We start from the raw sequence: 121,896 nt of genomic DNA on the forward strand, positions 1-121,896 counted from the left end.
GAATGTCCAGCACAGGAGCGGAATTCCGGCCGCGGGCAAGGGGTTAAGGTGTATGCCTGGAGCACGGCAGCTAAAATCTGCGCTGCCGCTAGGGAGAGGAGAGGAGAGAGCCATCTCTCCTGCTCCCTCACTGCCATACAACGCAGTGCAGCATTTTGGGTTGCTGCACTGCATTTAGTAAATGTTTAGAACATCTGGGCCTGAGTCTGTGAAGTCACGATATATAGGTGACTTCACAGGTAATCATCGAACCTTAGCTGTCAAAGTCTAGCAGCCTGTAAGGTACCACGTCAGAGTGGCAAACAAGCATAATCTGTTCCATGCAAAAAGTATGAAAGGGAGTCTGAAGGTCATGGAGAGTATTGGGCCGTAGATGGGTGGGGGGTGCCCAAAAAAACTGAAATCATTTGGGTCCCCTGGTAATCAGATATTCGTGATTAAAAACAAGCATCTTTGGCACTACACTTTTCAGTGTTCATAGAGTGTTTCAATCTTTAAGACATTTCAGACAGTTCTAAGTCATCCATGTATTATGAGCCTTTGCATCAATTTTTTATGAAAGTCTGCACTGAGTCATAGCCCGTGATCACCAATGAATAACACAACTGGGGCTGTATAATGGAAAGTGCCCCGGGTGCGCAACGGGCATGTGCGCCCACTTTGCGCCCCAGGGCACTTTGGTATTGCAGAAAGGAGTGCATACACTTGTATGGCCCCTTCTGTAATACAGATAGCGCTGGCACACATATAACATCAATACTATCCCCAGCGGGTGTTCCCTCATTTTCATGGCAGTGTGGCCCCATGCAATGAGGGAATCCCTTTTCCTTTGCACCCGCATGGTATTATAGACAAGGGCGCAGAGGTAAAGAAGCTGTCAGGAGGTGCAGTGACAGTGCGCCTTCTTTGGAGGGGGAAAGGAGGGAACACCCCCTTGTGATAGTGTTGGCCCTATTTGTGCGCCAGGGCGATATGTATTACAGAAAGGGCCGCACAAGTGTGTGCGTCCCTTTCTGTGATACCAAAGTGCCCCAGGGGTGCGCAAAGTGGGTACGCACACCCGTTGTGCGGCCTGGTCACTCTCCATAATACAGTCCCTGGTTTTGGGACCCATCCAGGTATTTGGGCTAGACGTACAGAGAATTTCTACTCTCGCAATTGACGAAGGCGCGCCAAAGGCAAGCCCGTCTGCGCCCGTCCGCGCCTGGACCGCGCCCAGCACCAGAACCCCTGGCCCCAGCCGATGCCAGCGCACCCGACTGAGGTACGACACCGCCACCCTCACCGCACTCAGCACCGGTCGACCTGCCGCCTGCCTCCGAGCCACCCCGAGGCGCACCCATGGACCCTTCACCTGCCGAGCCTGCAAATTCACCTGCCTCCAAACCTGCACCCCGCCCACCGAACACAGCAACAACAACAACAACCACCTCAAATGCATCCTACTCAACACCCGCTCCGTCCACAAACACGCCGTCGAACACTCTGGGACCTCCTGGACACAATAGCACCAGACGTCGCCTTCCTCACGGAAACCTGGATGAATGCCTCCTCGGCCCCGGACATCGCCTTAGCCATCCCAGACGGCTACAAGATCACCCGGAAGGACCGCATCAACCAGACTGGAGGAGAAATCGCCATCATCTACAGGAACACCATCAGCGTCACGACTAACGCCGAAGACACACTCACCGCCGCCGAACACCTACACTTCCAGATCCACACCGACCCCCAGACCACCCTCCGTGGAACACTCATCTACAGACCCCCGGGACCACGGACACAATTCAGCAAAACCATCACCGACTTCATCAGCCCGCACGCCCTAGCCTCACCAGAGTACATCCTCCTAGGGGACCTGAACTTCCACCTGGAGAAAAACAATGACAACAACACCACCAACCTGCTCGCCAACCCCGCCAACCTCGGACTCAAGCAACTGGTGGACACGCCCACCCAACTCGACGGCCACACGCTCGACCCCATCTTCACCGCCAGCAACCACGTCTCCTTCAGCCACTCCACCGGACTACACTGGACCGACCACAGCTGCATCCACTTCACCTTCAAGAAGACCACCTCCCACCACCAGATGCCACAGACCCCCCACAGATGCTGGAGCAAAGTCACCACTGACCAACTGACCACATCACTGAGCCAGAACCCACCTATCAACACCCCCAATGCCAACGACGCAGCACACAATCTCGCACAGTGGATCTCCAACAGCGCCGATGACCTCGCCCCTATGAAGAAACCCCCAGGCAAGACTAGCAACAAAAAAAAACGCATGGTTCACAGATGCCCTCAAAATCGCTAAGAAATCATGCCGAACCCTCGAAAAAGCCTGGCGCAACAAACGGACAGCAGAAAACATGACAGCCCTCAAGAGCGCCACCCGCGAATACCACCAGATGATCCGCACCACCAAAAGGACATCGTTCAAAGAGCGTCTGGACAACAACGCCCACAACAGCAAGGAACTCTTCAGCATCGTCAAAGAACTTTCCAACCCCAGCGCCAGCAACAACAACATCACACCGTCGCAAGACCTTTGCAACTCCCTTGCCACATTCTTCCACCGCAAGATCACAGATATACACGACAGCTTCGAACCCCAGACTACGCCTCCAATCACCAAACCAACGCCCCCCACCACCAGCCTCAGCGCATGGACCCCCATCAGCACTGAAGACACCAACCACGTCATGAACACCATCCACTCCGGCTCCCCCTCCGACCCATGCCCTCATCACATCTTCAAAAAAGCCAACACCATCATCGCACCCCACCTCCGGAACGTCATTAACAGCTCCTTCACGTCAGCCACCTTCCTGGGATGCTGGAAACACGCAGAAATCAACGCCCTTCTAAAGAAACCAACAGCGGACCCCAAAGATCTCAAGAACTTCCGCCCCATCTCCCTTCTCCCCTTCCCGGCTAAAGTCATCGAGAAGACCGTCAATAAACAGCTGACTGCATTTCTCGAAGAAAACATCTCGCTCGACCCATCCCAGTCCGGATTTCGAGCCAACCGCAGCACCGAGACCGCCCTCATCGCAGCCACCGATGACATCAGGACCCTGATGGACAACGGAGAGACAGTCGCTTTCATCCTCCTAGACCTCTCGGCAGCCTTTGATACCATCTGCCACCGCACCCTAATAACCCGCCTCTACGACACTGGGATCCAAGGAAAGGCCCTGGACTTGATCACATCGTTCCTCTCCGACAGAACCCAGAGAGTCCGCCTCCCTCCCTTCCGCTTAGAGGCCACCAAGATCATCTGCGGCGTACCCCAAGGCTCCTCACTCAGCCCAACCCTCTTCAATATCTATATGAGCCCCCTCGCCACCATCGCACGCAAACACAACATCAACATCATCTCCGACGACACCCAACTGATACTCTCCCTCACCAAAGACCCTCTCACCGCCAAAGCCAACCTCCAGGACGGAATGAAAGACATCGCAGAATGGATGAAGCACAGTCGTCTGAAGCTCAACTCGGACAAGATGGAGGTCCTCATCCTCGGACAATCCCCATCTGCTTGGGACGACTCCTGGTGGCCCACCACGCTGGGCACCACACCGACACCCACAGACCACGCACGAAACCTGGGATTCATCCTGGACTCCTCCCTCACGATGACCAAGCCAGTCACACAGTCTCATCCTCATGTTTCAACACCCTGCACATGCTCCGAAAGATCTTCCAGTGGATCCCCACCGAAATCAGAAAGACGGTCACCCAGGCCCTCGTCACCAGCCGACTGGCTACAGAAACACCCTGTACACAGGACCCACAGCCTAACTTCAGAAACGACTTCAACGCATACAGAACGCCTCCGCACGACTCATCCTCGACATCCCTCGCCACAGCCACATATCCGCCCACCTGAGAAACCTGCACTGGCTCCCCATTAACAAGAGGATCACGTTCAGGCTGCTCACCCACGCACACAAAGAGATCCACAACATGGGCCCCGAATACCTCAACAGCCGCCTCTCATTCTACACTCCCACCCGAGAGCTCCGCTCCACCAGCCTCGCCCTCGCCAGCGTCCCACGGATTCGCAGAACCACCACCGGAGGAAGATCGTTCTCCTACCTAGCAGCTAGGACATGGAACTCCCTCCCCGCACACCTACGACTGACCCAAGACCATCTCACCTTCAGGAAACACCTCAAGACCTGGCTATTTGAGCAGTAGTAGGCACCTCCCCCTTCCCCCAGCACCTTGAGGCCCTCACGGGTGAGTAGAGCGCTTTACAAATGTATTGATTGATTGATTGATTACAATTTGATAATTTGTTAGAGAATTGTAGTTTGAGTTTGCAAACACAAACAGAATCAATATTTTTTTTTAACTTCTCCTCTGAATCCACGTAGGGAGAGAGGAAGCAGTAACATGCAATGAGTCAGTCTTTGACTGCCCACCCTCCTTGGGGCAGCTGTGTGAGGCGGTGAGGCTGTCGACTCTGAAGCTTTCTCTTGACTTGATGAGGGCGACCTGGGTTGCATCTCATCACACATAATAATGACCTTCAGGTCTTGATACCATCAGTTTCCTGAGAGTCTTCGAGTTCATGTACTTCTATGGAAACAGCTGTGCAATTGGCAGTATACATGTCGATGGACATCTTACTGAACTGCTGCACTCACCCCATTGCCTCTGTTCTGACTGCACAGCCAGTGGAGGCTAGCAATCCGAAAACATGGTGGGACGCCATGGTGCAAAACTTACCATAGATGCTGCTCCTGCCTGATGTGGTACACCTCTCCTGGCAATCCTGGTATCCACAAGCAAGAAAGGGAAGAACTTGCTTCCTGCCCAGTGGAACACAAACCCAACCAACCCTGGAACTGCTTTCATGCTAACTTCAGCATGAGAGCAGATCCAGGATTGTTTGGAGCAGGCTAACCCAGCACGCCCTTTGAGTCTGGGCGCTGTGCTAGCAATCCCCTGGCGGTTTGACCGCCCTGGGATTGCTGAGTCTACAGTGCATGTCAGCCTGGCTGTAGCAAGAAAGCCGGCCAATGCGACATGCGCACTGGCAGGGACTGCGGTCAGCAGTCATCCTGCAAACGCAGGATTCAGCCTCGCCCCCTGCCCTCACACTTGCGCTGTACCCAGTGCAAGCTGGTGGCAAAATAATATGGCATGGCCATGCCATTTAATTTATGTGTGTTTGCCTGCTGCACCCGCAGCAGGTGGGGTGACACTCCTCCGCCCTTTAGGAGGAACCACCCCTGTGCACAACAGAAGCAGGACTGGACACGATCTTCAGCAAAAAACGGTAAACCAAAATTGCAACCTGAAGCATTGCAAGAAGCTTGACTATTACCCTTTCTAAAGTTCTGTGGTGCTTGTAGCTTGTCCTGCCTGAAAGACAAGTACTGTGTGGTAGCCAGGGGTCCTCGGGCGAGCCTTTGCTGAGGTGGTGGCGTTGGCAGGTGGGGACATCTCTGCTTCTTCAAGAACTCTCCAGTTGCAGGATGTGAACCATGAGGCAAATGATGAGCCAGATTTGCAAAGGGGTGTAAGAGTACATAATTGAGTACTCCTGTAATACTATGTTGATACTCATAAACACATCTGTGAATCACGCCTGAATATTCCAAATTTATTATCATTTTCCATGTACCTTTGTGGACAATTTGCAAAGGCATGCAAGAGTACCTGCAAGAGTACTACAGGAGTACTACTATACATGAGATGTAGCACACCATATTTCTCAATACTCAATGCACAAATGTTTTGGAATGCATATATCTTTAGCATTTGCAAGGTAGGTTTCCTTTTGTCATAAAACAGAAAATGTTGACCAGTTTTGAAAGAGTGGATTCAAATCGGTGTAGTCTACATTCTGTATAAATTGTATTAGTTCATGATGAGGCGTTTAGAACACCGTGTGCTTTGTTTCTTTACTGTTGTAATTAAAAACTAAAAATGAGTACAATGGGGTAAGTGAAGCAGTACGCCTACAAAAGCATCAATTTCACTGTGTAGTAAAATCACTTAGTTTGCCATACTCTGTTCTCTCTGGAACATTCACTTTAATTATGATTGGAATAAACGTGCAAGTATATGGTTTACAGATGACTCCCTCCAACTGGGCAGGGAATGTTCTAATCCTGCCTTTTTATGTCTCTTTGAGACATTTTGTTTTCTAACAGTGGGCTCAGAGGCCGCCCTTTGCTTACCATTGGTTGGTTTCATTGCCAGTCTCATTCCCTTGCTTCCTACTGGGCAGCTGCAATAGGCTTCTTCCTCTTCATGAGCCTGCAACATTTCAGAATATGAGCCATCCTGGAGCCTCTGTTTAGTATATTTAGATAATAATCTTACTCAACCTATGCCACAGTTAGGGAACTATCACAAGTGACTTGCCTTTTGGTTCACTATTGGCATTATTGTCAGGGTGGTGGCTGGGAGGGGCATGAATATTTATAAACTCATGTTTAGAAACTATAGGCTTCATTTATGAGGCCCCTTGTGCTATCGGAACGTCACTTTTTGTGACGTTACGTGGCGCAGAAGCCTGCGTAATATTTATCAGGAAGCACTAAGCCACTTTTTTTGTCTTAATGCTGCCTGATAAATATCAGTCTCTTTAACGCAGGGTTCTGCGTTAAAGGGGTGTGCAAAAAGTGTTACTGGGGGCGTTCCCAGCAACATCCATGGCCATAGGACCCTGCCCCAGATTTACGAGAAATCATGAATCTGAGGCAGTGCCAAAAGCTTATGCCTCCCCAGGGTTGGCGTAAGGGATGTGCAACGGGGAGAACCACCTTTATTTCTCCTTGTTTTTCCATTCTGCAGCACACATAGAAAGAGGAAAAGCCTCTTGTGATTATTTTTGTACAGAAAGGTTTCTCTTCCTGCACAAAAATAATCATCCCCGCAACGCAGTCGCCCTTGCACCATTGTGCAAAGGTGCCTGCGTTGGCGCAGGCAGCCCATTATGCGCCGGTGCAGGGGAAAAGGACAGGAATGCGCCGTATATTATAGAAACTGCACTTTCCTGCCCTTTTCTTTTGCAGTGGGAAGCGCAGCAGGAAGGCCTGCTGAGCTTCTCTTCTGCAAAACCTCATAAATGAGGCCCTTTGACTTCTAATAAATACTACTCAATGCAGTGATGCAAGCTAATGTACTAAAGTGAAATGCTTCAGCATGTCCAAAGAATACACCAGAACTTTATTGCAGAATTTACATGCCAAATGAGTTGATGGCTCAGCTCGTGTTGCGACTCTTAGAGCCAACCCTAGGCTCAGTCGTGCACATTATGGGGCCTATTATCAACAACTAGAGATATTTATCGCTAAAGAAGCTTAGCGACATTTTTTTATCACCAAGCACCGCCGGATTTTATCGCAGAGATAACGTGCTAATAGCAATGTTTATCTCCGATAAAATATCCGGCGATAGCGGCGAAATGCGCGAATATCGCTGGAAAACCAGCGATATTCACGCATCATCGCCAATAGGGTCTTAGCCAGAATATCCACCTCCCATTGGATATAATGGCTAAGAACTGGTCTGAGCAGGCGTTAGTTTTTAGCGATATTCGTGCTTAGCGCACATTTTTTTATCGCTACGCCTGCCTTGCTAATAGGCGATAGTGACGTTAGCGACTGCTTCCAGTCGCTAACTGGTTGGGTACACCCACTTTGCATGTCATTAGTGATAAATATAAACAAAGCGGGCCCCAAACCGCTCGCTATCACCTAAAAGCTGTCGCTAACTAATGTTAGCGACAGCTAGCTAATAGGGCGATGAAATTATTGCCACTTTGCGGCCGAAAACGGCCACAAAAGTGGCAATAATTTCATTTCGCCTGCCTTGATAATATGCCCCTCTATTTTTGGCTTGCCTACCTCAAATATTAGTATGAAGTCGCTAATGATAGTCCAAGCTCGAAGCAACAGTGAGACAAGGATGCATTTGTGTCTGGGCATCAGATGGTTTCTGAGAAACAAAGCCACTTCTGTCGCGTTACACAGGTGAGGTGGGGCTGTGCAAACAGTTAGCAAGCAAGAGAGAGCCATGGCTTCCCTTCCCCCCAGTTAGAGCGGGGCGAGCCACTGAAGGCTCGCGCCAGAAGCCTAGCTCTGACTCAGCTCGAGGTCCTTTGCAGCCTCGAGCCCTAATCGAGCTGAGCTTTCACAGGAGTCGATGTGACCTCGTGACTACAGCTGTCAACCACGTAACATGGAAAACCAGGTTCAATTACGGCCTCAGCTGAGAATCCTGTGAATCCTGGAGAATCTCCCTGTGCCGAAAAACACAAGAATAATGTTGTGCAGAACTCCTCTGTCCTTGGGCTAGGTTCGAGCTATGAAAAACAGTCAAAATACTAATGCAGATTCTGTCTATCACCCGCACTTTAATCTCATCCACCATGAATTAAGGACAAAGCGTTAACCTTTGATGTCAGAAAGAGATACCCATCGAATTGCTGAATTGCATGGTGGGAACTGGAAAATATGGGATTATTTCTGGCTTCCCTGCTTGACCACATTTTGTGATCCTATTCATTTGTGTACAGTATACATGACAACTGACTTGCCTCTTAGTTTACTAATAGCATAGTAATCAGGTTGGAACAGGAATGCTTCTTAGTGCATGTTTAGAAATGCTCACCTTAAGAAATATATCCAATGCTGAGATATAAACTGATGTACTAATTCAAGTCAAGTCAAATGGTCTTTATTCGGATATAAAAACATCCATAAAAGTACAGCTTATCACAACAATAAAATATAAATATAAAAATCACATAAAAACACCAAGGAAAAAACGGGTTAGGAAAATGGCAATAAAACCAATGTACAAAGGAAATGATTTTCTACAATTCGATAGCAAAAAAAATAAATCTGACACTAGCGCTGTGCGATGAATGACATCGGATTTTACAATATAATCAGACAGTGTAGATAATCAGCATTTTAAATTCCCAAAAACATCAGTGCCAATGTGCAAATATGCATTGTGTAAACTTTATAACCATGTGCAAAAACCGCAAAGTGATATGCAAATAATTCATTGTTATCTAAGGCATATTCATAGATGCTCGTGAGCGTATCGCAGATTGGGGGAAAGAGCTAACTCTGAGGATTATTATTGCAGCCTAACAGCTGTATTTCCTGGAGTACCAAATTAAAGTCAACGATAGCATGGCTTTTAAAATAAGGGATTAGATACTGTTTGGTATATTTAACATAGAATCCACAGAAAAACAGAAAGTGTAGTAGTGTTTGTTTACATCCGGTGCCACATGGGCAGAAGAGGTTCTCCAGATTTTTGTTGAAACCCAACGGGAAACACAGTGAATATTTAATACTCCCGTCCCTAAGTCGGAAAAGCAAACTCCTGTTCCATCTTTAAGATTTTTTCTAAGATATACCTGTGGCATCTTGTTAATCCTACCAGGTGGCACCAGGAGAGGGGTATATCTAATGATTGTCAATTTGTGGAGCTCCGTATTTTCTCGTTCTATCCAGTACAAATTATACAATGCCCCTCTCACGGACTTGTGTGTTATACCTTCAATGGTTAGAGGGGAGAAGAATGTATGCTCCAACTCCATAATTGCTAGACTTTTCTTTACTGCCTCAAGCCAAGGTATACTATTAGCCCTATCACACTTTAGGCAGTCCATAATTATTTCTTGTGTTAGAGAGGCTGCGGGATTCTGCCAAATCTTTAACCAAAATAGTGCCGGCCGTGACCTAATAAAATCCTCCACATAAAAAAGGTTCAATTCCTTATGACAAATGTAGGTGGGTGCCAAAATAAACGCCCCTAATACCTTTCTACAGAATCTATTTTCTTCAATTTGTATGCTACTGCAGTTTGTGTACCCCCACACCTCTGCGCCATAGGTTGCCGTTGGTAGGCATTGGGTGCTATAGATCTGTAGTAACGGTGTTACGACCTCAGCACATTTCGGCTGTCGGAGGCTAATTATAGAATTTATGGCCTTACCCAGTTTATTTTTCCCGTGGGCTACATGAGGCTGCCATGAGTCTGAATAAATCAGGCCCAGGTAAGGAAAAGTGCTAGTGCATTTTAAAAGCTCTTTCCCTGACACAATTTGATGTATACAATACTTTTTAGGCCCACAAGACATTATATATGATTTATTAAAATTAGTGCACAAATCAAGATCAGCCATAAAAGAAACAAAACCCGTTATTAAAGTGCGGAGTGCTTTTGGAGTGCGGCCCATGAGGACCACATCATCTGCATATAAAAGTGCGGGAAGTAATTTGCCATTAATGCTAGGAACGTCACTAGATACGCCTCTCGGACAGGCCACGCCCCCTCCCGACCAGCTACACATAAAAGCGCGCTGTTCCTCTGCACTCAGACAGAAAACAGATCCCTCCTGAGGCGGAAAGCCGGGAGGTGCGTGATAGAATTGTTTTTAAAAACTGCTGTGTTTATTTTGTGATACATTCTTGATTTTAATAAGAAATCTCACTCACCCTCTGAGCACCACTCACTTAAGCTGCCTCATCCCCCTGCACAGCGGATTTATCGCTGATGCGGGCGTTTGATTGTTGGTATTTGCGACGCCATTGTGAGCCACGAGATACGCCTCTCGGACAGGCCACGCCCCCTCCCGACCAGCTACACATAAAAGCGCGCTGTTCCTCTGCGCTCAGACAGAAAACAGATCCCTCCTGAGGCGGAAAGCCGGGAGGTGCGTGATAGAATTGTTTTTAAAAACTGCTGTGTTTATTTTGTGATACATTCTTGATTTTAATAAGAAATCTCACTCACCCTCTGAGCACCACTCACTTAAGCTGCCTCATCCCCCTGCACAGCGGATTTATCGCTGATGCGGGCGTTTGATTGTTGGTATTTGCGACGCCATTGTGAGCCACGAGATACGCCTCTCGGACAGGCCACGCCCCCTCCCGACCAGCTACACATAAAAGCGCGCTGTTCCTCTGCGCTCAGACAGAAAACAGATCCCTCCTGAGGCGGAAAGCCGGGATGTGCGTGATAGAATTGTTTTTAAAAACTGCTGTGTTTATTTTGTGATACATTCTTGATTTTAATAAGAAATCTCACTCACCCTCTGAGCACCACTCACTTAAGCTGCCTCATCCCCCTGCACAGCGGATTTATCGCTGATGCGGGCGTTTGATTGTTGGTATTTGCGACGCCATTGTGAGCCACGAGATACGCCTCTCGGACAGGCCACGCCCCCTCCCGACCAGCTACACATAAAAGCGCGCTGTTCCTCTGCGCTCAGACAGAAAACAGATCCCTCCTGAGGCGGAAAGCCGGGAGGTGCGTGATAGAATTGTTTTTAAAAACTGCTGTGTTTATTTTGTGATACATTCTTGATTTTAATAAGAAATCTCACTCACCCTCTGAGCACCACTCACTTAAGCTGCCTCATCCCCCTGCACAGCGGATTTATCGCTGATGCGGGCGTTTGATTGTTGGTATTTGCGACGCCATTGTGAGCCACGAGATACGCCTCTCGGACAGGCCACGCCCCCTCCCGACCAGCTACACATAAAAGCGCGCTGTTCCTCTGCGCTCAGACAGAAAACAGATCCCTCCTGAGGCGGAAAGCCGGGAGGTGCGTGATAGAATTGTTTTTAAAAACTGCTGTGTTTATTTTGTGATACATTCTTGATTTTAATAAGAAATCTCACTCACCCTCTGAGCACCACTCACTTAAGCTGCCTCATCCCCCTGCACAGCGGATTTATCGCTGATGCGGGCGTTTGATTGTTGGTATTTGCGACGCCATTGTGAGCCACGAGATACGCCTCTCGGACAGGCCACGCCCCTTCCCGACCAGCTACACATAAAAGCGCGCTGTTCCTCTGCGCTCAGACAGAAAACAGATCCCTCCTGAGGCGGAAAGCCGGGAGGTGCGTGATAGAATTGTTTTTAAAAACTGCTGTGTTTATTTTGTGATACATTCTTGATTTTAATAAGAAATCTCACTCACCCTCTGAGCACCACTCACTTAAGCTGCCTCATCCCCCTGCACAGCGGATTTATCGCTGATGCGGGCGTTTGATTGTTGGTATTTGCGACGCCATTGTGAGCCACGAGATACGCCTCTCGGACAGGCCACGCCCCCTCCCGACCAGCTACACATAAAAGCGCGCTGTTCCTCTGCGCTCAGACAAAAAACAGATCCCTCCTGAGGCGGAAAGCCGGGAGGTGCGTGATAGAATTGTTTTTAAAAACTGCTGTGTTTATTTTGTGATACATTCTTGATTTTAATAAGAAATCTCACTCACCCTCTGAGCACCACTCACTTAAGCTGCCTCATCCCCCTGCACAGCGGATTTATCGCTGATGCGGGCGTTTGATTGTTGGTATTTGCGACGCCATTGTGAGCCACGAGATACGCCTCTCGGACAGGCCACGCCTCCTCCCGACCAGCTACACATAAAAGCGCGCTGTTCCTCTGCGCTCAGACAGAAAACAGATCCCTCCTGAGGCGGAAAGCCGGGAGGTGCGTGATAGAATTGTTTTTAAAAACTGCTGTGTTTATTTTGTGATACATTCTTGATTTTAATAAGAAATCTCACTCACCCTCTGAGCACCACTCACTTAAGCTGCCTCATCCCCCTGCACAGCGGATTTATCGCTGATGCGGGCATTTGATTGTTGGTATTTGCGACGCCATTGTGAGCCACGAGATACGCCTCTCGGACAGGCCACGCCCCTTCCCTTCACCCCTCCCTCTCCTATAAAATATGTGCCTTCATAGGAAGCGCAGCGGACGAGCGCAGCGGGCGCGCCGATTGCGTGCCGAAGGCGCGCTTAAGGCAAGCCCGTCTGCGCCCGTTGTGGTAAATAAATAATTAATCACCGAATCTATTTTTGACTATAATTAATAAACAGGTAGCTCAATAAATAAGAGTCAAGATACGAGGTAGCTGAAGTTGACAGGCTTTAATAAGCATAAAGGACAGGGACAGGACAGCCTGTACTGGAATAGGATGGCAGGGCCCGGCAGCTGTCGGGCCGGATCTGGGAATTGGCTAGCAAACTTTAATATCCGTGCACAATATTTATTGTTAAACAAAATACATTGCATTCAATACAGTAGGCGTAGCAGTAGGCGGAGTTTGTAGCAGTCGCGAAAGATAAGAGCAAAATGAAGTAACAAGAAGGCGTGTACAGGGCGTATACATAGACATGTGATACAAACGTAACAGAATATGTCATAAACGGGGCGGAAACATGGAGGGGGCTACCTGAGCAACTGGGACCTCTAACCTGGTGGTGCGCGCAAACTGACAATGACGTGTTACTAGGGAGAACTGGGGGGGCTATGACTTCTGCGCTAGAAGAGGAGACGAAAGTCTGGAGTGTCAGAGCGACATGTACCCAGGCATATCTAGTATCTAGTGTTTAGAGTACATGTTGATAGAATCCAAAAGTTATCAGGACAAAGGCTAACAGACATTAAGACTGGTGCATGCATAATTCTTCATGTAATGCGTGTGCGAGGAATATTCTATGAATATTAATACAGTATTTCTCTTACATGGAGACATAAAGGCTAGACCATGACGGAAACTATTGATGCGATTCAGTAGCTTAGGAATGCAGAGAAGGAGGGCTGGACTGATAACTAGAATCATAACATACTCTTGGCAGACTGGGAGGCAGAGCCAGGCCGAGCCGGGCACTGCGAGGCATGAAAGTAAGCTAAGGGTCAGGGATACAGGTGGGGGCTGTATCGCTCCTCGGAGAGGGTTCAGGAAACAGGAGCTGAATCTGAGTCCGGGCCCTTTTGAGGCCTAGAAACGGGGATAATTCAATGAATTAACGTGCACACTGTAAAACGTGGCAACGTAGCTTTACATAGGCCTAATATTCGTTGTATTCACGATAACTGAAAACTGACATACTAGAGATGGACACAACTGTAATTGCGTCTTTAATCGATCAGAAGGGGAATACATGCATATCGATCATGCACATATAACATAAGATGGGGAACACGTAGGCACATACAACATGGCAAAATTTACTTTTCCACATTCCCTCCTTGTGCCCTACGTTTCCATCAGGAAACATCTATATTCATGATACCATCTATCATTTCATATAGCATCATTTGCTCGTCTCGAATTGTCTTGGAACGGGACTTAGGACTAGGAATACAAGAGGTAGCGCACATGCCGCAAATCGCAGGGCCACATTGTATACAGAGGCAGCAACTGAATATGATCATTACTGCAATACCTAGGAATGACAATACTTTCCATCCCCAAGCAGATATAATACTCCAGAGCCAACCGGACCATGTCCAGGTGCCTGGATTCTGGTGTAACTGATGGGCAATTTTATGAAGTCTGGTTATAGCTGAATAAACAGACGGCGCGTTATTAGGAATGAAAATGCAGCAACTAGATCCGATGACTCTACATGCTCCTCCTCTATCGGCCAGTATGACGTCAAGAACAAGACGATTTTGGAGCACGACAAATCTCATAGCAGATTGCTCTTCAGTTAAGTTACCTAGAGCAGAAGTAGTCTCATTCACTACTGCTTCAAGGGTTCTGGTTAGTCTACGTATTAACTTACTATTCTGGATAGGGCCTATAAAGAAGAAGAAACCTTTGTTAAAGTCTTGATACTGTTCTAGAGTAGTTTCAGTTTGATCGACAATTGGGGACTCGATCTCCCTTCTAGGTCTGACGTGTACTAGATGTGTGTTTCTGTGATAATCAGATGGGGCTAGAAAAACTGGTGGCAGTAGGAAGGCAATGTAACATGTTCCATCCCAATCGAGGGGCAGACGAACATATGTTATGTTATGTTATGTTATGTTATTAAATTTTTATAGCGCACAGCTGCCCCAGCAAAGGGGCGTCCTGGCGCTTTGACAGACACTATAACATAACACACAGTAAAAGAAAGAAATTAACCAGACACAGGAAACAGAAAAGTTTTAATCGCCTGCCTGAAGGCGAACAAGTCTTCAAGAGCACGGATGTATACCGGGAGCGAATTCCATAAGCCTGCCGCTAGCACCCTAAAGGAACGGCCACCCATTCTGCTCAGCTTAAAGCGTGGACAGACAGCCAGATGGAGCCCCTCCGATCTCAAGGATCTCGAAGGCACATAGGGCGTGAGTAGATTGGCAAGTGCCGGCGGCGAAGAAGATTTCAGAATTTTAAAGGCCAGACAAAGCGCCTTGAACTTGATTCGCTGTCTGACCGGGAGCCAATGTAAGGCCGTGATGGTGCCAGACACTGAACAGTGTCTGGGAAGGCCCACAATGGCTCGTGCCGCGGCATTTTGTACTCTTTGGAGCCTAGAAGCCTCCGCTTGATTCACCCCTAACAACAGTGAGCTGCCGTAGTCCAGCCGAGATAGTATTGAGGCCTGGACCACAAGCTGTCTAGTAGGGGGATCGAAGTATTTTAAAACCGGCCTAGTACCCCGCAGAATTCCATAGCACGTGGCAGCCACCTTCTTGGTATGGTCCCTGAAGGTGAGGGCAGAGTCCAACCAGATTCCTAGATTTCTCACTCCAACAGCTGAATAGGAGTGACACCTAACTCTGATGGCCACCACTGGTCACCCCATAGCTTAGCGTGCTTCCCTAATACCAACACCTCCGTTTTGGTGGCATTCAACTGAAGGCAGTTGGTGCGAAGCCAGCTTGCGACTGCCAAAAGACCCGCACGGAACCTGGGGGCCTCCACCTCAGGGTCTCCACTAAGTGTCACCGCTAGCTGTGTGTCGTCCGCATATGAGGCCATCGTAAGACCCCACTGTTTGACGGTTTCAAATAGAGGTTGAACATTGTAGGGCTCAACGAAGATCCCTGCGGTACCCCCAGCTCCAGGGGAAAGGTGGCGGATTGGCCCGGTGGTATAGCCACTTTAAAAGAACGATCCGCCAGAAAAGACCGAAACCACTGGAGAGCGACATCGGTCACTCCTGCCTCCTGTAAGCGTTGGATCAGTATGTGGTGGGACACAGTATCGAAGGCAGCGCTTAGATCTAATAGTATAAGCGCTGCAGTATGACCTGAGTCCAATACCTGGCGAAGATGTTCCGTGATGTAGAGTAATGCCGTCTCGGTACTGTGTCCCGACCGGAAGCCGTTCTGACTGGGATCCAAAATCTGGTTACGAACCAGATGCTCAGACAGAGCAGAGTTGACATGGGCTTCTGTTACTTTAGCGATCCAAGGCAGCAGGGAGATAGGTCGATAATTTTCTGGCAGCCGGGGGTCGGAGTTGGCTTTCTTTAGTATGGGAGTGACCACTGCCTGTTTCCATGCCGTGGGCACCGTTCCACCAGACAGTGACATATTGATAAGATTCAGTATGGGGTCACGGCATAGTGGGGAAAGTGTGTTAATAAAGGCTGGCTTTAACGGGTCCGCAGGGGAACCTGACTTGACCCTGAGGCTGAGCTTGTCAAAGGCCTCAATCGACAGTTCAGGTAAAAAAGCCAGGGGCTCAAAGTCCGTCATATCAGGGACAGTAGCCTCTCGATCCTGGTGGAGTGTGTCGAACCCATGGTAGATTTTTTTCACTTTCTCCACAAAAAAGGAGGCCAGTTTATCACAGTGGGAATCTGTGCAGATCACCTCTGATGAGGATCTATTTTTCATAAGGTCCTTCAGTACCTTAAAAATCAGTTTTGATGGGTTGGGGCTGGTGGCAAATTCGTGAGCGTAAAATGCGGCTCGTGCTCTACAGATGGCTCTATGATAGAGCTTCAGCTCAATAAAATACCGAGTTTTCAGGGCAGGGTCATAGGAACGTCTCCATTCCCTCTCTGTTTTTCGGCACGATTTTTTCAATTCTGCGAGAGACTCATTATACCAGGGACTAGGTGTTTTTGTCCGGCCTTTCGACCACCGTAGAGGTATAAGAGAATCCAGGGCATCGGTAATCCAAACGCAGAACTGTTGGTAACCTTGTTCCACATTAGTGAAAGTGCTCAAAGGTTTCCGCTCCAGTATACCGTAAAACTCTTCCAACGTAAGCTTGTGCCAAAGCCTTTTAAGGATAGGCCTGTCCATAGATATAAAAGGCTTATCATGGACCGGACAAAGGGCTTCTACTAGCAGATGATCAGTCCACCCCATCAGCCTCGGATCTGACAACCTTAACCCGTCAAGTGTGGAAAAAAAGGGGTCAAGAATGTGGCCTCCGGAGTGGGTTGGAAGGGTGACAAGCTGAGTAAGTTGGAGAGCTTCCAAATCCGCCAGCAGGGAGCTCACGGTGGTGGATGACCCATTGTCAAAATGGATGTTGAGGTCCCCCAAGATGTTAAAGTTAGCACAACCAAGCGCTATGGGACTGACCATATCGGCCAGTGCGGACCTGAAGACAGAATCATTGCCGGGGGGACGGTAGACAAGCAACCCACTGAAAGTGAATTGATGGGAAAAGGCGACTTTGAAAATAGCACTTTCACATGCGGGTAATCCCGACGGCTTCCACTCAGCCGGAAAGCAGGATTTGACTGCCATAGCGATGCCACCACCTCTTGTGGTCCTATTGGAAGTGAAGATGGTATAATTCTGGGGGATGGCCAGGTTCAATATGGCAGAATCAGAGTCCTGAAGCCAGGTTTCTGTCATTAAAAAGACATCGGGATCCTCTTTCTCTATCAGATCATAAATGGACAGGTGGTGCTTTACAAGTGATCTGACATTAAGGCACCGAATACGAAGATCTCGCGATGCAACACGTGTTCGTGTAACTAGAGCGTCATCTTCCAAGGAGCGAATTTTAGTAGGGCTCTTAAGAGACCAGCCTTTACAGGCACAGCTATATGGGCCAACCAAAGGGTCCACAGGCTTACATAGACATCTTTTGAACGAATCCCCTATGGCTAGCAGCTCTGTCCGTGTATAAGACAACATACCTGCCAGGAGCGGCAAAGCACCGCTATAATAATATACAGGGCCTGCCCCGCCTCGCGCTGCCTCGACGCGGACGAGCGCAGACGGGCAGGACTCTGGCACGACTCCGGCAAGCGACGGCGTCCTCACCTGCGCGTCCCGCTGCGCGGGAGAGGGGAGCTTTAAGTAGGCTCAGCAATTCTAGCGCGAGCGCGAGGACGCTCCAAGATGGCGCCCGAAGCTACAGTAACATCCCTACCAAAAATGGCGCCCACAGTGAACCACCCCCGGGATCCAGGCCCGCCAAAACGGCATTGAGGGAGCCAATTATATGCGGAGTGAGGAGGGGGCAAGACCCTGCTAAAAACAGGGGAAAAGTGCAACAAAGTAAGATAAAACAAAATGACAAAATCAGGATAATTAAAAACGAAGCGCCAGCAGCAGCGCCAGCAGTGGCAAGTGCGCAATAGGATAGGCGTCTGTCAAGACCGCCTCGAAACTGAGTCCGCCTTAAGTAGGCTCAGCAATTCTAGCGCGAGCGCGAGGACGCTCCAAGATGGCGCCCGAAGCTACAGTAACATCCCTACCAAAAATGGCGCCCACAGTGAACCACCCCCGGGATCCAGGCCCGCCAAAACGGCAGTGAGGGAGCCAATTATATGCGGAGTGAGGAGGGGGCAAGACCCTGCTAAAAACAGGGGAAAAGTGCAACAAAGTAAGATAAAACAAAATGACAAAATCAGGATAATTAAAAACGAAGCGCCAGCAGCAGCGCCAGCAGTGGCAAGTGCGCAATAGGATAGGCGTCTGTCAAGCGGTCTGACCACAAACAAAATAAGAATGACGTGAAGCTTTGAAAATAGATTTCCCACTGTCACTATACTCGACAGTAGTAGTACAATCACTATGTCCTACATGTGCGGAACCATTCTTTCTGACACATAATTCGCCTTTGACTGGTAGTACTGAAATAGCAGGTAAGTCTGGAGTAGTATCAGACTGAACATTCAGGACCATAAAATTCGAAGAATAATTACCTAAATTATAAACTTCATTTTCTAGATCTAACCCTGTTCTATGGGAGAGACCTTGCTTGTCTGGAAAACATGTTCTATTCAGAAGGGACATATCATTCGAAGATGACGTTAACGTGGACCATGCTCCACACGAACCATTATGTGAAAACGGATAAGGAAAGAGTGGCAGAACTCCCTTCGGTGTCTGGAAAGGGGGGAGTCGACCACACACCCAACAATTAGTGGCATTGCTGGTCTGGTGTGAATAATGTAACATTCTGATGAATGTGTTATTTCTCATAGCAAGACGATAGGATAACTCGTGAGGAGGCAGATCACTAAATGTGTGCTCTACTGTGGCATTAGAAAACTTATTTACATGAGAAATTGGAAAACATAAATGCAATGCATAACTTGTGCAGGTAACCATCAAACTTAGAAACAATAGAAAACTTAGAAAAACGATACATCGGATAGAGTTTTGACTAACTCTCTCACTATGGGGGTCTATCTCATACATGTCAGATACCTGTCTAACCGTTTCACCCGAGAGGGACTTAGACAATTAAACTGTCTGACTTATTTTACTAGACCGGAGCTTTAACTTATACTCCTGTTGCGGAGTTTTCTCTAACAGAGGAACTTTCAGTTCAGGATTCAGATCAATGTCTGGTTTCAGGCAGTCTTTAGAAATGGAACAGTCCTTAAAAATGTTCTTGTCTGGTAGTCCATGAAATTTCTTGATATGGGACAGATGGACCCACCCCTTGCGGCCCTCCAACTTCACGGCCGTGCGGGTGGTCAAGAGGACAAGTCGTGGCTCCTTCCAACGGGGCTCCAGCGGACTTGAACGATCAAAGTTCCTTACGAGTACGAGGTCGCCTGGAATGACCTCATGCGGTTTCACTTCGGTATTGTCTGGAAATGCAGCGGCAACCTGGGAACGACAAGAGTGTAGGGCAGACATCAAGGAAGCTAGGTAATCTGTCAACATATTACTGGAAACATCCGTAATACTGCGGGGTCTAGGTGTACCCCACATATTTGGGGGGCGGCTGAATACGACCTCATAAGGGGACAGACCTGATCTGGAATGTGCGACCATTCTCATGTAGAATAAAGCAACTGGCAGGGCTACTAGCCAGTCTACACCTTTCTCTTTACACACTTTTGCAATGCGGACTTTCAATGTCTGATTATGTCTCTCTACGAGACCGGCTGCTTCAGGATGGCGCACACAATGGAACTTCCACTGGTACCCTAACAAAAGGGAAACATGCTTCATTAACTCAGATGAGAATGGCTGGCCGTTATCAGAATACACGACCCTAGGGAGTCCATAACGGGGGAAGAATTCACGAACCAGCTGCTTGGCAGTGGTCGCGGCTGTGTAATCTGGAACTGGATATGCTTCTGTCCACCTGGACAAAGCGCATACAACTACAAGGACATACTTGAAACCTCGACATCGCTCCATCTGAATATAATCCATCTGGAGGACTTCAAAAGGGTGGTCAGGGGGCTGGAATCCACCTTGTTCCACAGGGACACTTTTACCTGGATTGAATTGACAACATATCATACAAGTACGGACTTTCTGCTTGGCTGCAGCTCGTAAGTGCTTGTTAAACCAAAGGTTCTGAATACTGTCTAACATGGCTTTTTCTCCTAGGTGTGCTGGACTATGTGCGGTATTGATAATGACTTGAACCATAGAGTCGGGGAGAAACCATGTGGCTTTTCCCTTCGTCACCCATCCCTGATCTGTCTGGACCCCTCCTTGTTCAGACCATTTCTTGATTTCTTCAGGAGTAGCATGTAACTGTATGTCTATGACATCTTGTGTAGGGTCCTTAACTGTCATACAAGTAGTCTGTTCTGGAATGAATGTCTGTGTCTTGTTAACTGGAATGTCTGGTGTCTGAGCTGTAAGCTTGGCTGTTCGATCTGCTAGATCGTTACCTTGGGAAATGATGTCAGTAACTTTCGTATGTGCCTTGCACTTCATGATAGCGATAGCTGTCGGTAAATGTATTGCATCTAACAGAGCTTGAATGAGGAGACCATGCTGAATCTTGGTTCCATGAGAAGTCATGAAACCTCTCTCCTGCCAGAGTACTCCGAAGTCGTGTACAACTCCGAATGCGTAACGTGAATCTGTATATATGTTTACTTTCAGGTTCTTGGCACGTATGCAGGCTTGGGTCAGAGCAACTAGCTCTGCTGCTTGAGTAGACAGGGTGTCAATACGGTGTGTTTCAATAACTTCAGTGTCAGTAGTCACTGCATACGCGGCTACTAGTTCTCCTGTACTAGTTCTCATACATGAACCATCCACATAAAGCGTCAGGTCGGGATTAGGTAATGCAATGTCTGTCAGGTCTTGTCTTGGCTTAGTCATAGTGTTAATGACTTCCACACAGTCATGTGTGGCAGGATTTGAAGTAACTGACGGTAACAGAGTAGCAGGATTTAAAACGTTGCAGCGTCTGATTTCTATGTGTGGTTGGAACAGTGTCAGTTCATAACCTGTTAAACGTGCAATGGTCAAGTGCTGAGTCTGTGTTCGGTTTAAAAGAACTTCCACGGAGTGTGGAACTTGTACTGTCAAGGAATGTCCTAATACTATGGAATCACTTTGTCTAATAGCTAGAGCTGTGGCTGCAACTGACTTGAGGCACGCAGGCAAAGCCTGGGCTACTGGATCTAATGTGCTCGAAAAATAAGCACAAGGCTTGTACTGTCCTGCTTGATTTTGTGTGAGAACAGATAATGCAGTACCATCACGTTCTGTGACAAAAAGTGTAAAAGACTTACTGTAGTTCGGTGTAGCTAGAACAGGTGCTTGGCATAAGGCTTTCTTTAATTCATTAAAACTAAGTGTATGTTCAGATGTCCAAGGGAGGACAGTCGATACGGCTGCCTCCTGTGTCGTTAACTGTATCAGTGGCTTAGCTAGAAATGCATACTGAGGAATCCATTGTCTGCAGTAAGAAGTGAGGCCAATAAAGGCACGTACCTCCTTCTGTGTCTTGGGCTGTGGAAGACTCGCTATTAACTGGATACGGTCTGGTGTCAACTGCCTACCCCACTTGGACAGTAAGTGGCCTAAGTAGATCACTTGCTGGACACAGAATTGAAGCTTCGAAGGGGACACCTTGTGCCCCATCTCGGCTAGGAAATACAGAACTGTAAGTGACGCACGCTCGCAGTCACGTTCAGAACGGGCTGTGATCAGTAGATCATCGACATACTGGAGCAGGGCAGTGTCAGTTGGCATGTGAATATTGTCTAGTTGTCTCTTAAGTGCTTGACTGTAAATACTAGGACTTTCTGTGAAACCTTGAGGAGCTCGTGTGAATTTATAGCTCCTTCCATTTAAACAAAAACCAAAAAGGTACTGGCTGTCTGGATGAATCGGAACACTGAAAAATGCATTCTTGAGGTCTATTACAGTAAAAAATGTAGCTTCAGGATCAATAGCTGTCAATAAGGATGAAATATCTGGGACTACTGGATACTGGGGTATGATACATTTATTAAGTTCTCGAAGGTCAATCACTAATCGATATACTGGAGGTGCATTTGGATCAGTACGTTTCATGACTGGAATAATAGGAGAATTACATACATTGGAGTCAGTTTCTACAACCACTCCTTGAGCAATAAGCTCGTCAATAATTTTGGATAAGGCTGCTACAGCCTCAGGTGGCAATCTGTACTGTCTGATTCGTGGCAAGACTATACCTTGCTTGAGAGTCACACGATGGGGTGTGATTTGCATAAAACCTACATCAGTTGGACCTTGCGCCCATAAATGCTGCGGAACATTGGACAATCTTGGATCAAAATCTCGTAATACATAGTGACCTTTAAAGTCGCGTAAAAACAATCGTATTCCTTCTGGAGAGCAGCAAATTACTGCACCTAATTCTTTCAATGTTTTAATGCCTAACAAATTTTCTGGACATGACTTCGTAAGTAACAAATCAGTAGTTCGGGACAAAGGACCAACTTCTGGCTTTGAAATCTCGTTAACAATAGGCTTTCCTGAAAATCCAAGGGAAACATTTCTAGAGCCTGAGAGCGGAGCCCCTGGAACCTCGTCATGACTGATAGTAGTCCTACTTGCCCCTGTATCAATCAGAAACTTTCTGTCTTTCCCTAATACTTGACTGTGTACATAGGGACCCTCTTGATCTACAGGTATCTCGATGAGAGGCAAGCCTACCTCCCTCTCTAGGCTGTTTCATGAATACTGTTGATACTCTGGATACTCTGTCTGGGCATACTGGTACATTTGCTGTGTAACATGCTGTGTTGCAGCGATAGGCTGCGGTGCTGGAACTGTCTGTTGTGCATTCTGTGGTGACTGAGAAGTCTGTGAAACTTGTTCTTGTCTAGACGGACGTGGTCTTTCTTTAGTTTTACCAGTAGCTATGTTGTGTTTCAGAACTGCACACTCGTTTATAAAATGACCTGGCTGTTTACAATAATTGCATGTCCCTTTAACGGGAGCTGCAGGATGACTGGCTTGATTCGGACCCCTCTTCTGACTGTCTTGTGGAACAGATTGTGCAACTAGTACTTTCATTTTCGTGTCTTTCATACGTCTCCTTTCGTGTTCTTGCTCTTCCCTGATTCTATTCTGGTGATACTGGAGCATCTGTAACATTTGTGACGGGGTACTAGCTTGCCAAGTACTTTCGACTTTCAAAACTCGATTTTTAACTTGTGGGCTGGAATTCTCGACTAGTTTAGTAACAAAAAGATGAGGGTATGACTCGCTACCTGTCTTCAGACCACTGTTGATAATGAAACATTTTTCGAATCTAGAATAAAAATCACTAGTATCTTCATCCTGTTTCTGTTTGCATGCTGAGATTGCATCCCAATCTTCCTTTTTCGTGGCTAATAACCTTGGCAAAACTTGAATCAATAACTCGGGCAATTCTTTACATTTGTCCCCAAGACCGGTACCTGGTACTCGTATTTTATCTTCAGCTTCTAGAGCTGTCCAATCAATCTTTTTCTCTCCCACCTCCCATTCTTTTTCCTTGAGTTTTTCATATACCCCTGCGGGCAACAGGACCTTTAGCATTTTAATAATATCTGGATACGTGTATTCTCCCATACGGAGCATGTCTTTTAATTCTCGATGGAACCCTGCTGGGTCTTTGTCGTGACAGGGAATTAATTTCTTCATCTCTAAGAGTTCCATCTTTGTGACAGGGGTGTAAACAAATACTCGTTGCATTTCACCATCCGGTGTCCTAACTGGATGTACTTCTCGTAACGGATGCTGTCTATCTATGTAAAATGGTTTACTTTCTGGAGGTGAGACGTGAACAAAATGCGGATTCAGAAACGTTCTATATTTGTGGCGCTGTTCTAGAATGATACTAATTAAATCGGTACCTAAACCTTTCCATTTATACTGGAGTAACTCGTTCAGGACATCATGTAACGGACCTGGATCAGAATGTTGACCCTCATTCAGTGTAATGAGGTGTTGGATCATATACATACCCACCAGTCGCTGCTCGGCTGGGGGCAGTTTCAGAAACATTTGTGCCACTATTTCATCTGGAAAAGTGGTAGAATCAGTAGTCCATCGGACTGCTGATCGGACTAGTTCTTGTTCATGCATGGTACTAAGTTCACTATAACCGATTCGTGATTTCAGAATGTGATCGGTAGCTTGAAATACTTGTTCCAGAGAACCTTGTTCTGGTGCTGGAAGGTGAAAAACTTTCTTGTGTTCTAGGCGTGAATGTCGGTCTGGAAGTCTAGATCTACCTACATACGCTATTCTGGCGGTATTCTCGTCTTCTACCTCTTCAGTATCAGTGTTGTCTTCTTTCTCGGACACTTGCGCTGCTATACGTTGCTCGTGTAACCTTATTATTTCTTTACGAATTTTCTTGTACATACTCTTTATACTACTGAGTGTCTTGTGTCTACCCTCGGCTATATTATCACTCCACCTTGTCAGAACTTTCATTTCGATCGGATCTTTAGTCGGACAATCTTGTTCCCTTACTAAACAATTAATTAGAAATTTTAATAGCATGAGCTGGGTCTCAGCTTTCCTTAGAGACATGATTTCGCCAATACTTTCTGGATCGTCTCCTGTACGGATGAAACAATATATTCTGTCTAGATCTTCTTTCATATTCGGTAGGGTGTCCAAATACTCGGTCACCCGTCTTACACGCAATGAATATATAACCATATTATCATCGCCTGGGACTGGATCATAACGGCATTCGGTAAGAGCTCGTCTGATATCTGCAACGGACTGATATTTGGGCGTACGCTGTAACGCACGTTCATGTAACTCGACTAACGTTACACGTTTGTGTGGCGGCGGGGTACCAGGAGGACCTCCCCCCGCGGCCCCTAAACTGGAATCGTCGACTGATACTCTTCGTGCTGGCACAGTGACCGATGTAGCGGGTACTTGTACTATGGGCTGGACCGGGGGTACCGTAACAGGTGCTGTAACAGGTGCCCCGGTGGCTGGAAGAACAGGAATTACATTATTTACAGGAGCTGGCGGAACTGGATTTGCATATTCGGGGACTGTGTCGTCCAAATAGGACGAGAGAAAAATATCAGCTGCGGTCGGTTTGTGACGTAGCTTAATCGGAACTAATGGCGTCGGAAAATTACATGGTGCTTCCGGGGTTGCTTTTGGCAAGCCCTCGGCAAGAAGAGGATACATACCCTTAATAAGAGCATTTCTCCGTCTGTCTGACTGTTCGGCTTTAACTCGTTCACCTACTTCGATTAATTCCCTTTCTTGGGCTCTTTCAGAGGATTCTCTACTTAATTCATACTTTCTGATTTCTTTTTCGGTTCTTTTATGAGATTCTTTGCGCCATAACTCGATGGCATCTTTCTGGGACTGTCTAGATTTCTTTTTCCATAATGCTTCTTCTACTCGCATGATGCACTCGGCATCCCACGTACCTGATACGGGCCATCTATATTTCTCTTCTAATTCCTTGGTGTACTTTACCCATAAATCTAGATATAATATGGCACTTATGCCATGCTTGTGATACATAAAATGACCTGGACTGTCCCTAGGCGGGACAGGAACTGCTTCCTCGAGCAGACCTTTTCTAGTTTTTAACTGACGTAACTTTGAGAACAGAGGCATAACTAAGGCTGGACACAATACAATACACGATAAACACAATAATAACTGAAAACGAATCATTCATACCACGACATTGAAAACACATGGAATAACATTTATAATAACGGTTCGGACAGAATACTACCTGAAATACTGAAAACAGAACACATGAATTTCTCGAGAACAGAACTTATTAGGACAGAAACTTACTAGAATGACTAGATGCACTGCTAAAACAGTACGAAACTTACCGGTCCCATAAAGAGACACGTCAGAACCCGCATCCACCTAAGTGGACACTTCGTGTTGGATCTGTGTACCCAAACCCACGGACCAGAGACAAATTAATTGACCCTGTCTAGATACTACCCCAGCAACGGTACTCACCGGGCAGCAAGAACGGAAAGCCTCGGACTGGACTGGACTGCTACGACGACGGACGGACTTCGGACTTCAGTTACAGGTGGGCCTCCGGATACCTCGGACCTTGGACTCTCGGCTTGGGCTCTGGTCGGGACTCGCCGCGTTCCTCCACCGCCTCGTCTGGACGCTGGACCGCAACCTCCGTCTCCTCCGTGGGCCTGAGGGATACTTGAAGCAGAAATATCTGCACGTGCACGGTATGGTTCCGTCACGGCTGCAGAGGATCAGGGGCCTGCGTGGCTTCTCCGGCGCGTGGGGAAAGGGCAAGTCCCTATTCGGGCGCCATTATGTGGTAAATAAATAATTAATTACCGAATCTATTTTTGACTATAATTAATAAACAGGTAGCTCAATAAATAAGAGTCAAGATACGAGGTAGCTGAAGTTGACAGGCTTTAATAAGCATAAAGGACAGGGACAGGACAGCCTGTACTGGAATAGGATGGCAGGGCCCGGCAGCTGTCGGGCCGGATCTGGGAATTGGCTAGCAAACTTTAATATCCGTGCACAATATTTATAGTTAAACAAAATACATTGCATTCAATACAGTAGGCGTAGCAGTAGGCGGAGTTTGTAGCAGTCGCGAAAGATAAGAGCAAAATAAAGTAACAAGAAGGCGTGTACAGGGCGTATACATAGACATGTGATACAAACGTAACAGAATATGTCATAAACGGGGCGGAAACATGGAGGGGGCTACCTGAGCAACTGGGACCTCTAACCTGGTGGTGCGCGCAAACTGACAATGACGTGTTACTAGGGAGAACTGGGGGGGCTATGACTTCTGCGCTAGAAGAGGAGACGAAAGTCTGGAGTGTCAGAGCGACATGTACCCAGGCATATCTAGTATCTAGTGTTTAGAGTACATGTTGATAGAATCCAAAAGTTATCAGGACAAAGGCTAACAGACATTAAGACTGGTGCATGCATAATTCTTCATGTAATGCGTGTGCGAGGAATATTCTATGAATATTAATACAGTATTTCTCTTACATGGAGACATAAAGGCTAGACCATGACGGAAACTATTGATGCGATTCAGTAGCTTAGGAATGCAGAGAAGGAGGGCTGGACTGATAACTAGAATCATAACATACTCTTGGCAGACTGGGAGGCAGAGCCAGGCCGAGCCGGGCACTGCGAGGCATGAAAGTAAGCTAAGGGTCAGGGATACAGGTGGGGGCTGTATCGCTCCTCGGAGAGGGTTCAGGAAACAGGAGCTGAATCTGAGTCCGGGCCCTTTTGAGGCCTAGAAACGGGGATAATTCAATGAATCAACGTGCACACTCTAAAACGTGGCAACGTAGCTTTACATAGGCCTAATATTCGTTGTATTCACGATAACTGAAAACTGACATACTAGAGATGGACACAACTGTAATTGCGTCTTTAATCGATCAGAAGGGGAATACATGCATATCGATCATGCACATATAACATAAGATGGGGAACACGTAGGCACATACAACATGGCAAAATTTACTTTTCCACACCGTCATCGCCACGACATCGCCATTCGCCAGTCCCCCTGGTCTAACCATGTTTCATATGCCCTTACGGTACAACCGTGAAGATCTTCTTGCCTTAAACCACAGTCAGAGATGTATTGACGTGAATGGCATCCTTGGCCACACGAATCTCCAATGCAACTCTTGCCACTTCACCGTTGACAGCCCAAGTCACATTCAAGGAAAACGATGTACACCTACTACCTTCCCCCTCACGATATTTCAACTCAATGTCAGGTCACTCACCAAACACCATCTAGAGATCAACTCCCTCATATTGGAGGAGAACCCTGACATTTTCTTTCTTTGCGAAACCTGGTTACGGGATGGCGCGTCTGCCATTCCCAATCTCACGCTTCCAGACGATTATCACATGTCTACTATAAACCGCGACACGAGAGGCGGTGGCATTGCGGTAATTTATAAGAAGCAGTTTACCTGCTCATTTATTAAAGAAGCTCTTCCTGACTGTGAATGCGCCCGATTTAAAATCACAACTAGCCCACACTTCACAATGTCTGGTCTGTACATCTACCGCCCACCTGGCCCTGCCTCCAGGTTTATTGATGCCCTCCTCGAGTTGACTACCACACTCGTGACCAAATCTGCAAATTTTACCATCCTGGGCGACCTCAACCTTCATTTTGACCTATCTAACGACCACACTATTAAAAATCTTCTTACGGATCTCTCTGCCCTACAGCTTAATTCCCTTATCCAGGCCCCCACTCACCTAGCGGGACATACTCTGGACCCGGTCTTTACCAACATCCATGAGGTCACTACTGAAATGCCCATACCTATGGGATGGACGGACCATTATCTTGTCAAATTGACTATCCTAGTTTCTGGACGACCGCACAAAGTCGAACCTACCCGCCGCCTTAAAAGACCATGGCACAAACTATCCACCGCGGTCTTCCATGATACCCTAGGAGAATTCCACCGGGAAGACAACCAAGACATTGACACGACATATAATGCCTTTAATGACTGGATCACGGGTGGACTTGACACTCTTATTCCAGCTAAACTGACCAAAGGACGTACCACACCGTCCAACCCTTGGTACAATGACACTCTCAAAGCCATGCGCAAAGAATGCAAAAGATCTGAGCGTCTTTGGAGAAAAGACTTTGACTGTCAAGACAAAATCAACTACATATCAAAACTTAAATCATATCAAAAAGCCATCCGTACGGCCCGTGCGGCTTTCTATGCTGACAAAATCAGCTCAAGTTCAAATCCGGCTAAAATAATTTTTAAACTAGTTCAAGAACTTCAGAGCTCTAGGTCACCTTCTCCCAATATTGCATCTGCTGAACAATGTGAACAACTCGCTTCATATTTTGTAGAGAAAGTCCAGAATATCTACAAAACCTTTTCCCAGCACCCTCTCCACCCCATCAAACCCACCAATTTCACCTCCAATTTCACCCCTCTTACCCAAATCCCCGATTTATCTGCTGATGACCTAATCAAGCTGTGCAGAAAGGTGAAGTCAGGCTCCCCTGCAGATCCTATGAGCCCTACCCATTTCATGGACTCACTTGACTTCTTCCTATCCCCCATGATCAACATACTTAACTTCTCTTTTTCTTCTGCTACGGTACCGGCAGCCTGGAAACAGGCATGGGTGTCACCCATTATCAAAAAACCCTCCCTGGACCAATCGAAACCGGAAAACTTCCGACCAATATCCTTACTCCCTTGGCTGTCCAAAATTGCAGAGGCCCACGTTATTGGCATTCTCTCCAAACATGTGGACCTGAATGGTATCCTGGACCTATCCCAAAATGGCTTCAGACCAGGCCACAGCACGGAGACTGCCCTTTTGGCCACCACCGAATACCTCCGGACGATCTTAGATTCCGGTCAAAGTGCTGCGCTGATCCTTCTTGACCTCAGCGCAGCCTTTGATACGGTAGCCCATGGCATTCTTCTTAAGCGTCTGGAGATGACCGGTGTGTCTGGCCTCGCTCTGACCTGGTTCCGCTCCTTCCTTAAGGACAGATCCTTTCGGGTGTCAGCCCCTCCTTTTCTTTCCAAACCCCATCCCATAACACAGGGAGTTCCTCAGGGCTCAGCGTTGAGCCCTTCCCTCTTCAACCTATACGTGCAGCCTCTTGCGGAGGTGGCCAAAGAGTGGGGGCTGACGCTGGTATCGTATGCCGACGACACCCAGTTGGTCATCACCCTCATGGAAAGCCCCTCTATTGCGGCCTCCAGGTTCAGAAATGGCCTGGCAGCAGTGGCAAAATGGATGACGGACAATTACCTCCAACTGAACGCCGGGAAAACCGAAGTGCTTCTCCTTGGCAAAAACACCAGCCTTTGGAACGAACACTGGTGGCCGTCATCCCTTGGTTCCATCCCACTCCCTAAACCCCTTGTAAAAAATCTTGGAATTTGGATGGACGCCACACTCAGCTTCCAGACACACACCAAAAAGGTGGCTGCCACCTGCATAGGTCTCTTGAGAAATCTCAGCTCTATACTTGGCTTTTTCGATCCGAAGGTCCGCCAGTTGATTGTCCAAGCAACTATCCTTTCTCGCTTGGACTACGCAAATGTCCTCCTCTTGGGTGCAAACAAAACAGAAATTGCTAGACTTCAACGCGTGCAAAACGCGGCGGCGAGAACGCTGGTCGGCCTTCCCCGAAGATGCTCAGCCAGAGCTACCATCCGTAAACTTCACTGGCTGCCCGTTGGCTTCAGAATTCAATTTAAAGCTCTCATTACGATCTTTAAAATCTTCAAACAGGGAAGTCCCACTCTTCTACAAAATCTCATTAGCCCGTACGTTCCTGGTCGCGATCTGCGCTCCTCTAACCAGCTCCTTTTGAGTGTTCCCCGTGCAAAGCTTTGCCGCACTGGAGGTCGCTCCTTCAGGGTCCTGGGACCCAAGCTATGGAATGCTCTGCCCCTTCACATCCGTTCCCTAGACAGCCTTCCTACTTTTCGAAAAGCCATCAAGACCCTCCTATTTCCTTCCGGTTAGCTCTCCATTGCCCCCCCTTCCTCTTCCTGGTAGGGTCTGTAACTTCTCTCAGCGCCGGGACGCCCCTTTGCTGGGGCAGCTGTTGCGCTTTACCAAACCCAGAATAGAATAGAATTTAGACAGGGAGTTACTCAATTCATTTATATACAGAATAAAAAGTAGAGGGGCTAAGACACAGCATTGTCTAACCCCCCTACCCATTAAAATATCCCCGGAGACCTCGCCTTCATTATTTATCCTGACCCGCGCTTTCAAGTCTCTATGCAAATGGGCCAAAAAATGTACTAAAGCTTTGTCCAACCCGTAGTTTAAAAGAGTCTCCGATAATCGTGAACGGTTAACAAAATCAAAGGCCGAACTCAAATCCATAAAACCCAGGTAAAGCGGGACCTTTTTGGCGATGGTGTATTTGCCCAATATTAGATTTAAGTTCAGACACTTTTCCACAGTTCCCACATTACTCCTAAATCCCAGCTGACAGGAATGTAAAATCTGGTTATCCTCTGCCCAAACCCTGATCTTATTAAAAATCACTCTTCCTAAAATCTTCAAAGTATTGTCAATTAAAGATATGGGGCGATAGCAACCAGGGTTAAGTCTATCGCCCTTCTTAAAGATCGGAACGATGATACTGTTTGACCAGGTTTGTGGGATGGTGGTATGGGACAGATTACTAAAAACATTACATAATAATGGGGACCAGAAATCTGGCTCTGATTTCATTTGATCAATAGATAATCCGTCGGGGCCAGGTCCCGAGTGGCTAAGTGGTTGAGTAATTCTTCCCCTCTTTTACAGGGTAATACCCGACCAGATGTAGCAACTGGGTTTACATTTCCCTTCTGCAAATGAGCATTGAAATCGCCTCCCAGGCAGATCCCATCCAGTTTGCCATATATATGACCATCCACAATTTTATCGATAAAATCAAATAATTTTATAAAATTCTTATTCGGTTGTGAAATAAAATCATTATTGTAAAAATTTATTAAACATAACTTCAACCTATTGGAATAGATTATAGCCTGGAAGTTGCTATTATTAGTATCCAGGGGTTTGATTTTACAACCTGCTGTGATCTTTACCCATGTAGAAAGACCCCCACTAGGTCTACCCACTGCAGGACTCGGTACAGTACTATTATGGCAAACAAAGCCCTCATAAAGCAGACCACTGGTGCACCATGTTTCCTGAAACATTAGGATGTCAAAATTGCTAATCCAGTCAGTCCAATCATCCAATTCCAATTTTGCCTTTAAACCAGCAATGTTCCAACTGAGTATATTCAAACTATGATCAGGGGTAACAAGATCATTGGTGTTAGAACCGGGTGGTGGTACTTCCTCCGTGCAAGCCTTGGAAGAGGTATTAATGGGTCTAGGTTTAGTCATGCCCTGGAGGTCCTTTTCAATATACAGAGGTCTTTCTACGGTATCGGGGAGACCTTTTAATGGTCAGCCCTGACTCTCCAGATCAGATAAGGCGCTGAACCGATTATATAATGGGTATGTTGGTGTGGCTAAGTTGAATGATCTCTGGGGCGGTCTATAGAAAAATCCCAGGGGTAACGAGGTTATGACCGTTGAGGGACTAAAATGGGTGTTGTTGCTTCTTAATATGTATTTCACAAGGGATGGGTGCCTAAAATTCACGACTATACAGTCTCCATGGATGTTCTTAACCGAGGGGCCAACCCATCCCACCCGTCGTACCATTAGGATATCGTTGGAGATCTCCATCCCCACCCCTTTATACCTAGACAGCCAATCAATACACTTATTTCTCAGCTGAACCCAGGACTCACTTTGCTCCTCTTTCAAGGGAGGTACTCCTGCCAGAATTAAAACATATGGGCAGGCTTCAGGGGGCAAATGAAGGACGGGCTCAGACTGTTTTTTTGATCGTGTGACAGCAGTTGGCCTATTGTTTATGTCACAAGTAGCAGGTTTTATAGTAGCCGGTAGGGATCTTCCAGATGGAGCTCACACCGGCAGACTCGAGGGGCCTGAAGGCCTATCTCCCGCAGGCAACACAGTCTGCGACGGTGTGCCCGCAGCAGAACCAGGGGAAACACAAGGCATAGGTTGGTTGGTTCCTATGTCACATTTTCCGCTTACATTCTTAGTACCCAATGTACAGCAGTCATCCCTTCCCCCAACAATATCCCTGTTGGCAGCCTCCATATCTTTCAGAAACCTATCACCCCTTATCTGATCAATGATGATGGCACCTTTCCTTTTGGCATCTTCTTTTTTTACCAGGCTTTCTAACCTATCAAGACGTTTAAAAATAAGATTAAACTGTTTATCCATTAGACTTTTCAGTTGTTTAAAAGTTGAATCCACTATGGTATCAATCAGGTTCCCATTTATCTTGTTATTTATACCATTTTCAATAAATGACTCAGTCTGTGTACAAATGGAGTTTGGCCCTGCACCTATTATAATTGGGTCTATGATATTATCGTCTAGTTGTACAGTCCCACTGGCCGGTTCCCCACTTGATGCAGTCTTTCCTCGAGACCTTATACTCTACGGAGTTGGTTGGCCTTTATTACGAAGGGGTTGTTTCCTCTTGTTAACAGATGATTTTAAAGGGCCTCTCTTCCTTTTCTCCCCAGCAGTCTTAGCATTGGAGGCCGAGCTACAAATATCAGTACTATCCTTTGGGTCTTGCTGGGAGTCAGTAATGGTAATTGTGTTACTGTCAGCAAACGAAGCAGTAGTTGAGATTGTAACTACAGGTGAGAGTGGCAAGATGTTAATGCGATCGCCATTTTCACAAGTAGTCTGGGAGTCTAAATACGATTACGAAAGTCCCATTGACATTCTTCTCTCCGTATTTGCAATTTCGGTTCTGACCATATTAAAAGCATTCTCCAGCATGCTTTCGAATGAGGGAGGGACAGCAGAAGAGATCTTGGGAACCTGTGTAGTTGTATTAACAATACGTTTCCCCATTTTTAATTGTTCTCTCACCTTGCTCACAGCTTAGAGGGGTGGCCCGCCCGACCACTGTCGACCACGGACGGCCACAGACGGCCCGGCGCCGCCCGCGTGCGTCCCGCGGGGCGTGAGGCATTCCGTTGTTTATCAATGCCTCCGGGCGCAGCCAGTTCCGTCCCAGGTGCGCCACTCGACTCTGGGGCACCCGGGAGTTGTAGTTCCTCGCTGCGAGGGGGAGAGCTGCGCTGTTCCTGCTGTTGCCCTCACGGCGCTGTTATGGAATCCGTTGGTGGTCTTTGCTACCACTGTGCACTGCTGTTGCCCTCACGGCGTGTGTGCCTCAAGAAGATTTGACCCCCTGTACTAAGGTGAAACGCTTCCTTGTTGTTAGATCTGGGGGTCTCTAGTTGGCAGAGGTAGGTACCACTGTCCAAATAGGGACTCTTGCTTCTAGTAAGGGCAAGGAGATAACCCTCTGAGATAACCTCTAGGTAGCTCACCCTCTAGGTAGCTTGGCACAAGCAGACTAGGCTAACCAGAGGCAATGCGTAAAGTATTTGTACCAACACTCACAGTAACACAGTGAAAACACCACAAACTGACTCCACAACAGTTTAGAAAAATAAAGGTATTTTAATCTAAACTACATAAGACCAAAACGACAAAAATCCAACATACACAGTTCAAGAAAATGGTTTCAAAAGAGTTCTTAAGGTTGCGTTAAAATTCTTTAGGTTGCGATAGAATTCTCTACGTTGCGATAGAATTCTCTACGTTGCGATAGAATTCTCTACTGATGCGTGAAAAGTTCACAGTTGCGTCACGTTTACTCACAGTACCTTTTAGTTGCAACAAAGTTCCAAAAGCAGAAGCTGGTGCGGTGGAAAACAAGCGATGCGTTGCTCCTGAGACCCTGGGGAGGCGATGCGACAGCCCCGCTGCAGCAGCGGGCGTGTTGCGACGAATTCGGTCTGTATGGGGAGGAAGGCCACTTGTATGGATTCCGGTGCGTAGGTTCGGTAGGAAGTTTGTTCTTGCAAAGGCACGATGCGATGATCTCGTAGGGGCTGCGACGATCTCCGGGGCGACGATGCGCGTTCCAGCAGTGATCCTCTCTCTCGCAGGTCCTCGATGCGATGGTTCTGCGACGATGCTCGCAGCGACGTGATGCGGTCCGCAAGCAAGAGGTGCGGCAATCTCACCCAGCGACGACAGGCTCAGCGACGATGCTCGCAGCGATGTTCGATTCTCCCGCACCGGTCTGGTGCGTCCCGCAAACAAAGGATGCGACGTCTCTGGCAGAGGCGTCAGGCGCTGCGACGATCTCGACCTCCGTAGCGGCGGAAAACTTCTCGCACTGTCGGGGATGCGCTCCGCAAGCGAGCGATGCGACACTTTTCAGTTTCAAAAGTCTCTCAAGCTTAGTTTCAAGCTTCCCAGCACAGGTACAACTTCCAGAGGCCCCACAACTGGATCAAGCACTCTAGTAAGGACAGAACTCACTCAGCAGAGTTCAGGGAAGTTGGGGGTGAAGTCCTTTTGTTCCTGGGACTTCAGAACAGGGAGCCAGCTCTTCTCAGGCCCTTGGAGATTCCTTCAAGCAAGGGGACACAGCACAAAGCAAAGTCCTTCCCCTCTCCTTGGCAGCAAAGCAACAGGTCAGTCCAGCAGAGCAACAGCAGGACAGTCTTCCTTCTTCAGTTTCAGCTTTCTCCTTGGCAGAGGTTCCTTCTTGATTCCAGGATGATCTAATTTTCTGTTGTCAGGGGTCCTGTACTTATACTCCTAAAGTCTTTGTTCTCTTGGTGCATGTGGGCCCTGAGCCCGGTCTGAACCAGTTCTGGGTGGTTCCTGAGTACTTTGTTTTGCTGTCTTCTTCCTTCCTTTCAGAGTGAGGGGCAGGGTCGTCAGCCGCCCAGCAGGAGGTGGAGCCAGCATTGTGGAAGGCAGGCACAGCCCTATTCAGGCCCAGGTGCTAACTCCTCCCACCACTCCAGTTGCAATTGCAGTCATTCAGCCTAGTGCTGACTCATCCAGCCTCCTGGGGAATCCCCCAGCCCCTGTCACTCTCAAACCAGACAGTCAATACACAAACAGGCCCAGGCACACAGAAGGGTCAGACAAGAGAACAGCAACTTTCTGAAAGTGCTGTTCTCAAACACAGGATTTAAAAACAACCTTTCCTAAAAGATGTGTTATTAAATTCTGAGTTCAGGGATACTAGATACTTATGTCCTATCTTGTTCCTATGGGAAGAAATGCTGTTAACCACTGTAGCCAGCATCCCTCATGTTAACCTATGGAGCAAGATAGCCTTTGGTAGTGAAAAACGAAAATGGCTGCCATTCACTACCAGAGCATGTCACCTGCACTTGTACATGCTCTACCTTTTACATACACTGCACCCTGCCCAGGGGGGTAACTTGGGACTTCCATAGGGGTGACTGATGTGCACAAAAAGGGAAGGGTTAGGCCTGGTCAGTGGGGACACTGACCAGGAGGACATGGCAGTTCTAAACTGCACACAGGCACTGCAGTGTCAGGCCTGAGACATCATTTTAGGGCTACTGCTGTGGGTGGCACAATCAGTGCTGCAGGCCCACTAGTAGCATTTGTCATCACCAGCCCTGGCACACCCAGTGCACTTTACTTGGGACTTCATGGTGATACAAATATGCCAAACTTGTATATCCAATCAGAATAACAATTTACATAGGAAGCACTTACACTCTGGCACTGATCAGCAGTGGCAGAGTGTCCAAAGCATCTAAACCAGCAAAAACGAAATCCAGCACAGCATCAAAAATATAGGAGGTAGAGGCAAAAAGATTGGGGAAACCACGCCAAAGATGCCAGGTCTAACACTTGTGTTAAAGAAATGCGCTTTCTTAATATTGAAGACATTTTATCACATTCTAACATGAGTTTTGCTGCATTAATTAATGTCAAATTAATGTCAATTAATGCCCCCCACCCCCTGGTAATTTGTCGACTTGCCCAACTCTTCCCCCAAAAGTGTATGCTAAGTGGGGGGGGGGGAAGACACACGGGCGAGTCCTCTGCAGCGTCTGCTTTGCTTTTAAAGTTGATAAGCCCCACCCTAAGTGGTACAGCAATGTGCAATGGCCCTTTTTGCAAGCAAGAAAAAATGGGCAACTGGGCAGTCGTTGGATAGCAAAATGTAACAGTAATTTTGTGAGGTGGGCTACTAACACCGCATGTCCCGGTGCCACTGCACCTGCTCCACTGCTGATAACAACACCTCTGGGGCTCCTAGCTGGAAGCTGAGGTGTGTGCAAGGCACAACTGCAGGGGGGTTTCCAAGCAGAGGTCACAGTGCATACAAAAAGGATGGAAACTGTGATCCAGAGTGCAAGAAGGGCGTGGCCAGACGCGCGGCTAAAAGGAACAAACTAGTATGTAATTATTTTGGTAGTTTTTTCAATTACAGGTAATTAACAATATGAAACGTATCAAGCACACCTTAAATGAAAAAGAAACACAAGTGCTCGGTTTGAGATGCTCTGTTGGGATGGACGGCTCTTTAGGGTGATGTGACTGATGCAGATGTTCGCATGTGTGAGAGTGGGGTGACTAATCTGAACCCTGCATGTTGCTTTGGGGATAAGTGGCATGTGTTCAAAGAGCTGCAAAGTCCCAGCTTATGATAGAAAACACATATAGCTATAACCGCTTTTTAAAAGTGCAAAGAAAGCTCTCTCTATTTCTTTTGGATTGTATGTGAATATTTTCGGTTTATTGCCACTTCAGTTTTTGGTGATAATGCTCAAATGAAAGTAAAAAGGCACATTTTTGCTTGACTATGAAATGTCTTTGTGAATAAGCCTGTCAGGATTTAGGATAAAAGAAGTGCTTTCAAAATATATATTTTAAGTATTACGGGGCATATTACCAACAAGTAGCGATAATTATCGCTAAATAGGCTTAGCGACTATTTTTTTATCACTGCCTATTGCTGGATATGTTAACGGAGAAAACATGCTATTAGCAACGTTTATCTCCATTGTGCTAAAATATCCAGCGATAGCGGTGAAATGCGTGAATATCGCTGAGAATACAGCGATATTCACGTATTAGCGACGAAATGCTCTTAGCCATGTTATCCACCTCTCATTGGATAACATGGCTAAGAACTGGTCTGAGCAGGCGTTGGTTTTTGGCGATAGCGGGAATATTTCCATCGCTACCCCTGCCTTGCTAATAGGCGATAGTGACGTTAGCGACTGCTTTCAGTCACTAACTGGTTGGGTACGCCCACTTTGCATGTTATTAGCGATAAATATCGCTGACATGCAAAGCGGGCCCCAAACCGCTCGCTATCGCCTAAAAGCTGTCGCTAACATCAGTTAGCGACAGCTTGCTAATAGAGCGATAGAATTATCGCCGCTTAGCGGCTGAAAACGGCCGCTAAACCGGCGATAATTGCCTATCGCCACCCTTGGTAATATGCCCCGACGTTATCGGTATGTGTACACAGTGCAAACATTCTAAAGGTTCTCTTAAAGGGATACACTACAGAATTCAGCAAGTATCACCTTTGCAGTGATAAAAATAAATAAATAAGGCTTTGCCTCTGTGATGCTTCAAATGACTCCACCCCTTACAGTCTACAGAGGCAGCCTGCAGATTAGCTCATTAACCAGTTGCACGTTAGAACTGGGGAGAATGTTTGATACATCTTTAGCTGAGTGTCCCTTCTCTCTAGTCACTGTGCCAGAGACACTTCCGTTTTCAGACCGCAACAACTCCAGCTCGCCATTAACTTTTCTTGATCTTTTTTTTCAAAAAGTATATGAACTACTTACATTTAAAAGAAAGCTTGGAAACATCATTTCCAGTGAATCCTGCCGCTTTGCCCTTGCTTCCCGGTGTTTCTGGGGCATGAAGGACTTGCACGCAGCATCTAACACAGAGGTGGACACCTGGGACAGACAGACAGCCACCAGAGGGCAAAAGCGCACGTGCCACAAACAAGGAGGATCCCCAGGTCTGCACAGCGCGCCAGGTGGGCTTCGACCAGTTTATGAGGCGAATTGGAACAAAGTCCACTGCAATATGACTGCTTGATCGCAATGCTTCATGCGACAATTGTGAGAGAATACTATGTTAACTGAGAATGGGAGACACTAGATTATGTGACTGAGGGCCCAATGTAGGTAGCCTAATACCGGTCGGTAACAGCCGATTTCGGCCGTTACCGACCGGTATTTGAAGATGGAGATGTAGGGGCATGTTAAAATACAGAATCGGTAATTTTACCGATTCTGTAAAATACCGAATCGGTAAAATTACCGATTCTGGATTTTGACATGTAGGTAGCACTTAAATCAGTGCTACAGGGGTTTAAGAAGTTGTTATTTACCACCAACTAGAAGTTGGTGGTAAATAATGAAAACCCTTTCACAAGCATTATTTTTGCTTTTGAAACGGGGCCATGTTGCAGACATACATGCCCACAGTAAGCAAAAGGCAGATGAATCAGTTTCAGATTTCTTTACACGCTTTGAGGAGGCATTCCACGATTTTAGTGGCCAGTCATTAACAGGTGACACGGGCAGGCATTTGTTTGTCGATAAATATGTCGCCAATTTGTTGCCAGGAATAGCTAGTCGCCTAAAGGCCAGTGAGAGTTCATGGACTACCGCGTCTCCGGTTTCTCTTTTGACTATAGCTCAGTATTATGAACGCCAGGAATTAGAAGCGAAGGGTAATGAGGATAAAAAGACTAAAGAGTTAAAAACGAAGGTTATGTTGGCTCAGGCTTATGGTCCGCCTTCTAGAGGTAATGATAGAGGTGGACGTGGATCTTATGGTTCGTCCTTTCCTTCCAATACTCATTCGAATTTGTCTGTTGACCAGTGTGCGTACTGCAAGAAATTTGGACATTGGATTTCTGATTATCCAGTGCTGCATGCTCAGCAGTGTCCACGTGGTCAGGGACAAATGAGAAGTCGTTCAGGATATCCAGGACCTAGAGGAAGCACGAATGATCGTGCTATGTTTGATGCTAATACACGTGGGCAGGATGGGTTTAACACTTTTGATAGAAGGAACCAGTATCAAATGTCCGACTATGAGCCGTCTGATTATCAAGATTCTGCTTATGCATAGGATTGCCTAGGATGGGGTAAGGAATCAGTTGAAGTTCCAGTAGATCAGAGGGGTCCCTATGTTACAGCACATGTGTTGGGTTCTACTGATCAGTTTCTGGTTGATACAGGAGCTACTCGTAGTGCCTTATCTAAACAATTGATTCCAAGCGCTCCCCTGTCTGGCTCAACCATTACATCGATAGGGTTCGATGGAACGCCTTCCCTTAGCCCACTATCACAACCACTTGCATTCCATGTTGATAAGTTACCTGCTCCATGTCCAATTCTGCTCTCCGAACACACCAGACAATATTGTGGGTCTTGATATGCTCAAGTATTTCAGGGCTACGATACGATGTTCTCCTGAAGGAGTACGTGTTATTTTGAATGACAACTACCCCATGACGGAGAGATCTTGTTTGGTTAAAGAAGATACTGCATTAGCTTCACTCCCTAGTGCTTTGTGGGCTACTTCAGACACTGATGTAGGATAAATGGTTATTCCACCAGTGCATATTAGTGTCAAGGAGGGCGCTTCATTGCCACGATTGCCTCAATATAAAGTCTCTAAGAAAGGTGAAGAAGCACTCATTCGTATTGTCCATGATTTGATTAAAGTGGGGGTTGTGGAGGAAGTCCCTTACAATGTTTGTAACAGTCCTATTCTGCCCATTTTGAAAAAGGTTACTGATACGAGGATTTTACAGATTTATTATTGATTTGCGAGAAGTTAACAAGATTGTAGTACCACAATACCCAGTGGTTTCTGACATAACGACACTACTTACTTTGGTCCCCCCGACAGGGACTACATTTAGCGTGATTGATTTGAAGAATACCTTCTTCTCAATCCCTATTCATCCTGATAGCAGATATTTGTTTGGTTTCACTTTAAATAATCGATCATACAGATTTTGTAGAATTCCTCAAGGGTACACTGAGAGTCCTAGTATCTATAGCCAAGCACTGAAAAGACAACTTGATTCTTTCGTCTTACCTAAAGGGGTCGCTCTCATTCAATATGTCGATGACATCTTGTTGGCAGCCGATACGCCTGAACTATGTGAAGGGTGTACTTTGTCTTTGCTTTCTTTTCTTTCTGCACACCATCATAAAGTGTCACGAAAGAAATTGCAATATTGTAGACCGAAGGTAACCTACTTAGGTCACCTTCTGTCTAAGGAGGGCCGTGCATTGACACCAGATAACATTCAAGCAATTTTAGACACACCAGTACCTTCCACTCAGAAAGATGTCCATGCATTCATTGGTCTAACCTCGTTTTGTAGGCAATGGATATTAGGGTTTCTCACATTGTCAAACCCTTGCTAGCACTTTTGACGAAAGATACTCCAATGCCCCTTCCATGGACCGATGAATGTGAGAATGATTTTCGACAGTTACGTCAAGCTCTTTGTTCTGCACCAGTGATAGGCACTCCAGATTACACGAAGCCTTTTACACTCTATGTACACGAAAAAGATGGATGTGCATTGTCAGTTCTAGTACAAACACACGGTGACAAGCAGCGTCCCTGTGCATATTTTTCAGCCGTCCTTGATCCTGTTGCTCGTGCATTGCCTGGGTGTTTTCGTTCAGTTGCAGCAACAGCTGTGTCCATACGTCAGAGTGAAGGGATAGTTCTGTCACACAAACTGTTGGTGCTAGTACCCCATGCAGTAGATGCCCTTTTGAATCAGACTAAGACACAACACTTAACTAGTGCTTGCCTGACAGGATGTGAATTGACACTGTTAGCACCTCATATTACCTTGAAGAGATGCGCAACACTGAACACAGCCACTTTGTTGCCATATGCTGCGACTCAGACTCAGTCAAAGGAGCCTCACGATTGTATATTCCTTACTGAGGAACCGACAAAGGGTTGCATCGATTTGCAAGATACGCCCCTTCCAGATGTAGATGGGGAATTGTGGGTTGATGGGTCCTGTTTGAAGTTACCAGATGTCACGACCTCAGCTGCATATGCAATTACGACACTTCAGACAGTAGTGGAAACAGCTCGCATACCTCAGAAGTCGGCTCTAGCAGCTGAGCTAATAGCTTTGACACGAGCGTGTGAGCTTAGCACTGACTTGTGTGTGAACATCTATATAGATAGCCGCTATGCTTATGGAGTGGCCCATGATTTTGGCCTGCTTTGGAAGGAAAGAGGCTTTCTTACATCCCACAGAATGCAGATAATGCATGGAGAATTAGTACATAACCTTTTGACTGCACTGACATATCCGAAGAAGATAGCTATTGTGAAGTGTAGTGCACACAAGAAAGTGACTGATAAGATAGGACACGGTAATGCCTTTGCAGATGGCGTAGCTTGTGAGACTGCAATTTAATGAAGCACTACTATGTATGTAGTGAAGTCTCAAGCTGAGTGATGGCATGATGCTAGACAGGAAGTGTTAGATGTACATAGATCTGCTTTTGTAGCAGAACTTGAGCAATGGGCTAAAGAAGGGATATTGGACGATGAGAGTTGTTGGGGCAACATAGACATGTATAAATAGAAATTGCCTGCAGCCTATTTACAACCTATGGTTCAAATGGCACATGGGCTGGCACATGTTGGAGCTCTAGCAATAACTAAATTGCTTTCACAAGTTTGGGAGAATCCTGAAATTGCCAGCACAGCTAAAAGAGTAGTACAGTCCTGTTTGATCTGTTGGCAGTATAATCCTGGTAAAGGGACACGGAATCCGACAGGAAGGTTTGATACACCAGCCGCACCTTTTGCAGTTTTGCAGATGGATTACATCCAACTTGAATGCTGCAATATTCTGAAATACGTCCTAGTGGTGGTATGTGCCTTCAGTAAATGGATAGAGGCATATCATACAAAGGATAATACTGCTCTCACCACTGCGAAGGTGCTTCTAAAGGAGATTTTCCCTAGATATGATGTTTGTAAACTTTTGTGGAGTGACAAACGGACCTCATTTTATTGGGGAAGTTGTTGAGCATGTCCTGAAAGGATTAAGGATGAAGCAGAAATTCCATGCAGTCTTCCACACGTAATCAGCAGGATTAGTGGAGAGGTACAACGCTACTATGAAATTGAAGTTGGTGAAAATACTGGCTTCCACGTCTTTGAAGTGGCCAGATGCACTACCCTTGGCATTGTTGTCCATAAGATCGGTGCCACATTCACGATCTGGCCTTACCCCATATGAAGTGGTCTTTGGGAGACCAATGAACATTTGGGGAGTTCTTAAGCCACGCTCCATACATGATGTTCCATGTGTTCTGATCAATGATTATTTGGCACAGTTAACCGACAGTTTGATCTCTATTCATCAACAGGTTCAAGAAGCTCTTCCTGACAGATCTACAGGTGAGGCCCACAAACTCCGTCCTGGCGACAACGCGAGGGTCTAGGACAGGGCATGTATGTCTGCAACATGTGCACCCATGCACAATTGAGGGGTGCAACAGGGTGTCAAAGTGACACCCTGCCACCCTTCAATGTTTCCCCAATTACCGAATCGGTATTTACCGATTCGGTAATTGCCATTCATTCCACGTGGTTTCAAGTCACGTGTGATACTGGACGCGCTGACAATCTGTTTCCATACTGCGAACTGGAATGCATATCGCCTTGTGATTAATAACCTGTGCCGGTGATTCTTCCATGCAATAGAGTAACTTCCATAGGGTGCTACTAACGGTGGTTCTCCTTTCAAACAAGCTTCTGTAGTCTAGAGACCAGACGATCCTCCTTTGTGAATGATTCAAATCAACCCTTCTTAATTGGTTTCGAACGGACGCACCGATCAGAGGTGGCCCGCCCAATCGATTTGGCTTGATACACCCCCATATTAACTTTGTGGTCCCCCCCCCTTCTTCCCGTCACCCGCTACTGTCCTGAAGAAGACCCGCAGCAGAGATCATGAATTTCCCATATTGCGCCAGGGTCGAAACGTCGACGATTACGCCCCCTTATTTTGAGACCTATACCATTTATTCCCTTGTGTAATAATGTACATAGAATTGTATGGTTAGGCTCGTTTCTTTGTGCAACTTTAAATTGACCTTTTGTTGTACATAATTACCTCAATCCTGTGCCTTGAGCTTTTCCTCTCTCTCCTTTTCACTTGAGCACCCCTTTCTTTTCCCAATTATCTTTTTCATGAATATGTAAATAAATTGTGATACAAATGTGATTATTAGTGACATGTTTTTTATTGAAGTAGTTGTGTTGGGCTTACTACATCTATAATGCAAGTATTATATCTCCTCTCCTTGGTTACAGATTTAATCTGATTATTTGCTTTGTGAGAAATCAAGATTCACATTAATTGATATTTGGAGTGCTGTCTAGGACCACCATTTTTATATATACTATTACCCAGGTCCTTTGACTTATTGGGTTGACCCCATTGTTTCCAACTATTCACTCCTGGCAATTACCGAATTTTACCGATTCTGTAATGAATTCGGTAAAATTACCTAAATCCCGATTGCCAGTTCTTAAATACCGAATCGGTATGATTCGGTATTTAAGAATCGGTAATCTGGGATTACCTACATCGGGCCCCTTATGTTTAAGTATTTAGGTTACTTTAGTGCTTTTCCTTTTTCTACTATTGCCGAAGTTCCAGAGAAGTAGCTGCAGGTTGTTGATGAAATATTTGTACATTTATGTGGGATCTTAAATGTACCATGGGGCTATTCAACACTTTGAAGATTCTTTACTTATTGCTGGTCCTTGTATGTATGTCTGTATGTATGTATGTATGTAGGTAAGTATGTATGTATGTATGTATGAATGAATGTATATTTGTATATTTTATTATAAATGGTATTTCCATAGCAGGAACCAAGGCTATTAGTGCTTTTCATTTTTTTACTATTACCCAAGCTTCACATAATTCGTTATAAAGAAAATCAATAAGGTACTCATATGTGCAATTTATACTTTTACAGCTTTTTTAGTTGGATGCATAACATTGTTATGATCCACTGCAAAGAAAGAACTCTAGCAAATCTAAGTGAATATGAATGTAATTCACACAAATCAAGTAATATACTTTTCCCAGGGTATTCATATTTGTAGTCTGAATTACACAATCCTAGGGCATGACTTTGAACCCCAAGCACAAAAATGTTCCACTGTAACAGAGGACTTTTTTTCCTGGTGTCATGAGGACGATTTGCTGACATCCACAATAGAAGTGAGGAGAAAGGGAGCCCGTGTGAAGCAGTCTTCTCGGTGGGTGGGCATGAGTTATTCATTAGTCTGACTTTTTCTGAAGAGACATGACATGTTCATTTTTAGATACAGGCTGCATTGACCATGGAATATTGAAGATGGGGTGAAGTGAATAAGTGCTGTGGATTTGTATGCTTCTATCTCTCTGTCCTCAGATCTCCATGTGACATTTAACAGAGCACAAAATAAATATTTCCCTGAACAGGAAGCACTGCCTTTAATATGTTAAGGAAACAATTTATGAGATTAGCATGCTGAGGTGAATGCAGTTCTAGCTATTATCCAGCTCTATTTAATCAAGTAGTAGATTGTTATTTTGAATGTAAGACAATGAATTGAATAGATAAGGAATATGAACTTGTCTGTAGTGAATCAACTAAGCAGATAGGAGAGAGAAGAAAGCTTTCTTTGATTTCAATAAAACGAGTCTTCCATCAGATCTAAAACATACATGCTTCCTTAAATCGTGGTATACCATGAACCAACACTCCCTCTGAAGTGACCCAACCTTATAACAATGTTGTCAAAATGTCTGCTCAATGTCTTTTGAATTCTACCCTAAAAAATTACTTATCTGTCAGTTCTGCTAAAAGGAACAAACTACCCACTGTCTCCTGTCAAAACATCTGGAAACCCTTCTTTGTAAGTTTTATTAGAGGAGATGAAAGGGCTTTAACATTTATGAAGGAGAATAGCAAAGCTCTGCAAAGGCTAGAGACAAACGGTCTACAGCTGGAAGGACATTCTCATGAATATAGAATTAGCAATGTGGCGAACAAACTGCCTAAGCAGGTCAAAATAGACAAAGAAATGTCTTCATTTAAACTTCAAGATGAAGATTTAGAAAACAGAAATTGCAGTAATACCTTAATGGTTTGTGGTGTCTCAGAGTCCACAGATGTTAGGACCTAGTTTCCATAGGAAATCCGCTTCTTCCCTGAAAGTCGCGGGTAGATTCGCCAAGCGGGGGCCGAGAAAAAAGGGGGGTCCCAAACGTGTTTTCCCCATGTTCATTTCCATAGGACGATTAGACACGGCTACAGCCCGAACGGCTGAACGGAATTACACCAAATTTGGCAAAATGGTAGAGTCTGATTCGCAGATTGTCCTTTTGTTTAAATGGTGTAAATCCCCCCAGTAGTTGTTGAGAAAATCGAATTTGAAAAAATGTATATATCTATAAGCACGCACCGTGCGAGCACCCCGCGCTTTTTTGAAAAAAAAATGTTTTTGGGGGCCTTGGGGGTTCTTGTGGGGGTGCCTAGGGGGTCAGGGTACTTCTACCCTGCCCCCTTTGCGTGTTTTCCACCTTTGTTTCACTGCTTTCTTGTGCCTTGGTTCTACCGAGGCACAAGAAGGCTGCCAACACTTCCTGGTTTGGAGTGTTGACAGACAGTGGCAGTCAATCAGCATGCCTTCCCGAGAAAGCTGCATGCTCATTGGCTATCAACACTTCTAACCAGGAAGTGTTGGCATCCATCTTGTGCTAGTGTTGACAGACAGTGGCAGCCAATCAGCATGCCTTCCCAAGAAAGCTGCATGCTCATTGGCTGTCAACAGTTCTAACCAGGATGTTGGCATCCATCTTGTGCTCGGTAGACCAAGGCACAAGAAAGCAGAAAAACAAACGTGTAGAACACAAAAAGGGGGCAGGATAGACACACCCGACCCCCTAGGCCTGCCCAGGTGGTCCCACAAGGACAAAAAAGGCCCCAATTTTTTTTTTAAACCCGGTCTGTTTTTTTTTAAATTACCCCCGGGGGGACCAAATCACGGGGGCATAGTGAAAAAGAAGTGTGGGGGGTCCCCAATCCCCCCCACACTGCCCCGTGGACCGCCGCCCCCGGGGCAATGCAACGCAGCCCCTTGGCGCATACTGGAGGCTCCTGGTGAGCAAGTTGTCCCCCAGGGTCCCCCAGTATGCAAGGGGAATTAGTTCCCCCTCTGCAAACACGCCCCGGGGCTGCATTGCAGAGAGGTGTAAAAAAGGGTGTGGCCTCATTACACCTCTCTGCAATGCAGCCCCCTGGTGCATTCTGGAGGTTTCAGGTGGACTAGTTGGCCCCCAGGGACCCCTAGTATGCAAGGGAACTTAATCCCCCAATTTAGAACACTCTACAGGGTGCGTTTACGCAGTTTAAGTTGGGGAATCCAGAGGTCCCCTAGAGGGAACTATTCCAACAGGTATCTCCAGTAAGCGCCATGGAGCTGCGCTGCAGAGTGTTGTAAAAAGGAGGCATGCCCTCTGAACACCTGCCAGCAAAAATGTAGTAAATCAGTATAAAAAAATAACATTTAATACATTTAAAAATTGTCATTTAAAAAACCTTTGAAATTCAATGAAAAAACCATAGGTTTCAGGCCTGATATAGTTAGGAATTAGCATTTAAAAAACTTTTGAAATTCACTGAAAAAACCATAGGGTTCAGGCCTTATATAGTTAGGAATTAGCATTTAAAACACCTTTGAAATTCACTGAAAAAAACATAGGTTTCAGGCCTCATATAGTTAGGAATTAGCATTTAAAAAACTTTTGAAATTCACTCAAAAAACTATGGGCCTCATTTATGAAAGCCTTGCGCCACCGATGCGTCACTTTTTCCCATGTTAAAAGTGACGCCCTGGCGGCGCAAGGCCTTCATCAGTGATGTCACTGACCATGTCATGAATGATGAAATATGTGACATCATCAGCAGTGGATTGCGGGTGCACGAAATATAGTTAGTACAACTATTTATATAGGAGCAATTTCAATGGTTTTGTATGAGTGAAATGTCCAGCTAACTATAATACCCCTAAAACGTATAGTTTTTTGAGTGAATATATATGTAGATATGCAACTGATCATTGATTCCAGCAAACAACAGCACAGTGGTAAGATGATATGAGGGTAGTCCAGCAGGTTTTTTTTATCGGCCTGAGTTATTATTGACTAGGCTCCCGGTTTTTTGGTATTTATTTTTTTAACATTACCGTCTGTATTTTTCCATATTTAGTTTTTGGCCATCGTGTTTGTATTTATCCATATTTATTTTGTGTTATGAGAATAAATGTTAACATATTCATGTATTTAAGGAAATCTCAACATGTTTTTTAACTGTCCATGCTGCCTATCTGCTCAGCTGTTACCTCGAATTCATGAAAGGGAGCCTGGAGAGTCTCTCGCAAGAAGCATCATTTTTTGTATTTTTCCACTTTTAAAAATAAATACAGACAGGAAACACATTGTTTTCTGTCTGTATTTATCTGTAAAAATCAGTAAAAATGGACAACTAGAAGCCTTATTCATGACACACCTGAATTTTAGAATAATTAGTGTGGATGAGTTGGACTTTAAGACAAAATAGAACTTATCACTTTTGTCTTGATTTAGAAGTGATTGAAAAGCCATGTAAGCAATGCATTCAGTTACTCCTGATAGTTTACCTGTTGGAGCCTTGAGTATGAGTGTTATGGTGACGAGTAATGCCCTTTTTCTTCCTGGATAACATTATGAGCTTTTTCATTAGGTGGTTGCATTATCGGTGTCTAAGATGCATCTTTTTATATAAACAGCAACTACATAACAACCACCTTCTAAGAACAGCCCTTTGCACTTTTTAAAAATGATCCCTGAATTTAGGTGAGTGCTTAGTCTATACACATAACAACACTTCTATATAGGCAAAAATATCTATTTCAAGTCACAGGGCGTCCCCATTTGTTGTCCCGAGGAAGACTCCTTTGGATGATGAATTGTCAGTTTAAATTAATATTGGGGCTGAAACGTGGACAATACAATCATCCGGACTATGTCTGAAGGCTGTTATATAAAAAATGCCCTTATGAAATGAGCCAGCTCAGGTTCAAGTCGATGTATACTACAGAGTAGACAGACTGCATAATATTAATCAACATCTATAATATATATACTTTCTGTTCACATATACTTTTCTGTTTATGAGCACTTCTTATACACAATACACCCAATTAAGTTTTGTTGTTTCTTTAGTGAAAATAACAATTTTAAGACAATTTATTGTTAACAAATCAAAGTTTTTTTGGTATCAATGTGTGTGTGTATTTCTATAATAACCTTGTTGGGCTGGGGAAAGGATCTTTGAATATGGACTCCTCCGAATTGGAAACCATTGAAAATCTATCCGACATAACCATGGTTTTAGGTATTGACCTTGTGATAGAGCAGCATTCTAGCACTTACAGTGAAGTTATCCAATGGTTGATGTAGAATGAGCCAACAAAACACAAGAAGAGTAGGAGTCCAAAGAAAAAACGGCTAGTATGGTTAGTGGCACACACTTTGTTTTTTAACCCCTTCGCTGCGGCGGCTATTCCGCCGCAGCGCTAAGGGGGCAGTGGCGCGGCGGTCCCGTGCTCGTGACGGAACTGCTCCGTCACGGCCCGCGGGTGAGCTGTGCTCGTGACGGAACGGTTCCGTCATGGCCCCGCCCGCTCAATAGAACGCGCCGCTCAGGTGCGAAATCAGCACCGCGCAGGTGCGGCGGCAGGGCCGTGACGGAACCGTTCCGTCACCAGCACAGCCCACCCGATGCTCGTGACGGAACGGTTCCGTCACCAGCACAGCCCACCCGAGGCTCGTGACGGAACGGTTCCGTCACGAGCATGGGAGGGGTTAAAACTTTCCTCACCCACTAATAGTGGCATGCTTCATCATAGGGCTTGTTACAACACCCCTGCACAGACCAACGCCTAGGGTGGAGCAATGGGGAGGGGGAAGACAATACAACCATAAAATAATGGGTATCTGAAAAGAATAATAGTGCCGAAATGGGAGTTTAAAGTGGCAAAGGAATATCCACTTACACTTTTATTCTTGAACTTCCTGGTCAGGATCAAAATAGATAAAGGATTTTTGTGTCAGGGAGTATTAATGACTCCATACTCCTCCTCTCTGCATGTTTGTCAGCATGTTTCAGCCAATTTTCTCAAACCCTACATGGGTCTTACAGGAATATCCGCTTACACTTTTATTCTTCAACTCCCTAGTCAGGTTCAAAATAGATAAAGGATTTTGGTGTCAGGGAGTATTAATGACTCCATACTCCTCCTCTCTGCATGTTTGTCAGCATGTTTCAGCCAATTTTCTCAAACCCTACATGGGTCTTACAGCTTTCATCAGGACCTACGATCCCCTTGATATCCTTGATCTCCAAACTACCTTGAATAGGAGGAAGATAGACCCAGTCTGGTCTTAGGGCTGCAATACGCACTGTGGTAATACTGATTTTCACAATTGTTCTTGCTCAAAAAGGCATAGGAGTGAGGGCACCTACTTGTAGTCACACACACATCAAGGTGAGGCACCGCTTCACTGGTTCTCTCTGCATGCCGGGTCGGTACTGACCCATGCTGCATGCTGCAGTGGGTGGAAGGAAGGTTAGAGCCAAACAACAACAGACAAATGGATGAAGGGGGCAGACTGAAAGCTACCATAAGTAAATAATCTATGTAATTATAGTACAATTAAAAGGTGTTGGCTAATGCCAGATTGGAACAGCATGGCTACTCTTCCACAGTAAAGTGCAATGAAGCATTTCAGAGCTTTGGGTTATGTAAGGATGGCAAGTACCAGTTGAGAGGTGGCAGGGTGCTGGTACAAGTATATTTAAACACTCAAGCGAAATTTTCCGAGCAGCAGGCACCATCTATGGAAAATAATTGCAGTAAATATATACAAGATGTAGCATCGCTTTTGCATTTATATGTTTGCAGGTTACCAGTTTGGGGCAAGAGGCATGGTTGACCAGGATATCCAAGCTTTCTTGACAACCAGTGGTCCAAGTGATTACGCCTCTGTGGAGCAAAGCTCGGACCACCATCATCTGAATGTCTAACAGAAGGCACTAAGGGGCATATTTACAAGCCCCTATCGCCTTCAGGCGATAGGAGCTTCACCATATGTACAAGGCAGCGATAAGCCACTTAACATGCCTAATGCTGCCTTGTAAATAAGGCACCCTTTCATGCTGTACTAAGTGTGAAAGGGGAGGGCAATGGGTGTTGCGGTGGGCGTTCCACCACAACACTTATTGATTTTGAAGCTGCCACCTGTTTACAAGGATGGGGTAAAAAGTTGGCCCATCCTGCACATAACCAATCAAAAAAAAGAAATGCCATTTTGCAACTTCCATGTGTGCTGCATTAAGCAGCACACATAAAAGTGACAACACGTCATTTAAAGATTGTTTATGGGCAGGAAAGGAATCCTTCCTGCTCATAAACAATCTTCCCCATAGAGTAGACACCCTTGCACTATGGTTAAAGGGTGTCTGCGTTGGGGCTATCCTGCTGAGTTTAGCGCCAGCGCAGTGGGAAACGCAGGGCTGAACCGTATTGTTGTAAATATAGTGCAGCCCAGCATTTCTGAAGTGGTGGAGTGCGGCATTAAGCCAGGATGGGTAACGCCACACACCGTCACTTCATTGTAAATATGCCTAAGGCTTTTGAATTCTGAATCAAAGTTGTTCTCTTTGTTTTCCCCTAACTCCTTCTTTGCAGAAGAAGCGTTCATGTCAGTTCACTGAAGCCATCAGACAATCTATAGAAAAGTTCTTCTAACACTTTAGCCTCTGTTGGGACATTTCTGATGCCTTCGCTGCCTACGTCATTCTGATTCCCCTCCTTCTCTCTCTGCCGCCCACCCCTCCCACTCTCAGCAGTCAATTTCTTTGCAAATGGATGTTAAGGAAATGGCATCCATCAAAATCTCTGGTAGAAAATGCCAGAGGTCCAGAGTGAAGATAATAACTCTCTTCCTCTCACATAGAGAATGAAACAGACAGCCACTCGGAGACCGCATTGAGTTAAGCATCCATTTTATTTGACAATTCACAGACAACTATGACAAGAATTCACCAGATGTGGGCTGCTCTCTTTCTTGGAGGCCACCATTTTCCTTCTCGGCTTGGACTCACTTGTCTTCAATCTTTACTTTCAGGATGGCCTTGCAGTCATAGGACATTGTGGCTGTGACGCAGTACCCGTCATGCTGGAGCTGAATGCTTCCGGTGGTTTTTGACACTTCCGCTTTTTCAAAAAACCTGCCGGGGGCCATTTTGTAGTACATGTGATGATAGAGCGTCTCCAAATCCTGATGTTGTTTGGCGTCTTCTGCGATGTGGAGCCCGTACCACACCTTGTAGATGTTGAAATCAAATGGGTTGGAGAACATTATGCCCAGTGAAAAGTTCCCACAGTCATAGGTCAGAACACCGACGCTGCCTGTGGGAGCCAGGTCAGTTTTGACAAAGACACAATTTTTCACTTCTCCTGGAAGAATGGTCAATGCTGGAGGAATAGAGTTGTATCCACTTTCACAAAAAGTCCTGTTGGGAGACATTATCATCAAAATACATTACTCGTGATGAACCTTCATGTCATTGTATCATATGCAAGCACACCACATTATTCAAGAACTAATCACAATTATAGAGGACATTGTGTGTTTTGGTTTTCTAAAAATGCTTCTCAACTCTGTGAAGACATACTACATAAATGCTCACAGGTAATCATCAAACCTCAGCTGTAACCAGCACCACTGGAGTTTTGCGGCAATTACCAAAGAATGCATAAGAGTTGAATGTAATATGTGCAAGAAAAGGTAAATAATGCTTCGCAGTGTTGCTTATTTTGCCATAGTATTATTCCATTCTTTTTTATTTTTGCAATTGTTACCACAGCCTGAGCAAAGGTTTCACCTCATTAATATGAACTTAACACTCAAATATAGCAATAGTCAACAGAAAAGGCATTCCACCGCATAGCAAAATGTATTGCCACATGTTGGTAACTTTTGATCCATTTGAAATAGGAACATTCTTTTCTGTTTAGCAGGTGATGAATTATTTGGCAAATGAAGCAACTCTTTAATTATGCAGAAAAAGAAGTAGCTACATGTTTGCATAATTCCAGTGGCCTTGGCTATAACAGTGTAGCACTTTAGGTGGCATGCATATCTCAACTGGTCCATGAATTAGCCTCCATCACTCCTGATATATTTTTGTCCAACAAACCAGCACTGTCCTTCACTGGTTCTCCTCCTACCTTTCAAACCAACACTAGTTTATTCACATCAACACCACCAGGTCCCAAAAGATTCCTATTACCTCTGGAGTGCCCCAGGGGTGAAACTGTTCAAAACCAGCTGCTTCATTTACAAAGCTTTCATAAATAGTACCCCTGATTATCTTGCCAGTGTGCTGAGAAACACCATCTCAGGTGGTTCTGAGCACACCTCCAGGGGGGACCCCGTCAGACTGCAAAAGGGACTTTTTCATCTATACATCCAGGGGCAGATTTACAATTACTGGCGCATCCTTGCAAATTAGTAGGGATGCACCAGTAATTGTGCGCTGCAGCTCCGCCCATGCGGCGCACCATGGGGCAAAAATGGCACAGATGCGTCATGCATCTGTGCCGTAAAGGCAGCGCATTGCTGGAGTTGCGTCGCAAGCACGACGCAGCTACAGCAAGGCTCTGGGGGGCCTATTCTTCCAATGCTGCATCAAGCCTTGTGCCTGCTTCATGCAGGCGCAGGGTTTTGATGCAGCATTGGCCTAAAAGTGGCTGAGTGAAATCTTGTAGATTTTACTCAGCCACTTTTAGGAGGCATTCCTGCGCAGGAAACGCCCCCCCATGCGACGGAACGCCTCCCTATGGCGCAGGGCTTTACAACGTGACGCATCTCCCAGATGCGTCACGTTGTAACTTCCCCGCACCATGGCGCATCTTTTGCGCTGCCGCTGCGTCACAAAAGTGACGCAACGGCGCGTAAAAGAGGCGCAAGGGGCTTGTAAATCTGCCCCCCCGTGACTAGAAGGACATCCCTGTATACATTAGGACCACCCAAAATGCTGCTCCAATTTAGGAAAGAGTTGAAGACTCCACATCACAAAGAAACTACTTTTTCTTTTGCTTTTGACTTTATTCTGATCTTTGCTCCTGTACAGTGCTCCACTATCTTTTGTCTAGGTTTGCGCTACAGAAATATCACAGATATAGAGATACGTACAGAGCTAACATGTCTAACATTGTTTTCAGTTATAAGGCAGACCTTTTGGCTTTGCCTTGTCATGTGTGCTATGTGTACATTCGCGCTGTATGGTATTGTGTGCATTCTAAGTGTAAAGTTTACCAAATGTGTATTCCGAACATTGAGTTTATCAGCTACCTCAAAAGTGAGAGAGCGAGGGCAGTAGAGGAAGCATGGAGATAGATAGGGAACAGTGATGAATAGAGTGATGGGGAAAAGTGAGTAGGCAGAGGGTGAAAGCTGAAAGCAGGGAGACTCAGAGGAAAGGGGAAGCAAGAGCAACATAGGGAGACTGGGTAAGTAGCAGAGTTAAGGATGAGGGAGAGGAGTTGGCCTACCGGCTAAGGCGCTCGACCTCGGATCTGGGTTCGAGTCTCGGTAACGACGCCCAAAAAAAACCAAAAAAACCTCCTGTGATTCTGGGCAAATCACTTAGGGCCCGATGTAGGAGCCCTAATACCGGTCGGAAACTGCCGAATTCGGCCGTTTCCGACCGGTATTACGGTTTTCTTATGTAGGGGGCTACATAAGTACAGATTCGGTAATTTTACCGATTCTGTACATTTACCGATTCGGTAAAATACCGAATCGGTAAATGTACAGAATCGGTAAATAGAGATGTAGGTGGCACTCTGAAGAGTGCCACAGGCCTTCAAGAGTCGGTATTTTACAACCCAATCCAATTGGGTGGTAAAATACCGAATCCAGGTGTGCATGCACATGTGTGCATGCACACCTGTGCCATGTGGCACACAGACATGCCCTTAGGGCATGTCTGTGTGCCACATGGCACACAAGCCTGTAATTGGGGTTCTAGAGGGTGCCAAAGTGACACCCCCTGCACCCTTGCAAGAATAGGTAATTACAGAATCGGTAAATACCGATTCGGTATTCCACATTGATACCTATGGGCTTCAAGGCCCATAGGAATCAATGGGGGATACCGATTCGGTATTTACAGAATCGGTAAATACCGAATCTTACAGATTCGGTATTTACCGAATCAGAATTACCTACATGTCCCCCCCTCTAATTTACCACTTCTTAAATACCGAATCGGTATGATTCGGTATTTTAGAAGTGGTAAATTAGATTTACCTACATCGGGCCCCTAATCTCCCCGTGCCTAAAATGAAAGTGTGTCTGATTCGGTTCGGGTCTAGTTCGCGCTATATAAAACTCTGCTAAAAAAAATGAGGCATAAAAGTGGATTGAAAGACAGGGATGAATAGAAGAATTTGATTCTGGGGTCAAGAATCAAGAATATTGTAACTTGAAGATCAGGTTAACGCAATACAGGAATGAGCTAACCGAGTAAGGAAGCAAAGTTTTCTTCAGAAAATAAAATCAAAGATCTGGAAATTGACTCTTCAAGTTTACCCCTGGTGGGTGTTCCAGAGGGATGTCAAGTTTACCCCTGGTGGGTGTTCCAGAGGGATGTAAAGGCCTGCAGGACAGTCTTACTGTGGGTAGACCCATTCATCACGAGGCATGTCTTGCCGGAGCATCCCGCGGATTTGACATTTACACGAGCACATAGGGTCCTGGCGCAGCCATTCCTGAACTCAAAATTGCCCCGCACAATATGGGTGAACTTTCCAGATTATCTGGTAAAAGAGCATGTGTTGGCCAAAGTTATAAAAAAGAAAATGTTCTCAACGAATGAAATACTTCACTGTCGACTTTTTTCTGATATGTCGGCAGCGGCAGCTCACCACCGTAAACATTTCGTCAACATGTTGTATTTGTTTAAAGGCAGGGAGCCCAGGCATCAATTTCTCAATAATCAAAATTAATGGTATTGGCAGTTTCATATATTTACGAATTTGGTTGCGCTCAAGAGTGTTTGCAGAAGATTTCTAACTGAGTGGCTAATCCAGAATATGGTTTAAGCGGAACAGATGTGTAATGTGGAGAAGTGTGGCTCAATGTTTAGAGCGGCAGACCCTGATGCAGAGGTCTAGCCCGGGACCAGGGTTCAATTCCCCACCTCGGCGGGTCTTGGGCTCAAAAATTCCACGGACCTGATAATTCTTGCCTTGGTGCCTATTCCAATCATGGAGTGCAACTCTGGGCAATAGCTTGCTTAATCTCCACAACGGCCCCCACAACGCTAAGGATGCCTGGCCTCCACCTTTTGGGGTGCGCAGGAGTGGACACCTCACAGGGAAAGCACTGGGTTCCACAGTGGTATTCGTACAAACGCCTTGAGACCCTTGCGGGTGAGTAGTGCGCTATACAAGTATCAATTTACAATTTTTTTAATAATGTATTTCCAATAGAATTGCTTTAAATGTGCTATTTTTGGCTAACTGTCAAGTTATGAATGTGTATAAATGAAAGTGGGATTGATTGGTATAACACTGCATTGGCGGCGGTGGATTGGGCTTTGTGTTCCATCAGCATGGAGTTCCATCAGCATGGCACCCAGGGAGGGTGACCACCAATATGAGAGGGGTACTGAGGGCCATTCCTCTCTTGCGTGGGTTTGGGGTTTGGGTGAGTTACAGGGGGAAAGGGGTGTAGGTTGGTTTGGGTGGTGGCGTGCATTATTAGTAAAAAAAAGAACAGAATCATACTAGTTTATGAATCATTGGGGTTTTATTTGAGAGGGATGGCTCAAGGCAGAGTATACTATCAGGGTAAGGGGTCTTAAAGTCAGAATTTTAGTGTGTAATGTTAACAGAATGTCCAATAAGCATGATTATAGGGGGGTTGATCAGATGTCTAACTTTTTTTCCCCCACAAGTCTTATTCCTTCAGAAGACTCGCCTTTAAAACAAATCCTGAAGCGTTTTATTCCTAAACATTATTCTGGGACTGATTTTGCTTTGGCAGGGTTGGCGGTAAGGGGGTAGCAATTTATTTGAGTAAAGGGGTGGATTGGTTGGTTACTCAAGTCCGCAGGGACCCTAATGGTAGAGTGCTCTGGCTTTCAGTCAGCGCACTCTATGGTAACTCTCTGAATTTGGCTAATTACTACACCCCAGTATCGGATGGCTCAAACTCTATTACCAGATTTATAATATGGCTATGGGAGCTGCAGGACCAATTTTTTTTTTGAAGGGGGGATCATTTAGATTGGGCTACATCAAATAAAATGAAAAAAAACTGTTGAAGCCAAATACCGAAAAGGTATTAGATGCGATGAAGCAGGATTCCCAACTGATTGATCCTTGGCGCAGAGACCATTTGGGAATCTCACAATATTCCTGATTTTCACGCCATTCTCAATCAGCTTCTTGTATGGACTTTTTTCTCTTTTCACACAAATCTCGGAAATGTGTAGACTCCAAAATTTGGGCCAATTCATTTTCAGACCACTCTCTGGTTAGCATTTAAATTGAACGGGAGGTAAGGAGACAGGAGAGGTCCAGGTGGCAGATGAATCATAGCCTCGTTGCTAATTGAGAATGAGTATTTAGGATAAAAACTTTTATTGCCAATTTTCTATTTTTTTATTTTATTATTTATTTTCCAAAGTGTTATTACAGCGGTAAGACAATGTCAAAAACCCTCCAGGACCCCCCAGCCCCCTTGTACAACAATATGAATCAAGGACATAGGAGAAAGTAACAAAGCGAATTATACAATAAATAGACAAGAGAAAAAAAATTGCATAAAACCAAAGGAGACAAGGAAAAAATATGGCAAAAACTTAAGCTATCATGATTTTAGCATGCACTGCTTAGGGAAGAAGGCCCTTATATTGCCACATTGACTATTTAGCCCTGTGGGTCAGTCTCAACCAGCCAGAAAGTTAGGGGTTCCCAGATGTCTAGTCCGTTCCTTTGCCCTTTACGGCCCTTTTTTGCGTAAACAGCCTTCTCAAGGTGATAGGTCGCAACTACTCTAGCCAGCCATTGGGAGAAACAAGGAGGATCTGCGTCTACCCAAGCTGAGGCTATGCAGATCCTCCACACCGTCATTGCCACAAATATGAGTGCCCCACCCTTCTTTCTGCTGACCTCATCTTGGGTCCTTAGTAAGATAGTCGTAGGGGTCAGTTCTATGACCTAGGAGATGATCCTCCCAAGGAAGTCCTGTATCTTAACAAGAAGCGGAGTAAGTTTCGGGCAGGTCGCAAACATGTGTACTTCGTCTACACCAAACTCCGAACACCTAGGACACTGCGTCCCATTGCCTGTTCCCCATTGGGCGACTCTGCTAGGAGTAATATATAAAAAGAATATGGTTTAAAAGTATTGCACCTGTAATTTGGCCGACAGCAAATCGCTCTGAGCTAGCTTCAGCAAGCTGTAAAATATACTGCGTGGGACATTAGTCTGCTATTCTAGGTAGGTCATCAGGAGTTTGACTGCAGAGTAAATAGAGCCAATCCGAGGTGTAATTGGGGCCCTTAAGTTTTCGATAAAATCTATTTTCACAAACCCAGCGGGTCCACCAGCCTTTCGAGACAAAAAATCGCGTATGGCGATATGCTTGAAAGCGTCTTGCCGAATTTTTTTCAGATGAATAAAGGTACAGATTCAATCTTTTAACTCTGGGGGCTTTTAGACCAGCTATCCCGGTCAGATGGTTGCATTTATGGCATTACAAGCTTAAAAAACGGGCAACGCGTATAGCTGAGCTTCAATCCACAGTCGATGCTGCTCTGCAGAAGAGGACATGCACCCAGAGAACACAAGTGTTAAAAGACACGCAGTTGGTTAAAGCTAAACATGAACTTAGGGAATTCTCTATTTTAGAGGAGATAAGTAGCTTGAGGGTGTTCCAACAGTGATGAAGAACATTAAGAACTATTGAATAAATGAGAATTACTTGCCCTTACATTAGTAGGCAGGCTGGCTCTTATTACAATGTTCATTTTACCCTTGTTCATATTTCTTTTTTCGAACATCCCGATGAAAATCATGAAGGCTTGGTTTAAAGAACTTCTGATCCTGCTCCCAGGCAGGTCGCTGCCCACGCTGCTTCACGGCTCTGCCTGCACTGTTTTTGCCTAATCTTGCATTTTTTCCCCTGTGCCTAACTTGCTTTCTTGCCCAGTCTTGTTTTTATTCCCCGTGCCTGTACTTGCTTTCTTGCCCTGACTCGCTTTTATTCCCCTGTGCCTGTACTTGCTTTCTTGCCCAGACTTGTTTTTATTCCCCTGTGCCTAACTTGCTTTCTTGCCCAGACTTGTTTTTATTCCTCTGTGCCTGTACTTGTTTTCTTGCCTAAACTTGTTTTTCCTTCCTGTGCCCAGTTTTCCCACGCCCGCCTGTTTTTCCTGCCACTGCGTCCCTGCGGCCCCGCCCCCCTGCAATCCCATTCGCTGCCCCGCTCCCGCCACCCAGCTCCTCCCACATCCCCTCATATGGAGGCCGCGCAGCGGGCGTACCGCTTGCAAGCCAAAGGCGTGCATAAGGCAGGCCTGTCTGCACCCTTCCGCGCCAGGACCTCGCCCAGCGCCAGGACCCCTGAACCCCACGAACACCACGACGCCCGACACCAATACGATGCCAGAACCCTCAACGCACTCAACATCAGACGATCACACACCTGCCTCCTGGCCACCCCGATGAGCACCCACTGAGCTTTTACCCGACGGAACTGCAGCTTCGCAAGCATCCGCCCCACCATGCTGCCGACCAGGAAAGAACCCAGCCACCTCAGATGCATCCTTCTCAACACCCGCTCCACCCGCAAGCACGCCGTTGAACTCTGGGACTACTCGATTCAACCTCCCCAGACATCGCCTTCCTGGCAGAGACCTGGCTGAACCCCGCCTTGGCACTCGACGTATCGGAGATAAAAAATCTTGGGGTTTGGCTTGATCCAACACTTAGGGCCCCATTAGGATGACGGGCGGACATTGTCCGCCCGCCACCCTATCGGAGAACGGGACCGCCCGCCATAAGGGCGGGGGTCCCGTGGGGGGAATTAGGATGTGCCCGCCACAGTGGCGGGCACATCCTGTAGTTTTACCATTGTGACGGGCGGTGCACTCTGCACCGCCCGCCACAATGCAAAAAATGCTTTTACGCATTTGCATATGCAAAGCGGCAGGCACCGCGCTGTGCCTGCCGCTTTGCATATGCAAATGTGGGGGGGTACCTTAGGTACCCCCCATGTGCCCCCCGACAGTGGCGCCAACCTGGGGGCCCTGCAGGGGGCCCCCGCAGCAATGTCCGCATGCCTTTCCGTGGCGGCATTGCCGCCGCGGAAAGGCCCACACATTTCGCCATCATAATATGGCTGGCGGTGTCCATTGGACTCCGCCACCATATTAATCTATTACCACCGCGGTCGCAAGGCGACCGCGGCAGTAGAGCGGCGGACGGTATTTCCGTCCGCCATCCTAATCAGGCGGAGGGGAAAACGAGAGTGGTTGCCGGGCGGATTGCCTCCGCCTGGGTGGCGGTGGCCACCGCCACCCTGGCGGAGGCAATCCGCCCGACATCCTAATGGAGCCCTTAGTTTTATCTGCCACACCAAGAGGGTGGCGGCCTCTTGCTATGGCGTTATTAGAGGACTAATGCCTAAAATGAGATTCTTTGATGCCCCCACCAGACAGCTGGTGGTTCAGGCATCAGTACTGTCTCGACTGGACTACGCCAGCTCGCTCTTGGCCGGGATAAATCAGGCTGAACTTATTCGGCTGCAGCGAGTTCAAAACGCTGCGGCCAGAATAGTGGTAGGTTTGCCTAGACGGTGCTCGGTTTCCAAGACGATGCACTCGCTTCATTGGCTCCCTGTAACTCAGAGGATTAAATTCAAGGTTCTCTGCCTGGCATTTAAAATCCTCAAAGGTATGTCTCCCCAAATTCTGGCGAATCCTCTAATTCCTTATGTCCCTTTGCGGACTCTGAGATCTTTGGGCCAGAACTTGGCAGTGGTTCCACGCTTCAGGCTGAGTAGAACTGGCGGCCGCTCCTTTCGAGTACTGGCAGCGAAGTGGTGAAACCTCCTCCCTTCTGAGACTCGGGCAATTGATGACCTTCTTCAGTTTAGACGCGCTATCAAAACCTTATTGTTTGTCTAAATTTAGGTTCTTCTCTGCGCCAGACTGATGTTGTGTTGTGTTTGCCTTCTCATAGCGCCAGGACGCCCCTTTCCTGGGGCAGCTGTTGCGCTGTACAAATATTAATAACATAACATAACATAACATAGCCACAGCCGTCCCGGAAGGCTACAAGATCACCTGCAGGGATCGCACCAACGGAGCAGGAGGAGGAATCGCCATCGTCCACAGGAACACTCTCAGAGTCTCGACCAACACCGACGATACCCTCAGCACCGCAGAACACCTGCACCTCCAGATCCACACCAACCTCAACACCACCCGTCAGAGGAACCCTCATCTAAGACCCCCGGACCCCGACCAAAGTTCAGCGACTCCATCGCCGACTTCGTCAGCACACACGCCCTCACCTCCACGTACTACATCTTCCTCGGGGACCTGAACTTCCACCTCAAGAACAACGCGACACCAACTCCACTACCCTGATTGACAACCTAGCCAACCTTGGACTCAGACAACTCGTCACAACATCCACCCACCCCACCGGTCACACGGTTGACCCTGTTGTAATTTGGCAGCGATTAGGTTAGCATTACCAGAAGCCATCCTGTATTTAGAGGCTATCTTGTCCGTTTTGTGGAATCTATTTTGTATTTCTGACAGCCATCTTGTTTGCCATGTGCTACCACGTGCGTGCCATGTGCTCTGTCCGACCTTGCTGTTGTCTGCTCTTGGAATCTGCCCAGAGACAGGTTATATTTAGTTTCTTCTGCTTCGCACATGCTCAATTGAGCTTGCAACTGTCCATGCAGCTCCCTTTAGTCTGTAACTGTCAGGATGTGTTCACCAGTATTAGCAACTGTTAGCCCCTCCCACTTGTTGACTGTGCATTTTCTGTATGACCTTATATGTACCTAAAACCTTCTTCTTATACTTGTACCACCTTCTTTTGAGCCCCTGTGTGGGTATAAAAGGACCAAGCTCCTTCCATTCAGTGTGCTACATCATACATCACCGAAGGGTGCTGTGTGAATGTAGTTCCACCTCATGAGGTTTAATAAACTCTGTGTTTTCTATTCCAGCTTCTGTGCCAACTTCTATTCTGTGATCCGAGGACTATGTGCAAAGTAGGGAGAACCCCTAGCACTGGTAGACCTTGCTGAGGCCCACTACTACAAATTGGCGCTCCAACACGGGGCTCATCGGCGACTTGGATACCAGAAGGAGTGGTCGCGACGAAGGATTGGAATCTCGCGGCGGACGATCATTGCCCGAGGAGACCCAGGTCTTGGCAAACCACTGCGTTTTTCCTCTTTTTCTGATCTGACCATCCAGGTGGTGCCGGTCCTTGACTGAGATCTCTTCTGTTGATTCGCCGTGCAGTGACCATTTGGTCGATTTTGAGAACTTGGCAGTTGGAACCTGGACACCAAGTGATTGTTAAGAGTTGTTATGCAGCACTTGCTGTTGGTTTTGATGCCTGGGATTGGTAAGGTAGTTTAGTAACGCTTACTGCGGCTTTGGTATTTTGTAATTTGTGTTGGCCAACTTGGATTTGTATGGGATTAATATATGAATTGCAATTTATATAGGCAGGTAATGAGGAGAATTTTCTCTATTTAAATTGATTTGAATGGCACATCATACTAAAGGTACCTTAAGTGCTACTTTGGTTATAATACTGCATATTCTGCACTATTTTCGGCATGCCTGTTTCTAGCACACTTCGTAGGATGTGGTGCTTTTGTAGTGGTACCAGTTTGAGACTTGATGAAGAACAACCGCGCCCCCCGGAGGGGACGCCTAATAGGGATATGTATATTAAGTTTGGTATTTCTTCTATAATGTACAGCACGTTATGGAATAAATATACTAGTAAGGATGCTGAGCTGCGTTGGCCTATGCATGGGCCATTTGATTTGCGAAAGAATCAGTATGTGGAACATGTATGTTTAAGCGAAAGACTAGGCAAGATATGTTTGACTGTGTGCGAATGTGGGAGAAAGAAGTGCATGAACGAATGAAGCGTGAGCAAGCCTTGATTGCAAAAAAACTGTGAAAGAACATTTATTCAAAAGCATTAGAGTAAAAAAACAAGGAAACAAAAGAACTAAAAGAGAGAGAGGATAGGGAGCGCCATTTATAGGTAACTTGCCAGTACGCTGTTAGGTAACCCCTTTATCCTATCCTTAATAAACCGTAAGATGATTTCTTGTCATTAGATCGTTCTCCACCTCTGTATATTTTCCCTTCCGCTCCTCATAAGTCCGATGAGGAATCTTCTACACATCAGGATAAAGCGCGAGGAACTCGTTCTATGTTGCCCACTGGGCGTTCTGCTGAGCTTAGATCTGCTGCTTGCAAAGCTGCCCGTAATACTGCTTCTGAACTTTTAGATGATATGAAGAATTGGCAGGAAAGGGAGCAAGTATATTTTACAGAGGGGTTTGCCGCAGAAGTAGTTGAACGGTTTAGGAAACATTCTGAGGAATTGGAGCCTGTTGATATAGCAAATGATTGTAAGCAAATGCGTGATGGTATTTTTCTCTTTTCTCAGGAGGCTGACTCTATCAGGCGTTTGGTTAAATTACGTATTGAGGCAGTCCGTTTGCGAGAGGAGAAAAAGGCAGCAGACGCAGGTGCACAAACATCTCAGACCGGCGTGGCACAAGCTTCTATCTTCGGAACAGATAAGACTATGATAGTTCATGCAAAACCTATGCGGGAAGCCGCGCCTTTGTATGTTCCTCCTAGAGGCGAGGGTACAGATGATGATAAAAGTTCTGCCGATTTAAAGGGTTACTTTATTTATAATTGGGTCTATACTCCTTGGAATAGCACGGATGTTATGGCCCTTAAAATGCATTGCCTGATAAGCCCAAAAGTCCAGAAGCTTTTTATGATGAAGTTGAGGGTGCTATTAGTTCTTGTACCATGACTTTGCCTGATATTGATTTTTTTTTCGGATTGATATTGCCGCCTGACATGTGGAGAACTGTGCGTAAAGTTGATGATCGTGCAACTTTTGCGGCATTATGGAAAGAGTTAGAACAAATGGATGTAGAGCGGGAGCCTGCACAGAAACCGTGTAAATTGATTTTAGATCTCCCTACAGCTGTATTAGTTAAGTTAAAGAAGATTATTCCCCCTAAAAAGACAGATTGGACTGTGTTAGCGTCGTGTAAGCAAAAGGCAGATGAATCAGTTTCAGATTTCTTTACACGCTTTGAGGAGGCAGTCCACGATTTTAGTGGCCAGTCATTAACAGGTGACACAGGCAGGCATCTGTTCATCGATAAACATGTCGCCAATTTGTTGCCAGGAATAGCTAGCCGCCTAAAGGCCAGTGAGAGTTCATGGATTACCGCTTCTCCGGTTTCTCTTTTGACTATAGCTCAGTATTATGAACGCCAGGAATTAGAAGAGAAGGGTAATGAGGATAAAAAGACTAAAGAGTTAAAAACGAAGGTTATGTTGGCTCAGGCTTATGGTTCGCCTTCTAGAGGTAATGATAGAGGTGGACGTGGAACTTATGGTTCGTCCTTTCCTTCCTATACTCATTCGAATTTGTCGGTTGACCAGTGTGCGTACTGCAAGAAATTTGGACATTGGATTTCTGATTGCCCAGTGCTGCATGCTCAGCAGTGTCCACGTGGTCGGGGACAAATGAGAAGTCATTCAGGATATCCAGGGTAAGCCTGGGCGTAGTGGGCGTAGTGGGGCTCCGCGGAGCTACGCGGAGGGGGAGAGAAGCTACGCCCACTCCCGCACTGCGCGTAGCCCCACTATGCACCTCCCTCCCGCTCTCCCCTAGATACATTATTTAAGCAACTACCCTGAAAAATACAATTATAAAGCACTTACCTTGTCCGGGGCTCGTCCGGGGCTCCCTCTTTGAATAGCGTCCTTTCCTGGATACTAATGCGCATGCGCGGGCGGCCGCACATGCGCATTTCTCCCGAGAAATGCGCATGCGCGGCCGCCCGCGCATGCGCATTGGTATCCAGTAAAGGACGCTATTCAAAGAGGGAGCCCCGGACGAGCCCCGGACAAGGTAAGTGCTTTATAATTGTATTTTTCAGGGTAGTTTGCTTAAATAATGTATCTAGGGGAGGGCGGGAGGGAGGCGGGTGGCGGACGACTCGGCTACGCACACGGAGTGGGCGTAGTGTTGCCGGCTACGCTGTCTACGCAAAATGCGTAGAAGGCAACACTACGCCTACTCCGTGGGCGTAGCCGAATCGGACGCCCAGGGTTAATCCAGGGCCTAGAGGAAGCACGAATGATCGTACTACGTTTGATGCTAATACACGTGGGCAGGATGGGTTTAACACTTTTGATAGAAGGAACCAGTATCAAATGTCCCACTATGTGCCGTCTGATTTTCAAGATTCTGCTTATGCATAGGATTGCCTAGGATGGGGTAAGGAATCAGTTGAAGTTCCAGTAGATCAGAGGGGTCCTTATGTTACAGCACATGTTTTGGGTTCTACTGATCAGTTTCTGGTTGATACAGGAGCTACTCGTAGTGCCTTATCTAAACAATTGGTTCCAAGGGCTCCCGTGTCTAGCTCAACCATTACATCGATAGGGTTCAATAAAACGCCTTCCCTTAGCCCACTGTCACAACCACTTGCATTCCATGTTGATAAGTTACCTGCTCCATGTCCATTTTTGCTCTCTCCGAACACACCAGACAATATTGTGGGTCTTGATATGCTCAAGTATTTCAGGGCTACGATACAATGTTCTCCTGAAGGAGTGCGTGTTATTTTGAATGACAACTACCCCATGACTGAGAGATCTTGTATGGTTAAAGAAGATACTGCATTAGCATCACTCCCTGGTGCTTTGTGGGCTACTTCAGACACTGATGTAGGACAAATGGTTATTCCACCAGTGCATATTAGTGTCAAGGAGGGCGCTTCATTGCCACGATTGCCTCAATATAAAATTTCTCAGGAAGGTGAAGAAGCACTCATTCGTATTGTCCATGATTTGATTAAAGTGGGGGTTGTGGAGGAAGTCCCTTACAATGTTCGTAACAGTCCTATTCTGCCCATTTTGAAAAAGGATACTGATACTAGGATTTACAGATTCATTATTGATTTGCGAGAAGTCAACAAGATTGTAGTACCACAATACCCAGTGGTTTCTGACATAACGACACTACTTACTTTGGTCCCCCCGACAGTGACTACATTTAGCGTGATTGATTTGAAGAATGCTTTCTTCTCAATCCATATTCATCCTGATAGCAGATATTTGTTTGGTTTCACTTTAAATAATCTATCGTTCAGATTTTGTAGAATTCCTCAAGGGTACACTGAGAGTCCTAGTATATATAGCCAAGCACTGAAAAGACAACTTGATTCTTTCGTCTTACCTAAAGGGGTGGCTCTCATTCAATATGTCGATGACATCTTGTTGGCAGCTGATACGCCTGAACTATGTGAAGAGTGTACTTTGTCTTTGCTTTCTTTTCTTTCTGCACACCATCATAAAGTGTCACGAAAGAAATTGCAATATTGTAGACCGAAGGTAACCTACTTAGGTCACCGTCTGCCTAAGGAGGGCCGTGCATTGACACCAGATCGCATTCAAGCAATTTTAGACACACCAGTACCTTCCACTCAGAAAGATGTCCGTGCATTCATTGGTCTGACCTCGTTTTGTAGGCAATGGATATTAGGGTTTTCTCACATTGTCAAACCCTTGCTAGCACTTTTGACGAAAGATACTCCAATGCCCCTTGCATGGACAGATGAATATGAGTATGCTTTTCGACAGTTACGTCAAGCTCTTTGTTCTGCACCATATTACATGAAGCCTTTTACACTCTATGTACACGAAAAAGATGGATGTGCATTGTCAGTTCTAGTACAAACACACGGTGACAAGCAGCGTCCATGTGCATATTTTTCAGCCGTCGTTGATCCTGTTGCTCGTGCATTGCCTGGGTGTTTTCGTTCAGTTGCAGCAACAGCTGTGTCCATACGTCAGAGTGAAGGGATAGTTTTGTCACACAAACTGTTGATGCTAGTACCCCATGCAGTAGATGCCCTTTTGAATCAGACTAAGACACAACACTTAACTAGTGCTCTCCTGACAGGATATAAATTGACACTGTTAGCACCTCATATTACCTTGAAGAGATGCACGACACTGAACCCAGCCACTTTGTTGCCATATCCTGCAACTCAGTCTCAGTCAAAGGAGCCTCACGATTGAATATTCCTTACTGAGGAACAGACAAAGGGTCGCATCGATTTGCAAGATACGCCCCTTCTAGATGTAGATGGGGAATTGTGGGTTGAAGGGTCCTGTTATACAGATAGCCGCTATGCTTTTGGAGTGGCCTATGATTTTGGCCTGCTTTGGAAGGAAAGAGGCTTTCTTACATGTTATGTTATGTTATGTTATGTTATGGAATCTTGTATAGCGCATGGCTACCCCAGCAACGGGGCGTCCCAGCGCTTGCGGATATGCCTACAACTAGTGCGACAGAGGGTGTACTAGATGGACGCAAACAGCCAGGTTTTTATAAGTTTGCGAAATAGCAGATGGTTTGAGGTGGCTCGAGCTTTTAAGGGGATGGAATTCCAAAGCTTAGGGGCCAGATACCTGAAGGAACGGCCGCCGGCTCTGCTCCTCCGAATCTTAATGGTACGTGCTAAAGAAAGGTCCGCTGAGCGGAGTGCGCGCGTGGGGATATAGAAGGAGCATAGTCCTTGAAGAGTTTGGGGGCCAGAGCTGTACAAGATTTTGTGGGTTAGACAGAGGGTTTTGAATTGTATGCGTTGCTTTATAGGCAACCAATGTAGTCGCCGGAGAAAGGGAGAAGTATGACAGGTTGTGGGTAGAGCAAAAAAAACACGGGCAGCGGCATTTTGCCCTCTTTGCATCCTGTTTATTGTGGTCGTGTTGGAGCCTAACATGAGGGAGTTGCAATAGTCCAGATGAGAAAGGACTGACGCCTGGACTATGAGCTGACGGGTAGGGGGCTTGAAGAACCCCAGAATGGGTCTGGGAGAGCGCAGACGCCCGTAGCAGATGCCCGCCACTTTTTTGGCATGGGAATCCAAATTGAGCGAGTTGTCGAGCATCACTCCTAGATTTTTTACCAACTCCTTAGGTATAGGAGCTGGTCCCAACGCAAGAGGCCACCAATGCTCTTCCCATGTCTGTGTGCCATTGCCAATCAGAAGTACCTCTGTTTTGGCGGAGTTTAATTGAAGACAGTTGTTAGATAGCCACTTAGATATGGCCAGAATGTCTTCTTGAAACTTCAATTGGTCTATCACATTGTTATTGGAGAAATTAAAAATAAGTTGTGTATCCTCCGCATATGATATTAGTTGTATCTTACGTTCCCGGGCCATCACGGCCAGGGGGCGGACATACACATTAAACAATGTGGGACTGAGCGCAGACCCCTGAGGTACCCCACATTCAAGGGGGAACCTGCTGGATGAGTACGGAGGGGCATGCACCTGGAAGGAACGGTCAGATAGAAAAGACGCAAACCAATCCAGGGCCGTTTCCCTGACTCCGATCTCCCACAATCTCTCGAGCAGTATCTTGTGGGAGACCGTGTCAAACGCCACACTCAAATCCAGCAGAATCAAAATAGAGGTTGCGCCCATATCCAGTGAAGCTTTTAGATGTTCTGTAACTGTTAGCAAGGCAGACTCCGTGCTATGGTTCGCACGGAAACCATTTTGGGACTCATCCAGGATCCCATTAGACTCCAGGCAGGTAGTCAGAGTGTGATTGACATGTGCTTCTGCCACTTTTGCAAGGTAGGGAAGCAGTGAAATGGGGCGGAAACTATCAGGCCGAGAGGGGTCTAGTGATGGTTTCTTCAAGAGTGGCACCACTTTGGCATGCTTCCATGATTTAGGGATTGAGGCTAGCTGAAAGGAATTATTTATCAGCTCCCGTCCTGCCTGCAGGGCGGAATCACGAAGAGATCTAAACAGTTCGGGTTTAATAGGGTCATCTGGGGATCCTGATTTTACTCGTAGTGTAAGGTGTTCCATCTCTGTCCCCTCTAAAGATGGAATAGTAGAGAGGGAATAAGAGGGAACAGCTTGATCACTAGTAGGATTGGAGGGCCCCAAGGGGCTATCTGGTTGTAGTGAATCATATATCCCTTTGACCTTATTAATAAAGAAACAGGATAGTTCCTCGCACTGTGTATCTGACACTATCGGGTTGCCTAAACCGTCCGGGGACTTGGTCATTTCTTTTACCAGGGAGAAGATAGTTTTAGAACGATTGGTACTGGAGGTGATCAGGTCCGTATAGTATGTGGCTTTGTTTTTTTTTATGAGTTTGTTATATGCTTTAGTGGCCAGCCTAAACTCGCTTTTAGCCAGCGGGTCATACGAATGTCTACAAATACGTTCTAGCCGTTTACATTGTTTTTTGGTGTCAGCAAGAGTCTCCGAGTACCAGGGGTGAGAATAGTCTCGCTTAGGCCTAGAGCATTTTATGGGAATGAGGTGATCCAGTGAGGCGTTTATCCACTCTCTGTATGCAAAGTCTGCTTCCTCCATATTATTCGACCAAACAGGGCGTGATTGGTCCAATTTGGCTTCTAATAGAACGTTATCTAGGCTCTTCCAGGGGCGCCTCCATATGAGGGGGGGGGGGGATTCTCCTTACCGCTTACTCGGATATCAACTGAAACAGAGACCAAGAAGTGATCGGTCCAACTGAGAGGACTTGGGGGTTCAGCCGTAACTTCCTCTATGTTGGTAAAGACAGGATCCAGAAGGTGGCCTGCTTGATGAGAGGGACCCACAATCAACTGGTGGAGCTGACAAGCCTCCAAGTCACCCAGGAACTTTGATATGACAGGGGAGTCTTGGCGTTCAAGATGGAGATTAAGGTCTCCGAATACACTAAAATTGGCTGATTGGAGCGCTAGTAATGAAATCGTTAATATCAGCGACTCTTGAAATGCGCTCGCTGGTCCTGGGGGACGGTAGACAAGAAGTCCCACGGGATGCAGATAATGCATGGAGAATTAGTTCATAACCTTTTGACTGCACTGACATATCCGAAGAAGATAGCGATTGTGAAGTGTAGTGCACACAAGAAAGTGACTGATAAGATAGGACAAGGTAATGCCTTTGCAGATTGCGTAGCTTGTGAGACTGAAATTTAACGAAGCACTACTTCGATGTATGTAGTGAAGTCTCAAGCTGAGCGATGGCATGATGCTAGACAGGAAGTGTTAGATGTGCAGAGATCTGCTTTTGTAGCAGAACTTGAGCAATGGGCTAAAGAAGGGATATTGGACGATGAGAGTTGTTGGGGCAACAAAGACATGGCTAAATAGAAATTGCCTGCAGCCTATTTACAACCTAGGTTCAAATGGCACATGGGCTGGCACATGTTGGAGCTCTAGCAATAACTAAATTGCTTACGCAAGTTTGGGTGCATTCTGAAATTGCCAGCACAGCTAAAAGAGTAGTACAGTCCTGTTTGATCTGTTGGCAGTATAATCCTGGTAAAGGGACACCAACCGCACCTTTTGAAGTTTTGCAGATGGATTACATCCAACTTGAACGCTGCAATAATCTGAAATACGTCCTAGTGGTGGTATGTGCCTTCAGTAAATGGATAGAGGCATACACTACAAAGGATAATACTGCTCTCACCACAGCGAAGGTGCTTCTAAAGGAGTTTTTCCCTAGATATGATGTTTGTAAACTTTTGTGGAGTGACAACGGACCTCATTTTATTGGGGAAGTTGTTGAGCATGTCCTGAAAGGATTAGGGATGAAGCAGAAATTCCATGCAGTCTTCCACACGCAAGCAGCAGGATTAGTGGAGAGATACAACTCTACTTTGAAATTGAGTTGGCGAAAATAATGGCTTCCACGTCTTTGAAGTGGCCAGATGCACTACCCTTGGCATTGTTGTCCACAAGATCGGTGCCACATTCACGATCTGGCCTTACCCCCATATGAAGTGGTCTTTAGGAGACCAATGAACATTTGGGGAGTTCTTAAGCCACACCCCATACATGATGTTCCATGTGTTCTGATGAATTATTATTTGGCACAGTTAACCGACAGTTTGATCTCTATTCATCAACAGGTTCAAGAAGCTCTTCCTGTCAGATCTACAGGTGAGGCCCACAAACTCCGTCCTGGCCAAAACGCGATGGTCAAGGTCTTCAACAGATCGAACAGCTTGGAGCCGAGGTGGCGAGGACCAGAGCAAGTGCTCCTTGCGACAAGGACTGCAGTTTGAGTAAAAGATCGAAAGAATTGGTTCCATAGTACTCACTGCAAGAGAGTACTACCTACCTTGGTGGAACCTGCTGTGTTGACCGACCATCGAGAGATTCTGGAGACGGAGAAAGGTCAAGCTATCTACATGACGAATCAGCGGAAGGCTTCCCGGACCACACCATCGCTGGAGAATCCCGATATCAGCTGAGACCAAGGAAAGAATCTGCTTTGCCGAAAAAGACTGGTTGAGCTACCGCCCTGGGTTGGTGAAACGGAATGCCGATGTGGCAAGGTGGGGGGGATCAGTCCTGCATAGTGAAGTGAGACCCTTCTTGACCCTCGGTGAAGAAATCAACGGCTGCCCAGGGATAAGAGCTCCAACGATTGTTTTTGACGACGAAGTAATTATGTCTGTTGAAAGATCAACAGTTGCTAAGATCTGCAATAAGAAAATTATTTGTGCTATAGGGTTTGTTGTTGCTATGGTGGTTATGGCAATAATTGCTTGGTTTGTTGAGAAAGTGGCTCCTGCTCGACAGCTTTTGAATGCCACTACTCTAATACCAGTTGAACACACTATTTTTCGCTTCCCTACCATGATCAGAAGTATCAACAATCCTACCTAAACAATAAATTCATCCAGATGTTGCATCACACTCATAATGCCACAAATACTACCAACTGCTGGGTGTGTGGGATGATACCTGCTCACCAGAAAAAAGGAGGAACACCTTTTATTCCTCTTCCATTCTCGCACAATGGTTCTTGTCAAGCTTGGTTTGCGCTTTTGTTTGCTCCTGGAAAGCCTTCAGTAGGTGGGATTAACTTTCACCTCAATAAAGTATGCTATCAAGATAAAGATGGTTATCCTCAACCTAAAGGGACTAAATGGGAATGGGAAGAATATCAACCTGACAATATTTCGACACCATATGTCTTTACAAACATGAGAAATATTAAGACCAATGGACCTTTTGTAATTTCTATGACCAGAGCTAAAGCAGATTTGTGTATAAGTAGTGTTGGGAGAATTCCAGTGGGGAGAAGTGAATGTACTGTAGTCCTGACCATTGAAGGTGCTAATAATAGCAGTTTTACGTCTTCACATAATACTTATTTCGTGTGCGGAAATAAGGGATACTATCAACTACCTGTTGGGTGGTCAGGGAACTGCTATGTGTACTTTCTGTTGCCCCCTGTGTTTTTGGCACCTGCGTCATATCACCTCGACTTTAAATTGTACAATGACATTTCCAAGAACAGAAATAAGAGGACAATATGTATGGATGAAGTTGACCAAACTAACACTGCTCTACAACAATACGTCAATTTTAATTTAGGATTCTTCTTCTTTGTGGGTGCTGCATTGAACAGCAGAAAGATAAGGCGATTGACTCGTGTTGTGGAAGCTGTTACCAATGAGACAACTCTGGCATTTGGGAACATTACAGAGGAGCTGCAAGTTGCGAGGATTGTAGCACTCCAGAATCGTATGGTGCTTGATGTGATTTTGGCCGATCGAGGTGGTGCATGTCGCATCATCGGTAGCAGTTGCTGCATATTTATACCAGATTACTCACCTTCAGTATACGACGCAATATCAAAACTGCATACGATTGCTGCAGAGTTTCACCCAGAGACTGGTACATGGACTTTTTCGACCTTGTTCTGGACACTATTTGCAACTTGGGGCTGGAAACTACTGACTATTTTATGTATACTGTTGGCGATATTATTTACATGCTGTACTTGTATACAATGTGGTCCTGTGCTTTGCTCCATATGCATCCCTGCTTGTACACCTGCCAAGAGAAATATTGCAGAAATGAAAGCCCAACAAATGCTAAATAAAGAGGTCACTGAACTGATGAGTATCGATATACAGGATGCATATCTAGATTACCCCAGATGAACAAATGTCTTCAGCTAATGCTAAAAGGGTCGTCTGTTGTAATTTGACACCGATTAGGTTAGCATTACCAGAAGCCATCCTGTATTTAGAGGCTATCTTGTCCGTTTTGTGGAATCCATTTTGTATTTCTGGCAGCCATCATGTTTGCCATGTGCTACCGTGTGCGTGCCATGTGCTCTGTCCTACCTTGCTGTTGTCTGCTCTTGGAATCTACCTAGAGACAGGTTATATTTAGTTTCTTCTGCTTCGCACATGCTCAGTTGAGCTTGCAGCTGTCCATGCAGCTGCTGTTAGTCTGTAACTGTCAGGATGTGTTCACCAGTATTAGCAACTGTTAGCTCCTCCCACTTGTTGACTGTGCATTTTCTATATGACCTTATGTGTACCTAAAACCTTTTTCTTGTACTTGTACCGCCTTCTTTTAAGCCCCGGTGTGGGTATAAAAGGACCAAGCTCCTTCCATTCAGTGTGCTACTTCATACATTACCGAAGGGTGCTGTGTCAATGTAGTTCCACCTCATGAAGTTTAATAAACTCTGTATTTTATATTCCAGTTTCTGTGCCAACTTCTATTCTATGCTCTGAGGACTCTGTGCAAAGAAGAGAGAACCCTTAGCACTGGTAGGCCTTGCTGAGGCACACTTTTACAACCCCATCTTCTCCGCAAGCCCCCACGTCTCCTTCAACCACACCACCACACCCAACAGATGCCTCGCCGCTGCTGGAGAAAAGTCACAGAAGACCAGCTAACCAACACCTGTGCCCAGAGCTGACCCGCCGACCCGACCAACCCCGACACCGCCGCCCGCTACCTCAGACAGTGGATCAACGACTGCGCCAACACCCTCGCCCGATCAAGAAACCCTCCAACAGTCACATCAACAAGAAAGCCAGCTGGTTCACTGAAGACCTCTGGGCCTCCAAGCAAACCTGCCAAAAGCTGTAGAAGATCTGGCTCCATGAACGAACACCGGACAGCCACGCAGCCCACAAGAACACCACCCGCGCAGACACCCTCACCTCATCAGATCCGCCAAAAGGGCCTCCTTCAAAGACCGCCTAGACAATAACGCGCACAACGGCAAAGAGCTCTTCAACATCGTGAAGGAACTTTTCAACCCCAGCTCCAACACCAACGACGTCCCACCCTCGCAAGACCTGTGCGACTCACTGGCCATCTTCTTCCACCGCAAGATCGCAGACATCCACGACAGCTTCAATGCCTAAACCGCCCCGACAACCACTGATTCCTCTGCCCTCACGACCACCACCCGCACCAACCGCCTGCTCTCCTGGACCAACATCAACGACAACGACACCATCAAGATCATGAACACCATCCACTCCGGTTCTCCGTCAGACCCATGCCCACACCACATCTTCAACAAAGCCAGCAAATCCATTGCACCGCATCTCCGGAAAGTCATCAACACCTCCTTCGAGACAGCAACCCAAGGCGGACTCCAAGGACCTCAAGAACTTCCAACCCATCTCCCTGCTCCCGTTGCCGCCAAAGGTCATCGAGAAGACCGTCCACGAACAACTGACCCGCTACCTGGACTCTTCCCAGTCCAGGTTCCGCAGCAGCTACAGCACCGAGACTGCCCTCATCACCACCACCGATTACATCAAGTCCCTGCTGGACAATGGAGAAACGGCGGCCCTCATCCTCCTGGACCTGTCAGCCGCCTTTGACACGGTCGGCCACCACACACTACGAACACGCCTCCACAACGCCGGGATCCAAGAAAAGGCCCTGGACTGGACCACCTCCTTCTTCTCCGGCAGAACACAGAGCGTCCGCCTTCCCCCTTTTGCTCCGAAGCCACCGAGATAATCTGCAACGTACCCCAGGGCTCATCCCTCAGCCCAACTCTGTTTAACATCTACATGGCACGGCTCACCCACGTCGCCCGTCTGCACGACCCCAACATCATCTCCTACGCCGATGACACCCACCATCCTCTCCCTCACCAAGGACCCCCACACCGCCAAAACCAACCTTCACGAAGGAATGAAGGCCGTCGCTGAATGGATGAGGAACAGCCGACTGAAGCTGAACTCGGACAAGAAGGAGGTCCTTGCCCTCGGATCCACTCCTTCGGCCTGGGACGACTCCTGGTGGCCGCCCGCACTGGGAACACTGCAACATCCACCAACCACGCACGCAACCTAGGGGTCATCCTTGACTCCACCCTCTCCATCACTAAACAGGTCAACGCCGTCTCCTCTTCCTGCTTCAACACCCTCCACATGCTCCGCAGGATCTACAAGTGGATTCCCACTGAAACGAGAAGAACGGTCACCCAGGCCCTCGTCAGCAGCAGGTTGGACTATGGAAACGCCCTCTACGCAGGAGCCTCGGACAAACTCCTGAGACGGCTCCAACGCATCCAGTTCACCTCTGCACGCCTGATCATCGACATCCCTTGCCGCAGCCACATCACACCCCACCTGAGAGTCCTGCACTGGCTCCCGGTCAATAAGAGGATAACCTTCAAGCTCCTCAACCACGCACACAAGGCACTCCACAACACCGGACCAACGTACCTCAACAGACGACTCAGCTTCTACACCCCAACCCGCCAGCTCTGCTCCGCCGACCTCACCCTCGCCACAGTCCCCGCTTCCGGATAGCGACCTCCGGTGGCAGATCGTTCTCCCACCTCACCGCTAACACCTGGAACACCCTCCCGACCACCTACGGCAGACCCAAGACCTGCTGACCTTCAGAAAACTCCTCAAGACATGGCTTTTCGAGCAGTAGCAGCATTCCCCACCCCAGCGCCTTGAGACCCTCACGGGTTAGCAGTGCGCTTTACAAATGATATGATTGCTTGATTGAGGCAACTTTTTGACGTTTTGTGTGGAGTAAGAAGGCCTCAAGGGTTAAACACCCTGTACTTCTACTTGAGATAAATGAGGGTGGTTGGAATTACCTCAGATGTACTTAGCATTAAGACTCCCTTATTGACATATTAGTGTAAACAATGGATGCAAAGGGGACCTCAAAAAAAATGGTACAGGAGGCGTGTTCCCAGCTCCCTGTATTTATTAGGACGGCCAAACTTTCAAAGAAAAAAAGCTTTAAAGTTGTCCAGGAACTGACTGTGAGACTTCACGCTTTTTATATATCAAAAAGTGTATCGGCAGGATATCAGTATGTGCAGCTTAATGAATGTAACTATGTAGGTCTAAAAATACTACCCGATCATTTGAGGTTTTGGAATGCACATGTTTTTAAAGAATATGGACACTTTTTGGTGAGGGGGAAACAAATTATTGGGCAAGATCTTCGTGCAAGCTGTGAACATCGATGTAAGTTTTCTTTTAGGTTTTCAGCAGATTATTCAGTTAGTGAAAAAATGCTGCCCTGTGTCCAGTTCGCTTCCACACCCTGCATTATCAGCTTTGTTTAGGGCAAACCTTAGGGAGATTGGCAACTGGTATAGATCATTACAGAATCAAGGAGAGTGCCACCAGCTGAAAAGTTTTTTAAACATATTCAGCCAATCAACACAATGCACTTTCTCAGAGGCAAGCAATATCATTATTAGGACATAAGGCTTAAAGAGCAGCAAACTTTAAGAGGATGTTTTTTTCATCTCATTGAATGGCATACTATACTTCAAGGGCTCTTAAAAGATTGTATCCCGCTTTGGAAGATTGCTGTTTTCATTGCCAGCAGCTGGGGTGGGCAGTTGGTTCCATATTTTTTTTTACCTGCCTAGTGGTGTCACAGTTTTGTGGGAAAGGTGTTTTTGGCCCTGAAGATGGGGTTGCAGATCAAGTTCGAGTCCGAGGCCACTGTTGCATTTTTTGGCTTTTTAAGACAGAGGCAGGACACCCCGGTAGGTAAATGGGGCAGACGTTTATTGTAATATGCTCTTTATTATCTCTCTCCATGATCCTTCAGAATTGGAAGTCATCTAGAGTACCCACGTATCAAGACTGCCTCATTAAAATGAACCACACAAAAAAGTTTGAGGAGGGATATGTGTAAAGGGTGGGGGGGGTACTAAAAGATGTACTGCCTCGTGGCAGTGTATGGAGGTAATGGAAGATGCCAATAGAGTAGGGTAGCCATACATGTTATGCTATGTAGGCATTCTTAGTTGCATATGTACTATACTATCAAATCCTTATAGTTATGATGGTAGCCAAGTAGGCGTTTCATCAAAGAGCGATTTTACTGTTATTGGGCCCGATTTTACATGAAATCTTATGTTATTAATTTTGACAGGTGCTATAATATGTATGTTAAAGGTTAGGTATTAGTTGGCTATAGTAGCTTCCGTATCTTAGGCACAATTGCACTTTTTGTTGCTGCTTTACAATTCAATAGTAGGTTGACATTCGAGATTCGCACCAAGGCACTTTAATATTTATATGTGTAAAATACTGATGTTTAGTAAGGTTGGCCTGTCTTGAACAGTGACTGGTCTAAAATAGTGTAAATCAGGTTTGTTTATTTATTTATGCATCCTAATGTTGTTATGTGTTTTTGATTTTTATATGGCCGATTTCGGCAGTTTCCGACCGGTATTAGGGTTTTCAGATGTAGGGGGCTGAAAATTACAGAATCGGTATATTTACCGATTCAGTAAAATTACCGAATCGGTAAATTACCGAATCGGTAAATATACCGATTCTGTAATTCCTAATGTAGGTGGCACAGTTTACAGTGCCACAGGCCCTTAAGAGTCGGTATTTTACCACCCAATCGTATTGGGTGGTAAAATACCGAATTCAGGTGTGCATGCACATCTGTGCATGCACACCTGTGCAATGTGACACACAGACATGCCCTTAGGGCATGTATGTGTGCCACATGTCACACAAGCCTGTACTTGGGGTGCTAGAGGGTGTCAAAGTGACACCCCCTGCACCCTTGCAGGATTCGGAATTTACCGATTGTGTAAATACAGAATCAGTATTTCCCATTGATTCCTATGGCCTTCAAAGCCCATAGGAATCAATGGGAAATACCGATTCTGTATTTACAGAATCGGTAAATACCGAATGTTACAGATTCGGTAATTCTGAATTTAAAATGACCTACATCTGCCTCCTTCCTATTTACCTACTCTTAAATACCGAATCGGTAAAATTCGGTATTTAAGAGTAGGTAAATCGAAATTACCTACATCTAGCCCTTAGTAAATAAATAAAAATGAAATCTAGTAAAATAAATAAAGATTAAATAAAGATGACATTGAAGGGAATGAGCACATGCAAGTAGAGTCAGAAGGCACTAGACAGTCACATAGGGTGAGGGGTTGGGGAGGAGACAGGAACCAAAAGGCGACAGGAACAGAAGATTGTAAGAAAGTGGGCTTTTAGGTGGGGAGGATATGACTTAATATCTTACCTTGTAACAAGTTCAAAATCGTGTTATGCCAATACATAGTTATAATATATAAACCTGGGCTCAACACCTCGTACGTACGGCAGAGCAGCTAGAATTTCAGTAACGAAAATGTGTAAAGTATTTCCCAGTTGGTCAAATAGTGTGGTCCTAGGTAATTACCGCAATTCACTGTCAAATTTTCCATTATCATCATATTTGAGAAGACGTTTGAAATATATCAGTTCAGAATGCATTCTGTACAAAACCATCTCTTGTATAATGTTGCTTAATCCAGAATAACACCCTACGTCACATAGGGTACACATGACATTTCTTGCTTCATCATCAGTGCGATGGTGGAGGTGCATTAATGTTTCTAAGTTTATGTTTAGAATCTATGAATTGTAATAAATACCACTCAATGCTGTGAAGCAATAAACTGTACTAAAGTGAAACACTCTGCATTTTAAAGAAATACACATTTTTGAATTTTGAAGAGTCCTTATGATATTTGTACATGACATTTGTGTCACAATTTACATACCAAATGGTTCAGCTAATGCTAAAGCTCTTACAGCCAAGCCAGCTCTTTGGCTCAATTTCCACATTAAGTTTCTGGCTTGCCCACCTCTAATGCCTAAGTGTGCCTTGCAGAGGATGTGGCTGGGAGCCGATGTAGTGGGGAGTACTCCATGATAATTCTTGCAGAAGTTGCCTCACATCAGCTTTGATCCTTAAGACTCCAGCCTCCCCGGTGACCCAGCTGCACCTGTTTATGCCACTGATTGCTCCAGGAATAAGAAGACACTGCAGAAGAGGATAGAAATGGCCTATTAGCCTCTTGGAATGGAAGAGGTAGCATCCTGACTCTGAAACAAGATAGCGCCTATGCTCAGAGCTGGCCACGTGGAATCAATACTGATTGCAGAGGGTGGCTGCTGTGGCATAAGGGATGGGCACTGGAGGTCAGAGGCTCAGATCCTGCTAGGGGGTTGTGCTTTGGAGCGGCTTGACATGACAGGTTACACCTTGGGTGCAGTGGATTCCCCCATGAACCATTGGTGCTGCTTGGTGAGTGGCAGGCCTTCTTCACAATTTGCTTGATGTGGGAGTGAGTGGGAGGTCCCAACCCAAACTAGAGTAGGCGTGGTGAGTTTGGACCAGGGAGTGGTAGTGGGTCCTGCTAGATTCCTTCCTGTCGGTAGGAGGAATTGCGGGGGGAACTGGCTTAGAAGGAAATGCAGGGGACCACATTATGGCTTCAAGTGACTTTAAGGAACTGGGACATGATCCTTGAAACTACAGATTGGGCTCACTAGCCTATTTCTTCCTGTGATGCACGGATTCTCTAGTGCCTGGCCATACATTTACTGGTTGGACAGAGCTGGGAGTGTTGTTGCCTTTCGGCACTAAGTCAGACCAATAATAGGAAACAATTGTTAGGACTGCCATCTGGGCCTCAAAGCCTGTGAGTGATATTACCCTCCTCTACAAAGCATGACTTCCATTGATGGGTATTCACCACTATCATGAGGGCACTTATAGGTTTGAGCTGTCGGTTGAACTAATTTGATTGGGACTGTTGTCTTGGTAGGCTAGGTAGGTGGCTGAAGAGACCCAACACCAGTCATTGTATCTCACTGACATACACGCTGGGCTGAAGAGCCCCAGAGTAGTGCATAGACTGCCTTGGTCAAGGGACTGGGTTCTTGGGGGCTTCCGGGACTCAAATATAGCGGGAAACACCTGGTTTCACATCAGACCTAGTTGGATGGTGCAGGTGACCTGAAATCTGCTGCAACCATGGGAAAACCCAAATAAGTTAAAAAAGGCTACCACCCAAGTTCGCCTGACTTATAGCTGAGTAGAGTGAGATGGGAGCAAGTCCCAGTAGCCCTCAGAACTGACTGATGTCAACTGTGACAAACTTTACTCTATCTTTCAGGCCATCAAATATAAAAAGACTGTCCTTGAGACCAAAATTGACGCTGTGGTGCCGCACCTAGGTCTCCGGAGAGCTGACTCGATGAGATGGTCATGCAGACCAAGACTGAAGCGGCTGAAAATAGATTTAGGAGTCATTAGGCTAAAGATTGATTTGGCTGATATCCTGGACTACTGGGTCGAAGATGCAGAGAGCAGGTCTCAGTGCAAGAACTTTAGGATTATTGGGCTACCTGAGGGCAAGGAAGGGAATTGAATCCCTTATTCAGCTTGAACTCAAAGAGGGTATTTCACTGGATGCCTTATCAAATATCTTTCTGGAGGAAAGGGCCCAAAAGGGTTCCGATGTTGGCATCAAAAACTTGAGCTCCTCCCAGAACAATTATGGCCAGGCCATTACTCTACAGACACCAGGACTTGATCCTTTCCAAGCCAGAGCTAAGGACCCTATCACTTTGAATATCTCTAAGGTACAACTATTTCCAGATCACACAGTGCTGCTGCAGCAGGAGTGGGGCTCATTTTGTGCAGTTAAAGGCCGGTTACGATGGATTTGCATGCATGCTTCTTTTCCCTTTGAAGCTTAAAATCTTTGATAATGGTGTAGCCATCTTCTTCTGAGAACCACAAGTGGCTTGGAAGGGGACCAAGGAGCAGAGGCATTGTTCACCTTCACTACTGGCGGCTTCCCAACCCCCAATGTCCTCCAAGGACAAAATGCAGGTGACATGAACAGATTGGAAGGCCCACACCCCATCAAGTGGTGACTAAATGTAAAGAGGTGTTGGCCATTATGGTGGCTTTAATCAGACAAACAGACTTCCCAGCGCATGTCACTTCGGATGAGGCGAACAATGAGAAGAGCCTATCATCTAGAGAAGTGACGGAAATAAGCAAAAATTAACTACCCCACTCCACTCCTCAAGCAGCTGATTAGATAATGTAGCTAAGTGACTCAGCAAAATGTGGAAATGATGTCCTATAGCTGTGAGCAATACTCAAATGGTCTGAACAGTATACAGTCTCCCTACATCAAGATAAGGTTTGGCAAACCTTAGGATAATCCCATAGATGTGAGGTGGTGGCAAGTGGAGGTATGTTGGGGCATGACCCTTGGCAGGCACATGTGCTCCCAACCACCTTTATTTATAGCAGCCTATTTGATTGTTTGTTATTGCCTTAGCTCAGCATAATTGTGTCTAATTACTTGTTTTTGTTATTAACATATTGTTTTTTTTACTGGACTACAGTGGTTTTGAGGCTTAGTCCTGGATGGGGAGTATTTATTGAGGCACATGTCTTGTGACACTCAGACACACTGCTTAATGAGCCTTTCAGCTATGATGGGGGTCAAGGCAATTATCTAAGAAGGCCCATTTAAATGTGGTCATACTCATTTTCGAGAAGCAACAACAGGCGTTAATCTCCACTTGGCCACAGTGGGACTAGCATAGCTTTTAGGTCCCTGGTAGGTGACACTAGGGCCTTCACATTTCTCACCTGGAACATCAGGTAGCTAGATAATGTGCCCAAGTGACTTCAACTGCACACATACATGAAGGGCAAAGGCATTCGTATATCGCTAGTGCAGGAAACCTACATAACTAAATCAGAGACTGTGCAATTGCAGTAAGAACTCAAAGGGCAGATCTTCTCCACGACCTACCTTGTACATGCCACAGGGTCTGCATTTGGATAGGTGCAGGAGTCCTGTGTAGAGTGGAGAGCCATCATACTGATCAGGTGAGTAGATGTATTTGTATATCTGGCCAACTTGAAAGCAGAGCCTTTCACATGAAAGGAGAGTATTCTCCTAACCACAGGACCGATCCAGTCTAGAGAGGAGTGTCAAGTGTGAGACGCCCTAACCACCGCATTGCCATCCAGTCCTCCCTGCAGGTTGCAAGGACGACATCAGTAAAGGGGGGGCGCAGGAGAAATTCCCCCATACAGTAGGAGTGGCCACACACCCAGTGCCTACTCCTTGGATGAGTAAGCATGTCCCGACCTCTACAAACCTCCAGTCACTCAGGATGGTCCACTGTACTGCCCTGCAGTAGAACCAAATGTCTTGGGTGGCTATGCCACCATCATAGGTTGTTACATCACTTAGAAAGAGCAATTCAAGATGGACCATGATACCACAGGAAACCCCAGAGGAACAAGTCGCTGCATGTGAAGAGGGATACAGAAACAGGGAACTGGACATTTTGAAGTTATTATAACAAGTGAGGGAGAGCCACCATCTTAAAGATAGCTGATCTCCCCAGAAGGGAGAGAGGAAGTGATGCCCAGAGCTTCAAGTCTGTTGCCACCCTGTCCAGCTGCGGTTGTATATTCAGGGCCCATGCAAGAGCCACGTCAGTGGTGAGGTGCACACCCAAGTAGCGAGACCCATGACAGAGAACTTCTAAGCCCTCTAATGCCCATGACAGCTCCAGCGGGCCCTCACCCATTCAAAATATCTCCAACATCCACAGTGTGTGCTGACCTGAACACTGGAAGTCTGTTAGGAATATGAGCACATCGTCTGAGAACAACGGAATCCTTTCCTCTGCCCCAGGCCCCCATTCGGACCCCCTGAGCTGCACATCCACTCTGGTCCAATATGCCAGTGGATCAATAACCATGGCAAAGAGAAGCAGGGAAGAAGGGCACCCTTGTCAAGTCCCCTGCTCAACCCGGAAGAGAGCCAAAGTGGCACCCTCACTTGAGAAAACAGCTTAGTGTAAAGGAGATTCATGTAGCTAATCTACTGACAAATACAAAAAAATAATTTTGGCCAGAATAGAGCACAAAAACAGTCACTTGACCTAGTCGAAGGCCTTGCGGAAACCTACTTGTAGCAGCACACTCTCCGTATGGTAATGTTTGGACAAGGCTATCGCAATCCACACCCCTCAGATATTGTGTTGCGTGGCCCTCCCTGGCATGAAGCCACAATGGTCTGAGAGGACCAAGGTAGCTATAGCTTTGATGATGACGATGTCAGCCGTTCTGAGATTCAAAGCAAGCAGTTTAGCCCCAATGGCCTTCTGAAAGACTCCCAACAAGTGGGGCTCCGTGAGCACCCAATTGGCCTTGTGAATCTCAGCTGGCAATCTTTCTGTTCCTGGTGATCTCCCAAGCTGAAGCTGCATTAACGCACCCCCCCCCCCAACTCGTCAGGCCCAAAGTATTCCTAAGTTTGAGAGAGCGTGAGTCGGGAGGTCTTGCACAAATGTCTCCAACTCAGAGGGGGTCTAAGTGTTATGTCAGGCATATAATGCTCCATAGTAGGTATCAATAGGCTGCTCTCCATCACTCTCTTCACCTGGGTGTATGCAGCGTATGGAATAGGTTCACTGGAAGATACAATGAAACAGAGCTAGTGTAAGATTTTTCTAGACTTTTCTCCCCATTGATAAATAATAAAAGTCACCATTGAGGCCACCCGCACTTCAGTGGCATAACGAACCTTGAGGGGGCCCCCCTGCAGGGCAAGTGAAGGGGCCCCCTCCGGACTCAATCTAGAGCTACCCAGCAGAAGTGCAGTGCTGACGGGGCCCCCTGGAGGGCGAGGGCCCCCCTGCACCGCGGGGGTTGCAGGGGCCTGTGTTACGCCCCTGCCGCACTTCTTCCAGCAGGGTTTGATGCAGAACGGAACTAGTATGCAGAGAATCTTGAAGAATCCCCGGGTCTGGTGAGTTCAAGCACTGGACCTCAAACCCAGGAATCTTGACTCTAGGTCCTCTACCTCAGTGTCCACCCGGCTAGGTTGGGCGGCATGGAAGCTGTTGACGAAACCACGCATGGTAGCTGTCAATGCTTTCCACAGGGTACCAGGGGAGGTGATTCAACCCATATTATGGTGAAAAAAATGCCCAGAGGCATTGTGCAGGGCTACCTTGAACTAAGCACTCACAAGGGTCTCATTACTTAAATGCCATCAGAGTGGACCTCCCCACTCCCCACTCCCCCATCTGCAACAGCAACTCAACAGGCACATGGTCAGGCAGCCCACATGCCTGTCTATGTGCTTTGCGTATCATGTATCCCTGGGAACTGGGGAGGAAATAGATCAGCCTCAAAAAGGTCTTATGCACCCCAAAAAAGAATGTATAGCTTCTGTCTGGGGTGACGAAACCACCAGGCATCTAGCAAGCCATTATATCCATGAAGCGGTCCAACCATGTCTGGGGTGGGAACAACCTCAAGACCATAGAAGATGCATCCACCTCTGCACTAGCAACACAGTTAATGGATCCACCCAGGATCCAGGGCCCCGCTGGGAACTCCAAAATTATGTTGCATATTGGTGTGCAGAAAAGCCTCTGACAGAGGGGGAGGTGTGTACACATTGAGTAGGGAAATTGTTTCCCATGAAGAAGGCCAGACATGGCATGACAAACTGGGACATTATGTAGCAAAGTCTGAGTGTGTTGGAATGGGACGTGCCCTTTCAGTGGTATGCCCCCCTTTAAAACCCTTGTGAAGGCCTGAATGGAACACTCTTGTGAACCCCATTCGAACTCAGAAGGGGCATTTGGTATGGATAAGATGGGTTTCATACCAAAGCAGAATTTCTGGGCCAGACCTGTTAGCTGCCCTCACAATACCCTGAGTTTTATTTTGTCTAACAGCCCCTTCACATTCCAGATGAGGGGCTTCATGGACCTGGGCCTTCCCTCCTGATGTAGCCTATCCTCCACGAGCACCGTAGACCTTGCTACGGGAAGGACAGATGCATTGAGTGGGTGCGTTAAGTGCGAGTGCTATAATGGGCATATAAACAATAAAACAGTAATGTATAAGAAATCCTAATACTAACCCCCCCCCATCCTCCCACCCTATACTTCTAAAACTGGATGTACCTGTCGCAGTACCAACATCGGGGTGATGCCAACTGAGAGTGCCAGAGTCCCTATCGCCCCGAGTGTTGGACAGGGGAAACAACCTTTACAACGCAACTTTTACAACGCACTACCATTATAACAAAACTTTTACAACGCAACATCCATTACAACGCTTGCATTTACAATGCAACCATTACAACGCATGACACTACAACGCACACCACTACAACGCATTTCATTACAACTCAGTCATTACAACGCATACCATTACAACGCATAACATTACCATCCAACACTTACCCTAACTGTTGCACCCCCTGGAGTTAGAATAGTAATTTTTACCCCTACACTATCCAACACTTACCCTACTGTTGCACCCCCTGGAGTTAGAATAGTAATTTTTACCCCTACACTATCCAACACTTACCCTACTGTTGCACCCCCTGGAGTTAGAATAGTAATTTTTACCCCTACACTATCCAACACTTACCCTACTGTTGCACCCCCTGGAGTTAGAATAGTCAATTTTACCCCTACACTATCCAATACTTACCACACATGCAATGTAATGTAATGCGTTGTAAAGGTAGTATGCGTTGTAATGGAATGCGTTGTAAATGTAGTTTTTAAAATTTCGTTGTAATGGCATACGTTGTAATGAAATGTGTTGTAATGGATGTTGCATTGTAAAAAATGCGTTGTAAAGGTATGCGTTGTAAAAGTGTGCGTTGTAACGTCATACATCCGTTGGACAGTGTTCACCCTAACAGAACCTGCCCCCATAAAAAAGGAGCAAGGTCCTGTAGTTCTCAGATGAATTAAGAGAGCTGTCCCCGCTTCAAACATACATAATGTGAGGCAATCACTTAGTAAACCGCAATTGTAAGTAAACATGCCGGGCAAGCAAGAAGATTGTGGACTGGAGAGACAAGAAGCAAAAGTCTTTGAAGACTGAGATGCCCGAGAGAACACAAGGCCCACTTGGACCAGAGGCTCAACAGTCAGTGGAAAATCTCCATCGGAGGCAGTTTGCAAGTCACGGATCTCAGGTCCTTCCAGACCACAAGTGCCCCGTCCACGGCAGGCCCCCTGCTATGGTGGTCGTAGTCTTCGTCCATCAGTAGGAGCCTCCTGGTCTGAGGTGGAGTCCTGTCTGGTCTTCGGACGAGGTCTCTTTCCACCCATTCCCATGCGACCTCTAGTGTGTCAAAAAACAGGGATTTCCCCCCAGACAACACTTTAGAGGCGGGTAGGAAACAGTAGCATGTATTGGATGCCCAGGGCCCTTAGTTTATGCTTGTCGCTTTGGAAAGGGCGGCGTTGTTGTTGCACTTTGAGGGTGTAGTCTGGAAAAACCATACTTAATGATGGGGTCCTGGGGGTGACACTCGCAGTGTGTTCGCCCCTGGGCTATTTCGGGTGATGGTACGCCCTAGACTGTCACGCGGGTGGGGGGCCGCAGGGATTGGTTGGTGGCTATAGCACGGGCATTCCCAGCGTTCTATTGCGAACTTTGGGAGGAGAGGAGAGGTAGGGCTGGCGAAATTTGGAGCGTCACTATGAGGTGCTTTTATTTCAAATTGTTAATATTCACCACAATGGAGCAGACTGCTTCGGTCAAAGAAGCGCTCCAAATGCTTGCTGAGGTGGGGCGGGAGGACTCATGTCCCAAGCATGGGTCGGGCTGGAGAGGGGGGGCGCCGTGCGGCGGGCGGTGTGTCAGCGGCCGTGGTTGCTTGTTTTTCAAGCGAGGGCTTGCCAGCACACTCCCCGGGAGGCGACCCCTCACAATTTTCCAATTGAGGTAAAAGTCACTCACTGCTTGTTTTCTATGCTGGCTCCAGTGTCTCCGCCTGCGGGGAAAATGTCCTTTGCTTCATGAGGGAGGGGGGACAAGGTGCGCACACGCACAGTCAACAAGTCCTCTTGTATTTTGTTTGCTCGCAATTGTCACTTTTACCTCATGTAACTTAACGTTTGTTTTTGTAAATTGCTCACTTGTAATTTTCTCCTCATGTATCATTACTGATCCTATTGTGAAGCGCTCTGACGCCTTCGGGTTATATCGGCGCTATATAAAAATGCATAAACAAACAGTACCCTCTTTTTCTATCAACAAGAAAGCTTGTTGTTATGTTGTGTATTACACGTGTATCGCTTTAACTATGTTAGTTCCATATTCTATTCCGAGTGTTCCTACATACTGTATTCTAATGTATTCAGTTACTCCTGACTGCTAACCTGTCTGGCCGTGTACCTGCTCCATTCTTGTATTAAACCTACTTCCAACTTAATTGATATGTGGATTCTCATTACAACAACTGGCGACGATCGGGATATATTATTTTCTACGGCTGAAAAACCTGTGTACCGCCTCAATTGAATTCTGACGCTCTACAGAACAAGACTCGGAGCAGAGACGACGTTAATGTATTTTGGCAGCGCGCTGAGAACAGCAGCTTATACGCGCGAGATACTCTGGTGAGCGACGCTTTATTTCTAAAAGAACATTTAAATTTGGGATACATTAGGAAACTTCATTTATGCTGAGACATTTGGGCTCGAGCGCTTACCATTACTGGTTTGAAATGCGGATCGAATGCGCGTGTCCTCAAGCTTGAAGATTCTTTCAACTATTCGCGCTGCTGGCAATTGACGTCAGACGTTCACTTCGAACGTGGCGCATCACGTGATGCGTGGCGGCCATTTTGAATTGGGCAGGCCTTCTCGTTGTGATAAAAAAAAAAAAAGACACAGAAGACATTCTTTTGTGCCTTGTTTTTACCGATTTTGACACCCACAAGTCGGACATACAGAGCGGTGACAGGTAATCTTTCCTTAACGCTGGAACTATGCTACCTATTTAATTCATTAGACATTTTGAAGAATTTCAACGATTTCAGAGGAATTGGTGGTGAAGACTGGACGGTGTATAAAGGGAAAAAGAGACTTGTTATAGTCTTTTTACTACTCACTGAACAATTCCACCATAAACTACTTTAATCTTCAAGTGGTAACTTACCTCAACAAGCTAAATTTTTTTTATCGCTTTTTCATCCTTCTTGTTACTTCAACATGAGTCAACAAACATTTTCATTAAGTAATCCTCAAGAATTCTGGTGTAAAGGTTCTGAACCAAATTTGAAATGGTTAGAGTGGAAAGACTATTTTTTAAATTATATCGAGACTGTAGATTCTGATGGTAAAATGTCTGCTGATCAAAAGAAACGTATTCTTTTACACTCTTTAGGTCCGCAAGGTCTCAAATGTTATAACCAAATGAACAAGCCCATTGTAGGGGGAGGGGATAGTAATGTTTTCACTGTAGCTCTATCCAATTTAGACAAGTATTTCTCCCCGAAGGTATGTATGGGCATTACGCGTTACAAATTTTTCCAAAGGAAACAGTCTAAAAGTGAATCTGTGGATGACTATGTTGGAGAGTTAAAAAAAATGGGTAATGATTGCGCTTTCGGTGGGTTACTGGAAGATCTAGTTCGTGATCAGGTGGTTATGCATGCTAACAAAAATGCATGCTAACAAAAATGCTCTATCACATTACAAAAAACTTATAACAGCGGAGAAAACCATCTATTACACCAACCAAATCAATCAGGCTAAAAATAGTACAGGCAAACTATTTCAGGTAGTTAACTACCTATCCAACCCCCTTGCTCCTCGCCCAGAAGGATCACAGGCTCTCACAGATGCCTTGGCCAACTTTTTCGAAGACAAAGTTAGAACTATCTTCACTACCTTCTCTCCCGATCCATCACTCACCTTCACTCGGCAAGAGACCACTGAAACTGATCCAGTTTTTCCAGCTTTTCAGGCCACCACGCAGGAACTTGTCCAACCCTTAATAGCCCAAACCAAATCTGGCTCACCATTCGATCCTTGTCCTCAGGGCGTTTGCAATCTTATCTCTGAAGCCATTGCACCGTCACTATCCTCAATCTGCAATGCAATGTTTGCCACGGGCGTCTACCCTTCTGTATGGAAGGAGGCTACCATCAAACCTCTTTTGAAAAAACCTACTTTAGACCCCCTTCTTCCTGCTAGCTACAGGCCCATCGCATGTCTCCCGTTCCCTGCTAAGATTTTCGAAAAAATCATGAACATCCAGCTGTCAACCTACATACATAACAACAACTTGTTGGACGATACCCAATTTGGGTTTCGACAGGGCCACGGAACAGAGACTGCGCTCCTAAAAGCAGCGGATGAGATTAGGTCCACTATGGACAATGGAGGTTCAGCAATTCTGATACTCCTAGATCTCTCCGCAGCATTCGACACGGTCGATCACGTCACTCTGATCGACCGTGTCGCGGACATAGGAATAAAGGACAAGGCTAAAGATCTTCTTGCCTCATTCCTATCCAACCGTCCACAAACAGTGAAGATGGGCAATTATACCTCCCAGACGTTCTCCCTACCCTGTGGAGTACCGCAGGGATCCTCGCTAAGCCCGACACTTTTTAATATATATGTGTCGGACTTGGCGAGGGTCATAAAATCTCATGGAATCTCACTGACGACATATGCTGACGACACTCAACTAGTGTTGTCCGTATACAATGACGGCGCCTCTGTAGCAGCCAATTTCCAAAATGGAATGAATGCAATAAGCTCCTGGATGTCATCCAACTGTTTAAAACTGAATTCTGATAAAACAGAAGTGATGACATTCGGGAGGCTGCATCCCACATGGTCTCCGCAATGGTGGCCTGCTCAAATGGGACAACCTCCAGAACCTGTGAGCAAGGTACGAAACCTAGGCGTTATCTTTGATACAAAGATGTCCTTCCAACATCATGCCAATGCAGTGGTTTCCTCCTCCTTTTATACTCTAAAAAAGATTAAAAAACTAATTCCTTATCTCCCCCCATCAGCAGGCAAAACCTTAGTCAGCACACTAGTCTTTTCAAAAATAGACTATTGTAATGCCCTCCTACTGAACGCACAACAGAGGGTTCTTAACAGACTGCAAACGGTGCAAAATGTTGCAGCCAGGACACTGCTATCCATCCCTAAGTTTGCACCTACTTCCACTTACATCAAACAACTGCACTGGTTACCAGTGAGAAGTAGAATTAAATTCAAGGCTCTTTGTATAGCATACAAAGCTATCCACAACCAAGGCCCTCTATTTCTAAAACAAGCGTTTCAGCCACTCGAACACCTCAGAACTCTACACTCATCCACAGCTCACCTACTCAAAGTTCCCCGAACACGAAGAGCTAATTGGGGAGACAAACGCTTTTCTGTTGCTACAGCCAGGTTGTGGAACACGCTCCCCCTCCACATCAAAACCGCGCCCACACTCCTCAACTTCAGGAAACAACTAAAGACATGGTTGTTCTCAGCCTGATTACTCCCTTGACCCATTGGAAGTTCTGCAACTCAGCGCCGAGACACCGTTGAGGTATTTGCGCGCTCTAAAAATTGCTCAAATAAATAAATAAATAAAATAATAATCCTGCCATTCAAGAACGTCTTTGGATGAATGGTGATGCTTGTTTGGATGACATCCTAGCATTAGTCCACAAAGCTGAGTCATCTAGCAGATGTGCTAGTGTTCTGAAATCGGAGAGTATCAACAAAGATGTTGTAGCTAAAATAAATTCAAGCTCAAGAAAAAACAGTAGTTTTAAACAAAAGAATGAAACATGGGCGAAACCAAGGTATAGTAGCGAACCTCCCAAATGTTATAGGTGTGGTAGTTTGGAACATTTGGCGTTTGCTAAGTCATGTCCTGCAAAAAAGAGTAAGTGTGGTGCTTGTGGACTGTATGGTCACTACAATAAAGCATGTAAAAGAAGGACAAAGACTGTTAAATGTATACAAGAGGAGGTTCCCTCTGATGAGAACACTTCTAGTGGTGCTGACCAAGCTTCAGAATGTGCTGTAGTTTTGAAAAAGAAACTACTTCTCAACATCAGGGATGGTTGTTTACTTGTTGATAACAAACCTGAATGTTGGGTACACATAGGAGGTGTGCGAATTAAGGTATATGCTGATTCCGGATCGCCCTACACAATTGTAAATGAAGATATATGGCGAAATACTTTTGTGGACAGAGTTGGTCCAAAACTGTCCTCTCCAGATATTGACCCAGAGGGTTATAATGGTGGGAAAATTGATATAGTTGGTTTTCGCTGGCTGAAATTTGAGTTTAAGAATCGTAAATCTTATGGTAAGTTGTATGTATCCAAAAAAGGTCCATCAGTTTTGGGGTGGAAAGACCAAGGGGATTTACATATAATTCTTGATCCCAACTCTGTAGAAAAGTGTTAGTGATGGATGAAGGTACTAAGACTGGTGAAGAACTACTAAAAAGATACCCTACAGTATTTCAAAAGACAATTGGCAAGTTAAAGGATTTTGAACATAAAATAATTTTAAAGGATTCTGCTGTACCTAAGATACACAAAGTTAGAAGTGTGCCAATCGCTTTGAGAAAAGATGTTGCGACAGAACTTGAGAGATTAGTTTCGTCTAACATAATTGAGCCAGTTGAGGCATCAGCTTGGGTTTCTCCTTTGGTAGTCGTGAAACGTTCCAATGGTAAATTAAGATTATGCGTGGATCTTCGCCATTTAAATGATAATATAGTGATAGATCAATTCCCTCTACCAAAAATTAATGAAATGTTAGCCTTGCTTGATGGTGCCAAATGGTTCACTACAATTGATCTATCATCTGCTTATCACCAGATTCCTTTATTTAAAGACAGCAAACAATACACTGCCTTCATAACCCCCCAAGGATGTTTTCAATTTAAAAGGATGCCTTTTGGCTTGGCTTCGGCCGCAGCTGTTTTTCAGCGTTTAATGCACAGATTGTTTTCCACAGTTAAGAACACTAAGTTTTTTCAAGACGATATTCTCGTTTTTGGTAAAGAAAAGGCAGAGCATGACAACACTTTGAATGAAGTTTTAAGCATACTAAATGAGAAAGGTTTGACTGTTGAATACACCAAATGTACCTTTGCTAGTGATCATGTCACTTACCTAGGCCATGTTATAGATAGCGACGGGATTAGACCAAAACCTAACTTAGTTGATGCTATCAGATGTGCTCCTTCCCCCAAAGGGAAAGATGATGTCAGATCTTTTATAGGTTTGGCTGAATTTTGTTCAAAATACATTCCTAATTTTGCGACCAGAACATATAATATTAGACAGCTGTTAAAAAACAAAACAAAGTTTGTTTGGTCTGTAGAATGTGAACAAGATTTCGAAGACATCAAGAGCTCCATCACTAATATTGCTTCTTTAAAAAGTTTTAATCCTGATGCTCAATCTATCATCACCACGGATGCCAGCATTAAAGGTTTGGGTTCTGTTTTATCTCAAGTTGGTTTGAATGGTAGGGAACAAATTGTTGCTTATGCTTCCAGGTCACTCTCGCCTACAGAAGAAAAGTATTCCACAATTGAAAAAGAAACTTTGGCATGTGTATGGGCAGTTAATCACTTTAGAGCTTTTGTTTGGGGTACAAAGTTTATTTTGCGCTGTGATCACAAGCCATTGCTCAGAGTTCTAACTACAGAAGGTACTGTAAACACTTCTGCGAGAGTTGCCAGACTTGCTATCAAATTACAAGATTATTGTTACAAAATGGAATTTGTGCCAGGCAAAGAAAATTGTATTGCTGATTTTCTTTCTAGAATGCCAAAGCAACTTGATGAATGTCAGGATGAATTGTGGAATTCTTTCCAAGTAGCCTATGTACAAGACATGGAGGGTGCAGGCATTTTGAAAGAGAAGTGGATTGATGAGTATCAGAAAGATGAAGAGTTATCTTTAGTGAAATCTCATCTGGCTGGGTCCTGGCCGAAGAAGGTTGATGGCAAACATCCTTTGAAGTCTTTTTGGGAGGTTAGATTAGATTTAAGTGTCCGAGATGGCAACATCTGGTTTGGAGAAAGAGTCATACCTCCGAAGACTTTGCGGCTGTCAATAATGGCTTTATGCCATGAGGGGCATTTTGGCATTGTCCGTTCTAAACGCACAGTTAAGACTTCATTTTGGTGGCCCGGTATGGACGCAGATATTGACAAGTTTGTAAGGAGTTGCAAGTCTTGTCAAAATGCTGACAAATCATTAGTTGTGTGTAAGCCCCCTATGGGCAACATGACTGCTCCTTCTTCTCCTTGGGAACATTTAGCTATAGATATCATGGGTCCAATTGGCAGTGAGCAAAAGTACATCTTGGTATTGATGGATTTGTTTTCTAGGTGGCCTTTTGTAAAAATTGTAGGTAAGGCTGATACTGAGACAGTTTTGAAATTTTTGGACAAATCTTTCACTTTGGAAGGCATTCCTTCTATTTTGCTAAGTGACAACGGTGTCCAGTTTACTTCTATTAAGGCAAGAGAGTACTTCAATAAATTGGGAATCAAGCACAAGACCACAGCTCTATACAACCCGAACAGTAATGGAATGGTTGAGCGTTTTAACCGTGTTATCAAAAGTACCATACAAATGTCTGGGAGGAATAAGGAGTGGGAAGCTCAGGTTATGAAGATGGTTTGGTCTTACAGAACCTCGATTTGTGAGGCTACAGGTTTTCCTCCTTTTGTACTTATGCGTGGTAGAAATCCACGAACAAAGTTTACTCCTGGGTGGTTGTTTAAGTCCAATGTGGTGAATTGGTCTGAGGATGTTGTGAGAGAAAAGAGCCAAGCTTCGCATCTCAAAACAAGGTGTGTTATGATACAAAGCACAAGGTGAAGGATGTTAATTTGGTTGTTGGTCAGTGGGTAAGAGTCAAAAAACCTTGTAAATCTCCTAAGGAGGAAAGTGGTTTTTATGAACCTATGCAAGTTATAGAGATTTTAAACAATTCTGTCCGTCTTTCTGATGGACGGGTTTGGAACCTCAAAAGGATCGCTAAATGTTCTCCTCCTCAAGTTGGTTCTCCTTCTCAGGTTTCATCAGAGAAGTTTTCTGATTTATTTGATTTGGAGGATTTGTTTTGTGCCAAGTCACCAGATGTCTTTACTTCTAATACCTCCAGTTGTCCCGTCTCTGATGTTTCGGGCCCGCATTATGATGGTGAATCATCTGACTTGAGCGCTTCTACTTCTTCTAGTTCTGCCTGTGATGATGCAGTAAAAGTTTTTAGAAACCCTAGGCGTGAAAAAAAGCCTCCTGTTTGGTTGGCTGATTACATTTCTGAAAACTTTCCTTTGTGAAGTTTGCTTTTTAGGAATAATTTTCACTTTTGCAATGCTTTTCACTTTTTTTTTTTCTTTCTCTCTCCCTTTCCAAATTAGTTTTATAAAGGTGGGGGGTGGTTTCGAGGGCACAAGTTATGAGTATTTTCTATTATGTTCAAAGGGGGATGTGTTATGTTGTGTATTACACGTGTATCGCTTTAACTATGTTAGTTCCATATTCTATTCCGAGTGTTCCTACATACTGTATTCTAATGTATTCAGTTACTCCTGACTGCTAACCTGTCTGGCCGTGTACCTGCTCCATTCTTGTATTAAACCTACTTCCAACTTAATTGATATGTGGATTCTCATTACAACACTTGTGTTACCAGTGCTCTACCTGGTGGTCAGAAAGAAAATAGGCCCAGTATACCTGCCAAAGTTTATACTCATAGCACGAACATTCCCATTTGTGGCATGAGTGAGGTGGGAAAGAATGACTTTTCTCAGGACTTGTTGCCTGACAGGGTCTGGTCTCCTATTTTACCCAATGAAAAGGGAAATTCTTTTATGTATTAAAATGTTTATTCCCCAAACTGCGATGTTACACAAGCCTTACCTATGAGCAGTTGTTTTGTGTCTACGAGGTTGCTGCAGATTCAAGAAAATTAAAAAGTGTTACTCCTTTCTCGGATATTTCTAATTAAATGGTATCCGATCAGCTTAGTACTCCCAGAGCCCCTGAAGAATCTGGTCAATGGGTTTGGATACCGCGAGAAATCACCGATAAGGGCAGACTATTTACAGTTAAAGGAGACTGACATGGTTTCGGCTGCGAAATCTGGCGTTTCGCAGTCCAACGTGGGTTTAATGCTGCCAGGCACAAAAAAAGGGCAGTAAGAGTGTTTCAGCAAGGCATCAAGAGTCCTGCAACGGCGGATGTAAGAAGACAGGGATGGTTCAGCGACTTTTCCCATTCCACTGGATGACAAGAGATCAACGCCATTCAAAAAAGTTTAAAAATTGGAGGGAGTTTGAGGGGGGTATTGGAGATGGTGAGTTACCTAGTGGCAGTGGCAGGGGTGGTAAGGCAGATACAACAGGGGTGGTAAGTAATGTTCCACTGGAAAATGAACATGACTCTTCAGAGGAAGGGGAGTTGTCAGATTGCGAGGACTTGGCAAGCTTTTTTGCCCACATTTGCGGGGAGGCCAGGGGATCTGTCCAGATTATATTTTTCGCAGAACAAGGGACATGAAGCAGTCACCTACGGAGCCACTGGGAAGAGACAGAGCAAGGGAGCGAAGCACAGTTTTTCTGTTGATGACCAGGCATAAAATACAACAGGTGAGGCTCCAATGCAACCTTTGAAACGTGTAAGAGCAGATAAAGGGGTGGGCACTGATGGTACACAGAATGTTTTAGCTCCTTTGCACAGTTACAGTCATGAGAATAAAGAGGGATTCACAGTGTCCAACTACGTTACGGAATTAGAATTGGAAAAGATGGCAAAAAAGACAGTTTCTGACATTGTCGCAAATGGCGTGTGCGAGCGTTTACCTTATATGGGCGTTTCTATGCCTTTAGGTGCTCACTTAAGCAAGGTCACGAAGGATAAAATATGGAAGAAGAGGGATCCAAAGAGGAAGCTTGGGAACTTTCCAAAAGGTCGAGGGTACCAACACATATAGATTCATGGACTTCTGCCTTTCTCATTTTTGCCAGTGTATATTGTGAGAAGTTTCCTGAAAGATCAGTATTTCTTTTCGAGTACCTTGATATCATTAGGAAGGCAGCAACTGAATTTGGGGTGTACGCATGGTTACATTATGATGAGGAGTCTACTGCCCGCTTAACATTAATGCCGGATAAGCCATGGGGAGAGATCGATAACGAGCTTTGGATACAGTGGATGTACCCCAAAGGCCGCCCCATCTATGCACACAGCTATTGGTTTGGCAGTCCCTTACCGGCCCTTTCAGTTTAGGCCACCATGGGGGGGCATGGAATAGACCTCAGACAATGGTTTCAGGTGAATGCTGGGATTTTCAATGAAGGATACTGCGCTAGAAACCCTTGCAAATACAAGCAGTCTCGCAATGTTTCGGGGAACAGACTAATTGGGGGAACGATTTGCCGGGCAGAGGCAGAGGTTTTCCAACACAGTTTGGCAATACTGGCTTTTACACCAATCAAGGTGGACATTTTATGTAAATGGTTACAGTTCTACACAGACCAACAGGCGGCGACTTTACTACACTGGGGTTTTCGAGAAGGTTTCAAGCTTGGTTATCAAGGCCCAAGAAGCCCTAGATTTGCGCAGCATTTAAAATCTGCCAATATTTTTCCACACATAGTTTGAGAAAATTATTGAAGGAGGTGCAAGAGGGTAGGATGGCAGGTCCTTTTAAATCATTGCCCCATGGAAAACTTGATTGTGTTCCCGTTGGGTGTCGTGCCAATGAAGACCGAAGGCGAGTTCAGGATGATTCGGCAGTTATCATGGCCACAAGGTTCCTCTGTTAACAGTTTTATTTCCAAGGAGGACTCCATGGTACATTTTGAATCAATGGATTCGGCTTTGGTTAAGATCAAGGACACGGGGGAGAGGGCACAGCTAGCCAAATGTGACATTAAATCTGCTTTTAGGTATTTGCCAGTACATCCATCAGATTTTTCATTACTGGGTATATTTTTCAAAGGGCAACATTTTTTTAGAGGGATTTTCCCATGGGATGTGCCATATCATGCAAGCTATTTGATTCATTTAGTTCTTTTCTTCAATGGTGTTTTTCTTTCCACACAGGACATAAGGGCATTACACACTATCTTGACGATTTTCTCTTTATGGGTGCAGCTGATTCTCACCATTGTGAAGCTGCTTTACACGATTTCAAGTGGTTTGCAGATACACTGGGTTTGCCATTAGCGGAGGACAAAACTGAAGGCCCTTGTTGTTGCCTTTACATATCTCGGCATTGAGATAGACACCATCAAGATGCAAGCTAGGCTTCCTCAAAAGAAGATATCAGATGTAACAGGGCTTTTAGACCATTAACGCACTGCACGCACACTGACTTTGGTGGAAGCACAACGGCTACTAGGACACCTCAATTTTACCTGTAAGGTCATACGTGCAGGCAGGTCGTTTTGCAGGCGCTTGGGTTTCTCTATGTCAGGCATAACACTTCCACACCACAGGATACGGTTATCAGCACATATGCGAGCTGATTTTGAGGTTTGGTCAAAATTTCTATCAGATTTTAATGGCATAACTCTTTGCTCCCTGGACGAAGATTTTGTCTGGCAACTCCACCTTTCTTCTGACGCTTCTGGTGCTCATGGTTTCGGCCTGTTTTGGTATAGTAGGTGGTGTGCGGAGGAATGGCTGGACAATTGGGTTGCTGCAAAAAAGACTATTGCCTTCTTAGAATTTTACCCACTTATAGTGGTTCTGACAGTATGGGGTCACAAACTGTCCAATAAAACAATTCTATTCAATGTTGACAGCAAGACAGTGGTGGATTTAATAAACGGGCAAAAGGCGAAAGACAGACAGATGTTGAAGTTGCTACAGATCCTTCCCCAGCGAGATATGGAATTTGGGGATATGAATGCTTATCAGCTCGTCGAGAACTCTAGCAAAAAGCACCAAATTAGCTTACAGAAGAGCTTGGCTGAAATTTTTAGATTCAGGTGCTATGTTTAGATTTTGCACTGGTTTATGTGTGCAACAGCATAGAGAGGACATAATACGATTTATTATGCTTAATATCAAGAAGAATGTTTCCTCTGCTACTATAGCTGGTAACTTAGCAGGGTTGGGCTAAATTAAGAAGGAGGGGTTCACACCATAGGGATCCTATATCGCTAAAGCTATTATCCAAGATTATCACAGTCCTGCCCAAGATTTGTTTTTTCTGATTTTGAGTTCCATTTGAATAAATTGTGTATGGTATGGCACCATTTTGGGGCTCGCAGAGTTTCAGAGCTGCTTGGTACTGCAATTAATGATGACCTAAAGACAATACATGTTTCACGATTTCATGCACACATTTACATTTTTCTAGAACACTCGAAAACTGACCAGACAGCTAGAGGTTTCATGGTAATATTGCAGGCTGTGGGAGGTTTACTATGTCCAGTGCAAGCTTGGTCTGAGTTTTTAAATATAGGGGGTGCATCTTCCACATTCCTCTATCGTCATCAAGATGGCTCACAACTTCAAGCGTCATAACTGTTAGCCATGCTGAGAAAATCTCTGATGAATATTGGTGAGAACCCCAAAAGATTTGGTATACACTCTTTTCACATTGGGCGGCCTCAGAAGCGTCCAGGTGGGATTTTTCTGTTGGTGACATAAAACAATTAGGGCGCTAGTCCTCCGATTGCTTTTTGCGCTACATCAGACAATTGGAACATAAAATGTAAACTGAAGGATTCTAATTGTAATTTCTTTTTAGGTGTTCATATTGCGCGCAAGCAAGTGTGGCTAATTGGCCATTCGTTCATCAAGTGGGCAGCTATACAGGTGGACACAAGACATTTTGGCAGGAATTGGGTCTTTCTTCGGATGCAGTTTCTTTATCATGGTGGGGAAAGAGCGGGATGAAATGGGTCCAGTTTTTCCGCTGGTCAGTGAATTTTCATCTAAAAGAATGCCAGACTTCCTTTTGATACATATGGGAGAGAATGATCTGGTCCAGTTGTCAGCTTTGGGGCTGTTAATAGAATTGAAGACTGATCTCAAACTCTTCTTAAAGGCATGGCCCGGATATCCTCTCATCCTGACAGCTCTTCTGCCCCGGAGAGTGTGGAAAGGGACGGACAGTTTCACAGCAATAGAACGGGCCCGCTGGAAAGTATATCGGGATCTCCAACGTTTTTGCTTTATAAATCGTATTTCTTGGTTGGTGCTTATATATAAGTTAATAGGGCAGTTTTTCAGTTTTTCCGACATGACAGAGTTCATCTGTCTTTCATTGGCAATGAAATGTATCTGTTGAATATACGGGAAATGATTGCTGGGATTCTAAATGTCAATCCATGGTCTTAAGATAGAGCTGTTTTAGCGACAGCATATTTATGCATTTTAGTTTTCAGTGAATGGGCCCTTTAGTCTAAATGTACATCTTTTTTGTATCTTTATTTCTCCACCCGCCCGCCCCCACTCCCTCCTTCCCCTGGTTTCCTCCCACCTCAACCTTCCTTTTTTCTTTCTTTTCTCACCCCTCCCACTTCCTTCTCCAAAAGGTTTTATACTTACTGATCTATTAGTTTTATGTCTAGTTAACTTTCAGATTTTATTGGGGTAGTAGTTTCTTTGCTAAGTATATACATCTTTGGAAGGTGTTTCTTTGCTGTTATGGCGACAGCATATCGCTTTTATATTGTTTAACACATGGTTCGCATTGGAATAGAGATTTATCCTGTTTGGCGACAGTGGTTTTTACAAAACAAACTTTTCTCTCCTCACAGCTAACAGACAGGGGGGGGGGACAGGAAAAACACCTGTGATGGGGTTTTTCCTGGTGGCAGATTTGGAGGAAAGCAAGACAGGCAGGAAGTGGTGGGGCATTAGGAACAGGTTCGGACAGAGGGAAGCAGGGGAGAGAAGTTGGAGTCAAGAGGTAGGAAGGGATAGAGATAGGCGTTTGGGGAGGAGGTTTAGGCCGAACAAGGTGGGGAAATAGTTGACAGGGGGATATGGCTTAGGGGATGGGGGTGTTAGTTTGGAAAATGTTTCATATTATGATCTGTTATGTATTTATATTGTATATTTCCTACCTGTCCAACAAAGCGGCCTTTTACCCCACTTTGGTCTCTGGCGTGGTTATCGCCCGATGAATCACAGTGCAACAAGTCTCTTATTCGGGAGTACTTAAATGATGAGCGGGCTGGGTTAAATTCTGCGCAAAACCGTAAAGCAAGTAACATTTCCTAAATTCCTCTGAATGCTCCCAAGGATAAAGAAGAAACGGCCACCCTTATGTTCCAAAGAATTCTGTGGACTAGGAAGCCTCAAAATTATAAGTAACAAATAAGTATTTATCCTGAGCAGAAACAATAATGTCCAAGAGTTTGTAGATGTAAAGTGGTTGAAAACCTTCTTCTTTAATTCCAAGTATTCACTTAATATCCCGTGAAAATCACATCCAGTCGTCATTGGGTCATCATCCATCGACTTCCTCAGGGCTACAACAACAAGAGCAGAATGCACCCCGTAACTATTTACGATGTCATAATTTCCAAGGGTTAGTCTAGTTATGGTATCAAGAAAAACCCTCGAGAAATAAGAACTGTGAATTTAGTTGTTCTTAGAGACTGGCCAGGGAAACCAGCTGTTCCTCACTGCATGGCCCTGGGCCTCAGACTCCAGGAAAGAGGGGAGAGAAAGAGAATAGGGGCTCCAGTCCCAAAAAAGCCAAGCTGTCTACCTGCACTACGGCCCTCCTGGGCAGCGAACACTGTCGAAATCTTCTCTCACGGCCCTGGGAGGGTGAGTGGGCTGCGAGCCGCCTCACTCCCGGCTGGCACCCCCAACTGGATCGGTTTAGTAGGGGGCCCCACCTGCACCACTAGTGTCTTGCCAGGTTGTAGGGAGCCAACAGTTTATAGGATGCCCATGATTTCCTCAGTGGATGTTGCTGGATTACTTGCGGGATGGCAAGAGCTCAGCAAGGAGAGACAGCCATCTTCAGCAGGTAAGCCACGACCCTCCACTCCAACAGCCTTGAGATGCCTAGATGGACAAATAGTGATTCCACAATTAAACATCAATAAATGCTTTGCAATGTTTTATTATGCCTTGTATAGAGTGAACGCACCACCAGAGGTGCCCAGGCATTGCACTATGGGCAAAGTGCTGTCCTCCAAAGACTGCCACCAGAACAAGTGATGTACCAATAACCCTTGAAGAAATAGAACTTTCCATTTGACAGGGTACAGCCAGGCAAGGCTCCAGGCAGCGACAACTGCCCCCAGAGTTCTACAAAACATTTGAGGAACCCATGGCCAGACATGTGGTTAATAGCTACCTGTCGGTATTTTAGGGGCGTGCTCCAGCTCAGGGCTAGAGATAGCACCATACAGGTGTTTCCAAAGGCGGACCATGACCCGCTGGATGCATGATCATATCGTTCACTTTCCATGCTGGATCTTAATTGTAAAATTCTGACCAACTTGATGGTGAACAGTGTGCTTCAACACATGGTCCACATTGACCAAATAGGGTTTAAACCTAAAAGGAATACTATTCCCAATGTCTGGTGGCTATTTCAAGTCATTAGTGAGATTCCAGTGCAGTCGCCTGGTCAAGTTGGGGTCTACATAGATATAAAAAAAGTTTTTGATGTGCTTCATTTGAATCACTTTTGGATAGTACTGTGCTGCATAGGCTTTGGCAGTGCAATCCCACTGTGGATGTTAATGCTGTACACTAATTCTATGGCCAGGTTCAATACAAGCGGAGCACTTTTGGATACTTGGGATGGGCAGCAGGGCACAAGGCAGATCTGCCCCATCACACTTTCTGTTTGTGCTCACCCTGGAACCTTTGACATGTCAGATGGCATGCAGAGCAGACATGCATTATGTTGAGAAATTACTTGCACATAATTTCACTTTATGCAGATGATGAACCCCTTTAAGTGCCCTGCTTTTGGGAATTACAAACTTTCACTGAGCTAATATGGTGGACAGATAGACGAAGAGCAGGGCGGGAGATGTTCTACCTCCCAGAAGTGGGCAGAAACCTGGGTGCTCTAGATTATGAGCCAGATGTACAAACATACAGAATAGCAACTCACTAATATATGCAACTTGTTAAGTTTCAATTACTGATTCTCAGTGGGTCACAAAGCGACCTACCTCATGAAAATTAATTGGGGTAGGTCACAGTTTGTGATCCTCTAGGAATGATAGGCATCACACATGGCATAAGACCAAAGTGTGCTAAAGACCAAGGTCCCATTAGGGACAGGTGGGATTGAGATCCTGGGGAGGAGATGATGGATGGGAATGCCCGTTTTAAGCTGACACATCAGCTACCTCTATCGTACTTACTTGACCCTGGCAAGTCTACATTATGTGTCCCATAATGCAATATATAGTTGCGGCCCCTCCCACTCCTCCTGTCCTGTCCCATACTGCCATAATAAAAAAGCTGGTTGCAGCCTCCTAGGAGCAACCTGTATCCACGATTGTGCTCAGAAAGGGTCTCACCTACCTTCGCTGTTGTTTTTTAAAAACATTTATTTTGCAATGCTGACATGACGCAAGCTCGACCGGAAGGTAGTGGACAGTTTACATGATTTATATTACACAAGGACACATACATTTTTTGTAGGCACCGGGTGATAAAATAATGTTGACCAGATGCCGGGACTCGAAGCCGGGTCCCCCATTCCAAAGCCGGCAGCTCTAATTGTTACGCCACACCCTCTCCCTGTTCTGCTAGGAAGCAAGAGTGATTCCTGTTCCTTAGAGAGCAGACTGCTTGGCACAAGTTCTCCTAGCCTTAGCTAACCAATTGTTGTAACTCGTCTGCCATATTAAAGGGGGAAACTTCACCACTGAAAGCTGTGATGTTGGTGGACTGTTCCACCAGTCAAAATGGCTGAGGGGTGTTCCCTGGATGGCCCTTCTGTTCTGACGACTAAGGAAGAGGCCAGAAGGGGTGGAGGGGAAAGGAAATAAAGGGGACCCGGGAAACCTGCTTGTGGTCATACTCCAGACCAGTACCCAAATGTCGCTGTATTCATAGCCTACGGGCAGGGCCGGCTTTAGGCATGTGCAAGCTGATCACCTGCACGGGGCCACCAAACCCCAGGGGCCACCACGCCAATATATATCCTTAATATATTAATCCTCTGAGGATGGATACATATTTGCGTGGTGGCCCCTGGCAGGGATTTGGCCGCCTCCGGCTCTGTTCCACTTCTAAACACCCTGACCCCCTCCCCTCTTTACTGGCCTACGCGCTCCGCACCTCCCGGACCCCCTCTTCCGGGCCCCCTACCTATGCTCCCTGCCCAGGGCCACCATGAGCCTAGAGCCGCCCCTGCTAGGGGGGCACTTACTAATGGGCCCACTCCTCCAACAACCCAACAAAAGCAAGAGAACCGGCACGAAAAATAAAATGCTAGTGGCATTTTTATTTTTTTCCCTTTAAAATCAAAAAGGGTACTACCATATGTATATACTTGAAGTTGGTGATAATTACCGATTCCATAAGGTCCAAAAGCACTCTTTTATGTGCTTTCTACATTGCATTTAAGGAATCGGTATTACTGATTCCTTAAATGCAAGGCCAATAAGGAATCGGTATTAAGAAACCGGTAGTTACCGATTCCCTATTACCTATTCCTTCCCTACATCAGGAATGGCTAAATACTGGTCGGTACCGGTGAAATTTACCAAATTTCATCGCTACCGACCGGTATTTGGGCCACCTCCATTGGGCCCTTAGTTCTGTTGTTGTAATAGATGTTTTACCTAACTTTATTCTCCCCTAGCATATTCCCGTAGCCCAGTTCCATTCCCCAAATGATGGTTAACCCAGCACCTGAAATCTTGATTTAATTGCAACATTTGGCTGGTTGCGTCGCTGTGTTTCATATTTTAGCATGTAAAGGCTAGATGTAGGTAAATAGAATTTACAGATTGAAGTTGGTGATAATTACCGATTCCATAAGGCAACAAAAGCAAGAGAACCGGCACGAAAAATAAAATGCCAGTGGCATTTTTATTTTTTTCCCTTTAAAATCAAAAAGGGTACTACCATATGTATATACTTGAAGTTGGTGATAATTACCAATTCCATAAGGTCCAAAAGCACTCTTTTATGTGCTTTCTACATTGCATTTAAGGAATCGGTATTACTGATTCCTTAAATGCAAGGCCAATAAGGAATCGGTATTAAGAAACCGGTAGTTACCGATTCCCTATTACCTATTCCTTCCCTACATCAGGAATGGCTAAATACTGGTCGGTACCGGTGAAATTTACCAAATTTCACCGCTACCGACCGGTATTTGGGCCACCTCCATTGGGCCCTTAGTTCTGTTGTTGTAATAGATGTTTTACCTAACTTTATTCTCCCCTAGCATATTCCCGTAGCCCAGTTCCATTCCCCAAATGATGGTTAACCCAGCACCTGAAATCTTGATTTAATTGCAACATTTGGCTGGTTGTGTCGCTGTGTTTCATATTTTAGCATGTAAAGGCTAGATGTAGGTAAATAGAATTTACAGATTGAAGTTGGTGATAATTACCGATTCCATAAGGTCCAAAAGCACTCTTTTATGTGCTTTCTACATTGCATTTAAGGAATCGGTATTGCTGATTCCTTAAATGCAAGGCCAATAAGGAATCGGTATTAAGAAACCGGTAGTTACCGATTCCCTATTACCTATTCCTTCCCTACATCAGGAATGGCTAAATACTGGTCGGTACCGGTGAAATTTACCAAATTTCACCGCTACCGACCGGTATTTGGGCCACCTCCATTGGGCCCTTAGTTCTGTTGTTGTAATAGATGTTTTACCTAACTTTATTCTCCCCTAGCATATTCCCGTAGCCCAGTTCCATTCCCCAAATGATGGTTAACCCAGCACCTGAAATCTTGATTTAATTGCAACATTTGGCTGGTTGTGTCGCTGTGTTTCATATTTTAGCATGTAAAGGCTAGATGTAGGTAAATAGAATTTAGAGATTCTAAAATACAGAATTTTACCGATTCGGTATTTTAGAATCGGTAAATGCTATGTAGCTAAAAATTCGGTAAAAACTACCGAATCGTTAAGATTCGGTGTTTACCGAATCGGTATTTACCGATTCGGTAATTACCATTCATTCCTATGGCCTGGAGGCCCATAGGAATGAATGTCAATTACCGAATCGGTAATTACCGATTCGATAAAATAGGGAAAGAGTCAAGGGTGGCAGGGTGGCACTTTGACACCCTGTTGCACCCCTGAATAGTGCTTGTGTGCACATGTGGCACACATACATGCCCTAAGGGCATGCATGTCTGTCACATGGCACAGGTGTAAATGCACAAATTTGCATTTACAGAGGTATTCTTTATTTACCACCAACTAACAGTTGGTGGTAAATAACGAATCCTTAAAGCACAGAAGCACTCTTCAAAGTGCTCCCTACATATCATTTACCGATTCGGTAAATACCGAATCGGTAAATTCGATAATTTTGGCCGTTACCGACCGGTGTTGGGCCACCTACATCTGGCCCTTAGTGCTTTAGCCTTGCGAAAGTACTATGCTAGTACATTATTCATGAAATGTACTACTTAGTAGGACAGGATTCACCACATATTCAAACATCCTTGAAAGGAGTGCTTCAGTTGCATTGGGCTTCTTTTTGCTGGAGCTGCTTCACTCTCTTGCAGTAGTAGACCATTGCATCAGGGAAAGTGTTAGAAATGGGATTTTTTGCAGGCTAGGGCATGTGCCAAAGCCAGGCAGAAACCACCACTCTAGTCATGATAAGTCAGGATAAGGGAGTTACACTACTAAAATAACCCCTGCTCAACCCCTTGGTAGCTGGGAACTACAAAAGGACACCACACTAGTTTAGAAAAATATCCAATATTTTTATATACTTAAGACAAGACCAAAAACGATAAAAATCCACAATACAGTACTTAAAAATCCACCGTTATCAAAGTACACTTTAAAAACAGTTCTTTGATGTCAATAGTTCCATCCGGGGCTATCACGGCATGGTGAGCAAACAAATCCAAACTGTTCTGGTTGACCGCAGCGTCGCTGGCCAGCTACAATGTCGGAAAGACCCGCAAACAGTAAGTTTTTGAAACACAGGGCGTCGGCAACCTCTCTTTCCGAAAACACAGCGTCCGCAGGCGTCGGTTCCGCAGGTCGGTGCAGGAGTTGTCGTTCCCCTCGAAGTCACACGCCGCAGGTCGATCTACTCACTGTTGGAGTCAGGAGCACTGGCGTCGGCAGGTGTCGGGTGCTGCGGTGCAAAGTGTTTTTTTGGTTTTTTTGCAATCCCAACTTTCGGGTAGATCGGATCGATGCCGAGACATGGGTCTCTCTCATCCCGATGACTTTGACACTGATTCGTGTCTCTAAGGGTCCTTGACCTCTACAATAGTAACGCAACTATTTCCTGGTAGACAAATCTGTCCTTCTTAGTCCCCGTATCGGCTTCACCTTGCTCACTGATTATCAACAGTGGAATAAATCTACGGTCATATTCTGACTGACACACGCAGCTAGCTTAACGTTTCTTGTCATTGGACTTGGAATTATCAGGGCTTTTTATCAGCTGAGAACCTCGCATTTGCGATTGACTCTTCACCTACCCAGACCCCCACCGGGTTGGAATTATCACCGGTCAAGGGATCATCCATTCCATTTATTACGACTTAGCCCTGAAGAGTCAGAGTTGACTGCTCTCTGACGAAACACGTGTCGGCTGGTCTCTATGCAAACAAGCATTAAAAGCAACAAGAAAAGACTTGGCGATTTCTTGTCTATTTGTACATTACATGAACATACCCTGTGTTTTGATCTTATGTGTGTACAGGTCCTTGATTATTACAGCATCTGCAGGCGTCGGTTCCGCAGGTCGGTGAAGGAGTTGTCGTGACCCTCTAAGTCACACGCGTTGCAGGTCGATCTACTCTCTGTTGGAGTCAGGAGCGCTGGCGTCGGCAGGTGTCAGGATCTGCGGTGCGAAGTGCAGTGGTGCGGCGTGTGGTGCCCTCAGGTTGTACGTGGTGCATGCAGCAGCTCGGTGGCGGCGTCAGATGCCGTTGTCGTTGAGACCAGGGTCGCGGTGCAAGATGAAGGTGGTGCTTGTCACGGTGCTGGCAGGTCACGGTGCAAGTAGCTGCCTCGTCGTTGCTGAAGCACTGTCGTTGGCTGACGAACGGTAGTCAATGGTGCCGGTGTCGGTAGGCCAAGGCTGCGTTGCGGGATGAGGGCAGTGCATCGTGTAACTTTAGGAGCAGTGCCCTCGAACCACGGTGCAAGCAGTGGTAGCGATTTTGGCATGGGGTGGCGGTGTCGGGGAGGCCAAGTCATTGTCGTAAAGCAAGGTGGTGCAGAGTGCGGTGCCCACAGGTCGCGGTGCGAGCAACAGCTCGGTGGCGGTGTCAGCAGGCGTCGTCGGTGAGGCCAGGGTCGCGGTGCAGCATTGCGGCGGTGCTTTCTGGGGTGCCATGACTCCAGCGTGAAGCAAGGCGGTACGGAGTGCGGTGCGCACAGGTCGCGGTGTGAGCAGCGGATCGGTGGTGGCGTCAGCAAGCGTCATCGGTGAGACCAGGGTCGCGGTGCGCTCTGCGATGCCTTCAGGACACGGAGTCGGCAGTGGCGTCGTAGACATCGTTGAGTTGCTTTTCTTCTGTCGCAGCACAAAACACACTGTCCCCAGTGCTGAGGGCAGAAGAGCTTGAAGTCTTTGCTGTTCCTGAGACTTCTTGAACAGGGGGCAAGCTCTACCTCAAGCCCTTGGAGAAACTCACAAAAGTAGATAACAAAAAGTTCAGTCCAGTCCTTTCACTGCCCAAGACAAAAGCAGCCACTGTAGACCAACACAGCAAAGCACACAGCAAAGTGGTAGTCCCACCTCACAACTTCTCCAGCTCTTCTCCTTGTCAGTCTTCTTGATCCAAAAGAGTTCTCAGGTTCAGGGGTCTGGGCCCCAGTATTTGTATCCAAAATTCCTTTGATCCTCTAGGCAGAGGGTGTCTGCACCCAGCCAGAACCAGTTCTGCCTTCTCTGGTGTGATTTCCCGGCAGGGGGTGGGGCAGCATTGTCAGAGGCAGACCAGGCCATTTGAGGTACAAGGAAATCTCCTCCCTCTTCCCCCATTGCATCCCAGGTCTATTCAGCCCTTTCCTGACCTACCTAGACTATCGGGAACCACCCTTGCTTCCTAGCCATCTGTCGTCCAAAACCCAGACAGGCAATCCACATTCCAGCAGAGGCACATGGGATGACTGAGAAAGAAATGATCTACTTCCTAAAAGTGGTATTTTCAAACACAGAATGTAAAAATCACCTTTACTAAAAGATGCAGCGTTAGATTCTGAGTTCAGGCATACTAAATGTTATTTTCCCACCTAGTTCCCAGGGCCAGCTATGTTTATACGATGTTATAAACAAACTTCCCATTCTTTCCTATTGGGAACAGGTAGCCTTGCAATAGTGGAAAATAAAATGGGCTGTAATTCACTATCAGGACATGACACACACGTCCGGGCATGTCCTACCTTTCGCATACAGTGCACCCTGCCCACAGGGGTACTTTGGGCCTACCTTAGGGGTGCCTGACATGTAAGAAAAGGTAAGGTTAGGGACTGGCCAGGATGTGTATGGGCCAACTCGACATGACAGTTACAAACTGCGCGCAGACTCTGCAATATCAGGTCTGTGGTACCTTTTTAGGGCTACTCACGTGGGTGGCACAATCAGTGCTGCAGGCCCACTAGTAGCATTTGATGTACAGGCCCTGGCACACTCAGTGCACTTTACTAGGGACTAACAAGTAAATCCGCAGCACATTTTGTCTCAGTTTTTCGTCACTTATTTGCTTTTTGCTCATCTTTTATGGGAAAAGATTTCACCTCATTAATATCATTTTAACACCTCAAATCAGCAACTGAGAGGTCACTTGCTTCTGAAGTGGACACGATTGTTAGCATGTTTAGTAACTTGTGATCCAGTTGCAAAGAAACTATTTTGTTTTGTAAAAACCTGCAAATTGCGCAGAAGATGATGGATTACATGGTAAGTGTGGCACATCCATAATTATGTGGAAAACTTCAGGCCACAGAATTGCATAATTCCACTGGCCCTGCCAGCAGCATATGGCATCGCCCTGCTGGTTTGTTAATTACCAGACAGGGACTCCGTGTGGATTGTAGACTACCTCAAATGACATATGTTGATTACTGCTCACAGTTGGCTCACTGGCCAGGGGTTGGGGGAGTTTGATGGTTGAGGAGTGGGTGGGGTTGAAGGTGGTCAAGACAGTAAGCCAATTAATGATAAAATAAACTCAAAGGCGGAAAGATAAAGGGAACCTGATCAAAGCTGAAAGCACTTAAATGCGGCGGCTTTTCCCGCTGTACGTGGCAATTTTGAAATTACCGCGTTACATGACGAGCTCAGCTCGTCATGAGCGCACTGTAAAAACAGGTCAGGGACAATCAATATTTGCCCGGCGGTATCGCCTCTTTAACCCACAAAATATTTAATCAATGAAGAGGCAGGCGCTGGAGACTGGAAGGCAGGAAACAAGGTTTATTCTCTCCGGAGGAGAACACATCAGTTCGGACAGCCAGTATCGTCACGAGGTGCTCTAACCGCATCTCTGAGGCCTGGCCTCTTATACACAGTTTTATGATCTTTATTGCAGGTAACACATTCTTGCAATGCTTTGAAGTATGAAAGGACATCCTCGGAATCTCCCCTTCAGGCCCGTTCCCACACACATTTACAGTTGAAGTCCCCACCCCGGTCACAACAGGTGATGATTATCGCGCAGCTGGACATTCCGCCGATTCACGGAATGTGTGGGGTTGATCGGATCTCATAGGGTGGGGGCTTTGATCAATTCGAGGGTCCTTTAATGGGGGAAACTTCCTACTGTACGGGGGGGAGGGCAATAAACAGTATCCGCAGGGCCAGGTGGCGGCCTGGGAACGAGGAAGACAAACGGGCACACAGGAAAAGGGGGTTTGTATCAAAGGGTCTGGGACCATGAAAGGAACGAAGGGAGGTGTCGCGCTGGGAACAGGATGGGGTTCCGAGGCAGAGCTGCGCTGAAGAGGGGTTTATGACCCAAGGCATGTGAGAGCGGGGGGGTGGCCAGTGCGGGGGGGGCCTGTGAGGGCGAAGGGCTGTGCTGGGGGCCAGTGGCGTGCAGAGGGTGGTTCTGATCGAGGCACCTAAAATGGCGGGTGCGTATGACAAAAAGTGTGGCATCAGGGGAAAAGGCAAGATGGCGCAGATAATGTTTACCAAACCGTACTAATTTTCCACAGTCCTCCCTTTAACATTCCCAAGACATCTTGCTGGCCTATTTCCTATCCATGTCTACTGCGGCGGTCATAAGTAAAGAAGTAGGAACCCAGGTGAAGGAGCTATACACATAACATTTAAAATCTTTCGTCTTAGGAGGCGGGCCTATCGATAAGCTCGTTTGCAGGAAAGTCATAGTAATGCAATATCGGACAAAAAATGATTCTGTAGTGAGAGCGTTGGGTACATTTCATAGATGCTTATAGCCATTCGGAATATGAACTGATAGGTTATTACATATGTAAGTTCTTTTCGTATTTGGTTGGAGCACAATCAATACAATGGTGGCTGGGAGAGAAATGAGACGTAGTAAAAACGATAATCAGGGGTGTCATTGTTCGAAGGGGAAGTCCTATTGTCATGGACCATTATTAGTGAGTTCTCAGCATTCTTTGTCATCTTCTGTTGGCACTGTGGAGCACCGGCGGTGGAGCTATGTGTCCAGCTCTATTCTAGGTCCCGCGTTGCAGGGCATGACCTTTTCCTCGCTTTCCGGGTCAAAAAGGTCCTTTTCGCCCTGTGTCCTTTTGAGTCGATTGTCAAAGAGTTCAGGTGGAAGAAGGGGGGTGTGTGAGTAGTCCTTAGGGTAGGTCGGAGGAAAAGGGGATGGAGCAGGGCCAGATCGGGAACAGACCAGGGGGACGGAAAATTTTAGGTAGGTGGGCCCATGACCGAGTTCAGAGAGCGGGGACTTTTCGGCACATGTTGATCATCGAGCAGGGGCATCAGGTCAGCCCTTTCCTCTCATTTTGTCGGAAACAGTGCCTCGTCCTGCGACTCCTTACTGTTGCGGTCTCGCCTTGGCCAATGTGGCAGATGTTCCACGATCTGTAGTCAGGCCGCGTGCTCCCACATCCGGTCTCTCTCTCCTCCGACAGTGGTACCCTTAAATGAGTTTGAAAAGACAGTCTTTAGAGAATTGGCAGAGGAAGGTAATCACATAAGTCTATTTCTCTCCCAGCTCCAAGCAAATGAGAAACATCCGTTACATTGGGGTTCACAACCAACATATAAATAATTGATGATGGGCTTGCTGGATTTCCTATAACTTTCCTTCGTAACTATTTCTTTGGTGTTTGTTGGTGTTACATTCATTGTCGTGGTACGAGATCTGGTACCTATTCATTGCATTTTGTTTATTACAGTTACGTCAGTTCTTCTGGCAGAGACCCACTTTCCTAGTACGAGCCTTACGAAGCTATACCGTTCTCCAGGGCTTTATATTTTACGAAAAAGTGCAACGTGCTATCACCATGGTCTGATAGGTATCTTTCTGAGGAACGAACATAGGCTAAACAATTTTCCATTCTATCAATGCATCCTACCTTTCAGCTAAACATTTTACTTTCAACAGGGTTCATTGCAACAATTTCTTCATTTCGGTCTAATCTTAATTTTGCAAACATCATTCTAATTTCTACATAGTCTCTCACAACCTGACTACTTAAGTAAAAAACCGGGGGGCTTGCGATAACTATCCGACTCATTCCTTGGGGGTGACCGGGGTCTTATGGGAAACAACTAGGAACATAGCAAACTGGGGTGAGGGACTATCGTCTTGCTTTGTGTCATGAGGGCGTTATCTAGCAGAAGGCCACAGTTCAGTTGGTAAGCGTTCAGTGACATTTCTCGAATTCTAAACTCTGTAGCTTGCTTAAAAACAAATCATTTCTAGGAACAACGGCTGGCCTGTGTTAGTTGTAAGTCGACCCATCTCTTACAACCAGGGGTGAGGGACAGTTTTAAAACTCTCGTCCGGGGCAGCTGATACAAAACTGAGGGCGTTCTGGGAAGATGGGGATGTTTCGATCACCTTTACTGTTTGGGTATTGCGACAATTCGGGACAGGGAAGGTCGCGTTATCTGAGGCATTTTTTTTATCATAGAAGCCACTGACATGTAGTTCCCTTATTACGGGTCAGATTAGGGAACCTCAGTTGTCTTACCTGTCCTTTCCTTTTTGGCCAATTCTAGATTTCGTCAATATTTAGCAGAAAGGAGAGGTAGTGACACGGCATCAAGGTGATTTTATTTAAGACAAATTTGTGCAAATACTTGCGGTAGTTGGAGCCAATTGGGTGGTGCACCAGGGGTGGCGGTTTGCCAACTAGGTGCTAGTCGTTCAGAAGAGTGAGAGTGTGGAGGAGAGAGAGAGGGAGAGAGAGAGAGAGAGAGAGAGAGAGAGAGAGAGAGAGAGAGAGAGAGAGAGAGAGAGAGAGAGATGTGCAACAATAGGCTAAATAGTACACGTGCGACATGGGGAGTGGCCGTGTATTAAGATAGGCTATTCAGCGCATTACACAACATGAGACATTACGGGTCTGTGTTAGAATTTCGAAAGCATGCAGTTTGGGACGGACGAGCATTAGGCCGGGTACAGGGGACATGCATTGAGTAAGAGGCACCATTGTGTCGCACTTCTCGCACTCTCGGTCCTTTGCCTAGTTAAGTCAACGCTTCAGTCGCATAAAAACATTTTCTCATAGTTTCAGACATACGTGACATGTGCCCATTCACGCAACACGGATTAGGGGTGATCGTGTTTCATCATATCATACAACTTATTGGCTCTTTCGTTACAAGAGCAGTTTGTGGGTGTGCTTAGGTGCCACCTTGCAGCGTTAGTCCGCTTCATGTATCAGACATGGCGAGGCTTCAGATCTTCACCATACCTCAGTCGTGATTCCAATGTAACCTGTAGAGGGAGGAAAAGAGGGGAAGGGAGGGGGACAACATTCGAGCATATCAAATGCATGGGCACGAAAGGCCTTTACTTACCACATACTCGTCTTATCTCCTCGGGATAGAATCCCTGGGGTCTTGGTTTCTGAAGCCGGGGGGGGGGGGGGGCAGTGTGTCCTTATAGGCCGTGTGTAGGGAAACGTTAAAAATCAGAGGCACTTAGTGCGAGGTATCTAGTTGGTAGATGTATCTAGCTATCGGGGTCCTTAAATCTTTTCCAACGCTGTGATGTTCTAAGGCATATCAGCTCTTCGGCCAACTCTGTTCCCTAGTACCTTTGAGTGCCGTACCTTTATAACATTCTATCATTTACACCGCTTCACTTTACCCGTCCTCAGAAGTCGAGGTCCTTCTCCATGCGTTAGTTCCTAAGCCAGTCGCATACTTGGAGGCAGAGCATCGTGTCTTAGATTCGATCCTCCATCCGGGGCTGAGCAACCATATTCTAATAACCTTAAAAGAGAGAACAAAGCAGGGTGCACAGAAAAACTCTCCCGCTGATCCCACATTTTAAAAAAGCATGCAATACCTGTTCATAGTTTGGAAAACCTTTATTTGCACAATCGTTCAGCATGTAGATATGAGGGTGCAATCGTATTTGGCCGGACACGGCGATGGCTGAAGCACGTACAGTAAGGGGGGGTATTTTGCAGCATTAAAAACATTTAAAAGGGTTTATTTAGTCATTTGCAGGAAACTAAAAAGGTCTATCAATAGGTGAGGGATCAAGGGGCATTCATTTCATAATTGGAAGCACAGTCAGACTAGTTGCAATCAAATTTCCTAAATGCATACCGTGGTCGTGTGTCACAAGCGAGGTTATGTATCAGTTACAATAATATCATAATAAATCGTACATTGAAACCAACATTTTTAACGGGGTCCTTTTACATGTTCGTCGAGTGAACCCTCCATCTTTTTCGTCAAGTGTACAAAGGATCATATACATATCTCAGAACATCAAGTCTTATTAGCTAAAAACACCACGAGGTGTTCGTAAGTTCTCATTGACACCGGCGCCATTTTGGGCGGGGCCGGGTTAGTCGGGAAGTAGCATCAGGGACAAAATGTTTCCCACAACCGGCGGTTGGACCAGAGTCCTTTTCGGCAGTTCAAAAAAACTCGTGCTAACAGAAGGGGTGGCTATGTCGTGGTTATTTCGTTAGCGATCAAGGCAGTTGTTCCTCATCGGAAGCCTGCAGGGGCCAAGGGCTCCGGGGACTTTTGTAGAATCTTCAAGGCTGTGGGGATGCTGTCGGAGGTGGGGGCTCGTGCCCCGGTGGGCAAGCGTCCGAGTTACACTGCTGGTCAGAGTTACTTTAGCGGCCTAGACCCGCCTTCCAGGGGGGCCCAGACGCCATTTTGAGGCCCTGCAGCAGCCGCCCTTCGTCGAGTCTGCAAGAGTGGAAGAGACCCTTTGGGGTGAAAAGAATGGAACACCGTGCCGTAGGAGCAGGACATTCGGCTAGGGTGCAGCTGTGGCGCCCCCACCTGGGGGGCGAGGGAGACTCGTTCGCGCCGCCTCCCTCTCCCAGTGCACCCCACGCCGCCCCTTCTCACGGGCATACATGATGGCCACTCCACATCCCGTGCTCCACAAGTACACTTGAGGGCCATCGTATGTCTTGTGCTGCGCAAGTATGGCCGGCGCCATCCCATGTCCTGTGCTGCGGAAGTATGGCCGGCGGCCGTTGCATGTCCTGTGCTGCGGAAGTATGGGCGCCGCGGTGCATGTCCTGTGCTGCGGAAGTATGGCCGCCGCGGTTGCATGTCCTGTGCTGCGGAAGTATGGCCGCCGCGGTCCATGTTCTGTGCTGCGGAAATATGGCCGCCGCGGTTGGAGGAGTTCGGCGCCGGGCCGGGGCTGGGAAACCTCCTATCCGGGGAGGTGGGAGAGGCTCATTCGCGTCACCTCTCCCTCCCAGCCCACCCTGTACCAATTTCAGCGGAGGTATTTGTGATGGCCGGACCAGGAGATACGAGGGAGGGGGTCATCTGCATCCGCCCCCTCCCTACTCGTGGCCCGGGGGACGCCACCCCAGGAGGAAGAGGATGGGAAGGCCATTTCATGCCGGGCCCGTGGTGCCTCCTGGACATCCCACTGGCGATCTTTTCGATCGATGGCTGTCAGCAGGCTCCGCCCCACACGTGCTGTGTGTTTCACCTTCCGGATGGGCGTGACCGGTGACCTGTGGCATTTCGGGAACTTCCGGAGTGGGGGTAGGTATTTTGTTTGGACAGGCATGTCTGGGTAATGGGGGGTTGTCTATGCAGGCCTGTAATTGCTTCCTTTTTTTTACAGAGTGGGGGGGCAGCAGAGAGTAATCAGTCCCATTGCACTCGAAGTTTAAGTTCATTAATGGAATGTATACTAATCTGTCCGAGACTACTCTGTGTATTGTTTCTGTAGGTTATCCGAAAAGGGTGGCTTTTTTGTGTTAGGGAACAGTAGCGGTAGTACGGGGTTCGTCACCGGGTAACTTAGAGCTAGACTGGGTTTCCCGTCTTAGCGTTGTTCGATCTATGAGGACTCAAACATGTCGCTGAAATCGGTCTGGTGAAATCTGTGCCATCGGGCATAATCAAACGTGGTGGTTCTATCTGGCCTGTCCGTGTCAGTCTGATTCATCTTTGTCTCACGCCTTTTCCCTTTCTGCCGGCCTGTTATTTCTGTCGGCCCTCTGCTCTTACCCTCGTTCAGTAGAGTCGGGTTGCCGCTATCCCTTCCTTTTGCCTACCAGATGCTTGGAAGGTTGTCTGTCGCGTTTCTTTACCTACTCTGACTTCGTCTCTTTTCTTTCGTTGCATTGCTTCTTTGCGCCACATACCGAGACTGTCGAGCATAATAGGCGTTGTCTTATTACTACAAAGGGCTATTTCTAACGTTTCTATTTTATCAAGATCGAAGGATCCTATCAGTGGCCACTGTTTCTCTTGATTTTCTTTGGTATACTTGTGCCACAGCTTACTATAGGCTATGGTAACTAATCCATACTTTGTGAACATGTCTTTATTAGGGGTGCCTTCCAGTGGAGCTAGATGGTCCACCTCTAATAAACGGTCCGGGCTGAACCAACTACCAATCAGTGGGGAGAAGACAGACATGACGGCTCACAACGAGGACAAAAGTCAGCACTGCCTATCTTATCACTGTGTGCAAAGACTAGACAGAATATTTCTATTCTACGTTGTTTGCAGGCAGTGAATACCTCATGAACCAATATCGAACAGTCAATACTCGGTCAATCAAACACTCAGTGGGGAGAATAAGTAGGCCCGCAAAAGGTCTGCGTCCTCTACCCTTTCACTATCTGCAAAGAGGAACCTGTTCTTTCCTGTTTGCAGACAGAGAATCTCCAGAAAACAATCCGCGAACAGTAGTTCGGGGTCAAAAACAATTAATCAGTGTGGGAGAGGGAAATCTCCCGAGAGTTCAAACAATCAATCAGTGGGGGAGAAAGATAGGCACGATGGCTGCGTTACCTATCCTTCACTGTTTGCAAAGAGAGAGAGCCTGTTGTTTCTCCGTTTGCAGACAGTGAATCTCCAAACAAGTCAACAAAGAGTAATACTAGTATTTTCCGAACAATCAAACAATCATTTCGCAATTCGTCGTGTTTACACGACCTTACCCGGACCGTATGGACAGTTTCTTGTCTTCCGAATCCAGCGCCCGATCGTCCTCTTTCCCTCGTTTTCTTCGCGGCACTCCTGATGGTTCCCAGTCAGGACCGTAGATCACTCGAGAGAGGTCTGTTCGGAACCAGTGAAGTTCGGATGATCGGCTGCCAGACGAGGGTCTATTGGGCAAGAGCTCTCCCGATCGTTGCAGTCGTTCACTCTGTCGTCAGGACCTCTCCCACTGGATCCACGTGTCGCTGATGGGCCCCACGTTGGGCGCCAATTGTAAAAACAGGTCAGGGACAATCAATATTTGCCCGGCGGTATCGCCTCTTTAACCCACAAAATATTTAATCAATGAAGAGGCAGGCGCTGGAGACTGGAAGGCAGGAAACAAGGTTTATTCTCTCCGGAGGAGAACACATCAGTTCGGACAGCCAGTATCGTCACGAGGTGCTCTAACCGCATCTCTGAGGCCTGGCCTCTTATACACAGTTTTATGATCTTTATTGCAGGTAACACATTCTTGCAATGCTTTGAAGTATGAAAGGACATCCTCGGAATCTCCCCTTCAGGCCCGTTCCCACACACATTTACAGTTGAAGTCCCCACCCCGGTCACAACAGGTGATGATTATCGCGCAGCTGGACATTCCGCCGATTCACGGAATGTGTGGGGTTGATCGGATCTCATAGGGTGGGGGCTTTGATCAATTCGAGGGTCCTTTAATGGGGGAAACTTCCTACTGTACGGGGGGGGCAATAAACAGTATCCGCAGGGCCAGGTGGCGGCCTGGGAACGAGGAAGACAAATGGGCACACAGGAAAAGGGGGTTTGTATCAAAGGGTCTGGGACCATGAAAGGAACGAAGGGAGGTGTCGCGCTGGGAACAGGATGGGGTTCCGAGGCAGAGCTGCGCTGAAGAGGGGTTTATGACCCAAGGCATGTGAGAGCGGGGGGGTGGCCAGTGCAGGGGGGGCCTGTGAGGGCGAAGGGCTGTGCTGGGGGCCAGTGGCGTGCAGAGGGTGGTTCTGATCGAGGCACCTAAAATGGCGGGTGCGTATGACAAAAAGTGTGGCACCAGGGGAAAAGGCAAGATGGCGCAGATAATGTTTACCAAACCAGGTTACGCTCATGATGAGCTGAGCTCGTCATCAGCCCTGAAGGTTAAGAGCACAGGACGGAGCCCAAACAGGATAAGAGAACCGGCCACGGCCACGCAGCACAATGTAGCACTTCCCAGCCTAAGCCCCCTGCCCTCCCCCCACCCCCCTGCCAGCTCCTCCATAAAACGCCATTTTTAAAAGCCCTCTGGGCTGAATGTATAAAATGTGGGATAGAGTTTGGCTGTGGTAAAGGCCTCCTCAACCCTCCTGAGAAGACCAGTGAGTTCATAAAGTGCAGGTAACCTTGTTATTGTGGTGACTAATTTGTGCTGCAATTTGAGCGTCTCGCCCTGGCTCCTCCACACCAAAGACTTAATTACAGAGTTCCCAGATAACAGTCTAACAACAAGCATTTGCAATGCAATAGGTTTTGCATTTGCGAGACTTTGAGCCACTGGCATTGCAAATGACAGTCAGTGCCTTTTATATGTGTTAATTTTCAAAACAGATAAATAAAAGGCATTGTCATTTATAATGGCAATAGCTTAAACTCTCACAAATGTGAGACGTGTTGCATTGCAAATGCTCATTTCACTTTCTTAGACAAAATGGGGCACACAGCATACTGCAATGTTCATGCTTGTGCGCAAATGTTAAATGTTTACCAACGATTGTGTGAGACTCTTATGTTAAGTTGGGCTCCAGGCCGCTAAATTATTCAATAAAAGATGATATGTGGAGTAGTGTGGCTCACTGGTTAGAGCGGCAGACCCTGAAGCAGAGATCAGCCCGGGACCAGGATTCAATTCCTGACGCGGCAGGGTCTTGGGTCAATGTCCGCAGACTCGCCCAGGAGGGATCATCTCACAGGGAAAGCCATGACGGGTTCCCCAGCGGTATACAGCGCCAGGACACTCCGAGATGGAGTAACAGTGCGCTTTACAAGTATACTTACCTTACCTATACTTCTCTACAAATTTATATTTCTATACAGTGGCGCAACAAAGGGAGGGGGGAGGTCACCGACCGCCCTTTTACGCGGCTGCTGTGGGCAGCGAAAGCTGTGACTCGTACCGGTGGCACCAGGGCTGGCTACGCCACTGTTTCGATAGTAGTGCTTGTAATGTATCTATTATTATACAAGTTCCTGATAATTTTTGGACACAGAATTTAATACATTCGTTTGTAAAGAAGATCAATAACGCTCTCTGACAGCAAATCATTTTACAGTTTTTATCATTACTCATGTCGAAAGACCAAATCTGTTGAATGCATGGTACTGTTAAGATCCACTGCAGCAAAAACAAACACATGTAACTAAACATGGAAAAAAGGAAGATGTATGAATTTCATATAATTTCCTTTGAGGTGCACCTTAATTTAATCCTACGAAATGCACGTACATAGAGATAATAAATATGCTGACGCAGTTGTCCTTAGTGGGGTCTAGATTACACATTTAAATATATTAACATGGGCTAGTGTGGTGGAGGTCTTTCTCACATTTCAAACAAGCACTGGCAAAATCAACCGGTCGCTTATAACTATACCTCTTGACAGGTGAATTTGTGGGCTACTGGAAGAATGTAAACAGGAGTCCATGGTCAATGATTTGAGAATTGAGTTTAAGGATGTGTGACCTAAAGCATGGATGATGAGCATGCACTTAGCGAAGAGTCAGTGTTTCAATGTAAATGCCCGCACTTCCAATGATCAGCCAGTCCAATTGCCTTTACCAGTGCTTTTTTCCATTGTGTAACCTACTGTACATTGATAGCAAATTCCTGGTATAGAGCACAGTGTAAAAGCCCAGTAAAATAACACGCTTGGCAGCAAGATTTAATAGATCAGAGGAAGGTTGGGTACCAACGAAGCCGGGGTTCCCATGGTGGCCCAGCAAGACTCACCTGGCGCCTTTCAAGGTGAGAGACTTGGTGGCGTTGGCGATCTCGATTCCCACACACCTGGTGGTGTTAAGCTGCAGCACCATCTCCTCGATGGACATACTCTGGGCCATCCTCACCAAAGACCTGGTTCTACTAGGGTGTCGCTGAGCGCCCTCCGGACTCTCTTCTCTTCCCTTGGGTGAAGGGAGTGGAGTGGCAAAGGTATATGAGAGGCTTCAGTCCACCCTCCTTCCAGCACAGCGGCTGCAGGGTATTTCCAAGACACGCCCAGGATATTGATTTGAGCTGATCTCAGGCCAAGGTCCATCAACGTCTGATAGCACCAGAACAGATGAAGGGCGGCAATGGGACACGGATGTGCCTTGATATTAAATGTTGTGAGCATTCGAGGACTCATCTTTTCTATTCAATTTTTTCTTTTTCAGAAGAACATATTAAGAATACAAGGACACTTTAAGTTACACAGCTTGCAGAGTACTCAATACATATTACTGGCCCTGGTCGGCACAATTGAGGGCCTGAGTCCACCACCACCTGCTATCAGATGAGCAGAGTCAGCACTGATCGTACCACAAGTTACCTCCAGCTCGCACAGAAATGTGTTGCCATAACACTCTGGTTAATGCTTAGAGCTCTGAGTCCACAAATTTAAAGTAACACTTCCTGAATCAATCATTAGTAAACTAAGGAAGAGAACACTTCCAATTGCAAAGCAAGGATAGTAATTAAAAAAATGCAAATTAGCTCTTTAACAAGTGTGAACTGCTCCAGTATGCAAAATACTTCAATGGAAATATTTTAGTAGAAACAGAGCCAGAGCCCAGCTTCTCTTTCTGACAAGACCATGATTGATGGTTCCCATCCAGAAGGAGGCTACATACTGAGATGTACAGTGATGTAAGGTTTGCTTGAGGGCCCCCCCCCTGCAAAGTACATGTGGGGCCCACAGTCTGAACCCAGTCAGGAGCTCTCAAGCCAAGGGTCTGCCACCCATGCACAGTGCCGGAGGGGGCCGCCCCGCAGGGGCTAATGTTATGACACTGCACAGAAACGGAGGCACATATTTCAGATTCAACTTTAATATCATTCATTTTCTTAAATGCTTTAGATTGAGGGTCCACGTAATGTGGTATTTTTGACACATAATTTTTCTCAAAATCCCTTTGGGCATACTACAAATCTTCCTTGACTTTGTCTTCCAGTGTCATCTAGATTTTACCAATGTTTCTGGTGCAAAGTGCTTCAAAACACAGTGTTTGATTCTACTTTGCCTCTAACAATCTTGGAAAACCCCAAACCTTACTTTAAAATACTGATTAAATCATATTTCTTTTCACAAATTTCACAGCTTAATTGTGCATCTAAAAAGTATTTGTGATTGCCACAGGCGTCCCTAGAATGCCACTAAGGGACAGCAGGACACAAAATCTTCTGGAACGTTGTTTAAGCTCCACATGGTTTTGACCAAACACACTCAACAATTGTGCCATTTCCACAAAATAAGTAAAATAATAACATGACACTATCAAAAATAAGAATAAAATGCTTTACATATGTATTATCTTTCTACATTGTTAACTGTTTTGAAAATTCCAGGCTGATAATCACCCTTCCATCGCCTCCTGACCCCCCTTTTAATTTGATGTTGCTGGCGGCTGTGCTCCCCAAAACCTACACTCCCGGCCAATGCCATGTACGGATGTATG

The 121,896-nt window shown here is 46.0% G+C and overlaps 1 protein-coding gene across 1 annotated transcript; it reads right to left on the minus strand.

Moving 5' to 3' along the window:
* Positions 1 to 52,085: 52,085 nt before the first annotated feature.
* On the minus strand, positions 52,086 to 120,408 carry LOC144767794 (hydra actinoporin-like toxin 6). The gene is made up of 2 exons (XM_078651174.1): positions 120,191 to 120,408; positions 52,086 to 52,604 (listed from the first exon to the last, which is right to left on the minus strand). Exons 1-2 carry the CDS (start codon positions 120,298 to 120,300, stop codon positions 52,190 to 52,192), a joined length of 525 nt encoding a protein of 174 aa, XP_078507300.1. The 5' UTR covers positions 120,301 to 120,408; the 3' UTR covers positions 52,086 to 52,189.
* Between the last annotated feature and the right edge of the window lie 1,488 nt (positions 120,409 to 121,896).

Source organism: Lissotriton helveticus, chromosome 7 (assembly GCF_964261635.1).
Source record: "Lissotriton helveticus chromosome 7, aLisHel1.1, whole genome shotgun sequence".
Taxonomy (NCBI): Eukaryota; Metazoa; Chordata; class Amphibia; order Caudata; family Salamandridae; genus Lissotriton; species Lissotriton helveticus.

Bases quoted from the DNA above. Each gene is read 5' to 3' on its own strand.
- LOC144767794 (XM_078651174.1), bottom strand. From the start codon at position 120,300: ATGGCCCAGAGTATGTCCATCGAGGAGATGGTGCTGCAGCTTAACACC. The intron at 52,605-120,190 runs GTGAGTCTTGCT...GTCTCCCAACAG, and splicing joins CTCACCTTGAAAGGCGCCAG to GACTTTTTGTGAAAGTGGAT.